We start from the raw sequence: 144,179 nt of genomic DNA on the forward strand, positions 1-144,179 counted from the left end.
GGTTCCTTGGGGCTTCCTTATACAAAGATTGTTGCCTATGTCATGCCTCATTTTGATTTTCGGCTTTATGTTGTTGGCTCTTCTCACATGCTCAAACCCTGTGAGATTCCACCATCTCCCCTCCCCATAAGCTTGCTCTCCGCTTTGATCTCAGTTGTCCTCCCATTGCAGAACTCCACGTGCTCTTTTGCAGTCCTGCCTGGGCTTATATAGGTTATAGCACACAGGGAATACTTACCAGATGGTAGCCTCCTGATAGCAAGTTTTCCTGTTTTTTTTATATATTACATCAGAATATAAGAATGATATTACTCAGATAGATATTGGAGGCTTAATTACTCCTCAGAGTAATTTATTTGGAAGTAACACAAGCCCATAGTAAAATTTTAGAAAACGAAAGTGAAAATAAATTACACCAATAGTTCCTCTCATATTAATATGCGACCATGAACATTTTGTTCTATTTTACTTTTTGTTCTTTAATACATAATATTTTTAACACTATTACAGTAACACTGCACATGGTATTTTATATTCTGCTTTTCACTCAACATTATATTATACCAGTTTTTGTGGTGATTAATAATCATACTTTAATGGCCAAATTGCTATTCTAACAAGCAAATGTAATACTATTTATCTAATGTTTCCTTTTTGGATGGAGATTTAGGTTGTGTCCAAGTTTCAAATATTATATATAAATAAAACTGTGATGAACATTTAATGCATAAAATTCATTATCCTCATATTTGATGATTTATTTTTTAGAATTCCCAGAAGAGAATTACTGGGTTAGAGTGGGCACATTTTTATGGTCATGGTTATTTGTCAAACTGCTTTCCAAAAGAAATGTAAAAAATTGTGCCAGGATACTAATTCTGCCTATATCTCATCTTTAAGATGGGTCTAGCTCTACATGGAAGTTGGAATTAAAGGACTTTTAAAGTGGCTTTTGCTACCCCCAATATCTTTCACTTGGAAGGAAATTTGATGTATATGTATATGCCCAGGTTTGTCATGTCTGTCCTGAGTTATTGCAATAGATACATTAGTCATCTTGAAATACTTTCTAGAATAAGGTGGGGTATAAATAAATATAATACTTTTGCCAACCAATCACAAAGCAGATTTCTGAAACCGCTTTAAGTTTATTTTTGCTAACATGGTCTTCTGGGTCTATGCTCAGACGATGCTCGGTTGGCATTGTACATCAGTACAACCATTTTGGAAAAAAAAAATTGGCTATCAAGAAAATAATACTAATATATAGTTGAGCCCAATAATTTTGCTCCTGAAATTGAATTCTAGAGAAAAAATGCTTATTAGAGCTACATGCTCAAAAGCAACTGAAAGATTCAAAAGTAGAGAAATAATTATTTAATTCATGGAGCACTGGCTGAACAGAAGTAGATGTGAACATTTATATTTTCCTGTGTAGCATCTACAGCCTCTTTTTCTGGTAATGCTCAATTTAGCCTCTACTATATTCTCAGTATATCAATCAAGTCTTTCTAGATGCTGTAAAGATATCCAATGCTACATGGAGAAAAGATGTTAAAATGGTAGGTATCATTCTCAAAATAGCCAAGGACAATTGTTATAAATATAAAGCTAGAAAGAAATATTTCTGGCAAATGCATTTTGACAGGGGAAAAAAGTAAGAATTAAAAATGTGGACAGAAGTAGCCTTTCATCTTAGTGTCCTGATTCAATGGCAGTTCAGACCAATATCAAAGAATATTTGAGCTAAATAAAAACTGATTTAGAACATAAGCTTAAGAAATTAGTTTAGTAGAGATGAATACCCTGTGCACTTTCAAAAAATGTAGCCTTATTTTCTGAAATATTATCTAACTAACTTCAATATTCATTAAACACTAATAACATAATATTTTCAAAACTAAAGTGGCATGTATACCTCATTCATTGAAACAGTAATTATCCCAATGGAAAGACAGAGAGTAATTGCCAAGATTATTTAAAAAATTGAAAAATATAATATATTCTCAAATATCTACCTTAAATATAGTATGTTTTCAATTACTGATATTTGAGAAAAATATTTTTTTAACTCTGATTTTCTTAAGGGCTTTATTCAGCAACATCTCTTCATTTGCGCATTCGATCAGCATATATTTAGCACCTACTATGTGTGTGTATTGCTCTAGGCTGCCTTATCTATGTATATTACCCAATGTGTATTCTTCAGGAAGAAAATGGAATATAATATCAGTACAATACAAAATATAATTGGGAAGGCAAGCCTGCAACAAGAAAATCATATAGACCACAACAAAATCTAAAGTTTAGAATTTAGATATTCATGTAAATTCTACATATTAGTGTAAATATATAAGAATTCCATATATTACAAGCGTCTGTACCAGTTTTTGAAATTTAATTTTTGTAAGAGGTCTTTAAAGACAAAGGGAGAAATATAGCATAAAGAAAACTAAAAATTCAACAAACACTATAGCCTAGGACTTCATGAATTGGGAAAAAACTATTCCAAAGCAATGAAACACAATTATGACATGAGAACAAAAATTCGATATTATTTGATATTGTGTACCACAGAGATAATTACTGGCCTAAATGTTACCATTTCTTTGGTAAATATTTGCAGAAAAGTCAATAGTGTGACTGTACTGACTTCATCTAAGCATTCATTTCTAATATAGAAGATGTTTGTGAAAATCATTGTCTTTGACACTATCAGGTCCTAAATAACTGTTTACCTCAAAGCTTCAAAGACTTTTAATGAAATATTACTCTTTTGAAAAAAAAAGTTTTGTTTGGTGTTCCTACAGGAATCATAAACGATTCGTTAGAAAATAATAAAACTCTTAGAACTGTAATACAGTGTTATAAAGAAGTACATACAGCCTTTGCCAGCCCTCCAGAAGCCTATAGCCCCACTTGCTAAAGTTGTCTCCCCAGTTTATCTTTCAAAGCTGTTCCTATCTCAGCAATGTTTCTGCCAGCAGCTGTGGGCTTTGCTGTTAGTGCTTGTAGCCTCTCTCATCTACACTATGGACAGTAAATCTTTGACAAAGTGCCCAGAATTTGGGTAAAAAGCTTTGAATATACTCCTTTTCCTAAAGGGTCAACACATTTCTGGAAGCATATGAGCTGATTATTTCATCTGCAAGCATGTGGCAATTAATCAGTGGTAGAGATGGAAACAGACAGTAGTCTGTGGTTTAGCCCAGTTCACTCCGGCAGAAAGGAAAGGAGAGACACGAAACTACTTTAAGTGATTAGGGGAAAGAAAAATCCATACTTTCCATATGGGAATTTCTCATGTGTTTTCTTAATGAACACAGAGAGAAGTTGAAAGAGACTTTTAAGCTGTTAAAACTACTAACATATTCTCTTTGGGGATGTGCGAGTATGAATTCCCTAATTTCATCAAACCATTAATGAGTTCGGTTCCTTCCTTTTTCAGCAGAGGAAGTGGAGGGATTCTTCACTGAGCTGAAAAACAGAGAGCAGGAGAAAAGATTTGTAATCGTGCTATGGAAAGGAAAAAAATCCTTCTCCTCTTAAAAAGGATTCTCATTGTTGAAATTCTAAGAGCTTTTAAAGGCTAGATAATTTATCGTAATGGAATATACTTATGAGTTATAATAACTGAGAGGTTATCTTTTCTCCCAGAAGGTTTATTTCTTTAAAGGATGCCCTAACCTCCAATGAAGATTGTATGCTTTATTTCAATCTTAAACATAATACAGAACTAAAGAAATGCCAAGAGGCACTCCCCTCCCATGCCCTTCTTTTCCCATAATTTCTTAAAAAGAGTCATTTTCTCACCCAAATAACTGAAGTCAAGAGAAGTAAGAGGCCATATGTCAGGTAAATTGACCAGAAGCAGGAGATAATTCTTGACAGTAGAATAAGGTAAACTGTTCAATGCCCAAGTATTTTGAAGTTCAGTAAAAGATGGAGGAAGGGACAAGCAGGGGAGGAAGTACAAGTTTCCTGAAACCAGAAAGAACAGGGAACTCCACCCTTGGACTCAGAATAGAGGACAGCAAGCACTTTGCAGAACTGCAAAGAGTGAGCAAAAGAAAGCTGCAGTTTTTTGCTAGCAGAGTCAGGTGGAGAATCATTTAAAAAGCTACATTAAGTGATACAAGTACTGAAAAAAAAATTTAAGATTTGGGTCTCGTTTATTTGAATGAATTAAGTCAAGTGATATATGTGTTTAATTCTGACCACTTTTTGGAATATGTACTTATACATATTACATAATGTATAGTTATAGCATTGGAAAGGAGACAAGCCCTAACTTTGTAATGAGCTGGACTATGTTTAATATGGATAGTCCATAAGGAAACATCTTTTAAATAGCAATATACTTAGCTTGCTAGAAGCCTACTTAAAAGGAAAGCTCAAATTATTTGTCTTAGGGGCTTAAATTCATAATTAATGAATTTAATTGATAACTAATGAAGCATAATTAGTTATCTACAGTAAAATATATACAGTGAATTTTTCTGTACACTAATAAAAGGCAGCAAATAGGAATTTGCATTTCTTATACTACAATGAAAAACACATAGCCGTGACCTTATTTATTTGTTGTGACTGATATTAAATAAATATCCAATTTGGTATTTAATAAAATCCAAATACTTTAGCCTTTATAACTATTCAAAAATAAAATTAATGGGTCAAGGAAAAAGTCTTAATAAAATTTTTAAAAATTTAAGCTAAATGTAGGTATTTAATAAAATCCAAATACTATACCTTTATAATTATTCAAAAATAAGAGGTCAAGGAAAAAAGTCTTAATAAAATTTTAAAAATTTTAAATTAAGTGTAAATAAAAATACAACTTATCAAAATTTGTTGGATCCAGCAAAACTATTGCATAGAGACATTTACAACACTGAAATAATGTATTAAAAAATAAAAAATATATAAAATCAATAATCCAAGCTTCCACCCTAGAAAAGTAGAGAAAGAAGAGTAATGTAATTCTATGGGAAGTAGAAGAAGAGAAACAATAAAAGTTTGAACAGAAATCAATGAAGTTGAAGATAGGAAATTAACAGAGAAAATCAACAAAAACATAAGCTAGTTCTCTGAAAAAAAGTCAATAAAATTGATAAAACTCTAGCTAGGCCAACCGAGAAAACAGGAGAAAGGACAAAAATTACTAATATAAGAAATGAAAGAAGAATCATGACTACTGATTCCATGAACTTAAAAATGATAAAAAAAGAATATTATAAACAAGTCTAAGTTTATTCAATAACTTAGTTGAAATGTAGCAATTCTGTGAAAGACATAAACTACCAAAGTGGAGTTTGGAGACATAGATAATCCAAGTAGATCCATATTTACTAAAGGTGTTAAATCAATAATCAATAACATTGCAAAAAAGAAAGCAAAGTTGTTTTCTCTGGTGAATTCTACCAAACATTTAAGAAGGAAATTATACCAATCCTCTAAAATCTCTTCCAAAAAAAGAGAAGCAAGTGGAACATATCCTAACTCATTTCATGAGACCAGCATTACCCTAACATCTAAACCAGATAAAGGCATTAAGAGGAAGGAAAACAGCACAGCAATATCTCTCATGGACACGGATGTAAATATCTTCAACTAACTATTAGGAAATTAAAAACAACAAAATATAAAAAGAATTATATACCATGACCAAGTGGGATTTATCTCAGATATGCAAGACTGGTTGACATTTGAAAATCAATTAATGTAATCCAACATATTAACAATCTAAAGAGGAAAAATCATATCATAACACTAATAGATGCAGAAAAAGCATTCCACAAAATCCAACATCCATTCATGATAAAAACTGTCAGTAAACTAAGAATAGAGGGGAACTGCTTCAACTTGGTAAATGCCTGAAAATGCTTACAGCTAACATCATACATACCCAATGGTGAGAAACTCCAAGCTTTTCCACTAAGATTGAAAATAAGGCAAGAATGAACATCATACTAGAAGTTCTAAGTAAGGCAATAAGACAAGAAAAAGAATTAAAATATACACAGATTGGGAAGGAAGAAATAAAATTGCCTTTGCTTGTAGGTAACATGATTGTCTGTGTAGGAAATCCAAAAAATTCAACAAAAATACTTCTGAAACTATATTCAATGTAATCCTAATAATAACCCCAGCAAATTGTTTTTATGGGTGGGTATCAAAAAACTGATTCTAAAGTTTGTATGGAGAGGCAGAAGACCCAGAATAGCTAAAATAATATTGAAGGAAAAGAACAAAGTTGGAGGACTAACACTTCAAGACTTACTATGTGATTAGAGTAATCAAGACAATGTGGTATTGGTGAAAGAATAAACAAATACACCAATGGAGCAGAATGGAGAGCCCAGAAATGGACCCACATAAATATTCAACTGATCTTTGACAAAGGAGCAAAGGCAATACAATGGAGAAAGATAGTCTTTCAACAAATGGTGCTGGAACAACTGAACATCCAAATGCCAAATGACGAATCTAGACACACCTATTAGGATGGCCAAAACCCAGAACACCACTACCACCAAATGGTCATGAGATTGTGGAGCAACAGGAACTCCCATTCATTGCTGGAGGGAGTGTAAAGTGATACACTTTCGAAGAGAGTTTGTCAGTTTTTTACAAAACTAAACATACTCTTAGCATATAATCCAACAATTATGTTCTGTGGCATTTATCCAAAGGGGTTGAAAAATTATGTCCACACAAAAACCTGCACATGGATGTATATAGCAGCTTTATTCATAATTGCCAAAACTTAGAAGCAACCAAGAGGTCTTTCAGTGAATGAATAAAGAAACGGTGTTACATCCAGACAATGGAATATTACTCAGCACTAAAAATAAATGAGCTATCAAGCCATGAAAAGACAGAAAGGAAACCTAATTGGATATCATTCAGTGAAAGAAACCAATCTGAAAATATTACATAATGGGTAATTTCAGCTATACGACAACCTAGAAAAGGCAAAACTATGGAGATAGTAAAAAGACCAGTGATAACCAGGGGTTAGGAAAGAGAGAGGGATGAATAAGCAGAGCACAGAGAATTTTTTAGGGCTGTTAAAATGCTCTGTATGATACTATAATGGTAGATACATGTTATTATACATTTGCCTAAACCCATATAACATACAACACCAAAAGCAAACTACTATAAACTATGGGCTTTAGATGATAATGATGTATCAGTGTAAATTCATCAATTGTAACAAATGTATCACTCTGGTGGGAGATGCTGATTATGGGGGAGGCCGGACATTTGTGGGGGAAGGAGGCATATGGGAAATCTCTACCTTCTGCTCAATTTTTCTGTGAACCTAAAACTGCTCTAAAAAATAAAATCTATTAAAAATAATAAAAATAATAATACCAAGAAGCACAGCTAAAAACACCATCAAAGGAGCTAGAAGAGAATCCTAGAAAATAGTTGATTGCCAGACTAGCTAAAAATCCAAGACTCAATTAGATGCTGCTTGAAAAATACACATATTAAATATAAAGGCAGAAACAAGTTGACATTAAAAGGATAAAAACAAACATACCATTGGCAGGGAGTGGGGGATGAATAGGTGAACTATAGTGGAATTTTAGGGCTATTCTGTATGATATGATAATGGTAGATACATAATATTATGCATCCATCAAACTGTAGAACACAAAGATTGAACCTTAATGTAAGCTATAGAATTTAGTTAATAATAATACATTAATATTGATATTGGTTCATTAATTGTAATAATGTATCACACTAATTCACACTGTTAATAATAGGGGAAACTGTGTGAATATACATGGAGAAAGGTAATGTATGGAAACTCTCTGTACCACCTGTTCAACTTCTCTGTAAAACTAAAACTGTTCTAGAAAGTGAAGTCTATAAAAAGGAAAAAATGAAATTAAAACTATTTACTCTGACTTTAGACAAGCAAAGAAATGAGTGCTTGCCCTAACAGAATTTCTAGTTTTATTTCCTCTATTTACCATTCGAAATATTGTCTTCAAAATTCTCAAATCCCAAATTTTTCACTAACAGAAATATTATTTTATTATTTTCAGTTGTATCCCAAATTAGGGTTAATATATTCCCTATGTCCCTTTCTTGTGTTGTGTGTCACTCTTTATATGATTCAATCATTATTATGTACATTTCAATTCTTGCCTACTCAACCATAAAAACTCTGAAATGAAAAATTCTTCTTTCTCATAAAACCCAGAGCATAGTTAATTCTTAATAAATATTTATACAATAAATGAACTCAAGCAACATTAATATAGAATTTTAAAGCTGGAAAGGGTGATGTTGATATCTGATGAACCTTCCTAGTTCATCCACAAACTAGGCTGGCTATCTTGAATGTTTATTTTCAGATTTCAGATTTAATAATTTTTTTCTCTTTTCAAAGTTTATTTTTATGGCTTTCCCCCCTCTCCTTTGGTTAAACTCTTCAACCAAACAGAGAAGCATATATCAGATATGATAGATAAATCTCATTAATCATCTTTTTAAATGAATCAATTTCTTTAAAAGAAATATATAGGGTGACAGTAAAGTCTGGCAATATAAATGAACCTACATACTAAGTGGTTTGTTGCTATTATATTACAAAATATAATTAGTCCAATGTGTGGCCCCTCATTGGCAATGAATAGGTATATGAAGGGAGCATACCCGTCCGTTTCTGCACATGCATCGGTGATGTGTTGCCATAGATGGTTTGTGTATTAGTTTGCTCAGGCTGCTATAATAAGGTACCACAAACTCAGTGGCTTAAACAACAGATTTTTTTTTTTCCACACGTGATAATTTCCTAGTAATAGAAATTTTTTGTCTCACAGTTCTGGAGGCTAGAAGTTTGAAATCATGGGGCATGTCAATAGGGTTTGTTCCTTCTGAGGGATATGAGGAATAGTCTGTTCTATGCCTCTCCTAGCTTCTAGTCATTGCTGGTAACCTGGTGTTTCTTTGCTTCTAGATATATCACCCGATTTCTACCTTTATATCTACATAGCATTCTCCCTGTGTCTGTATCTGTGTCCAAATTTCCCCTGCATGACCTCCTATTAACTTAACTAATTACATCTGCAATGATCCTATTTCCAAATAAGGTAACATTCTGAGGTACAGGGGTTTAGTGCTTCAACATATAAATTTGGGAGGAACTAAATTCAGTTCATAACACTTTGTGTCTCTAATTGTCATTGAATAAATGTGCATCTAAAGCATATTTTGGAAGAAGCAATTAAGAGAGTCTATCAATTAAAAAAAAATCTGTATCTTAGTCTTCAATACCATGACTAATTTGGCAGCATTGAGCATAAGCTTTGGATTTTAATAATATTTCAAGCACTTATAGGCAGTTTAAACTTTGGCAAACTATGTAAATGTTTTCTATCTCAGTTTCCTCATCTACAAATTGAGACTAATAATTATACCTGCATATAGGATTATTACAAATATTAAGTAAAATAATTCATGTACAGCATTTATGACAGTGCCTGTCATCGTTTGTCATCTTGCTCCAGAAAAAAATTCTGATAGAATACAAAATCCTATAATCTATCTGTCTTGTTCACAGCTATACCCCAAATCCCAATACCAGCCACAGTACCTAGAACATAATGGAGCTCCATAAAATCTTTCGGGGATGAAAACCTTGATTTTCCACTTGACCATACCTCATAGTAAATTATTTATACTTACACATACAAAAATACACACACAAACACCTGCTAAACCTATGAGACCTCTACACACAAAATCTCAGTTCCAGAATCTCAGTTTTTTAAGCCTGGAAGAGGTAAGCATCTGCTTAGGAGTATCTAACACCATTTAAGCAGGAAAGGCTACCAAACCAATGTGACACGATAATTGGGTGAAGTAAACCGTACTTACTTTTTCTGTAGGCTAAACAGGAAAAGTGAGAATCATTCTTTCTTCTGCTTTTTTTAGAAGGCAAGCAGGTTTTCTGCTGTAGAGACTTTTGTTCTCAAATATAACTAAAAAGGGGCTGGATTATTCCAGGAAGAGAAAGTCTCACAGGGATAAAAGAGAGAGTAGTGGTGTGACTTCAGAGGGAGGGAAGATTTCTGGGAGACTGGAAGATATCCTGAAAAGAAGCAGAGACTCTAAGGTAGGTGGGCCTGAAATGTGTGGAAATTAAACCCTAAAAACCAAAGCCTTAGAAGCTTTAGGAAGGCCCAAGAAGCCGAGTTGAAAATGTTTCTTATCAACTGCAGAGCCTCCAGCCTTCCAAAGTGCCCCACCAGCCTAGACAATAGGCATCTTTTCAGGGGTTATAATCCCTCTTAACTCTAAGGTAAAGGACAAAGTTTAATTTAATTTAGAAAAAATAAATAAAATCAGTTTGTTTTGGAACAAACCTATATCTGGAATAACATGTAACATAAATCCAAACCTATCCTGTTTCACTAACTTGTTTTCTCTGGAGCTAGATCTACAGGTCAACTTGCAGTCTCTCAGGATTTCAGGTTGTCTCTTTTCTGGAAAAAGAGTGAAAAAAACAAAGAGTGGGGGGGCTGTGAAACTCAATGGGCAGATTGATCATCATCTAATTGATCAAACTGCAGAACAGTAGAAAGATAGCACTCCCTAGCACTTAGAAAGGAGGTTTAGTGATAACTAAATGTATTTGATACATAATAACAAAATATTTGGTAAAATAGTTGGTAAAGCCGTGTTCTTTGCTTGGTATATAGGGTTGATATAGGTTGAAAACAGCAATCTCTAGATGGTATACTAGATAAATTTGTGATACTAAATGGGAATGTTTGAAAATAAACAGACCTTTTTCCTACCAAAGGCAACCATGACTTGGCAGGAAACCTCCCTTTCTGTCAATCTTAAATCTCAAAACAGAGTAGACAACTGGACAGACTGGAAATGGTCCATTTTCTTCATATTTTTCTGTAAATTTCTACGAGAAGATGAGATACGTGCCTTCCTGTGGTAGGGAGGGAGGAAAGAGAAAAAAGTGTCAATCCTTTTTGAAATCTTCATCTGTTCAGTAAATTGAACCTGGCATTAAGACATTTGTAGAATATTCAGACATTCTATGGGGAAAAAATGTTTTTGTATTTGTAACAGAAAAAAATGCTAAGTGACTAATGACTTATAAGAACACAGTGGTCGAAAATATACTCATTTCAAAAGTTTAATGAAACATGAATACACTCACCCAGCAAATCATTATCAACTGCCAATTGCATACCAGGTGTGCTATTACCTTCCTCTTCCTGTATCATACCACAATCAAGAAAAGTAAGATTACGATATCTCATCTTGGATGTGCTCCTCTCAGTACATATTTACTTTTAGAATCCATCCCTTCTCTGGCTGATGTTATTGGCTACTATTTCCTCAATTCTCCTTAGCTGAATTTTGTCTTAACTGTGCAGGTAAACCAACAGAAATAAGCTCTTTCGAATATAATGTGTTTCTGAAGTAGCTAGAGAGATCAGGATTAAATTATACTGACTATATATAATGTAATAAGAGTAGTAATTATGGTCAAATTACCTTTTTGTGGACTTGGTCATGTTGAAAACTTATTGGGCACTTTAATTTTATATCCTAAAATAATCTCAAACAGGAATTTAAGTATATTTAGAACGTTGAATCAATTATGTCCTATTCTTTGAAAACTGTCTGGAAACTTTCAGTCGATTTTTTCCTTTGGGCTTCCAATTTTTTTCCACCAACTCTACTGTCTAGTTGGCTATCTTCAATCTTTATTGCTCCTCAAATTCAGAAGAAGGTAGAAGTGAAAATAACGCTTACTGAATGTCTCTGATAGTCCAAGAAAGTGCTGGTCACTTTACACACATTTTGTCATTTAAATTCTCTTAACAACTGTACAAAGTATAATTTTCCCTATTTTAAAAGAAAAGGAGGGGATCCAATCAAGATGGTGGAATAGACGTCTGCAGCGTCACTCTCTCCCACAAATCGACCAAATTTACAACTATAAAAATGTAACATCAGCCAAGCCAGGGCTGCTGGAGCTCAGGGGAAGAGGAGGAGAGACCTATGGAGTTCATAAAGGTGGGAGAAACTACCATGAGAGAAAGAAAAAGCTGCTCTGAGCATTTCGGGCCATGACTGCTTTAAGGCTGGAGCTAATGAGCGCAGAGAGCAGCTGCTCTGCCCTTTGGATGGAGTTACTTGTATGCGGCAGGAAAGAAAAGGGCCTTGGCAGCCCCCAGGACAGCAAGAGCGAGGAGCCAGAACAACTGAGAAAAGGGAGCCACTCGAAGGCCGGTGAATCATCACAAGGGACCAGCACAGGGCCTGTCCCATGGGAAGTGTTTGCAGCATGGCCAGTGGGGGAGATGTGCCCACCAGGGGAACACTGGGACACAGCAAGGACAGCTGATCTGCCCCCCAGTCAGCGCAGGACCACTCAGAGGAGACTGGTCAGGAATGCAGAATTGCATGGGGTGCAGTTTGATGAAAAGACTCAGGCTGAGATCAGAGATTCTACAGAACACAGATCCACCGGGGTCTCTGGAGAGCCGGAAGTACCTATAAGGTCAACCATTAAACCCTGAGCTGCACAAAACGCCTTTCCTAGGGAAACAGCAGCAAAGTAGCAATTTAAACAACCACACAGCTCAAGTACTGGTTCCCACAGGAAGTTCCCCCCATGTTAGAAGCAAAGGACAAAAAATTAGTTCCGGCCCAGGCATACCACCAGCACCTTGGGGACTTCCTGGGAAATGGAGGCTTGGATCTGGGGACCAGACCCCACTCCCACTTCCAGGCAAACTGCACCAGTGCCTTGGGGCCAGCCTGGGGACAGGAAGCATGGAGAAGGGGACTGGACCCTGGTCCCACAACTAGGCACACCACACCAGCACCTTGGGGCCTCCCCAGGAACCCAAGGCAAGGAAAAGGGGACTGGACCTCTCTCCCACAACCAGGCACAACATGCCAGCACCTTGGAGCCCACCCAGGGACCTGGGGCAAGGAGAAGGGGAACGGACTTCTTTCCCACAACCAGGCACACTGCCAGTGCTTCAGGGCCCACCTGGGGACCCGAGGTGTGGAGAAGACCGGACCTCTCTCCCACACCAGGCACACCATGCCAGCACCTTGGGACCCACCCAGGGACCCAGGGCATGGAGAAGGGGACCTTACCTCTCTCCCACAGCCAGGCATGCTGAGTCAGGGCCATGGGGCCCACCCAGGGACCTGGGGTATGGAGTCAGGATCTGGACCTCTCTCCCACAACCAGGCACACCACGCCAGCACCTTGGGGCCTGCCTGGGGACCCGAGGCAAGGAGAAGGGGAATGGACCTATCTCGCACAACCAGGCACACCGCACCAGTGCTTCAGGGCCCACCTGGGGACCTGAGGCAAGGAGAAGGGACTGGACCTCTCTCCCACAACCAGGCACACCAAGACAGCACCTTGTGCCCGGCCCAGGGACCCAGGGCATGGAGATGGGGACTGGACCACCCTCCCACAACCATACACACTGAGCCAGCACCTTGGGACCCACCCAGGGACCTGGGGTATGGAGTTGTGGACTGGACCACCCTCCCACAACCAGACACAACATGCCAGCACCTCGGAGCCCACCCAGGGACCCAGGGCATGGAGAAGGGGACTGGACCTCTCTCCCACAACCAAGCACATCAAGCCAGCATCTTGGGTCCCACCCAGTGACCTGAGGCATGGAGCCAGGAACCAGACCCTCCACCCACAACAAGGCACACCACACTAGTACCTCGGGGCCCACCCAAGGACCCAAGGCAAGGAGAAGTGGACTGGACCTCTCTCCCACAACCAGGGACACTGTGACAGCACCATGGGGCCCACCCAGCCCAGAGGCATGCAGAAGGGGACTGTACTCTCCTCCCACACCAGGCACAAAAGGTCAGCACCTCAGGGCCCACCTGGGTACCCGAGGCACAGAGAAGGGGACTGGACCCCTCTCCCACAACCAGACACATAGCGCCAGCGCCTTGGAGCCTGCCCAGGGACCAGAGGCATGGAGAAGGGGACCAAATACACCCCACAACCAGGTATACTGCCAGTGCCAAGGAGCATGCCAAAAACAACACCTCCACGTGGGTGGCCCACCACAGCCACCACAATAACCATGGCTGCTGTGAAAAGCGGCTAGAAGCCACAACCACCATGCAGATGGTCCACCAACCACTGGAGTGCATTCTCGTAAGAAGAGTCACCAGCAGAGACAAAGAAGAGGATGTCTTTCTCCACAAAGCCCATTCCAGAGTGACAGAAGAAGCATCTGCTCTATGATAATACTGGGGGACCTGATCACATCTCTCAGCATTGGACAGATGATCTAGGCAACAAATTAACAGAGTAACCATGATTCTTTCAGAAGGAGAGAAGAAATCTAGGGCAATTAGCGGAGGGAGGGGGAGGTTGTACAAGGGGCATAAAGAATAATTACGATTTGTAACAATGCATATGCTAGTAATATTGATTTAATCAACATATCTCAATGTTCAACCCCCAAAATATGTATAATCAATTTTGATTCAATAAATAAAATAAATTTTTTTTAAAAAATAGGAGGCTCTGAGAGGTTAAAGAGCTTGCCAGATTTTCACATCACTAGTAAAAATAAAGTAATAGAACAGAGAACCAAGATTGAAACCCATTTCCATGTCCTAATAAAATGCATTTCCCCCCCAAACTAAGTATTTTTGCTTCTTCCAAAATTCTTCCTCCTATTTTTTCTACATTAGAGAATAATGCCACTATTCATTCTGTTTCCCAAACTAAAAACTTAGTAATTTGCCACTCCTACTTTTCCATATGTCTACCTCTTCTGCTCTACCCCACTGGTCACCAGATCTTGTCAAGTCCACCATTTGCAAACAGTTCTCTCATCCCTCCTGTCTTATCTGTCCCCATTGTGAGTACCACAGTTGGGGCTTCATATTTCCTATAAACTACTAACTGGGATTCTTGTCATTACTCTTTTCTGGAATGGGTCCATTTTCCCTTCTTGTTACCAAAGTGATCTTTCTAGTACATGCCTCTAGCCATTTCCTCTTCGGCCTAAGTGGTATACCAGCTCCTTACTGATGTGGCCCCAGCCTCATTCCCAACCTTATCTCCTGCCCTGTCCACTCCTCACCATTCCTCACACTCAACTATGTTCATGAAGTTGCCATTCGCTGAAATACTCTTTTTCCCCTTATTCTTTTAGAATACTTCACAAACATCCTCTTCCTACTCAGCCATCCCATCTTTCCCTAGTCAGAATTTAGTGCTTCATAGTTTGTGAGTCTCTGATACTTCACACATATTTCTTTTAGAACACCTAACCAGTGGTGCTATAATTCCTCGTCCATAAGCTTATTTTTGGTATTACAAGTACAAAGCACATTGGGTGGTATATTGCCGGTACTCAAATTTATTATATTTTTAAACAGAAATTTTATTTTCCATTAAAACATGAAAAATATCTGTGTAACAAATTGGCAAAGAATCTATTAAAGAGAACACAATATTGGAAAGAGTATCTGAAACAACAAAGATCTATGGTCTCTGAAATGTTATTTAAATAAGAGGAGTTAAATAATTGTGCATGTATATTTTCAGATATATTTCCTAAAATAACTGTCCTAAAATAACTCTAACCTATGAAAGCACAAAGAATATAGAATTTTGATATTTTATTGGGATAGGGTACTAAATGTTTCAGGAAGGTCTGTCCAGTAATTATAATAACTTTAAAAATTTAAAACAAATTTCTCCCAGATGATGTATAGAATGTGTTAATAAATCTAACTTATAAACTCTTGTAATAAACCACATCTTACTGGCAGTAGCAATTTTGTTGTATAGAAGGCATTAAATCCTTTTCTAAGAGAGTAAATATATATTATGTACACTATATTAAACACACCATAAATGTTAAACAAATAAGGGAATTAGAGTCCCTCTTTAAAAAATGGATTTAATTCAAAAGAAAAAACTTAATCCTTAAAATGCTTTTAAATTGTTGTTTAAAATTAAATAAGGCATTGAAAGCATACAGCTGCTTCTCTATCTTAAAAAATAAAATAAAAAAACTGGAACAGAATTTCCTTGTCTTAAATAAGCATGTTAAAGACATTGCTTAATAGGAAAGCTTAAGCACTCTTATTCAAACAGTAATTGTTTTCCAAACGTGAATTTAAGAAAGAACACCACTCTAGACTTTTTTCAGTCTTACAGTATTTTGGTCATCGGATCTTCCTTTTTTCACTTCTTGCTAGTCCCCCTGGTCAAATTATATTCATGTCTTGACCCAGGAGAAACATCCTCTCCTCTTAGTAGCGTTCCCTGGCCCTCTCTTACCTGCAGACTTAATTACTCCCTAGGCTACAGTTCCATTGCACATTATAGACACCATTATTATAGTTGTTGTTGCTTTTTATTATCACTATTTATTTGTGTATCCTCTTTCTCCTGCTAGACTGACAGCTCTATGCAGACATGAACCAGTCCTACTTTTAGGCAACAGGAACATATCTAAGAATAAACCTTGAAAGTCATCATGGTGGAATAGCAGCAAATTGGCAGAACACAAATAGATTCCAGTAATATTCCTTTACTGGGGAGGAAAATTGTGATAGTAAACTTACCCTGTCATTGTAACTTGCAACCATAAAAAGTCCAGGCATTAAAATAATAAAGGTGTTCAGTAAGTATTTGTTGGAAATCAATAAAACCTTAACACCGAACTTTAGTGCCCCCAGATATAGGTGGGTGGTGGGAGGAAGATATGTTGGAGTAAATGGAAAAAACATCATTTACTAATCTGGCTAGTTAAGAGAGACAAGGCATCATACAATTTGAATAAACAGTGAATTTGTGTATTCCCTACCCTGTATGCTTTGAGCCTAGACTATTGCCTTGAAAAAATGTACAGTTGTGCTTAACCTTGAGTGTTTTTCTCAACCTGAGATTGCTGAGAAGGCTTGGTACATTCTTCTGAGGAAGAAGTTCGTGTAACCTCCTGAGCTAAGGGGAAGGAGGGTTGGTTAAGAAAGTACTCAGATACTGCTGGACTCCTTTGGACTCAACATAGCAAACAATGCTTTTGGCTGATTTAATGTCCTTCCCAAGGTAGAATAAGAATCAGAAAGACTTAAAGAATCAGAAAACCTGTCAAATCCCTAGAACAAACTTCTTTTTGGAGTCTTGGAGCCCTTTGTTTACCCCGAAAAACAATATGTATGCATTTATTGTTTTTTTTAATGTCATGGGATTATAGGATTTCCAGGAGCCAATCCATCTGTGCAGGTGAGGGTAAAGACCCCTGAGGAAGTCAGAAGCAGCTCCATCAGAAGCTGCCAGACTGGTGGGCTTTGAAAATAACAAGAGCAAAAACAACTTTCAGGGTCTGGGTATAATCTTCCAGAGGCCGAGTGAGTTTTCCAGCAGCAGCATTGTATCAGCAGTTGGGAGCTGAGCGAGTGGCTGCCAGATGCTAAAAGCATTTTGGTACTCCAAGCCAGAGGCAAATAGACATAGAGCTACATAAAGTGAGCCGGCAGTAGGGGATTCAGAGCAGCGCTGCCTGCTGCAATGGGCTGTTGAAAATGGGTTGCCTTGGGTCAGAGTTTCAAGGCACATGAATAGGAATGGCTCTTCTTGCTTTCCCTCTTGGAGCTCTCCCCCTGAAGACACTTTGCAGGGAAGGAATACAAATCTTTGAAATGGGTGTTTTTACAGTTTAGCATAGCTCTTGTTACCAATCTCATGAAAATGCTAAATAGGTGACTGTATTAGTCACGGTTCTTCAGAGAATAAAACAGAACCAGAGAATATATATATATATATATAGTGTATATATATATATACACAAAAAAAATATATATATGTATATGAAACATATGTACATGTATATATATGAAAGAGAGAGAGAGATTTATTACAAGGAAGTGTTTCATGCGATTATGGAAGTTGAGAAGTCCCAGTATCTGCAGTCAAAAGTTAGGCCCAGGAGGGGCAGTGGTATAGTTCTAATCTAAGTCCAAGTCTGAAGGCAGGAGAAGACGGATGTCCCAGCTCAAAGACAATCAGGCAGAGAGAATGAATTCTCTCTTACTCAGCCCTTTTGTTCTATTCAGTGGATTGGATCATGCCCACCCACAATGGGACGGATAATCTGCTTTACTCAGGCTACAGACTCAAATGTTAATCTCATCCAGAAACACTTTCTGAAGCACACCCAGAATAATGTTTAACCAAATATCCAAGCACCCTGTGACCCAGTCAGGTTGACACATGAAATTAGCTACCACCTATCACAGTGACCTCAAGTAGGAGGGTTACCAAGGAAGTTTTCAGGGAGACCCAAACACAGCCCAAAGCAGAACACAAAAAAGACTTGGGATACTATTACTGACTGTTATAAATATGGTTAACAAAAGCAGTCAAGACGACTTACTAGAATTGTTATTCTTCTCTACCATGAGTGAATTAAAGCAACCGAAAAGTATGAGCTGTTTCTTAGATCTTATTCTAAAAACAAGTCAAAATGTTTTCTTTTTATATTCCCTCAGGTATGTGTTGAATGTTTATCAAGAATACATTGCAATGTCTGTCTTGCTGATCATGCTATTTGCAAGGGATTTATTTTTTTCTTTATTTGTTATAAATTCCCTTCTGTGGCCATTATGACTGTTTAGGGGATTGGAATATGTTTATCTTGGCACAAGTGGTCTAAGTTTTGCAAAAATGTGTATATAATACTCTAACCCACCATATATAAGATGAGAAAACCAGAATCTTTTGAAGGAACAATTCTTTTTTTAACTATTATATGATTTTAAAATGATATTTAGGATGATTCTGGAAAAATATCTAGTGTTTGGCCATTTAAGATTGTACCTATCAGTGATTTTGTAATATCTAATAGTTTTCTCATTTATCTGTGAGTTCCAGGCACCAGAATTTGGTCAACTGGCAGTTATCCGTGCTAATAAGGAGGAGAAATTTTAACAGCAGAAATAGTTTCAAACCATAGACACCCTAAACCATGCCGTATTTGATTTTAGATGTTCTACATGTTCTAGTTTTGTTTTTCATGTCAAACTTTCCCATATTCTGCTGATGCTCACCATAACTTTCTTCGTGTTTACATATCAACTGCATAATGGGAAGAAATTCAGACCCTAAGGCCCTACCTCATATTAGGACATTAAATTTAAAAGGAGTTTTAGATAATCCATTAAGTAAATACATCTCACTCAGCTAATTAAAAGTTGAATATACACATTAAATCCAGCTTAAGAAAAATGTTGACGGTGACTTTAGTGAACTAAGGCCCTTGGGAACAAAGGAGAGCTCCAACTTTCTCATGCCCTTTGCTGTAGGCTTCCTTGCTAGCGACTCCTCAGCATAACTCTAATCCACATTGGTCCATGGCCACATGAGGCTTCAATGGCAGAAGAGAAGAGAACCGGATTTGTTTTTAAAATAATGACAAGGACAATCCTCTGAATCCCTTCTCCATTAGGTCCTGAAGCCTGAATTGGGGGTGAAGGGGTGGATTTTCATATCTAATAATCAAATTTGTTTTATAAACTTATTTAATATATGTCATGGATATTTAACAATTCATTGGGATCACCTCTACTTCACAGGCTGGTTAAATTACAGAAAAGTTCGGGTGAAAGGAAAGCATGAGTTATCCTATGAGTTAGGGGAGACCCTGAAATGGTTGCTAGCACGTGCTTCTTAAGCATACCCCTGCTTTCTTCCCAGCCTCCCCATTTCTCTGTTACCACTGCCTAGCCAGTTCTTTCTCCTCCTTTTCCTTCTCAGCCCGACTCCCTTTCATTTTTCAGCTGTGATGTTTTCTTCCCCAGGTAACAACCATACTGTCCCTCTTTGTCATGACATTGTTTGAGGAAATCCTTTATCCCCAAGTTTTCTTTCTTTCCTCTTAGTGTCTCTTTCTAATATCCACATACTCTAAGGTTTGTGCTCCTTCAAGCTTCCTGCCAGTGGGAGCTTGTTCTTTAATTCTATGTCAATCGTAGCCCTTCACATGGACTTCTCCAGAATCACTTTTCAAAGAGATTCTCATAGAAGTAGAGTAGAATAATGGTTACCAGAGACCGGGAAGGGGAGGAGTGTGGGAGGGAAAAGAAGAGGTGAATTAGCAGATACAAAGGTACAGGTAAATAGAAAGAATATGTTCTGGTCCTCTGGGCTGACTAGAGCTAATATTATTGTATTGTATATTTCTAAATAGCTAGAAAAGAGGATCTTGACCATAATCACCGCAAAGAAACCATAAATGTTTAGGTGATGGATATGCTATCTACCTTAAGTGAATCCTTGTACAATACATGCATGTGTTGAAACAACACACTGTACCCCATAAATACATATAATTAAAAATAAATTTAAAAATAAATTTTTTTAAAGAATCACTTTCCCGATGATAGTCTCTTAACTACCAATGAGGTAAAATGAAGAAAGAGAAGCCAGGAAAGTAAGGGAGCACAAAAGCAAAAAGACAAATTAATGGCACGTTTATGCAACACTGGCTGTGCATTTCAGGGCAGGGGAGCTGGTAATAGGTCACGACATCCAGAAATCACTTTAACAGTGGAACATCTGTCATGTCTGAGGGCCAGGCCCTGTCTGTGCCTGGCGCCAGGCCTGTGGCACCAATTTATATCTCCCTTTAAGGCCCCAGGCTCCTTATATAATCACTGATGTAGGGTGTGCAGTGTCAACCACAATTAATACCCAAGTTCACCTTCTGATCCCAGGAACTGGACTACTGACTAATAACAGAGTTTCTTCCAAAATATAAAAATAACAATGCTTAAGGAATATTATCTGTAAAATCCTAACTATTAGGGCTAGAAAGAAGCCAATATGAATTGAATGATTTTTTTTTTTTTACTTGATGACAACAGTTTGGAACAAAAAACAATTTAAATGTTCCCAGAAGTGCCTCTATTTATCTTTAAACTAAAAAACTCAAGGAGATGAAAAAAAAAAAAAATCAGAGCTATAGAAAGACTATGGATTGTGAATTTTTAACTCATGAATCACTGTTACTGAGTGTGTTTTTGTATTTCTTAATTTGAAGAGAATTTTGGAAAATAAAGCAGCAACCAAGAGAAAACTGGGACTGCAAAGCAGGCATTGCATCAATGCGGAATTTCAGGGTGATGGTGGAAAACAACACTGTGACTGATGACAAAGTCAGATTGTTTTTCCATCAAAATTCTCTTTTATAAGACCTACCAATCAAGTAAACACCATTCATTTTCTTGAAAGTTAGATGCCTCTAAGAATCCAGTGTGTCCAACATTACTCACATTTTCATTGCTATCAAATAGTAGTCCTCTATATCTGGATAAAATTTACCCCCCCTAATATCATATAGAGTATAATATAGGAAATAATTTTTTTAACAGGATGTCTTTGAACTTAAAGAAATTTTAAAAACATTAACTTACAGCATGTATAAGTACCATACTCATTTATGTTTACAAAATAGGTCATCATAAAAGTAAGGCATTTCAAAGATACAATACGATATGATTAATCTGAGGGTCCTCCAGTGTTCGGGAACTTGGAGTCACCGTTTCCTTTAATATCCAAATAAGACCTATTCAGTTCTCCACCTCATATGATTGCAGACATCCATGTCCCTTTTCACATTCCACTTCCCTAATTTTACTGAGAATCCTGGAGAATACTTGCACATTCCCCTGGCCAATCTTGGGGTGCGGGGGGCAATGGTCATACTCATTTCTTCCTCTTCTATAAGCCACTTTCTTTGTTGCTGGCCAACAAATGGAATTCAAAGACTTATGGCACACTTTGAAAGAATGCTGCTTCCTTCCTGTTAGCCTCAGAAGGAACAGCTAGACTCATAGCATGAGTTTAGTACAATTGTGGTCAGAGAACCATTTCATAATTTCCCTTAGCAAAGTTAATTCCAAGCTTCAATGATTAATAAAGCTTAAATGAAATTTTAAGTATAAATAAAGGAATCACAACAAAGAAAAAAATTAAGGTCAGGTATTATGAGTTCTTCTAAAGGTCATGTTTCACACGTTTTTATGAGAAGTTCACGACTTGTTATCTCCCTCCCTTTTTGCTACACCCTAGGGCTGAGTCCCAGACCCTTTACTCTGTCTCTTACCATCTTTCAATGGTCCCTACCTCCTGCCTCTATTATTCACCACCCAGATGAAGCAAAGGGTCAGTTAGCCAAATGATCTCCCAGAACTGCCAGCTCAGTCAATGAGCACCATGTCACTATTTAGCAGAGCAATTTGTCTTCTTTGCACAAACCTTTTCCAGCACAAATATTCCAGACTACCTTTTCATAAGCAATAGTCTTGTTAAGGTGATTTTCTCAAACAATAAAAGAGTCTCCACTTCAGCCAGAACTGAATTCTGCTTTCCCCAACATCTGACCACAATCAAATTCACAAATAGTTGCATTTTTAAAAATGTTGTCCTACTGAACATATATTAAATCACCACAATCTATGGAAAAGTGCAAAAAGGGGCTCAATGTATTAGATATGTTAATTTTCAAAGGAGATAAAAGGAAAGAGAGACAGAGAGACAGAGACAGAGACAGAGAGAGAGAGAGACAGAGAGAGACAGACAGAGACAGAGAGAGACAGAGAGAGAGAGAGACAGAGACAGAGAGAGAGATAGACAGAGACAGACAGAGAGAGAGAGAGACAGAGCCAGAGCCAGAGAGAGAGGGACAGAGAGAGAGAGAGACAGAGACAGAGAGAGAGAGACAGACAGACAGACAGACAGACAGACAGAGAGAAGGCAATAGTTCTAGGAATAAAAAAAAGGAAACAGCAAAAAAGGGACAAAATGTCTTGCAAAATACAACTGGGACTTTCATATCCTACATACCATTAGGAAATTTTAGAGTATGGCGGTGTGGTCATTTTCATTGTGGTTATGATATGCCAGGCTGTGGTGAATTCAGTAGAGTATTAAACATAACAGTGAAACCACATTTTTATGTTCTTAATTGTAATTTTAAACAAATGTAAGAAATTCTCATGGATTTCTACTTATACATTTGTAAAATTATTCACTTTTTTTTTTTTTTTGTAATGATAAGTTTACATGTTTGTTCCTCTCACTAGACTGGACTTTCTGGGAATATAATCATATCCACTACAAAAAGAAAAAGAAAAAAAGAAATTCTCATGAATTTCTGTACAGTGAAATACCAAAAGAACAACAAATCCTCCTCTTTCCTTTCTTCTTTTCTAGGTTAGAAGCAGAGCAAAAGCCAGAAGAAGAGAGAATCTCTATCCTAGTCTCCCACTGCTTGCTCCAGCTTTTTCCTGTTAGGGTGTAACTCCAAGGCCATTTTGTCAGACTAACCCTTGATCACTGTGCTGGCAGCAGACAGGGACCTGGTCCAAAAGGCTGGAACAGAAGCAAAGCAAATGTGCACGTGTGAGTCGTCATTATCAAGTCCTTAAACACAGAAAGAAGGTGACAGCAAAGTGCCACAGCCATGCTAAAGGCAACTTTGTATTTCAATGACCTTGATGTGAAGGAATAGAAAACGTTTTTATGTTTACAGGTCTCCCTCTCTTCTCCACACCTCCTCCACCAACCCCTTCTCTTGCCCCAGCCATTTTACAGACACTTCACATCTAAATATTTACAAATTAAGAGATAGGAGAAATTTTCATGATTGCTGGGCTCTTGCCGCACTGGCAAGGATTCCTCCCACGGCTCACACCCGTCACCCTGAGCAGCAGGAATTCCCATCAGTGATAAACACCTGAGGCTTTGATAAGCTCAGAGGAAGAAAGTTTGAAACCGAAGTTTACTTTTAATAAACATGACTTCACTAAAGGCTTCCTTTTATTTGGCGGGATCAGGAACAAAAATAAACATGGTAATGAGAAGGTTGATCTGGAGGAACGTTTCTTCTCCACGGTGCTGTGTCACATTTACAATCATACAAGTCATAGAATCCTAGATCTGAAAGGGAAGAACTCAGAGAGAATAAGCAAGTTGTCCAAGACCACACAAACAGTGTCAGGACTAAAACTCAGGCCTGGAGATTTTCAAGTGAGTACTCTTTTATATGTAGCACTGACCCCCAAATGTTTACATAAAAATCACCAATGGTGCTCTTTAAAATGTAAGCTCTCGTTTCATCCTCAGAGCACCCTGTTTGGTAAGACAAGGGTGGGACCTAGGAATCTGTATTGCTACTGAGTTTCCCCCTGATTCAAAGGCAATTGGACCATTCCACTGGGAAAGTGCACTACTTTTTGGCTGCTGAAAAAGTCACCAAATTTTGCTCACAGTATTTATATATATTTTTAGTCTATCCATGGCTAGCTGCTCAAATTTTTCTCTTCACCAACAGGCTCAAGATTAAGACTAACCTGTCAGCAAGTAGAGATCACATTTAGACCTCCATTCATTATGAACTCTACGTAGAATTTTGGGTAAGGGGTAGGTGTGGAAAGGACAGTCTCTCACATAAAGAGATGCTACAACTTTAAAGAATGGTACAAGTAACGCCTGAATATATGCCTATTGAAAAATTTAAATAGTGCAAGAGAAGAAAAATTAAAAAGTAAAGGTCTACTTTTATTCATCCCCTAATTTCACTCCTCTCCACAGAGTTACTCATTGCTAACTATTGGGTATGTACCTTTCAGATTTTTTATACAATTACATACACAGGTGTGTGTCCATGTACATGTGTACTTTTTGCCCTTTTGCTTTTGAAAAGTTCTGCTTATAAAAGAATTGAGGCATTTTTTTTTTTCCATCACATAGGTGACAGAGGATGCTGTCATCAGCATGGAAGCAATCAAACTTAAATCAAGGACACCTCAGGATGTGTGACTGCTACTGGTAATTAAGTATCTGCTCATGACCTTTTTAGAAATGAAGACTTCCTGGACCTCACTCACCTCCCCAAATACATTTTGGTCAGTAAGTGATGTTCATAAGTCATATAAAAAAATCTGTGAGGATGCTAAAGGAAGAGGAAAGGGCTGGCAGTCACATCGTGTAAACTTGTGAAAATTATTAAAGTCCTCACTTGAACACAAGGTGCTAAGTTAATTCACCTCATTGTAAGCTCCACGTGACTGAGAATCTGTTTCTGTGAGAAAGGTTGGATGGGGTAGGGCCGAGGGTACAAAGGGGGATGCTGCTGTGCATTCTTATACAACATGCAGTTTTTACCCTGCTTTTTCACCTTCCCATCTCCACAATCCACCTTCAATGCCCCACTGAAATTGCTCTTGCTAAGGCCACCAAGACTACGAAATATTGAGCTTCCTCCTCTTGACTTCAGTAGCATTTGTCGGTTGACCATTTCTTTCTTTTGCAAAGATTCCTCTTCCCTTGCCTCTACTCTGGTTTTGGTGAAACTGAGCATTCATTCTCCATCTTTACCAGTTTCTCTCAAGTATTCACAGACCTCAGGGTTCCATCCTAGGAGTGCTTTTGTGCTTGCTCTGTATTCTTTATCTAATGGAGGTCATAAAAGCTCATAGCCTCAGTACTATGTTTGTGTCCCCAAAATTCATATGTTGACAACTAATTACCAAGATGATGGTGTTAAGAGGTGGGGCCTTTAGGAGGTAATTAGGTTATGAGGGTGGAACCCTTATGGATGGGATTGGTGCCCTCATAAAAGAGGCCCCAGAGAGCTGCCATGCCCTTTCTTCCATATGAGGACACAGCAAGAAGGTGCCATCTATGAAACAGGAAACTGGCCTTCGCCAGACACTAAATCTGCCAGCACCTTTACCTTGGACTTTCCACCCTCTAGAATTGGAAGAAATAAATTTCTGTTGCTTATAAGCCACGCACTTTATGGTATTTTTTTATAGCAGCCTGAATGAACTAAGACGTTCAACAATGACACTCAACTCTGCAACTACAGCCCCATTTTACATTGCGCTCAAGGCCCACCCTCTGCATGGCCTCTAGCAACTCAAACGTGGACTGTCTGACAGCACACAATGTCTCCCTCCTCACCTTTCTGCCAAGCCTGCTCCCTCTGCCCCATGTATTACCCATCTCAGTGCAGGATAAAATCATGTATTAGTTTTCTGAATTAGGAACTTCATCATCATTCCTCACTTCTCCCTTTACCTTATTCTTCACATCAGTCAATCATCAAATCCTATGGAGCCCACCTCCATAATATTTATTTTCTCCATCACCTCTCTGCTCCCATTGCTATTATCCTAATTTTCATCATCTCCACTTGGACCAAAATAATGGCTCCCTAGCTGGCCTCCCTATGTGAAATCTCTTTCCTCCTCCAAGCCCACACATTTTGCACCAAAAATATTTATGTGTCTAAAACATGTAACATATTATGTCACCCCTCACTTAATAACCTTAAGTAATTTTTCATAACCTAAAGGATAAAAATTTAAAATCATTAAGATACTTTCTAATCCTGTCCCAACTTACATTTCCAGCCTTATCTCTTGTCACAAATTAGCAATTGCCCTAGGATGCCAGAATCTTCCTCATCTGTGCTTCGACTACTCAGTTTCCTCAGCCCAGAGTGCTCTCCTCTGCCAGCAACTCCTTCAGAATGTAAAGTAAATGCTTTCTCCTCCATAAATCTATGCCTGGCAACACCGCTTCACAAACTCCTCAAAAGCAGTCACACCTTTCTTGGTGTTCCTATGAGGCATTTACTTCTATCAGGACACTGATTCTAACATTCATTCATATATTCCTTCAGCCAGCATGTAAGCAATCACCCACAACAATGTATCATAATGACACACATCATTTCTAAACCCTACTCATCCTAGTAAACCTACTAAACTGGGAACTCTGTACCAAACTCCAATGTATAGTATACGGTGCCTTGTATACAAAAGGTTCTCAAAAAACATTGTTGTTAAATTAAGGAAACCTATAATTCCAATAAATAATAGCCCTCTGTAGAAATTACCATCATGTCATTTCTTGTTAAACTAGACACTACAAAGTCACAACTCTGAACTCTAGCCTCCAAAATTTATTCATTCATTCTTTTATTGGTTCATGTTTTCCATAATTATTAAGTACCTGCTGTGTGCCAGGCACAACTCTAGGTGTTAAGGACAGTGAGCAAGATAGACAAAAACCCTGACCTCCTACTGTTTACACTTGGTGATAAAATCAGACAATAGACAAATTTATAAGTAGAATATATCATACTTCAGGCAGGGGTAAGTGTTAGGGAGGAAAATAAAGCAGAAAGGAGATAGTGCTGGGGGCTTGGTTGGAGGGGGTTGGTATTCTGAACAGAGAAGTCAGGAAATAGTTTAGGATATTATAATTCTAGTTTGTAGTCCAGGGACAGCTTCCTACAAAATCCAGGGGAAATAGAATACTGAATCCACATTCCCAGTCCCTTAGAAAAAATGAGGGGTATAAATGGTATATAATGGTTTGGAACCCAAAGTGGCCAGCATCTCACCACCACATGCTGTGGATGCATTAGGAATATGAATTGACAGAAATTTTGTTAACCTGGGGATACAGTCATAGGTTTATATGTCCCTGGGAGAACCTCAGGACTTTATAAGAAAGAAACCTTGAAGCCCTAGGGCATCGTGGTGAACTTTGGAGAAGAGGCTCAAGTAAGTTACCAGGTAAAGGCTTGGGCCTGATCTCTCCGGTCGGGCTGAGGAAGGCTTGGTAGCATGGAAAAGCAGAAATAGTAGCCCGGGGTTGAGTTCCATCAGTAGGCTTGGGCAAGTTCTCTTAAGTTAATATTCTTAATTTTTATTTATTTATCTCTTTTTCATCTATATAGGAGGTGTAAAACCCAATTACAAACTAGTTCTAATTCCATGACTTTCAATGTTTTACGTAATTAATTTTTTACATGTCATTTTAAAAAATGTGTCAACAATTTTTATGGTGTAAGGCTGGTATGCATCTTTTGAAAACACTATTTCCACAATTATGTGCATAATGATATTTAGTTCCTACAAACAGAAATCATTTGGAAGGAAAGGAGATACTCCTACAAATAAATTTTTTGTTTTATTCTTAAGGAAATTTGGATCCTTCGAATACCATATTTAATCATTTTATTGCCATTCTGGAGGGCTTTCCTAGGCTTCTCTCAACTAATAACCAACTGGCAAAAATTATTAATGGAAGTACCATTACTAAAGCTGTATCTAAAGGCTAGACTTGTAAAAGAATTGGCATCCTAAGGACAGTTATTTTGAAAGGAGTTAATAAATGATTAAAAACTACAGTTATCATGCCATTTTGAAATTCTTTTTACTATTATTTAGGACAAAAATTTCTTCTTGAAATAAAATGATATAAATTGAGTTATGTGAAAAAGTCACAGAATTAAACACAGAAACCTCTCATTCCAGACTATGAGCTAAAGAATATTCTTGTAATAGCAGATTTGTAAATGACATCACTTGGAATGATAGATCACTTTGAGCAAGGCAGCGCATTCATAAGAGAGAGAAAGAGAAAGACTGGAAGTTTTTTGTACAAATCACCTCACTGTTGCAGATGGTTAGAAGCAGGGAGCTCAGTACTGTATTTTAAGAGGTGCTTTCCTTTAGCCACTACTTTTACCTAATTCCGTACCTGTCAAGCTGCAGGTTTGAGAATGAAGTGTCTGCTCTGATGCTCTGATTCACCTCCACCTGCCTCTAATCAATCACCACAGAGACTAGTTCTAGCCTTTAACAGGAAGAACAAAGAAAGGCCATGGCTTAGATGACTCTTAATAATATAGATAGCTTTTTCTTGTTGAGGAGTCTGGTGCATATCATCCAGATGCTTTGCCTGGATTCGGACAACTTCTCATCCAGTATCTTTGCCTAAGTCACTGATCCCTGATCTCTGATCCCTGCCTGAATTATAATTCTGTCTGCCTGGTATATCTGTTTCCCAATGTTTATCGCAGCACTCTTTACAATAGCCAAGAGTTGGAACCAGCCCAAATGCCCATCATCAGATGAGTGGATACGGAAAATGTGGTACATCTACACAATGGAATACTACTCAGCTATAAGAACGAATGAAATACTGCCATTGGCAACAACATGGATGGACCTTGAGAGAATTATATTAAGTGAAACAAGTCAGGCACAGACAGAGAAATACCACATGTTCTCACTTATTGGTGGGAGCTAAAAATTAATATATAAATTCACACACACACACACACACACACACACACACACACACACACAGACACACACAAAAACCGGCGGGGGAGGAAGAAGATATAACAACCACAATTACTTGAAGTTGATATGACAAGCAAACAGAAAGGACATTGTTGGGGGGGAGGGGGGAGGGAGGAGGGAGGGAGGTTTTGGTGATGGGGAGCAATAATCAGCCACAATGTATATCGACAAAATAAAATTAAAAAAAAAAAATTCTCTCTGCCTGTCCTGGTGGTGTGCTGGAGCTGCTTCACATCGGCTTGCAAGAACGGATTGCTAAGATTTCAAAACTTTTGCAAGATCGTTGATGTCACTTTGATAGCTTGAAATTTGTTGTCAGGAGTATTTACACCAGAAAAACTGGCACATGCTACAAATCAGGGCTCTTCAACAACCCTATTCCATTTCTAATTAATAACTACTCTTCCTTGGCATCTCTAATAAAGATAACATGCTATCTGCTTAATAAAGCTTCTTTTGGCAACATAGGCGATCATTTCAAAGAGATAAAACCATTTGGGGCAGAAAAAAAAATATGATTTGCTGATTTTTTTTTTTTTTAAATTTCTCAGCATTAATAGCAATAGCAAGGGATCCAGCTTGAGCACAATCCCTGGCTGAGGTTTAGTTCTGTGTGCACATGTTTGATGAACCAGTGGGATGACCTGTTTTGTCTAAGAGAAAGACTAAGGAGGTTCTTGAAAGACAACTGGCTCTAAGGGAAGAGAGAACTAGGCACTGTGGACTTTCCTAATACCAAACCTTCCTTGCCTTTGAGGAAGGGCAATCCTGAGATTAATTCAACCCTGAGGTCATGTATAGTCACCTTACTTTATAGTAACTAGATAAGAATGCTTTAGTCCACCCGTTTCATAGATTAAGTCTTATATCGTTCTCAAGATTTCTGAAAAAATGTATGGTGTTTATGTTTGCGTGGTTTCATCTCAAATTTTGTGCTACTGCTTTCTTCAAAATTAGTTCAGTTGGGAGTCATTTTGCATTACACATGTAGTTGTTCTTATTCTACGTCATGTCAACACAATTACCAGATTCAGTCTGTTTCCGTAATCCCTCATTTCTGGTGGAGAATGGGGACCAACAACCACAATAAAAGCCAAGACAATTATGTATGTAGAAGACTTCACTGGGGAGACCCAAGGATTTGTAACATAGAAACATGCTATGGTCTGAATGTTTGTGTCCCTTCAAAATGCATATGTCGAAAACCTAATCCCCAATGTGATAGTATTAGGAGGCAGGACTTTTGTTGGGTGATTAGATCATGAATGGGGTTAGTGCTCTTGTAAAAGAGGCCCAGAGAACTGCCTTGCTCCTTGCACTGTGTGAGCACAAAATGAGACAGCACCGTCTAGCACCATCTATGAGAAAGCAGGTCTTCACCAGACACCAAATTTGCCAGCGCCTTGATCTTAGACTTCCCAGCCTCCAAAACCGTGAGAAATAAATTTCCATTATTTATAGGCTACCCAGTCTATAGTATTTTATTATAGAAGCCCAAATGGACTAAGACAAAATTCAAAACAAATCAAAATTCCTAAAAAATCCTTTTAGGTATTACCAAAGCAGGGCTTCCCTTTTATTTCTCTCTCTCTCTCTCTCTCTCTCTCTCTCTCTCTGGTACCACTTCTAGAAAGATATAATGAAAAAGAGGAAGGAGTTACCTACTTTGCAACAGAACACCATTAAACTTTGGCAGTGAGAGCACTGCAGGGTGCCCTCTGCAGTAGGAGGCAACTGAGCTTAGTGGGAGATTGAGGTGTCCAGAGAGGGACCAAGGTACCAAGCAGATGTGGGTGGGGTCAGCAGAAGAACTAGCCCAGTTTCCTGACTAATGCTAAAGTGGCATAATCTGACAAAAGCAGCAGTAATGCCCAGCAGAGGTAACAAGGCCCAGCAGACACCATAGCACCTTGTAGACAAAGCCTAGAATTAAAGAGGGAAGAAATGGCAAATGCCCACATGAACCAATGAATAAAACTGGCACATAAACACGTGGGAGATTCTTCTTGAGTTTCCAGAAAATTCTTGGAAGGGCACTTGGCAGGGTTACTGTGTTGTTTATCATCAGAAAGGTGAGGGGGAAAAATGTAAGGTACAGGTAAAAAATAAACTAGATAAAATTTGATCGTTATTTTCAACTTTTCAGAGTTGAATACTGAATGTGATTTAAATAAATTGCTAAAATTAACAGTTTATTCATTTAATCGTTCATTTAATCTAAATTTATTAATTTTTAAAATCCTATTACCAGGTGGGGCTCAGCATTTGTGAGTATGGTACTGGGCTTTGCTTTTGTAGAGTCTGTCTGCTGTATGAATTTTGAAGTAATGCCAGGAGCAAAAAGTAACATGTTCTTATAAAATTTTGCAGGCATGATGCGTTAACAGAGAAAAAAATTATGAATAATAATGAAGGCATTCACAAATATCATTAAGACAAAAATTTCAAAAATTACCTGATAGGCAAGAGCAATAAAGTTGTAAAATAAAAACTTTAGTTATGATAGTAAGGATGAGAGGAGGAAAGAGGCAGTATCTAAGATTTGGAAGATCTTTCCAGCCTTGGGTGAAATGCATGCACTGTTTAAAATTAATGCCATGGCTTTATTTTTATATTGGTCATAATTTTCAGTGGCAGTGGAGTTATCTTCCACAAAACCCCATATGAAACCCAGTAGATTCCTTTATGATCATATGTGTTGCGGTGGTTAAGTTTGCAATAGTTCCTCACTTATTTGTGATTTTGCTTTTCATTGTTTCAGTTAATCATGATCAGCTTTAGTCCAAAAATACTAAATGGAAAATTCGAGAAATAACACATAAGTTTTAAACTGAGTGCAGTTATGAGTAGTGTACTGAAATCTTGAGCCGTCCTGCTCTGTTCTGCCTTGGATGTGAATCATCCCTTTGTCCAGCTGATCCAACCTGCCCATGCTCCCCACCCATTAGTCACTTAGTAGCCTTCTCAGTTATCAGATTGACTGTCACATGGTATTCCAGTATTTGTGTTCAAGTCACCCTTATTTTACTGAACAACGGCCCCAAAGTGCAAGAGTAGTGATGCTGTCAATTTGGATATGCCAAAGAGAAACCATGAAGTGCTTTCTTTAAGTAAAAAAGGTGAAAGTTCTCAACTTAATACGGGAAAAAAAAAAAAATCACATGATGAGGTTGCTAAGATCTATGGTAAGAATGAATCTGCTTTCCGTGACATTGTGAAGAAGGAAAAAGAAGTCTGTGTTGGCTTTGCTGTCATACCTCAAACTGCAAAAGTTATGGCCACAGTATATGATAAGTGCTCAGTTAAAATGGAAAAGGCATTAAATTTGTAGGTGAAAGACATAAACAGAAACACTGCTGTCAGTGTTCCAATTGACAGCAGTTGGGTTTGGTAACATCTGAGGTTTCAGGTATCCACTGGGGGTCTTAAAACATATCCCCCGTGGATACGGGGGACTACTGCATTTGGTGATAGGGCCCTTAAAGAGGTGATTACATTAAAATGAGGCTATTAGAGTGGGCCTTAATCCAATCTGACTGGAAAAACCTACCCTGTTGGTGCTTTCATCTTGGACTTCCATCCTTCAGAACCGTGAGAAAATACATTTCTGTTGTTTAGCCACCCAGTCTGTGCTATTTTGTTATGCCAGCTTTAGCAAGTTAATACAGTCACCCAATCTATTATTTACGTGTATGAATGGAATTATGTATCTGTAATATTTTTCTAAGAATTCTATCAAAAGTTTTCTATCCCAAAACTTTAAATAAAGTGGAGGGAAGTCTGCTTTTTTTAGTCTATGTTTTCCTGAATTTCTCTCCTGAGTGCATGCCCCTCATCTACTCATGACTAGGGTCTCTTGGCCTTATGGCTTTGGGATCCTTTTACAAACAGTTCTGAGTATATTCAAAGCATTTCTTATACCTCAATTTCCTAGGAAAAATACAAGAATAATTTAAGATTAGAAGTTTTATTATGAAGGCAACCTAAAGTTTAAATATCATTTTGGTTACAATTAATCTTTAAAAAACAGAAAAGAACAGGGCTGCAGTATCAGGGTCAGAGCATTTGAGATTTGAGTTAATAGCCATGAAGGTCTTTGCACCCTCTGCGATTATGTTTGTATTGCCCTTTCTGCACAATGATGATTCTACTATCACATAATTAATATTTTAAGAATAAGCTGGCTGGAAAAAACAACAATCACAATAACACCTTTATTTTGATTAAAGAAGAAAAAGTATACTGATTTTTTTAAGTGCAAGTATTCGTGTTTGTGTATTTGTGTATATATGTAGATTTTCGACTGTATATTTGTGTTGGTATATCACCTAAGAGAATAGATTAAACCATTTATGGTCTGTATGTCCCTGGATAAATTCCTTAATCTAAGCCACTGTTCCCTCATCTATAAACTAGGCTAATAAAATACTACCTCCAAAGGTAGTATTTGGAAGAAGAGACTAAATAAGAAAACATGTGCAAAACTCTTAGCAGAGTGGCTGAAACATAGCAAGAGCTCAATAAAAGTTAGCAAATATAAGCTTTATTACCAAAAAGCTCATACATTGGATTCCTCAAAGGCAGAGACTGTAGTTATCTTCAGGAAAGTATCATGCTTGACAGTGTAGGCTCCCAGTGAGTACTGTGGGTTGAATTGAATTGGACTAAAATAGATAAGTAGTTATAGAAATAGAAAGTAAAAGAAATAGAAAGCATTATGATTTACACAATGCTTTCTATTTCTATTACTTTCTAAAAGTATTTTAATATTGCAAAGAAAAAATTTATCAAATGTTAAAGTATTAAACTGGGTAAACTAAACTTTATTAAGGAATCAAAGTCAGTTCAGTCTTGATTCTTAAAAGCCCAGTGCTTTTAAAGGATGTGTAGTCAGTAACCATTTACTCTATTATAAATAAGCATGTTTCAAAGAAAATTTAATAATTTTGTTGATATTCCAATTTGTTTTGCTGATCAAAATATTTATTTTTTTCTTAGCTATTTGAAGTTGATTGATTTGATTTGTGATATCAAAAAAAAATTCAGTCTTTTTTTTTTTTGAGAAATAGCAAAACATTTTGCTGATTTTTCAACTTTCAAGGGTCTGAAATCAGTTCAAAGCTCAAAACTGATAGTGGCACGAGTCCACTCAATTTAGCACAAGTATGTTCTCTCTGTTCCTCTCTAAATGTTACAGTGAATTTATCTTTTTTTGCATTTAAAAAACTGAAACAGTAAGCCCAGGACATCAACACATCATGAACTCATAAAAGGAAAACCCATTTTGATTGCTTATTTCTTGTTCTTACAGTTTATCCTAACAAAGCATTTTTAGAAAGGCACATCCAGACACAATTCAGGAATCCAGATTCCAGCCCTTGCTTAAAATCACATCATCTCTGGTAAATACCACTAAATTTCTCTGGATCTCTTTTTCTGAAAATATGGATTGTGACGTAGGCATGTCCTTCCCGTGAGAGTATGATTATGCTTTGAAAATTGGAGAACACATTCAAATGTAAGACAGCACTGCCTTATGTTATTTCCTGTGTCATATGGTTTTCTCTGTAAAAGTAAGTACTGAGTAAGCAAATGTCACCAATAAATCTTGCGTGAATTTAATAAGGTAGTTCCAATATTTACTGCATGCCTATTATGTACCATTTATTACCTGGCCACTAAGAACTAGGGACCTTAAATTCATCGCTACTTAATCTTTAAAATGCCTCTACTAGGTAGTCATTATCCTCATTTAAGAGAACAAAAACCACTAAGAGCATCAATCCTGTAGGTTTTTCCCCATTTGCTGCAAAAAGTTCTAGACTGAAGCCAGGAAGCATTATTATTCCCATTTTATGAATGGAGTTTTTGAGGCTGAGAAGTTGAGTTGCCTAAAGTCAAACAGAAGGTTAGTGACAGATATATAGGTCCCAATACTGCTGCAAGGCAAATGCTGGGAGTTCCATTTAACCTATGGGGAAACTGAGGCTCAGAGAAGTTAAAGAAGCTGCTTGAAATTTCCCAGGCAGAAAGTAGTGAAGCCGGGATTTAAATCCAGTTCTGTTGACTGAAAGCTGATGTTCTTTCTACTACAACACTATGTAAAATCATCTGCATTAGATAAGTGAATTGTATCTCCTCCATTTATTTAATAAACTTTTGTAAATTAAATCATTTTTGTGTTTTACAACTTCCTTGTTCACTTTCACCTGCCTCCTTGGTTAGGAAACTCTTTCTATATTCTACCACCTAATTTAACTGGTCTCCCAAAGTCAAACCTGTTCTATTTTCTTTTGAGAGAGGAAGGTTTATGTAGCATTACACTTTCTTTTTCCTTTTTTTTTTTTTTTCTCTTTTTCCCAGCTCTGCTTACATTTCTAAGAGTTCAAGGATTATCTTCCTTAATGATGCCAGATCTTTGATGCATTAGATTTTGGACGACAGCTTCAGCGTAAAGATAAATTGACAAAAACTTTTTACTGAAGTTGAAATAGAAAAACTTTGTACCACTGAAAATAATCAAGATTTTAGCCAACCCTCTTTGTTCGTAATGCCCTACGGTGTACGCTATTCTTTAGTGAACCTTCTCCCTAGGAATCCTTCCTTCTTCAAATACCATCTTTAGGTTCACTGTCAGTGCTTTAATACCTTTACTACCTTATTTCTGCTCAATGCAAACTTTTTAGTTCCTCTTTTTCTAGTTAGCACCATTGAAAACCAGATGAAAGGCAGCTTCTCACTTTGCACTGATAGTTGATCAAGATAAACGGACAAACACAAAGGTTACAGAGATGATATTGTACAAGCTATACTAAGGTCGGGTAACCAGAAACCCAATAAAGAGGATTAAGGGAAAAAATCAGCACAGATAATCTTCAGCTTCCAATGTTTGCACCGAAAAGGCTCAGTGCTAGTCTAACCTAACTATCTCCTTTGCTCTACATAAAAGAACCTTGTTCCGCTTTTGGAGCCCTTCATTGTTATGAAACCAGTCATTTGAATCAAAGTCCTTAAGGACATTTTCCATGCTGAGAGTACTGCTTTGTAAAGTGTTTAATTATCCTGTAGTCCTGGTATCTGCCCAGAATGCCCTAAGACTTGACAAGTTACTTTTCTACCTTTCAACCACATAAAAAACTCTGCAATGTAAATCCTATATTATCAGAAATATTTAATCCACTTCTTAGCTCATAAATATTTCTATTTAATAACAAAGAATTATTAAGGGATACAGTAAAACATCATGGTCAGAAGGATGGGCTTTTAGAGTCAATCATCTGGCTCTGTGATCTTTAAGTCACTTAACTACCCTGTGGATTAGTTTCACCATCTGTAAAACAGGGTAATTCTACCGAACTCATAAGTGGATTTCATCATCTTCTCTTTCTCTAAATAATGACAATGAAAAGCAACACACTGTGCACAGATGGCTTACCAAAAACAAAAACCAAAACAAACAGTAGTGTTAGGAGTGTTGTGAGGACTATTGCATAGAATATGGTAAAGATTAATAATGTATATAAAATACTTAGCACTTGGTAAGTGCTCCACAAACAATTATGAACTGACCTCAAGCCCATTTCATATGCACAACTCTTAGATTCTTTATGGTAGATTATGTGGTCACTAGACCATATTGAAAGCAAATCATAGATTAAATTCTGCCACACATACAAGTATAGACATTATTAACCAATACACTGACAAGCAGACATAAATCCGGTAATACAAAATATTCTTTAAGGCTTGATTAAGTTCCAGCTCTTGATACAGTTAAATGCTCTCATTAACATCTGGCATAAAATATTCACTTTAGGGCTGGCCCGTGGCTCACTTGGAGAGAGTGGTGCTGATAACACCAAGGTCACGGGTTTGGATTCCTATATCGGGATGGCTGGTTAGCTCATTTAGGAGAGCGTGGTGCTGACAACACCAAGTCAAGGGTTAAGATCCCCTTACCAGTCATCTTTAAAAAAAAAAAAAATATATATATATATATATATATTCACTTTAGACAACCATCATTAGCGATCCTCCCATGCTAGTAGCTGGAACCATCCTGTTTAGGGTTTAAATCCCTAGCATAATTTCTACTGCTACAAACTTCAGGCCTCTTTGAATTCTTATACCCTGCTCTAAAGTAATTTTAGCCAATCCACATATCCTGAAGAGCTTTAATTTTACCAATGAGAGTCTCTTCTTACATTAATAATGCTGGTCAATTTCTTTTTTATTTTCACCTCGAAAAATACTATTTTCCATGTAGTATGCTGTTTATGAATAATATGCAACATTATTATTTCTAACATATTTCAACATTCATGGATAAACTAGGTATGGATAGTATAGATTGTGATAAAAGAAGCGCTTACATTAGTATCCTCTATAGCATGGAACTTCTCTAACTTAGAGCAAGTTAGAAAGCTTGCTGGCCACCTCTGGACTGAAATTCTTTAACAGAATGCTTACAGCATCTGGGATGTAGCCTCACTCAATCAGCACACACACAATACCACATTGCATATTTTAAGGGAAATGAAAGCTACCATAGCAATAATCAATCCAATTTAAGCATGCATTCTTTATAAATAAAAAAGAAAAAATATATTTAAAAAATCAATGGGTATGACCATCATCACTATTTTCATGTACTGTCTCACCTTGGGTGCAGTTCTCAGAATAAGAAAGTTGGTACCTGGGATTTGCCATGGGAGCCTCTATTGCATGGATTGACAGCCTTGGATGGAACCAGAATAAAGAAAAGGAAGGTGGTGAAGGTGGGGGTGTGTATGTGGCCAAGGATGACAATGCCTGGGGCTTACTAGCCATTCTAAGTTTGGATCTCTAAATTCCAAAAGCCATCTCCCTCAAGGCCTCTGGAGAATATGTTGTAAACTGGTCAAGATCCCCATAACCTCTAAAGATGGGGTCACTGCAAACAGTCAATTTCTAGCTGAGAGAAAATACAGACAATGAAGCACATTGTTAACAAATGTCTTTTATCCAAACTTGATAAGTGGTCTGATGACGTTGAAGGGAGACATGAAAAATCTGCTACTTGTCTAAGCAACTTGCACATCCAGTAAAAAAAGAAAGAAAGAAAAAGAGTATCTACAATGCCTATTTCAGACTGTGGAACCCACAATAGTAAAAGTTATCTATTCCCTAGTTGCTTTAACATCAAATCCATTCCTCATCCCCCACCACCACCGCCCAAAAATAGGAAAAAAGAAGAAAGAAAGTCTCAGAAAGGTGATAGCTCCTCAATCATACCCTGCTTTTGTTTTTTATAGGAGGAGATAACCAGGGAAGTTGCATTACATCTTGTAATTGAACTTTTCAAAATAATCCATTTGTCTATATCCCTACACTCTATATTAACTTTGTCATTGCAAGGGTTGTACAGAACAAACCTGTCAATTAGGAAAAAAGTCATGCTCTAGAAACTTCTCATATAAATGCTTCATCAGAGGACACGTTTCAAATGTAGAATATAAAAAAGAATATTGCCACTGTAGGAGCCATGCATCTCTTTTAAAACCAAATAACTGAAAAACATAACAACACTGCCAAAAACACCAACCTAAATTAATTTATCTAATACACATAAAAGTTATGAGACATATATGAAACCCATAACCAAAAACATGCAAAAGGTACAGTTACTTAATATATTCTTAAATGGTTCTACAGAAGAGGGACCCAAGGCAAAGTATATAAAAGTTGTAGCGTTACATAATATTTGAACATTTAAAACACACAGGTATGTATTCCGAAGTCTCCTATATTCCAGGAATATAGAATGTAGAAAAGTATACTCCCAGAATATATATAATTTAGAAAATTAATTCCACGTTTTCTTCTTTTCTAGAAATTTTTCTCTGAGTACTCTTAAAGGCATTGTCTCATTAATAATAAATCACTCTTTACTATAAACAAAACCAGAATATTTACTCTTTGATCTTGATTCTTTGAAAGTATCACTTCTGGACCAGCCAGGAAGTGTTTCACAGGTCAGCTATGAAGATGTGGGTTCTACACCGTCATTCTACGATAATTAGCCCATCTGGGGCCTCAGTTTCTTTATCTGCAGATTAATTGTGAAAACTACATTTTACCAAAATAGTCTTCCAGTTTTAAATCCTGTGTTCATGAAATAACTCATAGATTCTGAAAATTCTAAAGAATAAAAAGAGATAAAAAGAGAAACAAAAACATTTGTATAAGTTAAATAAATAATGACAATTTTTCATCCAAAAATAAGTTTTGAATAAAAAATATTTATGTAAATTAAACTTTTAATAGTAAAAATAATACAAAAACATTGTTAACTTAAATCTTATATGCATAGTCCCTGTCTAGAATGTTCCCATCAAATTTCCACAAATCATTTCATTCTTTTGCTCAGTATATTTTGAGCAACGTCCTTCCCCCCTTCACTGAGAGGAGGCTCATGTCATTATGTATTCCTTTTCCCATTAACAGCAAACCTAATGAAGATTGTAAGGAATGAGCAACCATTCTGCTTTGGAGAGGAAGTGATACTTGAACCAGGCTTTGAATGATGAAAAGGAGATTTCAGACAGAAAACAGAGGAAAAGCTACTCCATGCTAAAGGAAAAACACGTGCACAGGAATAAAGGTGTCAACGAGAAAATGTTGAGAAGTCCAATATGGCTAGTTGGAAGAAGGTGCGGAGTGCAATAAATGAGCCGAGGTAGCTATACATATTGTGGCCAAACTGTGAGGAGCCTTGGGTTTTATTCGCTAGGTACCAAAAGTAAAAATATATTTATAGGCAGTGAAGTAGCATGACCAGATTTCTACATGTGCAATTGTAACTTGGGCAGCCATGCTGAAACGGACTAGGTAAGAAAAGATCAAAGACAGGAAATTGGCGAATAATTCAGGTGAGATCCACAAGACTCTAATGTAAGGCAGTGATAACAGGAACAAATAATGCATTTTAGAGGAAATTATTAAACATAATGTTTAAATAATATGTTTTAGAGGAAATCAGTTATGAACTAAATATTAATTATTAGCAGTATGTTTAATGTTTTATTAATATGTTTTAGAGAAAATGTTAATTTTGGAGGAAATTATTAATGTCATCTGGAGGTATTAAAAGATATTTGTCAAGCAAGTGGATCAATTAATAAATAATAGGAGTTATTTCTGCAAAGTTGAATCAGTAGTTTTGAAATATACGAGGAAATTCGATCTTTAAGATAAATTGGATTTATTTTTCCTCAAGTCCTCCTCGCTAGAATTTTGTTTGTTTGTTTCTTTGTTTGTTTTTTGTGGGTTTTCTTGGCAGCTGGCCATTATGAGGATCCAAACCCTGACCTCGGTGTTATCAGCACCACACCCTAACCTAATGAGTTGACTGGTCAGCCCTCTACTAGAATATTTAAATAAGTTTATTCTTTCAGAATTTCTTGATAATCTCACTTTTTCATTGAGTCTTGATGACCAATACCTTCTTGATTATTTGGTAGACACGAAGCAAAATGATTTATCCATATGGTAATTATCTCCATGGAACATTAATTCTTTGTTTGGTTTCTTGTCAACCAAATTCCGTTTGATATGTGATCAATATGTAAGCATAACACTAAATAGAACATTCTGAATTAATATCATGAACACTTCTAGAATTTCACAAAAGAATTTAAAAAATAAGAATATTTCTGATTTGGTATTATATAGGCTCAATATTTTTAAGAATGTAATTATTTACTGTTCATTTTTAAATCGATCCTACAATCAATTTTTAGGCACAGTGTGAAGGGGAAAAAGGCAACCTACCAACAAATTAAGAATTTGCTATCCTTGGCAATATTGCTAATCTTTATTCCATAATGAAGAAAAAACATGAACTAGACAAATAAGTTTGATGGTGTTCCCCAGATACTAGAAAATTTGGATTATTTAAAGAATACTCTGTGAACTGATGTCTTTCATCATTTTCAGTGCTGGTAAAACTATATACCTTCAAATAGGTGAAGGAAACTTCACATTCTTGTAGGTTGGCAACTACAAGACTCCCCTTGATTCTAGCAGAAAAGTTCCCAAATGGATTCTGATTGGTCCACCTCACTTGATGTACCCATCCCTCAACCAATCAGGGATTGGGCAGATCTGGGTCCTAAGTGCACTCCTGTAATGGAGGTGGGAGAAGGTGGGAGAACAGAGCTTTGTGAATAACAGTCTCTCCTGAAAGACAGAATAGAGTGTGAATTCTCAAAGTGATAGCCGGCTGCTCATAATTGAATAAGAGCCATAAGAGAAAGTGCTGACCAGATTAAAGTAAAAATTTTAAAAAAACATTCCTAACCATAGTCCATATGTCTGGGTTAGATCATGCTTTTTCCACTTACCAGATGAGGGATCTTGGGCAAAGCACTTTACTTAGTTGATTCTCAGTTCCCTTATTTGTCAAATAGAAAAATTATCTCCCTTACATGATTATTGTGAGAAGTTGGTGATATAGTTAAGTTAAGGGCTTAGCCCAATTTCTGCCCCATATCTGGCATCAGTAACCTAATTAGACCAATATTTAAGAGATTCACTGTGTTCTGTTCACTGTACTAGACACTGAAGATAAAATAATAAGCAAGGACAGTCATGGGGACTTTAACCAAATAATCACACATAAAAAAATGGAAAACTGCAGCTGTTTTCTTAAAAAGGGATTCATGCTTGAGTTTATAATAAAAGGAGAATTGACCAATCAAAGAGATGAGGGAAAGCCTCCCTGAGGAAGGGATTATAAGGAATATTGAGCTGAGATCTAAGTATGAGTAGATATTTACTAGGCAAAGATGAGAGGATCAGCAAAGTGGTTCAGCACAAGGAAGGTTATAGGCAGTGTTCTGAGATGGGAGGGAATTATGAGGACCACAAAGAAGGTCCTTGCCTCTGGAGCACAGGTGCACAGTATGACTTGACTTTGGAGAGGTGAGGAGGGGCCAGATCCCGGAGGCCTTGAAGGCTTTGCTAATGTACTTACTTCCTTTTCCCAGGAGCAATGGCAAGCCACCAAAGAGTTTTCAGCAGAGGAAGGTACATGATCAAAGAGTGATTCTTTTCCTCTCCTTTTTCCCCTCCTCCAGACACCCCAAGACAGGAATGAACAGCATTCCTCTGGTCTGGCTTGGTCACACAATATCAGTTTTTGATTTGGAGTGCAATTGTTTTGAAGGAGGATACTAAAAACAATATGCGTATTTAAAAGAGGACAGCCACAAAGTGGGGGACAAGAGGTGTTTGACAGGCACAAGACTTACAAGATTTATTTCTTAAACCTGCCTCCTATAAACAAGAAAAATGATAAAGCTAAAAAAAAAAAAGTCTTTCCAACAATTACATTAATCAAAAACAGCATGAAGAAACAACTAGCACTGAAAGCATGCATGTAAAGACTAAAAAATCATGGGAAGATTTTCTACCCACCGTGGTAAATGTTAAACTCCCCAAACTGTATCACGGGAGCTTATTTCCATGAGAAAATATTCCCATGCCTCCTGTCCACCTGGGACTTAGCCCTGCCTCTTGTTCACTTTTAAATAGTTCCCTGGTTTTCTTCTGCTAAGGGACTGAATGCTTGCTTGTATCACCTCTCAAAAACCAGACTTAAGAAGAGATCCCAGTCTTTCTAACCCTCTTCTGACATCCTGATGAGCTTACCTACAATCTGTGATTTGCATAGCTCTTACTAATCCTTTTGATATCTGCTTTTATATTCCTTTGATTTAATTTCAAGTAACACGATTACACAGCAAAATTGTTATGCAGAAATATGAGGAAAACAAAAAGATACAGGGTTATGGGTGAGAAAGCCAGTGATGATATTAATGTGGAATGAGCCACAGAGTCATGGAAGTGGCAGGAGACAGAGAACTGAAAGGGAAAAGAAGGAAAGGCGGGAGGAAGGGAGAGAAGAGAGTGAAGGTGCGTGGTAGGAATGAATATAGCATGCATTGTCAAGTTGAACGAGAAGAAATTGGACTGAATTTCTGATAGGTCCACTGGCTGGTTTGTTTAAACCTGATCCAACCTATTAGGCCATTCCTTCCTATCAGTCTCATAAAATTAGTAGTGATAAATCTTGATGATTTTTGTCATATCCATCTTCCTTTAGTACTATCTATTATTTACTTAATGTTATACATTAAAAAGAGTGTAAATTGACACTAAATTTATTTTTCTAGAGGGGAAATGAGGATGTATTCGTCAAAGGATATAAATTTTCAGTGAGACAGGATGATCTACTGTATAGCATGCTGAGTACAGTTAATAATAGTGTATTGTCTACTTGAAAATTGCTAAGAGAGTAGAACTAAATGTTCTTACTCTCCAAAAATGATAAGTATAAGGTGATGGATATGTTAATTAGCCTGATTTACTAATTTCACAATGTACACATATATGAAAACATCACATCGTGCATGGTAAATATATACAATTTTTATTTGTCAAATATACCTTAATAAAGCTGGGGGGAATATAAAATGCTTGACTTCAAAAGAAACTCTTAAAATGAAAAACATTTGCTATGCCTCAGATACCCCAATTAAGCAAGTCTTTTTGATATTTGATATTTTATTTATTTATACTAATTCTGAATAAAAGCTTAGAATCATGTTTGATGTGCTATCTATCTACATACATTTTAATATATACTCACTGATAAAATAAACAAAAATGTTCCACTGTGTGTCACCTAAAATCATCTTGAGAACCTTTGTGGTTATGGATGCCACCCTGCTAAACCCTGGATTTGAAGCAGGATCTTAGGGCCTGCAGTAGAAACTGAAATAGAACCACCCTTCCTCAAAATCATCTTTCTTCCCATTAGACTATAACGGTAACTTTCAGGAACATAGCTCCTTTGTACATAACATATATTCAGCTGTTTGGAAGATTCTGGCAAAGCGAAATTATGCCTGACAGCTGGCTGGGTTAAGATCGGGATTACCAGGGAGGAGCCATTACTTAAATGATTTTCTACTACTGTCATATTTGCTGCTGTTTTCAATCTTCTTTCCACTTTTGTTTAAAATGATCGCAGCACCTTTTTGATTGAAAGTAAAAGCAATTATTTAACACTTTCAACTTTCCTCATGTTCCTTTTCTCAAATATTTATTTTTGTAACTATGGAGGAGGAGGTCATCTTCTAGGTCGGAGCTCCGAAGCCACTTGGAGTGAAGCACTTGATGAGAGACACACGGTGACATACTGCGTCAATATTTCCACTCCTGTTCTCCCCAGATTTGTTTGCTGTTGAGTGTTAGCAGACAGAATCATAGACCCCCAAAGATATCCACGTCCTAATCCCTGGAATCTGTGAATATTTTATATTATGTGGCAATTACACAAAAGGGAATCTAAGGCTGCAGATGAAATTAAGCTTGCTAAACAATTGACCTTAAAACAGAGAGATTATCGTGGATTATCTGGGTGGGCTCACCTGTAATCACAAAGGTCCTTAGAAGTGGAAGAGGGAGGCAGAAGGGAAGGAGGTGAGAGTGGTTTTATGTGAGAAGGACTCAACTCACCATTACTGGCTTTACAGGTGAAGGGAGCTATCAGCCAAGGAATGTGAATAGCCTCTAAAACTGGGAAAGGCAAGGAAATAGATTCTTACCTAGAGCTTCCAGAAAGGAATGCAGCCCTACCAACTACTTGATTTTAACCCAATGAGAGCCATTTTGGACTTTTGACCTCCAACTCTAGGATAAATTGGTGTTGTTGTAAGCCAGTAAGTTTGTATTATTTTGTTACAGCGGCATTAGAAAACTAATACAATGAACTTCAAAATTTATCTAGTTTCTTCTCTTACGGTTAAAGGTTTGGCATATTCATTTTTAACAAAGTCACCTGAATATTAAGGTAAATTTGGAATCCTACTCTCTTACTAAAGTAACTAGCCCCCGTCCCCGCAAGAAACAAAAAAAGGATAAATTTTTTTAAAAAAGGAAAAAAGATAACTAATTCCTAAATTTATACATTATTTTTGCTCCCAAAGATTACCGATGTTAATGTCTAGTTCACACCTTCTTTTAAAAAAATACTGAATGCTTTTTAATGTTCTCTGGTTATTAGAACAAATATAGAAGCATTTTGGAGAATCAATAAAATATTCGTTTTAACTATTTTTTAAAGGACAAAAAGCCAGAGATCTAGATTTAAATGAGAGCTCTGCCATTTACTAGCTGTAGTTCTTTCGGAAAATTAACCTTTCTAAGCCTGTGTTTCATCATTCATAAGATGGGAATAAAAATAATAGGATCTATACAATAGGTTTGTAAAAAAAAAAAAAAAAGATTGAATGAGATAATCTATGTGAAGTTCTTAGCATGGCACCTGGTACATAATAAGTGCATCATGTAATAGCTACTATTATTGTTGCATTATCTGTCTGATTTCAAAACCTTCTCTAAGAAAAAAGCACAGCTTTCAAAACCCTGGCTGTGTTCGCGACCTGCACGTTTATCCATGGCTTCGCTTTCAATCTTAATTTCTAAAGAGACAGCAGGAAAACATTCTGAAAATAGCATCTCCCTTAACAATACTTAACCTTGAGTCAACAATTCTTTTAATATTCATTCACCAAAGAAATTGTTTAAAAAAAAAAAAAAAACAGAGGGGTAAGACAATGGCCTAACTATAGATCCTAATTAAACTTTTTTTATTTCCCCAAGGCGGGGCGGGGTGAATTCTTTGCTTGGAACCAAGCTAACTCCTCTCCCGCACTGATTCTGCATAAAGGAGGGAACTCCGGGGCCCTCTCCAGCGCGCGAGGTATTTCGCCTGTCCCCCAGCGGTGCCAGGTGAGCCCCGGCGGGGAGGTCGAATTGAGAATCGCCGCGCCCGGCACGCTCCGCGAGCAGCGGCTGCAGGTTGCTGAGCTTCGCGCCGGGAGCCCGGCGTCCTCGTGGCCTCCGCCGGTGCGTCAGGCGAGGAGACGCGCTTGGCCTGGTTCAAACAACTTCTGGGGCATTCACCGTGCTCTGGCAGCCTTCACGGGTCTCCCCGCCGCGCCCCTGCCTGCATCTCGCCTCCCCGGGGCTCCGGAAGGCAAGGAGGCGTGTCCGGAGCAGGCGGGAGCGAGCTATATAAAAGCGCTGGCGGCGGGGCGGCCCGGGCTTCACTCGCCACCTCGCGCCTGGACCAGGAGCGCCGCGGGAAGCACGAGCCGTGGAGAGGGCGCTGCGCTCGGGCTGCCCAATGCGTGGACTATCTGCCGCCGCTGCTCGTGCAATATGCTGGAGCTCCAGAACAGCTAAACGGAGTCGCCACACCGCTGCCTGGGCTGGATCGCAGTGCTGCCTTTCCTTATGAAGAAGACACAAGTGAGTAGGGCGCGCCGGGGAGCTCGCAGGCTGTCCAAGAAAATCGCGTCCGGAGCCCGGGGGAGGCCGGGGCATGCTGGGCTGTGCCAGCCCGGTGAGCCAAGGGGGTGTGGGGCAGGCGGGCGTGGGGTGCGAGCCCCAGCCTCCCGGCCGGGTGAGCCAGAAAAGGAGTGGGAGTGATGAGAGGGAGCGGGTGTCAAGTCTGGAGCCGCAGCAGTTTAGTTTAGAGCTGTCAGTCGGAAACCTCAGTTCCCATCTGCTGGAAGGATCCGCTCTCCGGCACAGGGGTTTAACTTATCACGGGAAGGCAAGTCTTTGCACGGGAGACATTTTCCCGTAGATTCTGAGAGATTATGAAACAGCTCCCCACGCGCCACCCGCGCTCGCTCTCGCACGCAGATTTATTTGTGCAGCTCCCAGGTGGGCGCGGGGCGCGGGGCGGACGCGGGTGCAGCCCCGGGAGCCAAGCCAACCCGGAGCTCCTAAGCGGCAGGCAGCGCTCGGCGGGGCGTGGAACCTGCCCGGCCCGCCCGGGAAACTTGGCTCCCCGCGGCGTTTGCCTAGTTCGTGGGTGGGGATGGGCTGTCCAGAGACCTCTAGATGGGGGTAATACTTCCACAGTGCATGCACCTTCTACCACTACAAAAGAGAAAAAGTTTTGTTTTTTTTTTTTTTTTTAAATAAATCGGCACCTCTAATGATAATTATTGAGATAATTCCCAGTGCTGCTAAACTGTGCATTGTATATAAAGCACTGTGGGTAAAGCACGGCCCAAGATTACAATTAAAATGTTTTTCCCTTGAAACGAAACGAATATCTGGCTAGTCGATTGGAAAGGGCCGCCACCGTATCCCCGTCCCCAGTTCTTTTCACTACTGGCGGTACTTATGGCTTCTCACTTTTCCCCTTGGGAATTGTTCTGTGTTATCTGCCGCGGGTTGGGTAAGGCTGCCCTTTTACCCCCCAGAGGTTCTATTGGAGATTGCAATTCCTGAAATGTGTCGGGAGGGGGTGGGGGGCGGCGAGGAAAATTGGGGATTTGTACAAATTGTCAGTTTAGAATGAAGGCATCGACATGCTGAAAATGCTTTATTAAATGACCTGCTCAGCATCCTATCTTAAATACATGTCTAGGCCTGGAAATGTACGCGTTAGGAAGGAAATAGGAAGAATCGAGCCCTTTGCACCGGTGTGGAATAGGGCAGGAGGAAGGGACATTGCCTGGCTAAAAGGAGGTTTGTGTAGTCTCTAAAACACTCTCAGAGTCTTTAAGACGAAGAGAGGCAGAGTGCCTATCTCCTCTCTTGCAAGCAGGTTAGTTTTTAGGCACAGCACTGTACACCACACCTGGGATGACCACAGTGTACTGTTGAAATGTAGATGATAAAGTTTCTTGCGTCAAAGAAAAGTTTTATTGTAATCACTTGATTTGTACAATCTTTCTGCTTTGTGGAATAATAAACAAGGGTGGAGAACCTATTCTTTTTTATAGTAGCATCTGCTCACATGAATGGTAGTGGTGAGGTCTGGGTGGAGAAGCCGCTACTTCCAGTTCAGGAAAAGAGCCTAAACCTTCCTATTTAAACAAGAACACAGGATCAGGTTAATGTCCAACACTCCAAAGCGGGGCAGTGTACTATCGAGTCAGCCCGAGAGTCAGTGGGATTGATGATCCTTGCACCCTTGCTTTGCAAAACAAATGTGAGCTCTGTAATCTCCTTTCTCGCTTTGATTAAATGGCTGTGTAAATCCGATTATATGGAATAATTCCATTGAAAACTAGAAAGAGGTCAATCTAGCTTGAACACTGAGGCTGTGCCTTAGTGACTCAGTGCTGCCGATCAGAGACATTTGAGACAGCTAAGTATTTTAGAAATGTGACCTGTTCAGACCAAGTTAAAGTGCAGGCCCTTTGGGGGAACTTGCAGGCAAAGGAGGACAGTGCTCATGTTGAATGAAGGCATTCATTGCCTAGGAGCTAATGACCTTCAAGGTTTCCTTTAAGGATACTTCTAGCAATTCCACATTCCTATCACTGGAAAAGGGGACTCTGGAAGTAGCACAAAATCAATAAAATAATCAGTTAAAATGGAGGAGGGAATTAGATCCTCTTTCATATTGTCAAATTTTCTAATCAAAAAGTTACAAAGATATTTTCTGTGCAACTCTGCATGGATGGAGGGTATCATAAAGAAATCGACACAAAGAAGTGGTATTTGTTGTTCTGAATCTAATTTTATCCTTGCCAGGGAGGAATATCTATTAATATTCAATAGTTTAAATTGTCATTTATAAACACGGCATCAATACCAGAGTTTTGTTATAAGGCAGCTGTTTCTGTACTTTCCTGTTACCCAATATATAAAATGAGAATGTATTAATAATATTTTTAAAAGGACTTTAATTTGAATTACACAGCTCTCCAAGAATCATGTGGATACCAGGCATTCTGGCCTTTCAATCAAGCTAAATAAGTGTGAACATTCCATCAACAACCACTTTGGGTTTGATGAATGATTCATTTATTTAGCATGTGTGATGGACTTCAGTATTAGGAAAATAATTACACAGGCAATCATCATGAGGAGCAATTGTGACAATAAATTTAATCACAAATCTACAGAAATGAATTTATTTTGCATTTTTCAGATTTCTGTTTGATTTATTTTATCCATATTGTGTGGTTTTACAGTTTCTAAGGGGAATTAAGCTCTGGCTTAGAAAGAACGTCTCTTTCAGTGTATAACCATTTTTAAACATAATACTCTGAGATAGTGTTGTATATTAAATAACAATTGGGGTGCTATATTTTGCAACACCATTTAAGAGCTGCTTAAAATTACCATCAACTTACTGTGCCTGCTGCCTCATTTATCAATGTTGTGCTTACATTTTAGTTTTGGGATGGTTTGTGAGAGTTGTCCTGACTCTTAGTTTCAGAAATACTGATGTAGGAAAGAGTCATCTTGCAAACAATGTAGAAAAGGCCATTTGGGGCACACTGTGTCTCTCAAAGAAAAAGCAAATAGAATTTGCTATTCCAAAGAAAATATCCCTTTTTTCTTTGTATGAAGTTTGTCATGTGGATCACGATGCAAGTTTACTATATAGAGAAAATTAACATGTTCATGAAAAGAGCATTTTTTACTCTTGTACTTAAGATCACTTAATTTGGAGTATGTGCTTTGAATAGTTCTAATTTATGTAGCTTTTAATTGCTATATTCTGCCAAGACTTTAAAACCCAAGTGCTAAGTCGATTACATTTAACATAAAACAAGGACAATAACCATATGGAAATCTGAACGTCTGGGCCAAACCAATTAAAATTGCTACATTTTATTTATGTCTAACTGTTGATGTGAAGATAGCAAATTGTGAGTCACATTTGTTCTTTAATGACAGGTGATTGAAATCTTTCCATCACCATAAATAACATTTAATAAAAAATCCCGCCCAAATAGCAAGTCTGAGTATTGCAGGTTTCTTTCATGGGCTGGTGAATCCCACTGCATAGGAGCTTCTCTTTCCACGTCTAAAATATGGTTGGCGGAAGGATTCTAGGCTCTAGCCTCTGAAGACTTAGATTCTCATTTCTATTCTACCACTTATGAAACAAATGACCTTATGCAAGTGGTTCAACTTCTTGGGATTTCCATTTTGTAATCTGTATAATGATTATAAAATAGTTATAAAGATTTTTCTCACATGGTGGTTGTAAAGACTAAGCAAGATTTTATAGGTCTCTATCCTAGCACAGTGGTTTACTGTAGTTATAGTCAGAATTTATTGTTCCTGAGACGATTTACCTGCCAGCTGACTTTTACAAGCTAGAGAAAAACTGGCAATCACAGATAAATGATGCTTAATGAGCAAAGCACAGAGATTAAGTTTTCCTAAATCTGAATCCCTCAGTTCAGTGCCTCTGATTATAGGCTGATCTCTGTTTACAGACCGTAATTAACACATGTCAAATCGGGAATGTGTGAAAACAAAGGTGGGTATGTGGGCATGAGTGATGTTAAGTCTTGAGGGTTTTTCTTTAAAAGTAAAAATGAATGAGAGATTTGGAATAGTAAATAGAAATAGAAAATGGAAATAGTATCACTATCTCTGACTCAGTTCCATATTTCCACACTTTGGCTTTCTGGGTTCTCCTTGTATGATTCTAAGGGTTTATTTTATTTTATTTTAGACTAAAGAGACTTGATCAGCTTCCTATCCCTGGTGTTCTTGCACTTGCACTACTGAGTGAGGCCATGCATTCATTTCTGCAGGGTGTCTTTGTTGTCTTTACCAGGCAACATGCAGTGACTTTTTTTTTTCCATTATGCAAGTTTGGTACTCTTCTTTTCTTTTCTCTATCACCTTAATGTTCCCTTTTGTAAATTAGGGTAAGACATTTGGATATAAATCTCTGAGGAGTGGTCTTTTATCGTTCTTTTCTCCTACATGAATCATGAGCAGCTGCTGGAGACTCTGTTCTTGGTCTTAGTCACCTGTGTAGTCAGAACAATTTATAAAACAAATTGAGGGAACACCAAGATGCTTTTATAATATATTCAGCTTTCAGGGTTGTTTTGTATAGACTTTGTTTCATAGAAACCATTGACTGTAGCCTTGCTGATTTATAGATGCAGCAAGCTGTTTTTGTCTTTTCACTTAATTATGGGCATACTAAAAACTGTTTACAGGGTCTGGGAGTTTGAGAGAACTGTCATTATCCCATCTCTGCCTATTTCTTTCTGCACAGAAAAAAAGGGGTGGGGATAATTTTCTTATAATTAGGCCTTATGGTTCTTTTTTAAAAGTTGCAATGTATGTCATCTGAAGGAAGACTGTTCTTTATGTAGCTCTCTTTATCCTTTGGTTACATTTTACTATTTTTCTAGGCTGCCACCTTGGCGTGTGTATTAGGAGACTGAATTCTTTTTATTGACCTGGATTCCAAATTGTATGACTTTGGGAAGTTATTAGAACCTCTCTGAATCTCAGTTTGCCTAATTGTAAAAGGAGAATGTAGGACTAGGTGATTTCTAAGTGCCTTCCAGTTCTAAAATTCTCCATTTCTAAGGTATAGTAAAAAAGAAATTTGAACCAGATGGCATGTAAGCCTTCTTTAGTTCTGAGATTTATGTAGCCATTGCTTCAGTGTGAGTACAAATTATAACTATTGCTTTATGATTATGAACCAGCCAATGAGGAGAAACGAAGATTTAAATTTAGACAGTTCTACTTTTAGCCATTTCACCTACTGCTTGATATTTCTCTATAATAAGAACGGTATGTACACTTAGCTATTTTAGCAAAATCCATGGTTGAAGAGGATCTTTACTTTCTCTCATCTAAGCTTTTAAGTTCTGGAAGTCAGGAAGAATCCTAAGGCAAAGTCAGACAGCCAGAGGAGATAAGCTTACGAAAGGTAATGCTTTCCTGTATTTGCCTGTTCTTTTCTGCTCCTGCATTCTTCAAAGTCTGTGTGCATGGAGTTAAAATGGAGAGAGCAAACGAAGGAGGAATCTGATGATGTAGAAAGAGCATTAGTGTGGAGAATCAGAAGAACGGTGCTGGGCTTGGCACTGCCTGCAGGTATGTGACCTTGGGCAAGTCACTGAGTTTTAGTATCTCTGAATCATGCCCTAGAGTTAATCCTGAGAAGATAGTAAAAATGAGAGGCTGCAGCTGGAGGGGGGACACAGGTGGAAAGCGGAGGGAACCTCAGGGACAGACAGTTCCTCGGGGTGATACTTTGCCAAGTCTCTCCTTCCCCTGGCTTTTGTCAGGGTCCAGTACCATCCCTGGAGTACCATTTGGCCACTGCCTTTCCTTAGCTGAGGGTGGAGGCAATCCCGATAGCCAGCAGCAGCTTTTCCTTAGAAGTCAGCCATGGCAGTCTTTGATGACATGAGAATATTCAAAGATTAGCTGGAGCCTCCTCCAGCCAAGAGACCACAGATTCCTCAGAAAATAGGGCCACGACAACAATTATGCTCTTCTCTTGTAAGCGCAGGCAGAGTCCAGTGACCTACCCACTAAAACAAAGTTCATAATTGAGGCAATACGCTAGACAATTAAAAATTAGCAGTAACTGTTATTGGGTTATCTGGATGTAGGAATTCAGCACTTGACTTTCACCTGCAGTTGTTGTCTTGGGGCTCTTGGGCACTGCTGATTAGAACATGGTTGTATGGAGAGGGAGCACTTAGACTGCCTTTTCTGTGTAACGGGTACACAGACAGCAACTCAAAAATCTGCTGGCTGCCTTGCAAAGAATACCTCTGCTCTCTAGGGTGACCATGCAAAAGGGCGTGAAAAGGCAACTGTAAACCCATCAGCAGCACTTGCTTGAAAAAGCAAGCCTCATTCACCTTTGTGGAAAGGCTATCCCCACTGCATAATAGTGTCCCTGTGCAAACCTGGGACAAAAGAGAGCACAGCCTGGAACGGGGGCCTTGTGTTTGTCTTCTATACACATACCATATTGCCTTTTCAGGAGTAGAAGTTCATATTCTGAACAAAAGCCCTCTGAGTGCTTAGAACTTTTGCCTCTTCTTCACCTTGACATAAAATCCCTAGAGCAAAGACCTTTCCATTTCAGTGTAACTCTGGGGCTGAATGGCATCTCATTATTGGCTTGTTTCATCTAAATGTGAGTGTTTGCGTGGTAAACCGTGTTGCCACTAACAATCACAACTGAATAGTGCTTGTGTATTGTAAAGGCACCTCTTGGGAACCTACTGTGCTGTTTTCCACGGTTTACTTGGGGTCCCTTTCTCAATGTCCTCCCACACAACTGCCTTGTGAAAACACACAGATTCCTTGGCTTCCAAGAAGAGTATTAACAGAGAAATGTGCTTTGTTATAAGGGCCTGCAACCCTCCTGGGATGTGTTGTCATATGGATATCCTGACTGTTAAAAATTATATTCACTGCAGAACTTTAGATGGGCAGAGGGAGGAAGGGTAGAGATGTTTTCATATAAAATATTTTCTAATGTGATTTAGAAAACTCAAGGATTGCAAAACAAACCTCAGCAGTCATACATCATTATTTATGGTTCTGTATAAACCTACAATGTAATACTTCTGAAACAGTAAATACATTAGGGATTTCCATGTGCGATGACCAGCCAAAACCACCGTGATTGCTTTAGTTTGGATCTCTGGCAATTTCAGAAAACTGCTGTATTTGGTGAGCCCTGCGCAGAGATCTTTGATGTGTTCTGTTAGGCAGAGGACTGATCCTAACACATATGGCATTCTGTTGTTTGTTAGAAAGATAAATTATCACAGTCCTGGGGAATGGCTGGTACTTTCTATTTCCAGGTGGTCCAAAGTGGAGAATGAAATGCAAGGATAATAAAGGGGTTAGGAAACATCCATGAAAAATGAAAAGGAGGTTATTAGCATGATGTTTTCCATATTTGGATGAAATTAATTCTGTGTAGAAAAGCACAGAACTACAACATAGGTTTATATAATTCTTCTGTTGTTTTTGTAACAAATTATAAGGGTTTTTCTTTTTTTTTTTTTTTTTTATTCTCAATCCCTGCCTAGGAAAGTACCTGTTTGTTTGTAATGTACTGAAGCCATAGTGCTCTGTGCCCTAACAATACTTAAAAAGTAGTGGACTTTTTTTTTCCATTTGAAACTTGGGTCTTTTTTTCTTTTTTGGCTTGATTTATTTCATGAATATGTTCATTTCACTGTAGATTTTAATTTTAATTTAAAATTACAAATAGCTTCTCATAATAGCAAGTTCTTATACAATACTCAAAATATGAGGATCTGTTCTAAGCCCTTTGCATTTCTTTATTTACTTTTTTTATTTTTAAAGAATTAGATAGACTTTTAAATCCAAAACTGATTTGACCATTTATTGTTTATACTTTTCTATAAATGTTACACATAAATGATTCATCCTGAAGGAATGTGAAATTTACTGTACACTGTGTCAAGTGTTTGACATTTAAATGTGTAGCCATTTTAAATAGCTTCCACTATTGTTATGTAAAATCAAACTATTCTGATGATAATAGATCATGCCAAAATGGCACTTAATAGAAAACAGTTCGAAGATTAATTAATTCATAGAACTTTTAGTCTGGGAGGTAGGTACTATGTTTTTAAGTCCCATTTCACAGATGAGGAAACTAAGATCTTTCCCCTGCTGATCCCAGGCATTTATTGCCAATTATCACACAGAGATTCAGCTGGCACAAACACAGTGCATTAATGTGGCTTATTCAGTACCTCAAAGATACACATTCTGTTTACCAGAACACTGAATCAAAAACAAATGCAATTCAGATATTAAAAACAGCTTCCAGTAATAGAATTTGGACAACAAAAATTTCATTATTGCAGTTGCATAGCAGAGTGGCTCATACTAGACACTCAGTAAATGCGTATGGAATCTTCTGAAGTGAATGAATGCCTAATTCAGGTTGTTAGGTACTGATACTTTTTTTTTTTTTTAAACAAGCTTTTCTTTCTTTTTTTGACGGCAAAATTTTAACAATTGTTCTAGGTTGATTGTGCCCACAAATGTGTTGTGTTGATGTTTGGAAAGGCTACTTGCTCACCATTTCCAGTATTAATTTTCAGCGAATACGCCACATCATTTACTGATTGAAACTAGAGACCATGGGAGGGAATAGGAAACGTTGGACTGAGTTGTAGATAAAATGCAGTATTGGTTCTGCCACTTCATAGCTGTATGACCTTCAATAAGCTTTTTTCTCTGAACTTTGCTTTCTCAGTCATTAAAATGGGCACGGAAGTAACTACCTAGTAGTAGTATTGATGTGATGATTACATGAGATAGACTGTCTAATGTCACAGCAGCTGGCACTTAATAGATAATAATTTCCTTCTCTGTTAGAGTAGCAAATTACAGAAGATTACGGCAAATCCATATGCTATGAGAAGTAAATTCGTATGCTTGGCTTTGGCTTTAGAGTTTACATGAATAAATAAGTTAAAATAATCCCTAGCAACTAATAGCTTAACTTCCTTATTTGTACATTATCTACCTTCTTTAACACTCATAAACACTTAGCAAATTAACAAATTTCCCCCAATTTTATCTCCTTTACCTTTTTTCCCTTTCTGTGAAAGGAAACAGTTATACAAAATAGGCCAAAAGACAAGTGCTTAAGAAGTGAAAGAGCATCTTACTGAATGAGGAAATAATAAGACTAGTTAATAAGTTAACATCTGTCGGTTACTCACTATGGATGAGGCACTGTGCTGCAAACTGCTCAGGTATATCTGCACTCATGTTTAGACACACGTGCATATACATACAAACTGTTAAGGCTTGAGTTTCTTTTTTTTCCCTCTGAATTTGCGTGGGGAGATGATGATGGGTTTTAATCTTATACCAGGAGGACTGAGAGCAGGCAAAGCTAGTCTTCTGGTTGAATGACAGGTAGCTTGTGACCCCATCTCCTCAGTACTGCCCCGAAGTGTAAACGGCTGTGGATGAATGACGCTCCCACCTATCAGGGGGCCCAGGCTTCATCACCAGCCTCTCCCACCCCAGTCTCCATAGCTGTCAAATGGAAGCCCCACGCCTGACTCATCTGACGTTTGTAAGGGAGGCCCATTGCAAACTGTAAAAATGTCATTTTACTTTGTGGAATTAAGAATTACTGTACTGCCGAAACCTTGCTGTCTTTCAGATAAAGTAGTACTCTGTTGGCAGAGGGCAGATTTTAGAATCTTTTAAAATTGTGTTTCAAAATAACTTCTTGGAAAAAGAAAGATGTTGCAAAGATTGCCTTGATCAATTTGCTTTGACCCTCTTTACATGCTGTTTTGTTTTAAAACTGCCCAGTTTTAAATGGCTGTGATCATATTAGAAAACTATATAATAATGCTCTTATGCTTATGTCTGGGTTTTAAAGCTAACAGTCATTTATGTTGTGCTCTTTGCTTAGTAATTCCTTGGCAATCCAACTGCATTAACAGTAAAAAATTATTTTCTGCTTTCATGTTATGATTTTTTTAAACAAAAGACTTTCAGCGCATCCTTATCAGCAGCATCATTGTAACTTACTCATCAGCAGTTTGGTGCAAATGAAATTGTTAGCTAGAAAGTCTCAGCATCATCTGAATGCAGGTGAGGGAGACTACAGAACAGGCATGGTACACCAAACAGACTCTGAAGTCAGATGGTCTGCTTTGGTTGGCTGAGCACACAAACCTCTGAGCCTCAATTTCCCCATCTGCCAAACAGGCTGAGCAATAGTACATTTCTCATAGGTGGTTAGATGAAATAATTCACAAAAAGCACTTCATCCAGTGCCTGACACAAGGGAAATACCAAATAAACATTTACTATTGTTGTTAACATTAAACAAATTGTAATGCAATGCTTATCAATAGTTATCACTTTCTTAAAGAAAGTGATTTTAATTAAAAGTCTCTATTGTGAGAGTGAAAAGGAAAATTGAAGCAATTTATCCAAATAACTCAGGCCTCAAATTCTCTTTAGTCCTGAGTAATCTAAATGTTTTCATTCCTTACTTTAACAAAAACTGAAAAAAGATAAATGTGTAAAGTTATCATCTCAAGAGAGTTTACCTAGAGCAATGTTACTTTCATCATGTTCACAAGGTCACAGAGCTAATGCGTGGTAGGGCTGGCATATGAACCAGGTGGTCAGGATCCCGAACCCGCATTCCTAAGCTCTATGCTATACCTGGAATTGGGGGGACAGAACATGAGTCCTTCCCATTTTGAATGAATGAGTGATTCCCTACTTTTCTTCATTTGGAAGAAGTCATTTTCAGTATCCATAGAAATATTGCTACTTGTCAAGGGAGAATGGAAAGAGCACGTATTTTTTGTCAAAAGCACCTGGTTTTACCTCTGGCTCTTGACTCTAGCTTGCCGTGGGGTCTTAGGTAATTTGTTTAACTTGGCTCAACCTTTTTTTAACCTTCTGTGAAATGGAAGAATAATACATTGCAGCCTCCCTCTCTCTCTCCCTTGCTCTTTTTCTGTCCTTCTTTCCTTGTTTCTTCCCTTCCTTCCTTTTTAAACCTAGAAACTATATGTTGTCTATCTGGTTTGTGATTGTCATTTACATAATTGTGCTATTGTAAAAATATTTTTCAAAATTAACACATGCTTTTCTGCTATACTATTTAGTACTTTGTGCAAAGTGTTTGACTCATTGGTTTTATATAGACTGGAAGGAGCATGGACATTGGTCCTCGAATGAGGCTTCAATCCTAGCTCTGTTATTCACCAGGACCATGGCATATTGCTTATTTTCTTTCTCACAGCCTCAATATCCTCACCTGTATAATGGGACAGTAAGAGTTTTAGTACATAGTTGGAAGAATGCAAGGATTAAATGAGATAATATGTGGAAGTTGTCTGACTGGGAAGTGATGCTCACTCAGTGGTATCTCTAATCTTCAGGGAATGGACTGTGCCAGCAATCACATCAGTATGCATGCAGCTGTCTATTTTGTGTCCATTTATTCCATTTATCTGGTGGTAATAATACTTTAAAACCTGTTGTCATTGAGAAGCAAAGCAAGATTATAGGTGACTATGGGAAATGGGATTGTATAACCATGAACTGAGATTAATAAAGGGTCTGGACAGGGGTTAGCATTCCCCTTTGTAACTAAGGATGCTGTATTAGTCCATTTTCTGTTGCTTATAACAGAATACCTGAAGTTGGGTCATTTATAAAAAACCAAAATTTATTTCTCACAGTTTTGGAGGCTGGGAAGTCCAATGTCCAGGGGACACATCTGGTGAGGGCCTTGTTCTCAGTAAGGAGTTTCTACGGAGTCCCATGGTGACCCAGGGTATCACATGGTGAGGAGGGGGGAAGAACATTTTTGTGCTCTCTTCATAAAGCCACCAGTCTACACCCATGATAACCCATTATGCCAGAAATGGATTAATCCATTCATAAGAGCACAGTTCTCATGATCACCTCTTAAAGACCCCATCTTTCAATTACCATATTGGAAATTTAGTTCCAGCATTAGCTTGAGGGGACATTCATACCCCAGCAGATGCTGACACACATCTTGGATACCTCACAAGCTATTGTCAGAGTCAAGAGGGGTAGTAATTAATAGAGCAGTGCTCTACAGACTATAGTGTTCTAGTCAGAGGCCTAAGGTTCTATTATTATTCTAAGCCTTGAGGGATGAAAAATTTAAACTTTCCAAATACATGAAATCTTTATGTTAATTAATGTCTTCCAAAATGAGTTCAAACTAAATTTTGTGTAGTACAATCATTAATAGATTTGGAGACTCATAGATATGGAGTTGCCTCTTCAAATTGCATGTCTTTGCGTCTCTTAATTCTTCTAACATTCTGATTTTCTGATTTGTAAAATAAGGTTTATAGTAGGGTCTAACTCCTAAGTGGGTTATGAGGATTAAATAAGCTAATACATGAGAAGGGCTAGTACCATGACAAATACCAGAAAACCTAGGTAAATGTTAGGAAAATATCAAGTAAAATGCATTATTACATTCAAAGGTTTTTTGGTAGTTGTTTTTGTTTATGTTTTTTTGCCCCACATGTATTGAATTTAATAGGTGTGTAGAATCAACTGTTTGGAAGTGTTTCTATCAGTAATTCAGTTTTTATTTTCTTATTGGTGATTCTGTTTTAGGGTTTGATTGTCCAGGTTAATCCTTGAGTAAGTTTTGTATCAATCAAGACAGATGGTACTTTTATCAGTCCATTACTTCAGGTAAACAAGCATTCCATTCTTTGACAGAACATTAAACTTTTATGTTCCTTTGGACGGAGTGCTGACTTATTCAAAGCATTTATGAATGAGAGAAAACAGCTTATGTTTTCTAACATTTTATAACCTAAAGATTGTTTGTAAAAGTTTCTTGATTGAATCTTTGACTTTGGACACCTCACTGATTAATTTATCAAACCAGAAATGTGTGAAGTAACTTTGGGTTCAGTTCAGAATAGGACCTAACACAAAAATATGAACCAAGACTAAACAGACGTGAAATCTCTTTCAGATATTGAAAAAAAACCCAAAAAGCGCAAGTGCATTCTTTTAAGGCCCAGAGGAGAATGGGGCAGAAATATTGACATGTATTTTTTGTAAATTGCTTAGGAAGAGAGTTAGATTTAAAAAGGGTTTAGTTTTGCACTTTTCCCTGAAAATTTGTGTCCTAACATTGGAAGGGTAATGCAGGAAAGTCAGAACAAGAACTTACTGACAGCACAGGAGATCCATGTCCTAAAATCAGATAGTGATATTGGTATGTGGCTTAGTCCCTCTGAGGATGTCCGTTTCACTGTCTAAGAAAACTAACGATGGATTTTGTAATTATAAAGAATTTTTCTTTCTTTTTTTTTTTTTTTAAAGATGACCAGTAAGGGGATCTTAACCCTTTACTTGGTGTTGTCAGTACCACGCTCACCCAATGAGCTAACCGGCCATCCCTATATGGGATCCGAACCCATGGCCTTGGTGTTATCAGCATCACGCTCTCCCGAGTGAGCCACAGGCCGGCCCATTAAAGATTTTTTTCTAAGGCATGCAATGTAGACTGATTAACAGAAGTCTGCCTATATCACTACCTTGGCTAAAATCCTCCATTGACTTTGCATTACCTGAAGGATAAAGTCCAGACCCTCAGCACACTATACAAGGTCCTCTGTGGTTTGGCTGTTGCTTATCTCCACCAATCCCTGAGTGGTAAATTTCATTTCAGTGTCACCTAACTAGGTACAGTGGCATATCCACCATGCTGCATTTGGTCTCGAAGGCCCTGACAGCCCCTTCATATGCGTAGTTCAGATGATTCCTCCTCTAGGAAGCCCTCCCTGACATCAGTTTGCCCTTCTTCCCCATCCTTATTCTCTAGTGTGTTTAATGATCTTACCCTGAGATCCTATAGCTTTAAAAAAAGTTATATCACTTATCACATTATATTAAAATTATTTTTTTACTCACCTGGCTTAGTCTCACATTGGTGTCCCCACCTAGTGGCATGGTGTCAAAATCTTGGTAAGGAGTTTCTGAGCTAAACTGTGAGTTTAATGAATCGTGTCAGATGTATCTTTGAAGAAAACAACCACCAGCATTCTAAGCATGGATCTGGGTATTTAATAATTTTATGCCTGCTGACCTCAGTTGACACATGGGTTGGCACTAAGAAGAGTGGCTTGGAAGGAAGGTGGCTTGTGCAGATAACACCATCCCCACACTTATACACAAATTGTTCAAATGCAATTCACTTTGGAGAGAGAAATGACAAATGGGCCACTTGGGGTGGTAGAAATAGAAGAGAGTGGGGACAGTGAATTAAAAAAAGAAGAGGGTGAGGCAGTTGCTTGCTATTCTTTAAGGAAATAATACAGTAGGCTGAATTGCAAATGCCCGTTGGAGCTTGCTGATTCAAGATACATAAAGGGGTTAAGAGCCAGAAAGGATTTTAGGACACAGTACTGTTGATGATGATGAAGAAAATATTGATTTCCAATGGTAATGCTGTGTGCCAGGTCCTGAGCTGTGTGTGTTACACACTTTATCTCCCCTAATTCTCCTCATCTATGAGGTTGGGAGTATGATTATTTTGTTTTACGCAAGAAGAATGTGGGCTCAAGAGAGGCTGAGCAAGTTGCTAAGCATCTTACCACTGTCAGTCAACAAACCTGATCTGTTTGTTCCTAATCCCTTGAGAGGTACTAGTACTGTTTTTCTTAATATGTAAATTACTAAGACTGTTATAAATATAGCAAATGGATTCTTCCTTCCCAGCTCACCCACATTCAAGGTGCTATCTTTAGTATTTTCTTTCCACAGTTTGTGCTGGTTAGTAGGTAGCCAGTGCGATAGACAAGCACAGGATGTAGTGTGGCTTTAGATACTGACGTGTATCATCTCTGTCTACAAAGTGTTGAAAGACATAAATATGACAACACGAGAAGTTTTAGGTGGTCTCATTTGAATGATATTTATGGCTTTAAGAGAGATATTGTTCAGGAGTTTAGCAAAAAAAAACATGTTAGTACTTAAGATCAGAGATTATTTAAGTGTGGAGGAAGAAAGTTGGAGGATTAACAAGACATGATGTTTTCAAATTTTATGTATGATTAGAAGCCACCATCTTAGTGACCTAAGGCAATAGTACTACTATACAATACAATGCTGTATAGTAACATTACAGAGATTTTGTGTACTTTAAAAAATTCATTTTGGGAATACTCTTTTAATACCAAATTTTCGAAGTTGTAAAGTTTTAAAAATTATGCAATCTTCTAGCATGGACTAGTTTACCTTTTTTTTTTTTTAATCAGGTAAGTTTCTTGATTTCAGGTGTACCACTGAAAAGTTAACATTTCTCGAACCAAAAAAACTTTTCAAGTTTTATATCGTTATATCAAAAAGAACAAAGTCTATATCCTGCCTCAATTTATAAACTAAAGCTCTGAAAGGACCAAAAATTAGAAGAGGAGATAACATGCAAAAATTGAGCAATGAATTAAATGTGCAGAAATGGTTTGTGCATATTTGGCACTTAATCCATACAGCAGCTGAGTCCCATCTTTTGAATTTCATTTAGCTGAATATACTACTGTTCTTGAGGCCCTCTCTTCATTTCCTGAGGAAGCTGCTCCTCATTCTCTCCCATATGGTGAGAGACTCTCTTTGCTATCCAAACAGTCTCTCTGTTTACATTTATTCCTGCAACTTCTTTTGATTCCTCAGCAAAGCAGCTGCTTTGAAAAGAAACCCAAACGATTATCTTGAGACGGTTACCCACTCTCCCTCTTTCTTACCCTGAGAAGAAAGTTCCTTTCCGTTTTTTCCCCCAGCGTTATTTAGGGACTTAAGGCCTTGAAGTACATTTTCCATATTCTTCTTTTGTTTTTAAATTTGGAAGCTTAATTGATTATCTTCCCAGGTCTTTTAAGAGGGTGAATTTCAGAACACAAAATAATTTACATTTACTTAGAAGATTTTGAACTCAGAACCTTTAAAATAATAATAATAGTAATAAGTGTAGTGCCACTCCTATCCTGATATATTGTAAAAATTCACCTCCTTTTTACTTCTGTTGTACATCTTCCTTTCTCTAATGAATTTAGAGTTTCCTCCTATGTAGAGGTATTATAGAGAATGCTAAGCATAACTCCGTAGATCTCATGATGAAAAATTGAAATAAAGGAGCTTACCAATTAGTCATGCTCATTAGCATGAAAACTCAATAATGCAGCCTATTTGGTGGTGGGGGGGGTATCATTGAGTTGGCTCTTAAGTCTGGCATGCAACTTTCTGCTTCTTACAAACAAGTCACATAAGAGGAGAGCACTATGCCACTGTGACACTGAGGAGGAGGTAGCTGGTTTTGTTTTTTAGTCAAAGTTGGAATGGGTCTGGCTCGCATAAAAAGAATTCAGTTCTGTGAGCATTTTTATTTATTTATTTTTTTTGCCTGCTTTAGTTGGGATGACAGATAAGAATGTGATAAGATTAGCATTTAAAAGCTTAACTTATGTCATCACTTCTGGATGTGTCTGTCCCCGAAGTGAAATCTTATTCCCTGCCTGCATTTCCAGTGCAGAATCACCACGAATAGTTTTTTGTGAATGGCTACCTTAGAAATTTTGATGGAATGCAGCTCATTGGGGAGATAGGGAAAAATTTATAATTGCATACTATACTAAATTATAAATAAAGTAGTATGGATTGTAGATTTGCATTGAACTTACTGCAGGACAGTGTCCACATTCTAGGTCTGTGGGAGGTTTTTTTGTTTAGTTATTATTATTATCATTTTTTTTAAGTATGCCTCTATTGGGTGGGCCAGTAAAGGAAAGTAACTCAAACTTATCTGGTTTGTTCGGAGAGGGGGCTCTGGGGATATTACAGCCAGGTCAGCACTTTTATTTATTACACTTTGGCCACATCTACCAGGAGGGGCATTTTCCAGTGGCTGCTTGTTTATTAAAATTGTTTATTTGGCGTTTACTACAGTCAAGGCACTGTGCTGGAGGCCAGAGATACAGTAATAAGCAAAACAGTTACATTGTCCCTGTTCTTCATGGAGCTTACAATCTACTCCAGTTTTTATATCCTAATTTTCCATTTACATGGACCTAGAGAAGCATTAAAGTTACAAAGAAAATGGTTACAAGTTCAAACTGAGAAGCATTTAGCTAATTGTCATCATCAGGATTTAGCAATTATTGGACCCAAGAGAAGCATGGCAATGGTTTATACCCAAATGATAAGCAAAATGCTTCTGTTTATCTTTCATTCATTCATTTAAAAAATATTTATGAGGGGCTTCTTCATATCTGGCACTGCTCAAACCACTTTGGACAAAACAGTCCAGGACAAAACAGAAAGTCCCTGCCTTATGGTACTCATACTCAAGTGCAGAAGACAAAAAGCAAAACTGGGGTGGTGTTGCAATTCCATTTTGTAAATATGGACACATCTGCTGAAGATTGAATTGTACATTATCCAGACTTCATCTCTGCTTCATTTTATATATCTGGGTTTATTTTCTATTCAAACAAATTTAGATAGTGCCACCACCATGATCTGCGCTGTGTAAAAGAGAATTTGATTGAAGGAGCATTTTTACGCATAATTTAGTAGCAGTTAGCAGTGCATGCAATCCACAAACATGGAGGAACATGTACTATGAATAAGGACCAGACAGAGGTAATAATGGTGAATTATATAATTCTCATTCTCATACCACTTATATTCTTGTTGGGAGGAACAGATAAGAGTAAACTAATTGGGGTATCAAGATAATTTCTGAGAATGAAAGTGCTTCATTGGGAAAAAAAACTGTGATATGATATATGAGATGATATGAGGGGCTCCTTAAGATGGGTTACTTGGGAAGGTTTCTCTACAAAGGTGATATTTGATCTGAGTTGTGAATGAGATGAGAAGGACTTGCCATTTGCAGAGCCCAAGAAGGAGAAAGCTCCAGCAGCAAATACACAGGGCTTGAGGCAGGAATACGTCTTGGGTGTTTCAGGAACATAAAGTAGACCAATGTGGCTGGGGCTCTGTGGGGAGAGAGGGATTGGAAAGAAATGACGGTGGAGGTGGGCGAGTCTTTGTTACATAGGGCCCTGTCGGCCTTCGTCAGGTGTTCAAGTCTTATGGCAAATGTGATGAAAATGCAATTAGCTGATTTTAAGCAGGCGGTGATATTTTATAATCCCAGAACACACTAATTGAGCAGCAAGCGTGAAAGCTAAGATGGCACTGTTTGGAGGATCCTTGTAGTCTTCCAGGAAGAGTGACGGAGCTTGGCAGAAGCTACAGTGTACTTGTTGAGATCGAGAGAAGTGAAAGTTTTGAGATTTATTTTGCTGGTTGAAATGAAAATATGATAGTACTTGATGGACCAGATATGGAAATAGGGGAATGGGAATAATCAAGGACGGTGGCCAGATCTTTGGTTTGAACTACCATCCTTCAAGTTTGGAAATGACAGTACTGGGGATGCTTGTTCTAGGCGTGGTTGAAAAGGCAGCAATGATAATAGCCATAGCAACACTGTGCTATTTGTCAGATGTCTTACATGCCTAACTCTATTTAATGCTCAAGGAGCCTGTGTAATAGGTTCTATTATTATGTCTGTGTTACAAATGGGGAAACTGAGGCCTAGAATGATTAAATAACTTGACTAAGGCCACAAGGATGGTAAGTGGCAGAGTAGAGATTAAAATTTGGGCAGTCTGATTGTCAAGTCGATGCCTCCCCGTCCCCATACTCTATACCACTTCTCTGTGCATGAGTAAATCCACTCTGTTTTCTAAAGCTGTATTGGATTTGTTACTGAAGCTGAAGTTGACTTTTGAAACTCTGCAGCTTAGGTTAACATTCACCCATTGCCCAAACAATTCAGCCTCACTTTTACACCAGCTAGAAATGAACATGCCTGCTTTGGGAGAGCTGATCCAAATCTAAGCCAAGGGGGCAATTTCACAACCTCTTTTTATCACCTTACCATGTTGATCTTTAATCTAGGGGGAACGCAGAGCAAAAAAGACAATTATTATGTGTCAATTAAAAATAAAATAAAATTTTGAAAAATGGATTGTGTCATTCACCGTTAGTATAACTTTTAGAATTTAACATTTAAGGAATTAGTACTAAGAAATAAAATAATAACTATAGCATTAACTATGAACTAACTGGAGCTACCTAACTAAACTAGCTATAGTTAACTAATTATTAACTATTATTAATAAAAGAATAACTATAGTATTAACAGTTATGTAATGATCTCCCGTATCTGCCAATCCTCTTGTGGGTGCTTTACATAACATTCTTTAATCTTTTCAAAAATCTGAAGACATGTTATTACAATGAGAAAGCTGAGGCTCAGACAGGTTACATAATGTGTTCAGGGTTATGGCATGTAAGTGACAGAACAAAGATATGAATGCATGTCTTACTTTGATGATGTTCTCCTATTTTGAACATCATCGTCTTCATATGCAATGAACCTGCTATTGAAATGTATTGTTCCCAGAGGAACATGTCCCGGGCATGTCAATCAACCTGCAATTGATGTGTATCATTACCAGAGGAACATGTCCTAGGCATGTGAATGAACCTGCATCCGAACTGTATTGTTTCCAGAGGAATACATCTCAGGCATGTCAAAGGTGTGCTTCAGGTGGTAGAATTGGATTAAAACTCTTATGGATTGCTAATCAAACATTGTTTTTTTAAAAACTTTTTAATGATCCTTATTTTACAATTTGAATCATGTAACATTAATGGAAAATTCCTAAAGAAAGTTTAGACCAATTTTTAGGGGAAAAGTGTTCAATAATTTGGTTCTTTTCTCTCAGGTTTGCTTAGGGTTTAGTTGCAGATGATATAACCCACTCTAGCTAGTTTAAAACAGAAAGGAGTATATTGTACTGCATTTGATGGTTTATAAAAACCATTGGAAGTGCTGAAGGAGCAGACCATAGGTTGAGCTTCAGAACACTCCCAGCACTCAGAACCCAGTTAAGTCCACTGCAGCCTATAAAGTTGTGACAGCCAGTGCAGGCAACTGTTACTGCTGCTGAGTGCAGAGTCTTACTGTCCCCCAATACAACCCAAGCCAACAAAATGCATGCCCAGTATCCAGCCTCTCTTCTCAAATATGAGTATTTCCTTCCCATATCAAATCTCGTGGAGTTGTGCCTAATTGGCAGAACCTAAGTCACATCCGCAACCCTAGTTAACTTAAAGGGAGTCTGAGAAATGCAGTTTTTAGCTTTCCAGCCACCATAGTGCAGAAGGATATGCTAGGAAAGTGTTAGGATGGGAATTGAAAGAGCCAATCCACAGTATCCTCCACACTCACTACACTTAACTTTTCTTTATCAAGTTACTCTAAATCTGAAGGAATTAACATATAGCCCTTGAACCAAGTGTAACCTTGTATACCTTTTTAGACATTTTTGTTTGTTTTCCCTAAGGATATAGCTCCCATGAGCTACCTAAAATAGTATGTCGCAGACATTAGAGAGTACGTAAGAATCACATGTAGGGCTTGTTAAAAATGCACATTCCTGAGATGCACCCTCATAAATTTGGATTCCATATGATACTCATATGGAAGTAAGCACCCCAGGTTACACTTTCATCTAAACATAACATAGCCGACTCTCCTTGTTTCAGTTGGGGGAACTTCAAAGAAAGGGGGAAACATTTCCATAGTTTATTCAATTCAACAAAATGCAGTTGGTATGTCCAGCACACATCCCATAATCGGGAAAGCTAATTCCATGACCTTTGCAAATTAGGCTTGCCATCTGATGTAATGGAGAAAATGATCAAGATGGTGAATGTTCTTTGAGCTCGTGCCTTTAACCCCAAAGGAGCTGATGAAATTTGGAAGCAGTTAATACAGAGTACAAAGATTTAGTTTATTTTAATGTGGTAAAAAATCCAGGTGGGGGAAAAAAAAAAACCTTGTTGATTTCCTGAGCTGCTTCCTCAAATTAAGTTTTTTTAAACATTAAAGGCCCTATGAGACCAAACTTGTCAGACTCAGTAGCTGATCCGACAATACATCTGAGCACATTTAATTACATCCATAAGAGGAAAACACCAGAAGTTCTAGGAAGTTTAGATATTTAGTCTCAGATTTGGCACATGGGATCAGATGGCAATTGAAACCTACACACATTTTCTACCACTGAATTGTTTGGAGTTCAAAAGATTTTAGAGATTTTGAAGAATTGCAATGCTTTTGATTTACATGAGATTACACTTCAGAAGCGAGTCACATATTTGAAAGAGTATAAATTATGATTTAGGTTTTTGTAGCTGTTTTTGGAGAGCTATAACAATCAGATTCTTGCATATCACGGTGGTTCAATTTTAAGAGCAACTAATTGGCAGAAGAGTGAACAATGCCACCCAAAGAGAAACTGTGTCCATGCAGTGCTGAAGATGGGTATGTGGTTTTCAGAACTGTCATGTTTTTTGTTTTTGTTTTTGTTTTACTATATTTTTGTACTTTTGCAATGTTGGGGGACTGTTTCTCTTATTTTTTTGGAAATACACACTTATAGCAAAAAAGAATTGGTAACAGATATGCAAAACTGGGTTCAAAATTTAGCTAGCATCCATCAGTTTTCTAGACGATTTCAGTTTGTTAAATATCATCATCCTCATAAAATTGATTAGAATTAGCCATTAACTAGTATCTCCCTAAAATTAAATGAATTATACTGTATGGGGGATTTTTTCCCCTTTACTTTGGTATATATAAGTGCTAAAGAGCTATACTTATGAATAGTTAAAGACCTATATTTTTTACCATCGTCATGAGTGAAATAATCCATACTGCTGGCACAAATTTTTATTCTATCACATGTTGCTATGAAAATGATAACAGCAAAACTTGAACACTCAGGTGCTAGATTCTAGCTTGAGGTATAGTCCTTTCCAGGGATTTTTACACAGGGTCGATGCCTCTGTGCTCACCTAGTTGTCATTCATCACAGGCGAGTTGTTTCCTATGCCTAGGCCATTTAAGAAAGAGAAAGGTTTAGTTTATCATTTTAGCCCCGCTCTTTCAAAGCTGCCTCTTTCCTTCTACTGAGACCAAAGTGAACTTTCTATCCCTTCTGGATATTACTCACTCTCTTCTTCCTTTATTGGCAAGCTGTAATAGTATCACCTTGAAATTACCTCAAGTTCATTCACTCCTGCAGTCCATCCACTGTGGTCTGATTTAAGTTCTGTCACTCCATGGAAACTGTCCCCAGCAAGTCAGCTCCATTAGGTTCCCTTCAGCAATTATCATATAACATCCTTTAGTGCTTGTTTTATTCATTGCACCCTCCCTTTAGTATTTTCTTTTCCATTGGCTGCCGTACCCCACAATCAACTGATTTGTCCCTCATGTATTTGGCTTCTCATTCCCTCCCCCCTTTTACCCCACCATCTTAATGTCAGTCACCAGGACCTTCCATTGAACTTGTGCGTTGCTCTCTGTTCCCACTACCCAAGTTGAGGTCCTCGCCTTGTCCACAATGGATGACTTCAGTGACCTCCTGACTGTCCTCTGCCCCCAGGCTCTTCACCTCCCATCACCTAGTCCATCCTTCACTCAGATGCCTGATAAACTTTTCAGAAATAAATCAGATCTTGACACTCCCCTGCTTAAAATCCTTCAGGGGCTCCCCAGTGTCTTATGACTGATGTCCTTATAAGGAGAGATTAGAACACAGGCATAGGGAAGACCATGTAAAGACACCTGGAGAAGATACTATGTACAAGCCAAGGAGAGAGGACCTCAAAAGAAACCAACCTTGCTGACACCTTGATCTCAGACTTTTAGCCTCTAGAACTGTGAGAGAATAAATTTCCGGTGTTTAAAAAAAAAAAAAAAGATAAAATCCAAATCAGTTAGCAAAATTGGGAGGGCCTCTGCATACCTCTCTAGCCACATCTACTATTGCTTATTCCTTGAAACTCATTTCCAATGGTGTCGTAAACGTGAAATTCTATGAAAGTGCCTTGTCCCCTCACTTCGTGGGCACCTGCTATTTCCTCTGTCAGGGTTCTTCTCCCCAGCTCCCTTTGACCTGGCTACCTCCCTTAGAAGAATATTCTCTTTCCAGAAGTATCTCTGAGCCCCTCCTCCTCCTCTACTCCCCGTTTGGCTATAATACCTGGGCCTTTCCTCTCTCAGAGAGTCCACCCTGCTGGGTTCTCCAGTAGCTTGAGCTTCCTGAGACCAGTGACCATATCCCTTCTGTCTCTATCTTATGTACGTACCACGTTCTACTACATTATTATTGAATGAGTAAGTGGCTCTCAGGATAATGTTATTAGAAATCCGAAACTACCAAATTTAGTTTTTATCAGAAAGAACAACTTATCTCTTTAGTTTTTGTGTTTCTCCCCTCCCTCTAGCTATGTAAACTTTTTTAAGCTACTGCTAAGTGTAACTTGATTTACCTGCACTACTTGTTTACTTCAACCTATAATCATTTGACATTGTAGTGTCAATTAGAAACTGTTTCAGTTAAATGGACCTTAAGCCTTCCACAACATAGCCATTTTAAATAAAATTTAATAGTTCATTAAATATAAATGAAATCAGTTTTATTATCTGACTGGCGCAGTATATTTCTTTTAAGCATAGTGTAGGTCTTGATTTACACCCAACCTAGCAATTTACTAGCAGGGTGGCTGTAAAGAAGTCATTCTCTGAATCCTGTTTTACTTACCAGCTGAATGGGATAATAATATCTACCTGGTTTATGAAAGAATTATATGAAATAATATCTGCAAACTCTTCATCCTATGTGTGGCCCTTAGAAGTCAATATATGTTGAGTTATTTCCCCTTTAAGTAGCATTTACCTATAGAACGAGAACTGACTATCATAGGGTGATTTTTCCCTCATTTCTTCCCCATAGATTGAATATTCTGAAATCTTTAAATTCCCCTCTCACATTAAAGCCAATGCATGCCTTTTCATATCGAGCAAGTTTTTTCTAGGATCTTCAGTTTTTTGCTAGAAGTGTGTACTCACCTCATATTTTAATGATCACCCATATTTTTAAAATATTTTTATTTTACTTCTTTACAAAAGGATCTAGATGGAAAGAAGTAAAAGAGTATCTTCACAAGATTTCAATGCACCAATTTGGACTTGAAGCTGGTTTGAGTTTACTTAGCTATCCTGTTAATATCTGCTTTACTGATAGAAGTAAAATTTTAAAAACTAATGAATCTTCTAAATGTTTCCTTTGTCCCTTTGCCATGACTAGACAGTCATTAGAGAAGAATTTGAGTCTGTGTAAGAAGATCTGGTATTTTCTTTATAATGTTTATTGATAAATTTTTAAGTGATAAAAAATCTGAAGGAAGTCAGAATTAAATGGTTATTCACCAAATGGGAATCCTGATGCTGGCTACTTCAAGATCATTTTTGAAAGATATGGTTTATATGACCTCAGAAGACCTGAACTGAGGACTAATTACTATACCTGTGTCTTGGTAACTTGCTTTCCTGGCTCTGGATAGCTGAGCCAGTTGGCTCTCTTCCAAAGCGCATTGGGCTACAAGGCAAACTGCCGGCTTCTATAGCTGACATGCAAGATTAAAGAGAAGGTGAATGTTGTTTTTGGCAGCAGCTGCTGTTTTGTTCTGCTCAGTATTAGAATAATATCATTTTGTAGGTCTGTGCATAAAGAAAACAAGTGACACTCTACTACCTTTTTGACTTTGTGAAGTCTGTAATGTGGACCCTGGTAATGCATATTTTAAAATTGCTTCTTATATACATAGAGAGAAAAGAGTTTCTTTTTCTTTCTTTCTTTCTTTTTTTTTTTTTTTAAATTTAGAATATTGGAATCGTCTGGTTTCTGGAACAGCTTATGTTCCCCTGATGTTCTTGGGCTGCATGCATGTTAGCTTCTATTGAAGGAAGGAGTCTGCAGTGTGACTTCTGTGTTATAACACATGTTCAGATCAAGTAAATAGTTTGCTTTAGGGGGCTTTGCAGCTCCTTTTCCTGACATGTTGCTTTTTACTGTAAGGAAAGTTCTGTGTTCAGGAGGGATTGGTGATTGGGTGAATATCCCACTGGAGTCTGCTAAGGTTGGTTCTCAACACAAATGGGAAGTGGATAAGACCTTTGCCTTTGGAGTCTTCACCCTCATCATTTTGTAAGGGTTTTCCTCCCTTCTTTGAAGTACCTTTCTAGAACTATCTGTGACTGTTAAAACCCACTCCCATAAAAAGAAATGCTATATCTGTCATTTACAATTGAGTATGAAATTTAGTCACTATTACTTCCCTGTACCAGGACTGTTTCAACTCCAGAACTGTTTTAACTGCATGCCTTAGTCCTAACAGTGCATACAGACTTCTCATTAGTTTTCTTTCTTTCTTTTTTTTTTTTTTTTCATATCATGTAAATAACTTAAAGGCAACTTTTAGCAATAAAAAGGTTACTACAATTTTGTGTGTTGTGAGGAGTTTGTGGGGGACACTTTTGATGCATGCCTCTAAATAGAAAAATCAAGAACTGCCGATAGTAAGACTAGTTTAATGTGTCTGTGCAACGAAAGGTTATCCTGAAATAAGAGGTTATCACACAATGAGCGTGACCTAGAAGAAAAGTTGTACGATCTTAAAACAAAGTAGCCAAAGAAAAATGTCATATGCAGACGCAGAGAATGTTGCAGAAAAAACAGTGAAATGATTACCCAAACTGAAAGGATACATTTTAGAGCAGAAGTCACAAACACAGGGACATTTTGCTTAGCATTCTATCTCCATTAGGGTGTGTGCAGGCGTGTGTGCACACGCCCCCACATTTAGGCACCCAGATACTCTAGTTGGAGTTTCCAGAAGTTGTAGGAAGAGGAAGAGAGAAAAAACAAAGATAAATATTTTGTTGATTTATTGGAACACCTCACTTGATTGGAAGTCAATTGTCTATTTATTGACGCTACTCTAAACACAATTGAGAACTAAAATTAAATTGAAAAAGGCATCTGAATCCAAAATCAGTGTCAAAATGTTCATATGCAGGGGCTGGCCGGTTAGCTCACTTGCTCATTTGGGAGAGTGTGGTGCTGGTAACGCCAAGGTCATGGGTTCGGATCCCTGTACTGGCCAGCCAGAAAAAGAAAAAAAAAAAAAAAATGCACGTATGAAAGATCATACTCTCTGTTCATGGAAGATTCACTCTATAAAGTCCTTTTTCACACTGTTTTGTTCAAACATTTCTGAAGCACTTGTCTCCCTGGTTTCCTAGCCAATGCAAAGCCCATTAAAAAAAAACCACACAATGAATAATTGCATAGCACCTGTAGTTTGAATACTTTTTCATTTGATTCTCACCACCAGTTCCTGAGGTGGGTAAGGCAAAAATTATTTCTACTCTTATTTTATAGGCTAATGCACAGATACTCAGGGGTACTAACTGACTCGTTTGAGGTCACACAGTAAGGGTCTTGGAGGTTTTCTGGATCCGTGTTCTGCTCATGATTTCCAAATGCGTGTTTTATTTTGTTTTTTTCCTTGCCCTTGGAAACCTTTGTTCAGACAAAATCTTACTCAGAGGCCTGAACAAATAAAACTGAGAAAAACTGAGCTGCTTTGCTTAAAATACGGGTTGGGGGCCTAGAATTCTGGCAGAGCTCATTTTCCTTGCCCAGAATGGCTTGAACATCACTGTACTACACAATTCATTCATTCATTCATTCATTCAGAAAGTGTGTTTATTAGACTCTGTTTTACTTTTCTATTGCTGCTGTAAAAAATTACCACAAATTTAGTGACTGAAAGCAATACAAATTTATTATATTATAGTTTTAGAGATCAGAAGTACAAAATGGGGTGTACCAAGTTAAAGGTATTGGTGGGATTGTGTTACTTTCCTTTTCTAGCTTCTAGAAGCCTCCTGCATTCCTTGACTCCTGACGCCTTCCCTCCATTTTCCATGCACTGATGAGTCAAGACCTTCTCATGCCACATCTCTTTGACCTTTCTTCCATCATTGCATCTCTCTCTGACCAGAGCCGGGAAAGAGTCTCCATTTTTTTCCCCCCTCTTTATTTATTGATTTTATTTATTATTTTTTAAAAATATTATTTTGTCAATATACAATGTGGTTGATTATTGTGGCCCATTACCGAAACCTCCCTCCCTCCTCCCTCTCCCCCCTCCCACCTAGCAATGTCCTTTCTGTATGCTTGTCGTGTCAACTTCAAGGAATTGTAATTGTTGTGTCTTCTCCCCCCCTGGTGTGTGTGTGTGTGTGTGTGTGTGTGTGTGTGTGTGTGTGTCTGTGTGTGTGTGTGAATTTATTTATTTATTTTTAGCTCCCACCAATCAGTGAGAACATGTGGTATTTCTCTTTCTGTGCCTGACTCGTTTCACTTAATATAATTCTCTCAAGGTCCATCCATGTTGTTGCAAATGGCAGTATTAGATCGAGCCTAGAGAACTGAGGATCGTCTCCCCATCTCTAGGTCCTTAACTTAATCCTGTCTGCAAAGTCCATTTTGCCATATAAGGCAATACGTGTACAAGTTCCAAGAATTAGGACACTAGGCATCTTTGGGGGCCATTCTCCCACTTACCATAAGGGCCCATCATGGGCCACATGTTGTGCTCACCATCGACTACAGGAAGCTGGAAATAAGCATGTTAGCAGGAAAAATGTGTTACGAGGGATGACCTGACTGTCTGGGAGAAACAGGAAAACTAAGAAACAAACAAACAAAAACTAAAATAAAATTTTAAACACAGTCATTCAAACAAGTACAGTGATTTGGAACTACTTGGAGGAGAGCAGGCACAACCACCTAACCGAGATGATTTGCAAGTTTTCCTTTTATTTGATGAACCTGAATCATCAAAGGAAAGCAAAGTGTAATATTTCTACCCACAGTTTAAAGGACTTGTGTGTGGTATATATTAGAAAGATTTCTGTATAGAATAATTAATACTGAAAATTTTCTTTTCCACATAAAGAAGGAAGCTCTGCATTTCAGCCCTCTTCTGAGAATCCTGATGAAGCAGGTTTTACTCCTTCTGTGCAGAATTCTCAGTATTTCTACCGTGACTGCTCCTCTGTCCTTATATTTAGCTATGCCAGAGTTAGTTCTTGAATTTTAAAAAAGGGAAATATTCCTTAATGGTAGCAATATATATGCAAAGTTAAGTTACAGTATGAGTTTAATGATAATAGCTTTAAAATAAAGTACTTCAGGAAATGCAAGTTTTTCAGGGATATTTGAATGTCATTAGTTAACATAGAAAGAAATTTTAGCCAGGACCAAATAGATTCCTGTAAAATGAGCAAAATCATATCTTTACAGATATTGGTGTTTTAATATATTTTAAGCAACTGTCAAAGGACATATATTGAAGTTATGACAATTTGAATAATGTAGAATATTCAGCTGTGGCATGGAATATGGAAGAAATTTATCTCCGTATACTTGATATTTGCAAAATTATCAGTTTTAGAGATATTAACATCCTCATAAAAGGTCTAACCAATTTCTGTGAGTGCTGGGACAATATGGGGTGGCTACAAGGACAGGAGTTAGGATTGGGTAGACCTGGATTTACATTCTGATTTCACCACTCAGAAGTCACCAAATCTCTATGTACCTCGATTTCTTTATCTTTAAAATTAGAATATGTGAAAGTTAAATTTTGTTTGCTATTAGATATGCAAGAAGATTAATACATAGTAAATGTTTCAATAAATTTTAGCTTTATTCACTAGCATCTGCACTCATGTTCCAATATCCTGCCTTATAGCCTTGATTAACTATACTCCTATTTAAAACCAGACCCTCTACTTGAGAACTCGATCTCACTCCTCCTTGTCTACTTAAGGACGTCGTTCAAGCAGTTCGCTCTCTTCTGACCTAGATTACCAGTTGCTTCGTTTTACTGAATCATCCCCATGGGCATACAGACATCCTGGTATTTCTACCATCTTATAAATTAAACTCTCTTCATCCCCAATTCTCTGCCAGCTACCTCCCCATTTTGTTTTTATTTATTTATGTGTTTGTTTATTTGCTCTCCTTTCAAGGGAACTTTGAAAAGAGCTGTCTGTACTCTCTGGTTAATCTCCTCTCGTGCTTTTTTAAACCCACTCCAGACTGGCATTTTCCCATCCTGTGTGAACAAAAATGTTCTTGTTAATGTCACCAGTGACCTCTATGTTGCTGTATCCAGTCCTAATCTTACTTGACCTATTACCAGCATTTGACATACTTTGACTCCTGCTCCTTAACTTTTTTTTTTTTTTTTTAACTTGCCTTTCTCCTATGATCATTTGGCTTCTCCCTCTCAGGCTCCTTTAAGGGTTCTAACTCTTCTGCCAGACTTCTTGAGGTTAGAGCTGCATCGGATGCTCAGTCCTTCATTCTTTTTTCTACTTTTGTCCACTCCCTTGGTGATCTCACCCACTCTTTTGCTTAAAATTTCATTTATGTATTGAGGGCTCTCATACATCCAGTGCAAACCTCCCTCCTAAATCCAGATTTAAATATCCTGACTTGGTATATATAATCACTGGAATATCTGAAAGACATTTCAAACTTAACATACTGGAAACTGTACTCCTGATCTGCCCCCAAACCCTCTGTACCCCCAGCCTTTCCCATATCCATTGGTGGCAACAGCATCCTTCCAGTTGTTCAGGCCAAAGTCCTGGGAGTTGTCTTTGACTCTTTCTCTTAAATTACACTCTGTCAGGAAATCCTCTTGGGTCAGCCTTCAGAAGATGTCCAGAATCTAACCACTTCCAGTCAATTCATTGCTGCAACCCTTGCTTGTTTGGATTATAGCAATAACTGCTAATTGGTCTCTGTTTTTTTTTTTTTTTCTACCTGTTGTTACCCTTAAATCTGTTCTGAATACAGCAATCAGAGTGAAATCTTTTAATTAGTTTAGTTTTTAATTTTGAAGTATGTTCATATCCCTCCTCTGGTCAAAATTCTGCAATGAATTCTATTTAATTCACACTAAAAGTCAAAGTCTAGGCAGTGGGCTACAATACCCTACATGATCTGGCATCTCCATTCTCTCTCTGACATCATGAGATTCTACTGCTCCTGAGTTTACTCTTGCTGTTCCTTAAATAAAGAAGATTCCTTAAATAGACCTTAGGGCCTTGGCACCAGCTTTTCTCTCTGTCTACAGTACTGTTCCCACGGATATCTGCATGTATCACTTCCTTAGTTTCATCCAATCTTTGGTAAAATATTGCCTTCTCAATGAAGCACCCAGTAATCATCCTATTAAAAGTTTCAAGCTGTTTTCACTCATTCTGCAGTCTCCAGGGGGAAAGAGGTAATGGCTAGTTCTGTGGTTTTTCCTTTAGACTCAGAGATGTCTAGGGATTTTATGTTTTCTATAATCCTCCTTGCAACAGGAACTCGAGAAGTGTCTGCATACCTGTACTTCATCCAGAGAATCCAGCTGAAGTTACTAGGTAGCAGAACAAGCACCAATATGTACTTTATTTTTGTGACTGGTACAGATGGAGGGAACTGCTCTGGAAAATGAACAGAAGCTCATCACATGCTCTGAAAGGGCTACTTAACTAGCAAGGTATAAGCTGAAGGAGTGGTCCTGCTTACCCAACGTCATCTGTCATTGCCACTCATGTCCCAAGTGTGCAGTGGTTTGTGGACACTAGAGACAGTCTGGGAGTCAGGTGACATCTGTGATGCTGGTTCTGTACCCGCTCTTTTACTGCCTATCCTGAATCTTTTCTTAAAGCTCAGTAGTACCCTTGGAGCTTGGTAAAGCCTGTGGTGTCTCTTGAGTGTGACTGTCAATCTGACCCTAAGATTACTGCTGCTAATAGATCAGAGTAGGCACTATAAGCCCAACCTTCCTTACCTTGCTCTAATTTTTCTTTTTCCATAGTCCTTAACATCTTCTGACTATATAACCTTGTTACTTATGTTTGTCAATTATGGTTCGTCTTCCCTCACTAAAAGGTAAGCTTCATGAGAACAGGGATTTTGTCTTTTTGTTCATTTATGTAGCCCTAGCATCTAGAACAATGCTTGGCACACACTAGGTGCTCAATAAATATTTGTCAAATGAATGAATGGACAAATGTTTCTTTTAGTATTTATTCAATGCCAGTCATCAGGCATGGTAAAGACAAGTAACAATTTTTGCCTTTATATTTCCTAGAGCCTAGAATATGAAGATGGTTATTAGTGAGATTCTCCAATTATAGAGATCCTTAGGGAGGCTTCCCAAATCATATCAGGAAAGAGGGCCTTGGAGAAATACATTTCAAGGAGAGTTACTTCTTTGCAGTGACAATGTCAAAGAAAGCTGTGTTTTAGTAAATTATATTTACATATGTGAAGGAAGACTGTGTTATTAGGGGAGATGTTATATGTTAGGATTGACCAAAAAGAGGAATCCCCCAAATAAATCATTTACACAATTTAGTCTTCACTGTGGTCCAAAGGAGACAATACTGTAAAATGTGACCCCACAGTGCTCAAAGTAACCTTAAATAAAATTAAGCATGATTACTGCTAAAATAGACCACAATGGTAAAGGAGTAAAAGGTTTTAATTTTGTTTTCAAGCCACAAAATCCATGTAAGTAGCATTGTAGTCTTAAAAATCTTAGCAAATGATAATTATCATTTGGTTCATGCAATATCTAATTAGTGTGCTGATATTAATTGAAAATAATACTCCAGTTCCTTTTGGCACATGACTAGTTGCATAAATAGAAAAGATTTCTAGTCACGTGCATCTGGGCTTTTGTGTAATTACTTAAAGATTCCTTTGGATGTTAGTTCATAAAAGAAATCTCAAATGTTTTTAAATATCTTGACATCTCCATGCCTTTACTCAGGCTATTTTTCCTGGAATGCTCATCTTTGTTGACCCTTGAAAACTCCTCCATGTCCTACAAAATCCAGCCAGAGTCATATTTTCTCCCTGGCTTTTCTTGGCACTGTCTTCCTGCCACAGGTTCTCCCCCTTAGGAGTAATTGATTAATTGTTTCCTCCTCTGTATTCCCAAAGCATTTATTACAAGGTGTGGGTGTTATTTATTTACATACCTCTGAGTTTCAAGGGCCTCTGCATTGTCTTTGTTTCTGTAGTGACTGGTACAGTCTCTGTCTCATAATACATGTTCAACAAACGGTTATGAATTAGAGCACTAAAATATGTTTTTACTTTGACCACTGATTCATCCAGCAAATGTTTATTCAGGGCTTTTTATATGCAAGGTCCTGTGGTTCTGTATTGTAAAGATACTAAAAAATAAATCAGATGCCCAAGTACTTAAAGCTCTAAAGTATTGTGTACTAAGGAAAAATGTCACAATAAAGTAAATAAGTCACTATAATACATGATAGAAAGTGTTATTTTCAAAAAGATGTGTGTGGGGGTGTGTGTGTGTGCATGTGTATAAGAGAGATTACTTCCTGCTAGGGTTCAAGAGTGTCTTCCTATTGGCCAACGAAATATTTTCCTTATTAAGTGACTAAAAAGCTATCATTCAAAAGAATAAAGCAATAATTCTTTTGATGTCTCACAAATTAGGTTAAATTCTGTCTTAGATCTAAAATGCACCTTTCTTCCTCATTTTAACTTGGTGTACGATTGTATTAAAGCACCATTCAGGAGTTATGCTGCTACTTGTCAAACAATCTGTGTTTAAAGTAGCAAAAGAAACTTTCTTTTGGTGCCTTAAGGTATGAATATTATGCATTCCCTAGTTTTTAGAAGACACACTAAATAAGTCTGTCACATGTTGCTACAAGTCATCCCTAATTGCCATTCGGAAATTGGCTGCAGAAAGCTTTTGACAAAAGTTAACAATAATGTCACTGAAAGAATAATTCAAACCAGATTTTAACTGAGAGTTTTTTAAACATTTGATAATCATAGTTTGAATGCCTAGCATTTAGTTGTATTTAAGCCAACAGCTTTTTTATAAAAAATATAGCAGATTGGCCTTTCCCACATCAAGGCATGATATGTTAATAGTTTACATGACTAGAGATTTAATGGATGGTCACCAAGCAATTTTTCTGTTTTCATTTAGACTTGGATTATCACTTGCTTTTATCTTCAACTGCTCCTATTTAATCCTCTCGTCAAAACTAAAGGGATCTGCGGGAATCGTGTGACTAATAATGTAAAAGACGTCACAAAATTGGTAAGTAAGGAATGCTTTTCCATGGCTGTGACTTTTTGCTTGTGCTTGTTGATCAAAGACTTAGGTTTTTCTGGCCCCAAATTTGTATTTTTCTAAGACAAGGAAAGGAATCGTTGAGTTATTGTAAAGAGTTTATAGAGAGCAGGTAGGGAAATATTTAAGGTCATGGAGAATTTGGTGGGAAAGTCAGCCCATTGCACACCACTGCAGTGAGTTTATTTCTTTGCTGGTCTTTCTGCCTCATTCACAGGTGGTGAAGGACCCTGGAGAGTTTGCTGTGTGCTGATATGCCGGCAACAGCTTGTACCCCATCATCTCTTTAGTGGGTTCCTCAGTGTGTCTTAGTTCCCCTCCACCACTTTCCTACTCTCCCATGCCCAACAAAAGGAGTTCTGAGATACCATTCTCCCCTTTGCATCAGCATGAAGTCAGATGTGGGTGAGAGCACATAGTTGAAAGAGTGATTTATTCCCCAAATGTTGAATGGACTCATCTGCCACGTTTGTCATATTGGAACTCTTCCCTCAGAAGAAGCCCATTTGCACTGGTGTCCCTTGGTCACTGCCAGTTTCGTGCCGTGCTTCTTCTGATGCTTCCCTTAAGACTCAAACCACAGAAAGGGTGTAACACATCTGGAACGCATCCTTCCCAGCTCTGGCGATCGAGGAGAGAGTTTACATGCCCATTTATACCATGTGTGATTTCAGGATAAACAAAGTTTGAGAAGCATTTTTCCTGGTTCAAAATAGTCAGTAAGTTCCTGGTTCAAAATAGTCAGTCAGGTGGCCCTCAGTTACTTGAATATTTACTAGAGAACAGAGGTGATGTGAGAATGGAGGAGAAATGAGGCTTGCAGGACAGAGAAGTGAAAGAAGAGTATACTTGTTGAGATGATAGGATATGGGAGTAGAGGGGGCTTCCCTGCTCTTGATAAACATTTTCTGGTTTGTATATTTTATTCTGGGTTCATAACAGAACTTCAAAACAAAAGTTTAATGCTGTGGTTAAAGTCTTGCTATATAGGCTCATGCAGAATTAGAAACACACACACACACACACACAATTTATGCAGATTCCTTAGAAGAACACCTAGAGAGTCCAGGTTTAGAAGTATGCTCTGAAACAGCAGCTGAAGATGTATCTACATATTTTACTTGAGGGATTGGTAAGCAAAACAATGCAACTTTTTCCTACTGTACACCCAGCTGGGTGTTGTGTATAGGGATGAGAGTGAAAGTGAAGTATTTTTTAAAAACATAGATCATGGGGCTGGCCGGTTAACTCAGTTGGTTAGAGTGTGGTGTTGATAACACCAAGGTCAAGGGTTTAGATCCCTGTACTGGCCCACTGCCAAAAAAATAATAATAAGTACATAGATCATGGTCCTTTTTCTCAAATTGTTTGTTAGTTTGTGATCCAAGAAATAATACTAAAAAGATACTGTGTGTTTATATTCTAAATTTTGTGTATTTCAGTAGAAGGCATTCATTAAATGTTTGTCGAGTGGATGAAGAAATGATGTGCTCCACTTTGGTGAGCATCTCATCACCTGTGGTGCTTATTAAAGTTACAGGTGCCTGGGCCCCACTCCAAGAAACTAGTTTGATAAGACTGAGAAAGGGCTCCAGGCATCTACATTTTTAACAAATTCCTGAAAGGAGGTTTAAGAACTATTGCTCTAGATGGTCTATTCTGTCAAAGTTTAGAGACCATATGTCCTGGTTCTAATTTAATCTCAATTCTTATTATTAGGACTAGTTATACCTATGTTGTATAGATTTAGATAGATGTCAGGTTAATACGAATCTCCAGATTATGCTTCAAGTCCCTGGGAAATTAGAGCTCACATAGAGCTGCTGGTATAACTATGGGAGCTGAGAGTGAGCTGGGGCCAGACCTGCACTGGCCCTAGGGAGCAAATTTCAATTATGCGGGCAAGGAAGCAGATTTGGAAGATGACCACAGACTGGGCATGTCTGAGATTAACATGGTATTTAAGAAAAATTACTGGTAGGCCTTATTATTTGCTAAGTATTTAAGGAATACTACTTAATAAGCATCACTTCCTGTGAAATGTCAAACTAATATTTTCAAGTGGTATAAGTAGGTATTATAAGCACCTTCCAAGATTTTCTATTCTTGTTTTTAACCATCTGCTTATTATTAGCCTGTTACCTAAAAGCTGATACAATGAAAAATGGCCAGAAGCATTAATAAGATGAGAAAGAAGTGTCTGGAAAGGAATATTTATTAATATTGACACTAAAATAGCAAACGTCAAATCATTAAACTGAAAAAATGTTTTTGCTCCTTCCAGCTATTAACTCAAAGAGAAAAAAAATTAATCTTAAGAGTCGCTGTAGGGAAATAGTGTGTTTTCTTTGGATTATATTCTTTAATAAGTCACTTGAAAACAAATCAAGGGCCGGCCCCGTGGCTCATTCGGGAGAGTGCGGTGCTGATAACACCAAGGCCACGGGTTCGGATCCTATATAGGGATGGCCGGTTAGCTCACTGGCTGAGCGTGGTGCTGAGAACACCAAATCAAGGGTTAAGATCCCCTTACTGGTCATCTTTTATTTTTTTTAAAAAAAGAAAAGAAAACAAATCAAGTTTATAAAAAGTAGGGCTCAGAAGATCACCTCTAATTGAACAAATAAAGACCTATACAATTCACAGCCTGTATTTCACAGAGTAGGAAATAGAAAAGTATAAAACAATCTCTGAGCTCATAGCAGTTATAATCTAATGTGGGAGATAAGCCATCTCCATTAAAATGTGAATTCATATCACTAACACCACAATAACAAAACAGAAATGGATATCATTTAGAAGATCCCACGGTATAACATAGGATCCAACCTGTGCTGATATATTGGTTAAAAGAATGGATTTTGGAATCTTTCAAACCTGAGTTTAAATCATAGATCTTTGACCTTAGATAAATAACTTCCTTTCTAAAACTCAGTTCCTACTTCTCAATTTTGTGGTATAGATCAAAAAAGAGAAAGTATATATAAATATTTTACCAGTTATTGTCACAGAACCTCTTTGTGCCTCAGTTTCCTCACCAGTATAATTAGAGAGATTAATAGTTCTTAACCTTAAAGAGTGATTGTGAGGATTAAATGAGTTAATATAACAGTGCCTGAACAAGGTAAATGCCTGAGATCTGACCTATTTATTGTGGTAGTTGTAGTAGTAGTGGTGTTTGTAGGATCATAAGATGCTGGAGCTGGAAAGAAATTTAGAGACAATCTAAGCAAACTATTTTATAAATAAGGAAACTGAGACCCAAGAGTGGTAAAACCCAGCTCCTGGTCCCATTTACCAGTACTGTGTCTTCTGGAACACTGGTTTTCAAACTGGCTCCTAGAGCCTACCAACATATTCAGCTTTTATTTGTATATCTGGGTTTCCAAACAAAACTTGGCTTGAAAAAAGAATCAAGCTTATGAAAAAATGTTTGGAAGCTGTCACTTTAAACCAAAGACTGCAGGATATCATTTGAGAACCATCCCATCACAATCTCTCAGGGTACTTATTTAAGGTACAGCTGTAAGGGCACCACTGCAGAACTACCGAATCTCAGCTTGTGGAGGTGCAGTGTAGGAGCCTAATGTTTCCGACTAGCATCCCATGTGATAGTTATTTGCATAGAAGCACCAGGACTGCATAGGCCATAATGCTTATAGTGTTTTTTTTCATATTTGAAAAGAAGCTGAGCATTCCTATCCTAACTCACTCATTTCACTAATTCACACAGCAACACAAGTGACTGTTGAGTCTTGCGGATACAGATAATCACAGCCTTTTTCCAAAAAATGCTGGGGCAAAGCATCTTAGTGGAAGTCAAGAACACCGGGTCATTTAGATACCAGCACTACTATTACCTGGCTGTATGACCTTGGACAAGACTCTGAACCTTTCTGGGATTCAGTTTCCTGTTTTTTAAAATGAGGAACATGAACATGATCGATAGTTCTGAATCTGGGCCTCATAAGCTTCAAACACCTGCACATGGAACTCTGAATCGCCCTTCATGTGCTTTATGTCCATTTCTGAGAGCGTGCCTCGCTCTCATCACTTCTCAGAGAAGTCTGTGACCCCAAAGAAGACAAGAACTGCTAAATTAGAGACCTTGGAGGCCCTTTTGGCTTTAAATTATTTTATTCCATAATGATATTTTTTCAGGTTGCACCTCTTGGAATAATGCCTGGATTAAAGGAGTTATACAGAATGAGAGGAATTTGCTTTGCAGACGTAACCTTGGTGCATTTTATGAGAGAAAGAGTGAGCTGATGGTATTCTTTTGCCTTGTGCTCACAGTGATTTCTTCAGCTGAAATCATTCCTGTGCAGTCTCTACCAGTGTCCACCTTTGCATTAGATGGCAATGTGCTCCGTGCCCACAAACCTTAAGTTTGTTTGCTTGGGGTGATTCTCACATCACAGAAGCACATGATTTATGGCTTTACTGACTTTTTTTTTTTTTTAATTTCTTCTTGGACACTTTCTACTGCCCCTATGGTCCCCATGGTTTTCATTTGAAATCCTTCTGGCATGTTTACTCAGCATAATCATTCATCTACTTACAGAACATTTTGCTTTGTTTCTAAAAAATGTTGCAAGACTTGTTTTAAATGGCAAACTAAAATGTACGTAAAGAAAGGGTCAAGTATCTGGGAAGAAGATGAATCAAACTTTTAAAACTTTTATTCCTGGGAAGTGAGGTTGCAACTTTCAATAGTTATAAGTGTCATATAAAGAGGAAATCCAAATATTGAAATAGTTCAAATTAGTTTGCCCTGTTTGTTTGCTCTCCCTACTCTTCCTTTTATTTGTGATGATGTTTTTCCTTCATTTGGAGGAATTTAATTAAATGTGACTTTGCTGCTTTTAAAAAATATTTATATCTTCAAATATCTATTGAGCAATGAATCGTCTTCCTCAAAGTGTTTTCTAAGGTAGGTTGCTGTCCCATTCCTATCTTGTAAAGGTGAAATTACTCTGTCTTTTCAACGTCAGACCACAAATCAGGATAGGATTAGAACAAAGGAATCTATAGTTTTCCTGGTCTTCTGATAGGCACTTATTTTAAATTGATTATATTAATACATAACTCTTGGAGGTAAACATAATGGGAGATCATAAAAATATCCTCAGATAATTAAATGTTTATACTTTGAATGGGCAGCTTTGACTAATTATGATTTTTCTTCTTCAAATATTATGTTCTTCAAATAGCATGACCACTGCATTAAAGTGAAGGATTAGAGTTTCTGAATCTCCCCATTTTCAGATGAATTCTCATCTTTTCTTCAAATGACCTATGTATATCTTCTCTTTAAAAGTAGAGGTGTCACGTAGTTCTATTTGACCTTTGAAGAACAATAGTTTGATAGATGAATTTTAAAGTTATTTTTATTAGTTTGCAATATTTCGCATTTTATTTTTTGCTCCTGTGATGAGTAGAAATGTCCTTCTCTATTTAAAGCTAAATTTAGGACTTTCGGTATTTAAAGAAAAGGTAGAAGTATATTAGAAATAATATTTATAAAACCTGTCTAAATGACTTGCTATATTACCAAACACGTCAATTTATCATGAGAAAAAAAATTGTTCTTTCTTTATGGAATAAACTACACAGATAATGTCTTCTCTTTAGCTTTTAAAAGCAGTAGTTATGGTATGAGTATCTAAGCACCACGCAAAGCACTTTGTATGGATGGTTTCCTTTAGTTTTCACAGCCCTATGAGGTAATTATTTTTACCCCCAGTTTATTGGTTAGGAAGGTGACATCTAGGGATGTTTTATTAAACATCATCACCGGGAAAATAGCTGAGTATAGTCTTGAACCCATAACTACCTGTCTTTGCAGCACAAGAACTCAGTTCATAATTTATAATGCCTTCTCAGTAGTGTAAGATGCAAGTTGCAACTGCGATTTACAAATTATCATTGTGACCTATTACATTTTATTTCTTTAAATTTTGTTTCTTTATCTCATTGTGATTAAGAAGTTATCATATTGTAGAAGCTCAAAATTAGTGCTACTTAATTGGAATCATCATCATAAGAATGTTTATGAAAAAGACAAAAAAAGTTTTTAATGTCTCCTTTTTGAAAGGATATAAGAGTTACCCACCTTTATTTAGGTGTTCTTTACTGAGAAAAGACGACCTAGAAAAGCCTGGAGTTGCATCTTAATTTTTTTAATCACTAATTTAGTTATCATTAAAAAAATTAAAACAAACAAACAAAAAACAGATACCCTTGAAAACTAAAGGTGATTGACCTGGTTAGTTAGATTTTTAGTCAGTATTAATGGGAGATAATTTATCAGGAGAAACGAAAAGGCAAAAAGCTCTTTCCTGTGTTATTTCTGAAGGCTGAACAACCAGCATTACAGTCAGCTATTGCACATGAGTGAACTGTGATATTTAGAGAGAAGTGTAGAGCTTTTTCTCCTCTGTAGTTGTGATTCTTAAACTTCTTTGGATCTGATGAGACTGAAAACCAGGGACTCTTTCCCCAGAAGGAGCATACATAAGCACAACATTTTGCATGGAATGTCAAGGGAATAGTGAGCCACTACTGCGTTTTGATTCCTCTCTTGGACTTGGGAGAGACAACTGAGACTAGTAAGGGTCTTGCCAAGGATATCCAAGTGGCCACTGATTTTGTGAGATTTAGGGACCTCAGTGACATTTGAATTATGAGATCCAAAGGTTTTAAACCAGAGATCTAGAGAGGGAGTTAAGTGTTCTGACTTTGAGTTCTTTTTCTCCTGACTCCAAATACCTTCAAGGGTATGATAGGCAGCCAGTGCTGGTTTGGCTTGCAAAGAGTTTTTCTTGGCCCTGTTTCCAGCATTTCTAAATGCTGTTCTTCTACGCATTTTTTTTTTCTCCAGTGTCACTGAGTATGGTCAATCTTCAGGGCATCCAAAAAAGATAGCAAATGGGGCCCATCTAGTCAAGTTTATGCAATCATCAACTAACTTGTCTTTGCAGTTTTATACGTTTATAATCTGGCATAATACTACATCCTCGCACTCCAAACCAAAGCTCATTGGAATGATTTGGCCTTTGGTAAAATTTTCCATCAATTAAGTTCTATTTTGTTTCCCCTGACTTTATTTTAGTAGAATAGATTTGTTTTCAAAATAAAACAAGTTACCTACTCATTAACCTTATTAACCTCAAAGCAAGTTACTTACTCATTAAATTAGTTATTTGCTCATTTAACCTTACCAACAGGATACTTCCCTGGAACCTAGACCAGATTCCTGCTTTTCTAGCTTCTAGTCTCTGTTTAAATATTTTACACATATTTAGTACTTTCCTAGTGGTCTTCTAGCTTTCTGCCTCTCTCTTCTCTCCATGCTCCAATCCATTCTTCCAGACTAATCTTCCTAAATTTACTTGCATGTTCCCTCCCTGTTTAAACATGTTCAAGGTTGCACCATGGCTTATATTAGAAAGTCAGACCACACTGAATTTTTACTTATTATCTATTTCACCCTTTTTATTTTATACACAAGGAGTAGAAGTTCCAGAGAGAGGATGCAACATGCCTCAGTAGGAGTAATTTGCTGTAGAGTGCTGGTGAGAGAACTGTTTCTGCTGAACCTCACTGCCTCCTATTTAACTTCCTTAGCCCAGCATTAAGCAGGTTCCAATGTGGCTTTCCTGGCATATTTCTTACCTCTTTTTGGGTCTCCCTGACACACCATGAGCTTTCCCATTCCTTTGTCTTTCCCTCTTCTATCTAGAATGCCTGATTCCCTTGTGTTTAATATTAATAGAAACTCATACTGATTTATATACCATACCTAAGCACTTAGTATTTTATATGAGTTATTTAATTCTTATAAATCCATTTGCTAGATTCTATTATGATTGCCACTAGACACATGTGTAAATTAAGGTTAAAGTAGATGAAGTAACTTGCCCAAGACCTTTGAGTTAGCAGGAGATAAGGGCAGGAACCAACCTTAGCAGTCTGTCTCCAGAACCTGTGCTGTTAGCCCCTACATTAAATGTACTGCCTCGAAGAAACATCTTCCAAGTTCCAGGGCAAAGGCTTCCTCTACTCTATAAGATTTTCCATATGATCAATATAGATCAGAGAAGTTAAATTTATTGCAAGGTTATCTGTGCTTTCTGAATGCTATTCAACATATACAAATGCTTAGAAAGTAATATAATTTATGAAGCAACCACAACTATCTACATACAACTTGACTTTTTAAGTTATCTTCCAAATGTAACTGGAAAGGAACCAACAAAAGCCAAGAAAGTAATCAAGGGGAGACTGCTGTCTAGATCGGTGTGCTGAGCATGACCACACAGAGCCAAGGTTTGCATCTTCCCTCCACCAGTTACTCTTGATGCCTATGACCTTGGATGCCAGTTAACCTCTCTGAGCCTCCATGTCCTCATCTGTAAAATAGGCTTAATAAGATATATCTCATGGGGTTGTGGTAGAGATTGTATATGAAAGCTTGTTGTAAATGGTAAAGCACTTTTCGAAAATATTTTTTTAGTCTCACCAGAAATTAAATATTCAGTAAATCAGCTTAATGCAGAAACACACCCTTCAGAGCAGTACAGTGTGGAGATTTCAGTGTCTTGGTCAGAGAACTTCTTGTAAGATTTCTTTGACTTCTTTGAACCAATTTTTATGTATAAGTAACTCGTAAAATGGAATTGGCCAGCATATCCCTTATGTTTTTCTCTGTTCTTTAGATATATACTCAGTTTCTAAGTTTTCTAAACACTAACTCAATTGATTCTATACTTGTATTTTGCACATAATGTAAATTATGTTTAAGAAGAAGCTAGATTGTTAAGCAGCTTTTTTCAGAATACCTGCCACCTCTTGCTGCATTTTTCAATCTGGAATGGCTTGAATTTACATGGTTGGTTCATAACAAAATAGAAAGTTGTGCTCAGTCTCATATTCCAGCTTTCACACCTGCAAAAGTGTCTGTTGTGTCTTTACCATCAGGGTTTAGATAAAATGACTAGGTCATTTTGCTCTTCAAAAATGGGGATAAAGATTCAGAAGACAAAAGAAATTACGGGAATATGGTGGGAGGCTTGACTGAGAGGAAGAAAGTGTAAAGAAAAGAGAATTAACTCCAAAAGTAAGTGAACAACGTCACCTTCTGTGGCAGCCCAAATGTGTTTTCAATAAGCAGCAAGAATTCTACTGTTTTATTGGGGATGGCATGAGGAGAGATGATAATGGAGACTCCCAAGTGCTAAATATTGAGGGCGAATGCCCAGAGAATAGATGAAAATGTGGAGTGGAGCTAAGAAGGGAAAGGCTTTGCTGTCAGAGGGACCTGGATTCTAGTCCAGACTTCACACATGGTGGCTGTGTGACCTCAGTCAAGTTACTCAATCTCTTCGAGCCTCAATTTCTTTATCTGTCAAGTAAAGAATGTATGTCACAGAGATCTGAGGATTGGATATGGTAATGCAATTTAAGCCCTTAATGAGCACAGTGCCTGGCGCATAATAAAAATTTGATAAGTGTCAGACACCGTTACTACTGTATGATCAAGTGAGCTAAGGAAGAAACAGCCAGACCCGCTGCTGCAGCTCAAGGCTGACACATGTAAGGTGGTCACACTGGAAGGAGGATGATGGTGAGCAGCTTGGGGCCACTTACCATCTTGGCTCATCTCCAGCTACTTAGGCCTTTGCCTGGGATTCTTTTCTCAGCAAATTGTTCTCAGATTCTAGAAGCTATTGGCAAGACCATGTGATGTTTTGGGAAACTTGTGGAAGATGACCTGGGCCAGCAAACATACACATGAGCTCAGCTTTCTACAAGGGAAATAGAGTTTTTAGGGACAGGGTAAAGGGGAAAATAAGTCTACAAAGCAAGATAGACCCATTGAAGAGGCCATGGTGAAAAACCACTTTTTTGTATTGTGAACTGATTCAATACTCAATGGGCTGAGACATTTGTTGTCTATTCAGCTGGAAATTTTAACAGTGATACAGAGCTGGTGCTGTATGTAGGAAGGGAGTTAAAAGAGCCTAAAAGTGTATAACATACCAGGGTCATATGTCTCCAAGGTCATTTGCCAATGTTTATAGTGTGTTTGGCACATTCACGCGCTTCAACTGTGAATGACCATTTGACATAGGTAACTTGATCTCCATTTTCCAAATAAGGGGAACCAACATACAAAGAGTTTGATTTATTCCAAGTTCCTCAGTCCCGAATCTGTTGCTTAGTCACTTATGCCACAATGACTGATGTAAATATTTTAGACATTTTTTTAAAGCTTTAAAAGAAGCCAGGCAAACATTTGAAGCATCTCGAATGTTCAGCCGAAGGTAAACAGATTAAGTTATATCCCAAATCTGAATCTTTCTAAATTATTTACGTTTTAAAGCATTTGCATTATTCTTTTGAAGTTGCACTGACATTTTTGTAGGATCAACACAGAACAGTAGTTCTCAAACTTGATTATGCATTAAAATCAACTAGATGATTTGTTAAGTAAGATTCATTAGGTCTAGTGTGGCCTGAGAATTTGCTTTTCTACCAGGTTTCTTGTCGATACTGAGACACCACTTTGAGGTCCACACTTCGAGAACATGTGACAAGAAAATCATACTTTATTTCTAATTTTATAGCAGAACATGTAGGAAAATAGTCTTCATGGGAAATTCTAAGAACACAGATGGAAGTGGAAATTCATATCATGTCTCCAAAACTGAATAAGTTATACTTAGCCAATCATAACTGAATTTGCAATCTAAAAGATTTATATTATCTCTTTCTTTTTTTTTTTTTTGGAGGGTGCCTTTGATTACAAAGGGAAATCAGGGATGAAAAGTCAGTATATATGTAAATATTGAAATCTACTGGTAACTTAAAAAAGCATGACAGCTTTGTATGTATTTCTCTCCAAACAACTAAAAATAATATGATTAATTGATGTGTATGAATTTTCTAATGGAATTTTTTTCTTTTTGGTCTCTGTAGGTGGCAAATCTTCCAAAAGACTATATGATAACCCTCAAATATGTCCCCGGGATGGATGTTTTGGTATGTAAACTGTTTATTTCTTAGTTTCATTTTAGTAGCTGACAGAAGAGATGGGATCACTCATACTGAGATAAGAAATTATCTGCCATGTAGGAGTTTGCTAATTGTCAGGATGTGAAGAAGGGATCTTTGGAATTTGACTTGCATAGTTCACTTTTTTTCCTCGAGCAACCGCTAAACTTTATCAGTTAGCATTTCAGCTCATGTGTCTTAGATCTTTTCTCTCAAAGTAAATACGATCATCTTCTTTAGAGCTAGCCACAGATTTCTTTTCTTTTTTTTTTTTTGAGCATCCCCCAAAAAGGCTTAAATGTAAATTTACGTAAATTCTTTTCATACCTAAAAAGGTCTTATATAAGTCTTTCTCTTTCCTATTTAATTTTAGAACACAAAATTTTTACCTCTGAATTTATTAGCAGCGCAAGAGATTTTTAGACACTTATAATAAAAGTTTATGTGACTACAATTTTAAATACTACACTATTACTGAAACCAAGAAATTTCAATTATTTTTCTCCTTAGATAGTATCAGATACATTAAGAAATATTTCGTGCATAGAGAATAATGTAATACCTATATACTCATCACAGAGCTTCTCATGCATTACCATTGTGCAATATTTGCTATGAATATATATTTTTAATAATGAAATATTATGAATATAACTAAAGCCCTGTGTATGTTACTTCCTATCTCCATTAGTCCCCACTTTGTCTCCTAGTGGTAACAATTGTTCTGAGCTGGGATTTTTCATTCAGGTGCATGTTTTCAGGGTTTGAAATGAGGACAGCATCCCCTGGAATTGTGTAGAGCAGAATGGTACACAGTACCACTGCACGCTCTTATACCTTTAATGCAAAGCATGCATTCATACCTAAGATATCAAGCTTTTTGCATATTTAAAATTGTTATGTTAATGTCTTTATATACCACTTTGCAACCTGCTTATATTTTTCAACATGCTGTTGACAGGTTGTTCCATATTGATTCATTTTAACTACTGTATTGTGTTCTTGAGTAAGTTTAAAGCCATTTGAGTTTCTCTCTTCTCTGCAACTCTCATCTTTCAATAATTTACCAAACACTGATTACACACCTACTCTGTGCAAATTATTTTAGGTTTTGAGTAATTTTTGTGGATCAGTCAATCAAAAGTATTACCAATCTAAGCACTTTTGCTTAAATGTGCTTGTGCTTAAAATGCCTTTCAAAGACTACAAGATGGTCATTTCAAGAGAATGTCAAAGGCTGTATTTCTTTTCTTTAGTAAGCATTTTAGCATGTACTACCCAAAATTCCTTAGAACTCCTTACAACATGTATCTTGATGTTGAACTAGTTATCCCTGAGCCTAAGTTCATGCCTATCCTGTTGAGTTTGTGGGATTTCTCTGGAAATAGAAATGTAAAGTCATAGCAGCCTGAATGTTAATTAATCCAATCATTTGGTGCCTCAGTCAGGAAGTACTTTGTTAAGAAAAACTAACCAAAACCTCAGATTAGGAACCGGCACTTTGCCAGACATTTTAAGAAACAAATGCACTTCAACTGGGCAATGGCCTTCTATTCAAGAACTTTAATAGTAACCGGAGGTGGTGGGGGGGGGGGATTATATGGCCTTTTTATAACACTTTTCCATTTGCAAAATGATTTCACATCTATTTCCTTGGATGATTACAAAAACCCTGTGACAAAGTGAAATAGCTATTGGTATTCTTATTTTACAAATGGTACACTGAGGTTTACAGCCCAGAGGCATTTTGCCCAAGGTTATACAACTAGAAAGCTACATAGTCTTAAAAAGACACCTCCAGGCCATCTGACTCTTAACCCTAATTTATAGAATGTGGGCTTCTAAATACAGTAATTACTATGCTGAGGGAAAGTGTCGACAGGGAAGCCTCTAGGTAATAGAGACCCACCCTGGCCCCGACTGCCACAGCATTGAGGACAGGGATTGCCAAACTTATTCAAAGAAATCCTGCTGCTCTTTGAAAACCAAGTGTTAAACTGCAAATAACTCAATAGATTATTTTGGGCTGGGATAATCATAGATTGTGCTAAATCAACAATTTCAGTATTGGCTGGTGATAGCAAAAGCCAAACTTGTGAAAAGAAAGCCGATTCATTGCCACGAATTTTTTGCTTGTTTCTGTAATTGAGAAAAGTCTGCTATTATGTGATCTTGGCACGCTGTCTTGGCACATCTGGAGAAACACTGCTGTTAGCCACCACAGTTGGCAAGAAAAACAAGCCTGTGCATGGGGCTTCGGACAGAAAGAGGGGTCTTACCCTTTGTTTCACCTTCATTTTAAAATGTTCCTCTCTGCCAAGACCAGAGGAGTTTCCCAGCCGAGAGGCCGCTGATTATTTGTCAGTGGTCAGAGCTGGTGGCAGCTGCCCTGTCTTTTGTTTTTAAACAATAGAGGGTGGAGTGGGAGTGGGTGCCAGAAAAATTCCCTGGGGCCAAAGCAATAAAATTCTGCCTGAGGCACTGGGCAGCAGAAAGCTCTAGAATAGAATATACTTTATATTTTTTTCTTTTGCTTTAAAAATCAGCTAAATACTCCTGAAAAGGGGAATCCACTTTTCAAAGGGCTTTCTTAGAAAATTACCTAGCAGGTTCTCTCTCAGAAATAGCAGGTTGTGGTCAACCAGTTAGTATTTTAATCTAACGATAATCAACAATTCTATTTTAAACTCTTCAAGACTATAATATTTCCAGACTGTTAGGATTTTCTTTAACTCCCTAACCTTAAAAATACCTAAACATTTCTGGTCCTTCTCATTTACTAGTAATGTTATTGTAGAAAGAACAAAAATCAAGTTGCTGAATTTGTGCCACGCATCTGCATTTGTTCTAACTTCTGTGACTTTACATAAACTAGGAGTTGCTTGTGATATTTGAGTGAAAAATTCTTCACTGGTTTTTAATTAAAGTAAATTATATGTTCCTCAGTTTTATTTTAACCTTTTATTTGGAAAGAATTTCAAATTTGCAGAAAAGTTGCAAGAATATTCAAAAAAACACTCATATACCCTTTAAACCAGATTCACCTATTTTTAACATTCTGCCTCATTTGCTCTATCAGTTGTTTTCTTTCTGGGTGTGCATGTGTGTTTTTTTATTTTTCTGAACCCCTTGAATAAGTGGTATACATCATGGCCACTTACGTCTAACACTTCGGTGTGTATTTCCTAAGTAAAGAATATTATCTTACACAGTACATTTGCATAAATAAATTTAACAACAATTAGAATACTTTAATATATTGACTGTATTTCAATTTTATCTGGTTTTTTTTTTTTTTTTGCATTTCTTTTCCTCTAATACAAGATCCAGTCTAGGATCATGATTTACATTTTGATATCATATGAATAGTAGCTCCCCCAAATAGTCTTGTCCTGTGGATATACAAAGGGTCTTCAAAAAATTCATGGAAAGATTTGTAATATCCATGAACTTTTTGAAGTACTCTCATGTTACCTTACAAGGCAAAAGGGGCTTTGCAGATGTAATTAAGTTGAGGATTTTGAGATGGAAAGATTATTCTGGGTTATCCCATAGTCTCAATCTAATCTACATGAGTCCTTTTAGGGGAGGCAGGAATATCAGAGCCAAAGAGGAAGATTTGAAAATGTTACATTGCTGGCTTTAAAGATGGAGGAAGGGGCCATGAGCCAAGGAACACAGGCAGCCTCCAGAAGGTGGGGAAAGCAAAGGAAAGGATTCTCCTTTATTGTCTCCAGATAAAGCATAGCCTCAATGGACACCTTGATTTTAGCCTAGTAAGACCTATTTTGGACTTCTGATTTCAAGAACTGTGAAATAATAAATCTGTATTGTTTTAAGCCACCAAATTTGTGTAATTTGTTATAGCAGCAATAGGAAACCGATACTTATGTCTCCTGTAAAGAGTTCTTCAGCCTTTCTTTGTCTTCATAACACTGACATTTTTGAATGAGACAGCCCTCCCTTTTAAGTAAAATGTTTCTCTTTGAAACATTTGATTGATGTTTCCTAGTGATTCTATTGAGTTTATGCATTGCAAGCCATGATGCTACATAAATGATGGTGCATGCTCAGGTTGTCATGTCCAGAGGCACACAAGGTTCATCCTCCCTCATGGAGCTATTGGTTTTGATCACCTAGTTAATTAAGATCTTCAACTACTTCTGTGTTCAACTCATTAGCAACTGTTGGAGAGACACTTTAAGACCATGTAAGTATCCTGCTCCGCATCAAAGTTCTCCCATTGATTTAGCATCTACTGATGATTCTTACCTGAATCAATCTTTCCTGTCATGTCTTTGTTTTTAATAAAGATATTTTTTAAAGGCACTGCTAAATGGGGAAGTGATTGGCAACATGTAATGTTACTGTAACACGAAGCCTCCCAATATCTTCCCTCTGCAGCACTCTTCCTCAGGTATGCACATTCCACTTCTCAGCTGTTGCCACCTTCTTTTGCCTGGCTCTGCTGCCGCTGGGCTCTTCCCATCTCCCTTGACATGCCAGGGTTTATCATTTGAGGTTTCAACTCTTCTTGAGTAGACAGTGATTTAAAAAAAAACAAAAAAACAAATACATCTGATCATTTTACCCCTCCTTCTTCATATACATGGAGTGGCTTCCCATTGCTCTTAGGAAATAGGAAACGAGCTCCTTCAGTAGGCTTCCAGCATTCATGATCTGGCACTTTGCAAGTCCCTTTACAGTCCCTCACCTCACATGTTCCCCGCTGCCACCATTCCTTTCTGCATGGCTTTCTCTGTACCTGGATTCTGATTGGTCTTTTTGTCTAGGTAACTCTTGACTCTCAGGTTTCAGGTTTACTTCTGTAAGGAAACCTTCCCTCATCTCCTTGATGAATCTAAATCCTCCTATGAGAAACTCTTTTCATATCATTCCTCAGAGTAGAAGTTTTCTATTTGTTGGTGGGATTATTCCATGGATAAGCTTCCACTGACCAGGAAACTTCATGAGAGCTGCGATTGTATTCTTTTTGCTCTTATTTATATCCTTAGTGCCTGCTGGATGGTAAGCACTTAATAAAATATTTGCTGAAAATGAAGGCAGGAGGGTAGGAGGAAAGTTCCCCCATGTGTAATCCTTATAAATTCCTTGAGGCACAAATTTGAACTAAATATAGTCCACAAGGTTATGATGATGAGGTGAGTGCCTGTAACTCATCAAGCAGTATCTGCACCTCAATGCTATTGTTAGCTACTTTCATGTATGTGTGCATTTTATGAAAGATCTTAGGTGTAAGGACTGTATTGTGCAATTCTGGAGAGTCGTGGTTTCCTCGAGTCTTCTGTTCTACTGCTTTAATTGAGTCATTTCTGTATTCAAGAACTTTCTCATTGTTCTCACTTACTGAAGACTGAAAGCCAAATTCCTGAACCACATGTTTATGATTCTCCGTAATCTTGCCCCACCCTAACCATCTCATCTTAATATCCATTATTCCCCAACATGAACTTACTACTCTAGCCAGATGCATCACTGTCTCCTAAAATCACCGTGCTTATTCTCAACTCCAAGGCTTATCTGCTTCTATCTCCCATGTAATAAGAAAGTATTTCTTTAAAAGGAATAAACATAAAATGTTAGTTGAATGAATAAAATCTGACATAAATACCATTTTTAAGTAACTCTTCTGTATACACAGACTACATTACAGGGGCTCATCTTAAGAATTAGTGATTATATTAAGACACCATCCAGAACAACTAGTCCATTACTGTCTGGTATAAAATGGAGGGCCATAGGAAGTGATTGCATTGTGTATTGTTGAATGTACTGATTGTCCTGATTTGAGCATCACATATTGCACACAGTTATTGATATTCAACGTGGTGCCCCACAGGTATGTACAGTCAATTATGTGTCAATAAAAAAAAAAGGGCAAAAACATTTTAAAAAGCAATATAATGGAACTGTCCAGTAGCCACATTAAAAAAAGTAAAAAGAAACAGTTTAAATTAAGAATAATACATTTTATTTAGCCCAATATAGCCAAAATATTATCATTTCACCTTAAAATGAATATAAACATTGTTAATGGAATATTTTCCATTTTTTAATATTATATAAAATCCACTGTGCGTTTTACACCTGCAACACATTCTTGTTCAGACACTAAGTTTTCATCAGAAATATTTACTCTATATTTAAATTTTCTCAAAATTTATCACTGAAAATGTAGATTCACATACCCATGTGTTTCTAAACATACTTAAAAGTTTCCCAGTCATCAAGTCAAGAATTGATTTTTAAGTTTAAAGAAATTATAGTTAAGTAAAATTGAAATTTTAGTTCCTCTGTCACACAAGGCACATTTTGAGTGATAAGTAGCCACAGGTGGATAATGTGACTCCCGTACTGGCCAGCACAAATTAGACTGGCCCCTTTACTTTACGGATAGAGAAACTGGAACCCTGAGTAGATTAAGTGACATGCATACAATCACATAGTGGGTTAACAGAACTGGGACTGAAAACTGGGCCTCTCGATCATTGTTGCGGTCCTCACGGTCCCCTTGCTGTTCCTTCACTGGGCTATTTTGGGTCTGGCTCAGGGTCCATTTATAGACCTGCCATGGGAAATAACATATATTTGTAGTGCTTGGGTTGATGACTATCTTAATCGGATTGAAATTTCTAAATGACTTAATTCAAAGTAGGAAATGCAAAGTTAGATGATAAAGGGAACATGGAAGATCCAAATTAATTGTTTAGGGAGAGGACTAAAATAAATCATTACAAAACCCACCTCATCCAAAAAGGAGTTAAGAGTTTGGAAACTATACTCTAGCAATGTGAGCACACAGTAGCTTGCAAAGTGCTTTTACAGGAATGTTTTAAATTTGCCTGCTTGTGGAATGTTTCAGAATGGCTAAGGAGTACCAATTTTCTAGCCATAAGTTTAAAAACAAGGAGGAGAATAAAGAAAGTCCACTAATGGCACTGGGCATTTGGTATTTGGTTGCCATGATTATTCGGAGAAATATGCTTTCATTAGTATGATTCTGGATTAAGTGAAATGAGACAGAAAACACCATTTCCATTACTAAGAGATTTCTTAATTGAGCCTAAGAACTGGTGTGTCTGGTCCAAATGTGAGACCATAGTGTGGGTCATAGTAAATCCAGCAGAAATGTGAGACCAAATGTGAGTTAGAGTGAATCCAACAGAAATAATATGTCAGTTGTATGTGCTTTGACTATTCTTACTGATAGAAGAACTAGATCAATGATTGAGATACCTGATTTCTAATGTTTTTGTCTCTGTTTGTTGTGTAACCTTGGATGAACCACTTCCCTGCTCTAGGACTTGCTTTTCTTTATGAATTTGGTGGGACTGGACCAGATGGTTTTCAGTATTCCTCCTACATCTAAAATACTGTGATTCTAATGGCATGGTTCTAGATTATTTTCATCACTCAGCCAGGAGGTAGATGCTAAAAGCATAAGAAGAAAGAAAGAAATGCTTTGTGGGGTATTCATACCTCTAATTCTGCCAAGACTGAGGTTTGACACACATTACGGAAAATAAAACAAAACCATCAAACTGGGTAGTAATGCTGGTAATTAGATTAGTTGGATTAAAAGGCTGGGTGAATACTCTTTGTGAATATTCCTCAGATGCCTCATAGTTTATGAGCCAGGGCTTTTCTCCCTCAGAATCTATAATTGGTATTTACCCCCACTCCTTTGATGAGAACTTTCTCTCTAGGTAGATACCAAGTTTAGTCCCAATAACAAAGCACATAGGTATCTCTCTATGAGTAGCTACCAAATGGAAAGTAGTGTAAAGTGCATCAGTGAGAAATGTTACAGTATGTTTTGTCCACTTTCAGCTTCTAATTCCATCAGTCTTATGGTGACTACTCTTAGAGAGACCCTCTGCATCTACTACTGATGGAGAATGATATGTCAAATTCTTTCAACTAATAATCCAGTATAGTTTCTTGAATGAGGAAGGGGGTGGAAATGAGAAAGCAGGCCAGACTTAGCAAGTCCGCAGGATGTTTTTAAAGCACACGGTTTATTTCAGCCAGCATCTCAGGTTTACCAGTTCTGGTACTACAGAGGCACTATATCACACATCATGTGGAATTCATATATCATCTTTTTAAAATTCATGTTTAGTCATAGAATGTGCATGGATATTTTTAATATGGTCTTTGGAAGCATATTCCTAGTTATGTTTAGAATACTTTTAAGTGTATTTGTTTTTCATTATGTCTTTTCTTTAATCCTGTAGTGAAATCATGGATTTGGTGCTCATGGTACTTTAACATCCCTAAGGGCTGACCGATTAGCTCAGTTGGTTAGAGTATGGTTTTATAACACCAAGGTCAAGTATTCGGATCCTTGTACTAGCCAGCTCTGAAGAAAAAAAAATCCCTAAGAAAGTTTACAGTGTTTAACCAAAATGTCAGTGGGATTAGCTCAGTTGGTTAGAGTATGGTTTTATAACACCAAGGTCAAGGATTCGGATCCTTGTACTAGCCAGCTCTGAAGAAAAAAAAATCCCTAAGAAAGTTTACAGTGTTTAACCAAAATGTCAGTGGGAGTGGCATGCTGGCAGGTCAAGGATATTGGGTCATTATCATTAAATCAATTAGCATTCTAGAATAATGCATGTTATAAATATGTAAGAATGGAAGTACATGTTCCAGTAGTCCTAGCTAGAGCTGCTATAATTGACCCAGGGTATGTAATGACAGAAGCTACTGAGAAAGAAGGTAAGTGATTGAGAATTTGGAGTCAAGGAAAAATCCAGACAAGTTTTTCCCATTCAAAGCAGGGTCTGTATTTCTTTTTTGGAAACTATGCATATGAGTGAATAAAACATCAAATTACATGAACTTCAGGAATTTGAAAGCTACTCTTTACATCACCTCGACCATCCTGCATAACCGTGAACATTTCTAATTCTTCACGTTCTTCTAGTGCGAGAGAACGTTATACCTTACGTTCTTCTAATTAATGTTGTGAGTTAATATCTATATAACACTAAATTAGGATCTGAAAGATAAGAAACAGTAATAGTGCCATTTATTAAGGTAAATGAAAAATTACATTTGTGAATTTGATAACCTGTAATCATCCATTTTATAATCATAATCTTGGAAGACTTGAAAAATAGAAATATCTCCTATCATCTCACAAAAGAATTGCTTAGTCCATTGTGTTTTGTTCTCTTTCCAAATCATTGACTATATTGAATTTTAAAAAAATACAAAACTGCTTGGTGTTCTAGTCAAAATTGGTTTCATCTCTTACATGGGCAGGCAGGTCAAAACTGGCTGATGTTTAATTTTATTTGTTTATCTTGGTTTTATCTTTAATTAATTTAAGAATCTTAAAAAATATAGCTGGTTAAACAAATTACAGAAAAGATAGAACTTTGAATTGATGATACAGTCTTTTCCAAGAGAACATGTCACAAGCAAGAACAAATAGTCAAGGAAATATGATTCCAAAGGTTTTAGAAATATATGGATTTTCAGCTGTGTAGTCAAGAAGTTCTTATCAACTATCAACAAATTGTCCGTGACTTTAAAAGAGCAGACATTGTGGAACTTCTGTGATTTAACTATAAGAAATCATAGGATTGGAGTTGAAAATTTTCCTGGAAAAAGTTGATTGTTCTGACTGTTGATTTAGGTATGTGAAAATGGACAGAGGAGGGGTTATAGCTAAATAGAAACTAAGATACAAAATGTAAAAGTAGAGTTTAGTTGAAAATAGAGATAAACAGTGTCAACAAGCACCCCAGAATTCCCCAGTTTAAAAATAAAAAACAAAGAAACAAAATGTTTTCTATTTTAATCATAAACAAAGCAAAAAAAAAAAAAAAAAAAAGAAAGAAAAGGAAAGGAAAAAAGATACCAATTCATTTAAGGCAATGGCCACAGAAACAAAAGGAGTGCCTTAATTCAAAACAAGGGAATTTGATTTGGGTTCTTATTTGTCAGACGATCCAAGAAGAACAGGCAAGCATATTCATAAAGTGGAGCAAAGAAAGAGTTTTAAGAGATCAGTACCTGGAATCTATTTGTCACAGAAAAATTTGCACAATTACAACCGAATTACCTAATTGGTGAAGGCTATTGTACCACGTAAATACTATTCAAACAGTATTTGCAGTATGGGCTGTGTTCCTTATCCTAGGAAATTTGTCCCTGGCTGATAAGGCCGACTATCTAAAAGGAATTATCACTGCCTGAAAGGAGAGAAACTTGCAGAGCAATTCATCACCCAAGGAAAGACGAACAGCTTTGAAAGAGACCTGTTAATGATGCAAATATGAACTTGCATGTGCTTGAGATGAACTTTTATTTAAGAAAACAAAGAATCCATTCTGAACATACTTTGAAAACACATAGTCTTTGAGAACATGATTATGATGAGTTGAAAGGCCACTGGAAACTGGTGAAGGGCCACAAAATATGGTTACATTGTGTAATGTTAAATATGCTAATTATCCTGATTTGAGCATCATATGTTGCACATAGTTACTGATATTCAATGCTGTATCCCATAGATATGTGCAATCAATTGTTTCAATTGAAAAAAACAAAACAAAAAAGAAGAAAGAAATGACCTCTTGAATTAATTCCATTTTGAAGTTTGTTTATCCTACTTACCTGAAGCCAGAGCCAACAAAACTAAAAGTTTGAATGACATTTAATACTTCCAGGAGTTTGGGTTTACTTATCTGTACATAAACCAGCTTCCTTTTGGTCTATATTAAAACTGTTGTGTTAAATTTTTTGTTTAAATGTAAAATGGCCCCCTTGTGTAATTTAGAATAAATAAATTACTTGACTTTGTCCACAAAGATATTCTGCTGGTAAGTAGAGAAATAAAGTTCGGTGGTTTGATTCATTTTGCATGACATCAGTTACTCTGAGTATAATATTTTTATTACTATAAAGTTGTATTAAATTATTTAGGATTTTAATAAGCCAAGTCAATTATACTATCCCTGATAGTCATCTTATTTTTCTCACTGTAGCATTTTAGCAGATTTAAAAATAAATCAGAGCCTCCACTTAAAAGATCTTTATAAGAGAAATGATAATGTTAAAATTATAAGAAGTACGAAAACTTACAACCAATTATTACATTTTAAGTAATGTAATATTAATTTTTAAAATCTTAAAATGTGTCTAATATACTGAGAAGTTCTTCAAAATAATCTATACCTGTGTTCATCCACAGCCAGGTAGAGCCAGGTAGCAAATTATACACTGGGGGCCAAACCCTTCCCTCTGCCTTTTTTTGTATGACCAGCCAGCTAAAATTGGTTTTTATAGGTGAACATTTGCAATCTATTTGATGATAAAGAATGCTGACTTTAAACCCCAACTAAGTGAAATGTTAACCCAAAATAAATAATTTTATTCTTCTCATTAGTAGATCTATATTATGGAACATTATATTCAATTATTATACAAAATAAATTATATTTTATTATTACATTTTGACTTTTGTAATAAATATTTGGAAATGTGCTTTGTCTTGTTGTAAATGAACCTACATAATATCTCTAGTTATATTTCTTGGCACTAAAATAATTACTCTTTGGCCCTTTACAGAAAGTGTGTGCTTACCCCTGAAATATTTTTTCTAATTTTTCACTTTTTTTATTTACTCATGAATTTATTCGGGCACTGTTCTAAGCATTGGGGATACCACAGGGAAGAAGACTTAAACAAATGCTGCCTTCATGCAACTTACATTCGAATTAACTATGTTATCTCCTCATAACTACCCTTTATGGAAGGTTTCATTATTCCCATTCTATAGACAGACAAAGTAGGGTTCAGGGAATTTATGTAGCTTGCCTGGGGTCCCTCAGCTAGAATTGAGCCCAGTTTTTCCTGCCTCTTTTAACCATTGGTTAGAAGCTTGAGCTTCTAACCAATGGGCAGGACTGGTTTGATGGGCTGGGCTCCATGCTTGGTTTGATTCTCTGCTATCATGATCTGGAAATTCTATATAGTTTTTTTTAGCAAGTTTTTGAACAATAGTTTTTGAACAATGAATGCATTTTCATTTTGTACTGGGTGCCACAAATAATGTAACTGGTGCTGCCATGAGGCAAAAGTGCTGCTTCTTTCTCAGACCACATTTCTGCCAGAGCTGTTTTTTTGAACATCTACATGAGTTTATCTATTTAGAAGCCTTGAAATCTATCAAGCACTTTAGAAACATAAGGTATTGTTAATCAATTATTCTGTATTACACTCCACCAAAAGACTGGAAGTTTCTTGAGGGCTAGGACTCCTTCCCACAGTAGTTTCTTGTAATACCCTCTGCATCACAAGCTCTTTTGAGAACAGAGTGAGTAAACAATAAATATTCCTTACTAGAATTAAATTCCATTAATAACTGAACTCAATGGTAAGAGTTGGCTCTGTCCTGGCTTGATTTTCTTCCATGGAAAAGCAAAGTCTTGACCATGAATGCTTTCCTCTGATGTTTACACATTTGTAAGTTTTGAAACAGCATATTAGATCTGAGTTAAACAAAACACAAGAACTGATCTGTCTGCTACAAGGAAATCCTTTGTCCAGCAGTTCATGACTGAAACACTGACAGCTTTGAAGAGTACTCTGAGTTTACTGCACTTATTAAAATAGATGCTTTGTCTCCTTCCTTTCAATTTCTTGCAGCCTAGTCATTGTTGGATAAGCGAGATGGTAGTACAGTTGTCATACAGCTTGACTGATCTGCTGGACAAGTTTTCAAATATTTCTGAAGGCTTGAGTAATTATTCTATCATAAACAAACTTATGAATATAGTGGATGACCTTGTGGAGTGTGTGAAAGAAAACTCATCTAAGGTAACTTTCTGTTTATTGGGATTATTTTTCATTACTCTTCTCTAAGCCCTATGCTAATTGGTAGTATTGGAGGGAACGGGAGCATCCTTATTTGTGTGATTTTTGAATTTATCAACTTTGAATTTAAAAATATTTTTAAGATAAGCGCAGATAGCAAGTGTTTGTAGTTATACTGCAATAGCTCAATGTATATTCAGACTTAAATATTGTCATCTAATATAAAAATAAACCTTCTTTACATTATAGGGTAAAAACAGCCCTGCCTTTATCTTTATTTTTATTTCGTAAATGAATGAAGTCCTCACAACCTTGCTATTAAGTTGCAAATGTTCATTTCGGTGGAAAATTGTCTCTGATGAACACTTATACTTGACCTTTTATCCGTAATGTAATCACTGCATAGGTCACAACAAAGAAGTGTATTTTGGCTCCTCAAAGTCATTGGATAATTGGTCATCACAAACTTCAGGATATAGGCATGGTAGTATTTTGGCTTCTAAGCATATGGATAGGCAAGTACCCCTAAAATAAAGAACGAGATGTTGGAGTTCAAATTCTGGCTCTATCACTAACTGGCTTTGTGAACGTCATGTCCCTGTGCATCTCTTTATGCCTAAAGTGGGGACGCTGGCAGAATCCATCTCATAGGGTTGACATTAGATGACTTGTGATGAGTGCTTTAACACTGTGCCTGACAAAATAAATTTGGACGTTACTGTTGTTTATATCAAAGTGTCTATAATGGAATAAGGCACTGGAGACTTGCTTTGGTATGGAGCTCAAATGGCCAAAGTTTAGCTTACCAAACTTTTAGAAGTTTAAACCCAAAGTTTTAAACATGATTCTGTACCTTAATACCTAAATGCTCTCTCTATTCAAATTCCAGCTACTCTTTTAAGACCCAACATCATTCCCAAGTCTGCTTTCCAATCTTAGAATTCTTACCATACTAATACTCACTCACTACATCTTATTACTGTTTTTTCACTTTGTCATTTCTGAAGTAAGAATGTATCTTATAATTAATGATGTCTTAGCATTAACATCACTTTTTTCCATCATATTACTATTGCAGCTAGTCTGCTGATGGCATTCATAAAGTAGAAGTCACAAAAAGGAGGGTGTATTACACAAAGTGTCACGAAGGAAATGACATATCCATTGGAGCTTTAAAGATGAGTAAAGTGTTCAGTAAATGGTGATGTTGGGAAGAACATTGCAAATATATATGAGTTGCCTTCACCCCACGTCCTTGCCAATATCATCAGACTTTTAAATTTTTGGATTTTGAAGCATGCATTATGGAGGGGTCTCTTTAAAATCAACATTAATGTTTTTAATGACCATCTCTAAAGAAAAATGTCCCCAATTTATTATCGTTGTTACGACATTATGCTCACTGCACTCCACTCCACTCCACAGAGTCATGAGTTGAGCCTCAGACTGACGCAATGGAATCACTATCCCATATTGCCAGGTTGAATTATGTACATTGAAACATCTGTCTAAAAGTGTTAGTTTTCATAGTTTAATACTTGAATCTTTGAAGGACATATTTATAGTCCATTATCTTGACCTCAGTTAAGTCTACAGACTACTTGAAAAATACAATCCTATTTTTTTTTTCTTCTAGAATGTAAAAAAATCACCTAGGAGCCCAGAACCCAGACTCTTTACTCCTGAAGAATTCTTTAGAATTTTTAATAGATCCATCGATGCCTTCAAGGACTTTATGGTGGCATCTGAAACTAGTGATTGCGTGGTTTCTTCAACATTTAGTCCTGAAGAAGGTAAGACATATAAGCCTTTCTAACTTAAGTGTAAATTACAAGTTTGAATCTTATATATGTAGGTAAGACCCTACCTCTGAATCAAATATATGTGTAGCTCTAGAAAGATACATGTGTGTATGTCTAATGAAAAAGCAAATATCAATGGCACAATTGTTGACTTCCAAGCCAAAACAATACTCATCATTTTCAAATTAAATAATTGTGTATGAATAAAGAATATATGAGATGGCCACTCATTTTTTCTTATGTGATGTTTGCTACTAATGTACAATTATATTATTCTTAATAATATAATTGAAAGACATCTCCAGTCTTCTTAATGTACCCCTCTCAAATCTTTTTCTTAAGGGTCTGAGTCATGAATTCTGATCCTCACTAGTTACTCTGTATTGAGGCTTTTTTCTCCTGCTGAGTCCCTACAGCACAAAACCTTAATTTTATTGCTTTCTTTTTAAAGACAAATTACCAACAATATGTCGTTACTCACATTTATTAGCATATGTATGCAATAAATCTTTGTTCTACAAGGTGACTGTGGTGAATTTCTTAATAAAATAGAACAGCAGAACCCAGTATAAAATAAATAGGATCTGAATAACTTAGATTTGGGAAGCAGACCTGGCAAGTACTCTGGTATTGCACTTCACCTTTTGGGGACTCTGTAATTCATACAAATCACCATATAACACTGACACATTATTGCTTTCTATTTAGATTCCAGAGTAAGTGTCACAAAACCATTTATGTTACCCCCTGTTGCAGCCAGCTCCCTTAGGAATGACAGCAGTAGCAGTAATAGTAAGTACACATATCTGATTTAATGCATGCATGGCTCCAATTAGCATCTCTAGGAGTATTGCATGGGCTTTAAAGGAAATTTGTACAATTATTACTATTAATACTGTTCTGTTACTGTTATTCCTCTAATAGTCTTCCTGAGAATAAATATTAGGTTTGTAGAATTGGGTTTCCCTAAAGCTTGATATAATGTTTAGAGAATTGGACCAATAAAGTTTTTGCTAAGATTATTTTAAATAAGGCATGAAATTAATTTTAGAAATATGATTTAGACTTTTTCATTGTAGACTTAAAATATATCTTGTGTGGAATGTGTCTGATAGAAATGGAATTATAAAATTGAAAGCACAAATGCTGGTTGTGTAGAATTCCAAGGATATTTACAGTTTTGTGTATATCAGTATTTACAATGGTGTATTTGGAAATTCAATGATTTTGTTATTGTACTGTAAAATTATATGTTGGAGGAGAACATGCTGCTTTTCCTGAAATTTCTGTCCTATATGGCCAAGAATCTAGTTCCCTGGAAGACTATGTCCTCTTTTCAAATCCAGACAAAGGTCATTATAAAGGTTATTGGATTTACTAAAAACCCTCTTGCCTCATGGAAGCTGCTAGAAGAAAAAAAAATTAGCTAAAAAAAATCATCCCTTAAGACTTGTAAATGGGCCACTGTTATTTGTTCAGGAGCATAGTAAACCTATCTGTAAAGGAGTAATTTATTACAAATTCACGATAGCTTGTCTATAATTCAGAAATTAAACAAAAAAACCTATAAAATACAATCTGTTTTGGAATTTTTGCCACCAAAACCTGATCTGAATTGAGATGAGGCTATTTACAGTCTTTATTTATCCTTCTGAAAGTGAATATACATTTCACAACAGAAATATTAACATGTTTTATTACACGATGCTAGCGAGAGGTCACTGGGGTGGTATGTAATACACAATATTTGCTGGACAGAATCTTCTAAAATCTAAAATTCTGATTTATATAACAATTAGATCTGAAAAAGTTTCAAAAAGGGACTGGGGTCCTGTATATGTGAGTCAGTTAAGGTCTTTCCTACTAACTATGGCCTTTATATTAATCTTTTCGAAGAATCAACTTTTGGCTTTTTAAATTCTCTCATTACATTTTATTGATTTCTAATTTTTATTATTTCCTTCCTTTTACAGTCGTCCCTCAGTATCAGTGGGGGATTGGTTACAATTCCCCAGACCCCAGAGACCAAAATCCAAGGATACTCAAATCCCTTATATAGAATGGCATTGTATTTGCATATAACCTGATGACATCCTCTTATATATTTTCAATCATCTATAGATTACTTATAGTACCTGATACAATATAAATGCTATGTAAATAGTTGTTATACTGTATTTTTTTCTTTATATTATTTTTTATTGTTGTATTGTTATTTTTTATTCTTTTTTTCCCCTGAATATTTTCAATATGCGGTTGGTTGAATCCATACGTGTGGAACCCATGGATACAGAGGGCCAACTGTACTTACTTTTGGGTTTAATTTACTCAGCTTGTTCTATCTTACTGAAGTGGAAAAATTAGATTAATGATTTTAAACCAGTTTTTTTTTCTAATTATAAGCACTAGAAGGTATAACTTTCCTTTTAAGCACTGCTTTAGCTGCATCCCACACATTTTTTAAAAATAATTTATTTTATTTATTGAATCAAAGTCCATTAGACATATTTTGGGGGGTTGAACATTGAGGTATGTTGATTAAATCAGTATTACTAGCATATATATTGCTACAAAGCATAATTATTCTTTATGCCCCTTGTCCAACCTCTCCCCTTCCCCCATACCCTTCCCTTCCACCGTCTAATTGCCCTAGATTTCTTCTCTCCTTCTGAAAGAATAATGGTTACTCTGTTAACTTGTTATCTAGATGATCTGTCCAATGCTGAGAGATGTGATCAGGTCCCCCAATATTATCATAGAGCAGATGCTTCTTCTGTCACTCTGAAATAGGTTTTGTGGAAAGAGACATCCTCTTCTTTTCTTTGTCTCTGCTGGTGACTCTTCTTGTGTGAATGCACTACTCCAGTGGTTGGCGGACCATCTGCCTGGTGGCTGTGGCTTCTAGCCACTTTTGCAGCAGCCATGGTTATTGTGGTGACTGTGGTGGGCCACCCACGTGGGGGTGCTGTTTTTGGCATGCTCCTTGGCACTGGTGGTATGCCTGGTTGTGGGGTATGTTTGGTCCCCTTCTCCTTCCCTTGGGTCCCCTGGCAGGCCCCAAGGTGCTGGCATGTTGTGCCTGGCTGTGGGAGGGTGGTCCGGTCCCTGATTCCATACCCTGGGTCCCTGGGTGGGCCCCAAAGCACTGGCTCAGTGTGCCTAGTTGTGGGAGGGTAGGCAGGGCCCAAGGTGCTGGCGTGGTGTGCCTGATTGTGGGAGAGAGGTCCAGTCCTCTTCTCCATGCCTCAGGACTCCAGGCAGGCTCTGAGGCACTGGTGCAGTGTGCCTGGTTGGCATCCCACACATTTTTTTTTTTTTTTTTTTTTTTTGTCTTTTTCGTGACCGGCACTCAGCCAGTGAGTGCACCGGCCAGTCCTATATAGGATCCGAACCCGCGGCGGGAGTGTCGCCGCTCTCCCGAGTGTGCCACGGGCTCGGCCCTCCCACACATTTTTATATGTTCTGTTTTCATCAGTTTTTTCTTAATTTTTTTTTTATTCTTGTGGTTTTTTTTCTTTGATTCATGTATTATATAGAAGTGTGTTGTCTGATGTCTAGAAATATGGTGTTTATCTTCATATCATTACTGGTTTCTAAATTAATTCTGTTATTGTCAGAGAACAAACTCTGAAATCTTCTGAAACTTACTGAGACTTCTTTTATATGTGTACTGAACTATTGGGTGTAGCATTCTCAAACTTGGCCAAAGCTGTTGATAGTATTGTTCATATCTTCCATGCCTTATTAAAGTTTTTGTCTACTTTTTTATGAATTACTGAGAAAGGGGAATTAAAAAAACATTCCTTTTGATTTTGGATTCATCTGATTCTTCTTTTGGTTCTGACTTTTTGCTTAATATATTTTGCAGCTCTGTCATTACATGCTTATACACTTATTATTATTATGTCTTCCTTGATTAATTGACCTTTTAATCTTACTGAAATATCCCTCATTACCTCTGGTAGTGTTCTTTGTACTGAAGTGTATTTTGTCTGATGTGATTACAGCCAATCTTTCTAATGCTCAGTTTGCGTGGTATACCTTTTGCTTTCTTTTATTTTCAAACTTCTGTCTTTATTTTTAAAGTACATCTCTGGTAGACAGCATATATCTGGGCCTTGCTATTTTATCTATTCTATCTCTGATTTGTTCTTACAGTGTTTTATCCATTTATATTTAATGAATTATTGGTATGGTTGGATTTGGGTCTACCATTTTGTTACTTGCTCTCTGTTTGTCTCATTTGTTTACTGATTCTCTGTTCATTTTTTCCAGCCATGTTTTGGGTTAGTTAATGTTGGGTTTTCTGGGTTTTTTGCTTTTTTGTTTTATTAGTGTTCCAGTGTTCCATTTTAATTACTATCAGCTTGTCAACAGCACCTCTTTGCATTATTTTCTGGTTGTTTTAGGAATTGAAGTATACATCTTAACTTGTAATATTCTACTTAGAGTTAATATTGTAGCAGTTCAGAAAGAAAATATAAGGACCTGAAACAAGATAGTTTCACTTAGCCATACCCATCTTTTGTGTTATTGTTGATAAATATATCTACATAGGTTATAAACCCCACAATACAGGCATAAAATTATTGCTTTGAAGTGTCACGTATCTTTTAAAGAGAGTAAGTAAGAGAAGAAAAAGTATGTTGTCTTTTATATTACCCACATATTTATTATTTCCTGTACCCTTCATTCCCTCTTGTAAATACAAGTTTCCATCTGGTGTTAATTCCTTTCAGGCGAAAAACTTCCTTTTGCATTTCTTGTACAGATCTGCTAGCAACAAATTCTCTGTTTTCTTTTCATTGGAAAATGTCTTTAACTTTGTCTTCCACATGGCAGGAACTTTTTACCATATATCAAATTCTGAGTTGCCAGAATTATTTTTTATTTCAGCCTTTTAAAGATGTAACTCCATTGTCTTTCTGCAGCTACTGTTTCTGAACAAAAGGCAGCTGTCATTTGTATTATGTTCCTTCATTTCCTTTGCCTTCTTTAAAAATTTTCTCCTCTTTAACAGTTTAACTAAGATGTGACTATGAATGGTTTTCCTTGCATTTATCTTTCTTGAGGTTTGTCAAGCTTCTCAGATCTGTAAGTTTGTTTCCTCTCAAATTGGGGGAAAATTTGGCCATAATTTTGTTCAAATATTTCTTCTCCAATCTCTCTTCTCTCTCATTCTCAGATACTACCACATATATTTTCGGCAGTTTGATACTGGGTCATAGGTCACAGATGTTTTGTTCATTTTTTTCCAACCTCTTTTCTCTTTGTTCTTCTGAATAGGTAATTTCTACTTATCTGTTTTCAAGTTCACTGACCTTTTCTTCTGCCATCTTTCATCTGCTGAATTTTTCATCCAGTGATTTTTTGTTTGTTTGTCTCTAATTTGTGTTTTGTGTTCTAGAATTTCCATTTGATTATTTTTATATTTTATATTTCTCTGTTAAGGTACTTCATCTGCATATTCATTATGACCATATATTTTCTTTTTTGTTCCTTAAATGTAATTATAATAGCTGCTCTAAAGTTCTTGTCTCTTAATTTCAACATGTAGGTCATCTCAGGATTGGTTTCTGTTGACATTTTTCTCCCCTGATTATGTGTCATATTTCCTGTTAAATGGTTAGTAATTTTTGAATCTGTGCTGCATATTATGGATACTATGTTGCTGAGTATCTTCCAGATTTTGTAGGGTTCCTTTGGGAGCTGTTGAGTTTTGTTCTGGTAGAAGGCTCAATTACTGGCAGATGACCTTTATCTTTATTCTTCTTTTCAATGTGTTTTTTATTTTATTTATTTATTTATTTTTGATCGAAACATAACTGATTGTACATATCTGTGGGGTACAGCATTCAATATCAGTACCTGTGTGCAATATGTGTTGCTCAGATCAGGAAAATTACTATCTTTATCTTTATTTTTAAACTTTCTTAGGGACAGGGGAGAGAGTAGCCTTATTCCTAAGGCATGGATTTTATGAGATATCTCTGAGGGCTGAGAAAGTATCTCCAATCTTGCTTATCAGAATTCCTTTGTCCCCCAATGGTGTATGACTGCTGGGGTCTCTGTTAAGATGATAGCTTTTCAGGAGTTGTTTTTTGCCAGGTTTTGTGATATCTCTCCCTGTGCACGTATAGCTTATTATTCGACTCATCTTAAGGAGACTTGTCTGGAGATTTCCGGTGCTCCTTTTCTGCATAGTTCTTTCTTGCAAGTAATCCAGCTCTGTGAACTCCATCCACGTCAACAACCCTGAACTTAAATCTCTGACTCTATCTCAGTGAGACCATTGAGCCTTGCTTGGACTCTGTCTTCCACACCTCAGCCTGAAAGTGCCTCCCAGACAGGAGAGCTAAAAGCCAGAAAGCCAGGGCAATCATGAGCCTCACTTTGTGTGTTTTCCTTCTCTCAGGAATTACACTTTTGTGCGGCTTATTGGCTAATTTCTGAAAAGAGTTGTCTCATATTATTTGTCCAGAGTTCTGATTATTTAAGTTGGAAAGGCTAGTCTGCTGCCATTGTGGTTGGAAGCAAAAGTCTTTCCTACTGTCTTTAAAAGACAAACCAACTATAAAAAACCTCTTCAATCCTTTGCCTCTGAGTCTGAGGGTACTTTTTAAATTGTGAGATGAATGGACAGCCTTCCTTTTCATTTATTTTGCTTGTTTTTTCCTCCTTTTAAAAAATATATTGATCTTGCATTGTCAGCAACTTTTGGCTGGGTGATGTCACTCATGAATATGCCACTTAGATAACTATGCACAAGACAAGCTTTCATGGCGCTCACATTCTAGGAGAAACAAATGTAAATGAATCACCCATAGTACAGTATATAATGTGTATAGTAAAAGAGTTATGTGAATGTTTTTAGTTGTGGCCTGAAGGAGGTAAAACTGTTTTTTGGGTCAGGGAAATTTAAGAAAGCATGTTCGTTTTCAGGGATAAGACACAAAAACTGCCATGCCAATCAGAGAACCAGGACATCTGAGGGCTTATTCTAGAGATGTGAGTGTGCAAGAAAAAGTCATGGGATAATATACAACCTACTAGTTATCCAGTGGGAATCATGTCTACAAAGTAATGGTAATATCTTTTTTGCCAAGGTAAAAAGATACTTAAAAGATACTTAAGCTTGAGTTCCTTGCAGGCATTACTTAAATGATATAGAAAGAAATCCTTACTGTGATATATTACTTTATACATCTTCTAGAACCTGGACTCACATCCCAGATCTAACCCTTGGCTAGCTGTGTGACTTTGGGTGAGTTACTTAAACTCTCTTGACTTCTCAGTCAAGTGGAGGGTGCTACCTCCTTCACAGGGTTTCTGTGAGTTTGAAATGAGTTAGCACAAAGGTACTTCAAAAAGTTTGTAGAAAAGTAGAATTAACAGACAATGTGAATACTTCCATGAACTTTTTGAAATATCCTTGTACACATGTGTGTGGAGCTGTGCCTGATGTCAAGTAAGAGTTCATTAACTATGAGATGCCATAAGACTGTGGGTCAGTAATTGTGGTGAGTGAGTCTGTAGTGAGCTCTGGATCTGAATTAAGGAGGAGTAACTATCTGCATGCTTCCTAAGCACCCAGTGATCCAGGTTCACAGGCGTGCTGCTCACGCGTAGGCTCACTCTAAAAGGAAGATCAGCAAAACTCTAGCACAGTTTTTTGTGTTTCTACAAATAACGATAATTATCAGTCAAACCAAATAAGTCAGTTCCCAATAATTTTGCACAGAGGACAGTCTTAGTAATAATGTGATAAAGTTCATAGTAATAGCCTGAGAATTTGGGATAACTCAAATCCTATCTAGAGAGCTGAAGACCTGGCTCTTAAACCCTACGCATTAACAAATGAAATAACGAAAGCAAGGTAATTTTGACCTCTGCAGGAGGTGAAGCTCAGTATCTGTGGGCCCTTTTCCCTCCCAGTCTTTACTGTTCCTTTCCCTCCCTCTCTCCTGCAGGGGGATTGCTGCTGCATCTTAGTCAGGTTCCAGGACTTTGTATTGGCCCAGAGTCCTAGGCATGTAACTGTCAAAGTGGATAAAAACTCACAGCATTCTCAGAGAGTGAGCGTGAGCTTTCCTTAGTGAGGTCTCCCATGTAGCTTTCTTTAAAGCCCCTCCCTTAGGCACTATCCACCTGCCTGAGAAAGGTTTTGGATAGTGAATTCCAGAACATCTCACCCTCTAGTAAGCTCCTTCTGCTTTTTGCTAGTGAGTCTGGTCTTTCCTCTGGTCCGAGTAGTGAAATCCAAGATTCAGATTTAGCTTTTGGATAGAATAGGAAGAACAGGGTGTTTGGCTGCCTTGATTACAAGGCATCTGACTAACCACACATAGATAATAGAGTTCTTCATAGCACCATCCAAGCTCAGTAGAGTTTTCCATTGGGTTTTGTTCTCTCAGTATGCTTTGGTTAGGGCCTCTTAAGGAGATCACATAGTCAAATCTATCATAATTACATGCCAGAAATCCTAATAGACAGTGGGGGCCACAGCAGGTTGGCCATTAAGAAGAATACAAACATGAATAGCCAAATTATTTATCTACAGATAGTGATATTAAAATTCCATCACATTTTGCACACAGGTATTGATATTCAACTCTACACCACAGATATGTACAATCAACTGTTACAATAAAAAAAATTTAATTTTTTTAAATTACTAAATTAAAAGATAAATAAATGGATTTCCAGAACGGAAAATTCCTAAAATGATAGGAATTGCTTATAGCTCCAAATCCATTTACTCATCGAAAACACTTTTATAAGTCCCAGACTAGCCCACATAATCTTATATAATTCTTAAAATAGCTATATTATCATAATGATAGTGCTATTTCAATTATACCAAATCCCATCTTATAATTCAGGTTTATTTTGGTGAGAAAATTCAAGTAGAGCTCTAACCTGAAATGCCTGAAACATATCTGCCATGGCGCTGTAGGGTGTGGAGTGGGTCAGAGGCAATTCATAGTTATGTGAATGGATGACCCTACCTCCTGCAACTCCCTACCCTGTACTTTATACTAGATACCCATCCCTCACTATTCCTCCCTGCTTTTCCCTGACACACACCCATGCACATGAGCATACATGCAAACTCTATCATTAGAGTCTCTCCGGAAACATAGGAATAATAGAATTAGGGAATTTTCTGTTCCTAGTTCACATTCGGTGGGGGAATGGGCAATTCCTAATCTTACTACAGTAGGTAAACTCTGTTTCTTACCTCTCAGGTTGTATCTGTGAGTTTATTTTTCCCTTGTAAATTTTGACACATACATACATATAAATCAGTTCTTTTATATTATGTACTTTATAGATGTACTTCAGGTACTTTATTGGTTGAATAGGTAATTGTAGGCTGACCCTGTAACCCAAACACCATTGCAAAATTAGCGAAAGCAGTCACTTTTCCCTCATATTAGTTTACATTTTGATCATATAATTGTTGGATATTTATAATTTCTAAATACATTACATCTTTAAAAGAAAGATACAAATTTAACTCTTGCAAACTAGCACGTATGTGCCCATGTTCTCAAACAACTAAGTTCCTTGTAAGGAGACATATAGAAAAATCTGTCAAAATAAGTTTCATGTTGGGAGGAAGAGAACACACCTTGTGGGAGATGTGTTCTGCTTAATTTGTGAATCATTCTGCTTCTCTTGGAAGAATGAGACAGGGTAAAGGAAGATATCCCAAGCTAATCCCGCATGTCTTCTCTCTCACTAAGTTACTTATTTAGACATGTTTAGTATGGGGCAACACTGGTGGTTTCAACCATTCTTCATTGTTAAACAGTCTCAAGCTTTTTAACATAAAAAATCTGAAAAATCAAACCTTTAGTCCATGGCACAGTGCTTGGCACTACCTGGCATCAAATAAGTATGTACTGAAGATGTGAATGAAGAAATAACCATGATTCTAAGCATTAAATACCTAAAAATACTGTAACCAGAGTGCACATATAATGACAATATTTATAGTAGGCCAAACATAGCCAAAAGCATACAGTTTGATCCAGGTTGTAAAAATATCTTCTTTAAAATTTCTGGGCAAGTTATCAAGAGTGAGAAAGTGAAAAGACATTAGAAGATAAAAGCATAGGAGATAAATTTGCTTGATAGTATAAATCATTTTCCCCCCAGAATATATCGAGTGTGTATTCCATGTGTGTCAACACTAACGAAGTCAAATCTCTTTCTGTCTGTGGGGTTTCTTTCTCTTTTAAATGTTTTCATCGTTTGGAGTATACATGAATTTATATTGCCTTGTAAAAACAATACTCAGCAGAAAAATCAGCCTTTTGAATACTTTAAACAGATCTATAGGTCAAGAGTATGTTATGGAAACAGTTGGGAACAACCACAGAGCAAAGCCTCTAGGATGGATCTACAGTATTGACCACTGCATTGTTTAAATTACAGGGAAGGCCGAAAATTCCACTGGAGACTCCAGCCTACACTGGGCAGCCATGGCATTGCCAGCATTCTTTTCTCTTGTAATTGGCTTTGCTTTAGGAGCCTTATACTGGAAGGCAAGTGTTACTATTCTTTTATTCATTTATTTTTCCTCTTGATTAATCAAATTTACATACTTATTTGTTCATACTATATTTGCATAAATTACTAAAAACAAAGTTTCTTTTTCTGAGAAAGGATCTTATCAATAAAACAGAGTCCTACCTTAACATATAGTCACAACAAAATTTAAATTTTAGAAAGGTTCTCTTCATTCTTCATTATGCTCTGGAGACAACCCCTCTCTATCTGATAATCCACACTTAAGAAATGGGAACTGGTTTTAATAGCCTGACTAAATCTGAAAAGGAAGAAAATCTGCTAATAATCATAAATTATATAATGGGCTTAAAATCCAAATAGAAATGTCATTTGTACTATCAGCTATTTTGGATTTCTACTCCTATGTTCTCTTCTTATTGAAGCTCATCTAAAGTTGCAAAATGTGCTAAATCATCATGACTCAGCTTTTTGAAATGTCTTTTGAGTTTGATTACTACTTAAATCTGTTAGTTTATTACTCCTTGACCCCCAACATCTTGAAAATGTTGAGTTGATAATACTGTGCATTTTTCATAATTTTTTATTGCAAAAATATTTTGTATGCTGCATGCTGAAAAAGCCTGTTTATTGGTGTTACTGACATAAAAGTGGAGACCGCTTACCTCTTAAATAACATACTATTCATTGATGTGTTCACAACATATGTCATTGTTCTTTTCCCAGAAGAGACAACCAAATCTTACAAGGGCAGTTGAAAACATACAGATGAATGAAGAGGATAATGAGATAAGGTATTTTGTTTTGCTGAACGTGTATGTAAGCAAGCTTGACATCGCCATTTCATATACCCTGCACATGCTCATAGTGTCTTTAAGAAGTTATCCAGTTTCTCCAGCAATATGTCCCAGTTCTTTATCCATGTTTCTGACTTCTCGTTCATCTTCAATCCTCTGTCTCCATTTACCTGTAGAATACCTTCACATAATTGTTTTCATGACCCTTGTTAGGGTATCAAAAGTGGTCACCTCTGCTTTCTTTACTTCTGTAAGCTGCAGACTCTTGCTCAGACTCCTGGTCATGGATCTGTGGAGTCACATGTGCTTATTCTCCTTTTATTTCCACATTATTTCCAAAACACACTGATTCTTTTCTTAGAGTCTCTATTTATTTGAGAAAGAAATAATAGTTATTGTCTTCACCCATATCTTTATTATCTCTCAAGTTGCTGCCACAGATCTTTAGCCCTGCTAAACTCAACCTTTGTTACATTTTTCCTTAAACCCTGGTTCCTATTCAGCATATGTTTCTCTTGCATTCTTAATATAGTTTTTACTTTACTTTGGCTTTCAGAGACCTTAACTTTTCTCAACACATTCATTATTTCCCAAAGCCAAATATGAAAATGGCTTTAAGATGCCTTTCATTTACTGACGTTCACCCTCATTACTCTTTTGCCTTACTCCACATTGCCCCAGCATTAATATCTTCATTTACATTCAGTTATAATTTCCATTTGGCATGTTACTTTCTATTATATCATGCCTAAGTGTGTACATATATACATATTAAGTGGATATAAGCATTTTAGTGTGTGTATATGCATATATAGAGGTAGAGGTTTTTAAACTACTTTGGAAGACTATGAGACAAATCCTCCCTTCTTTGTAGTAATATTTATGAAGGTAAGCTTCCCACTCAATTTTGCAATTTTTTGCTATGGTATTTACAGAAAAACTGCCTTTTCCAGTGCCCAGATCATGGTGTACTTCAGAATCTCTGTCCAAAAGCAAATAAGCAATTTTCCTGTTGTTTTTCAGTATGTTGCAAGAAAAAGAGAGAGAGTTTCAAGAAGTGTAATTTTGGCTTGTATCAACACTGTTACTTTCATACATTGGTAAGTTTTTAGAATTCAAGCTGAAATATTTAGCAAGAACTATCAGCAAGAGCTAACAGCATCTTACATGCCAAAATTTAGAAACAAACTTATATTAAACTTTTATTTTCTTTTATTAAGTCTGCTACCAAGCAGATGTCAGCATGTTAACTGAAGTTGTTAATAATTGAATTGTGCATATCTAATTCATTGTGTGTTCTCAAGTTTTGGAAGGTAAGCAGTGTTAGTTCTGATTAGTGGATTCATATTGTATGGGAGATATACAAAAAATTAATAGTTGAGTGTTTATTTGTACTATTTTTGAAGCCAGAAAATAAATTAGAAAAGGGGAATAGAGCAAATTGGAATTAAAATAAAATATTATTAGTAGAGGAAAAATAAATAAAACCAATTTAATATAGGTGTGACCACCATATCATGACAGCATCCTATTTGTTAGATACTGAAACAAGAGAAAACTAAAAATGTTCCCCTGCCATTTTAAGGAAAAGGAGAAAAGGTCAAAATATCTTACAATCAGGAAGGTAAAATTGTCAAGGTAAAGTGCCACCTGCCACATGACTGGTACTGATTATGCCTCATCACTGTCTAGAGCCCAGGATGCACTGAATATAAACCAGTGACAGATACCGGTTGTGACTTTGTGTGGGTCTGTGGAGGGATTGTGGGAGGAGAGTAACAGGTGCCAGAAGGAATTGATGTTTATTATCTTCTGTCCTGTATCCTTTTTCTGCTCCCAAGCTGCAGACACTGTTGGGGAAACACCCAGATGGCATTAACCAGATCCAGTATTGATTCACGTTCCTTCTCATTGTCACTTCTGCTAACTGGCTGTTAATTTTGTTGTTGTTCATGGAATCCTGAGTGCATTTACCACAGTGGTGTACAAGTGTTCTCTCTTCTTCCTGAATTCTCAATTCTTCCCTGCACTTTCTCAATGTCAGAGGGTCATTTGCTCTCCTAGTTATTACGGATATGGTCTGTGATGAGTTCTTTCTTTTCCTTACAGGTCACAATTGTGTCTTATTTCTGTCTCAGATTCAGAAACTTATTTCTAGACTGAATCTTCCCAGGGGAGCTGGGTTATAGAATCTCTTGCCTCCTCTGGGAGCTCACTTTTATACTTATAGAACATCATTTTTCAACAACCCATCCTACCACGGAATAATAATTACACCATGCATTTCTTGAACACTTTTCTCCTGTTATTCCACAGACTTCTTCATTTTTGCCTTCAATCATACCCTTGATCACCATGTCCAGTGCATGAATAGCACCCTCTTTTTTCTATTTCCCATCCTAGCTTCTCTCTAGAACCATTTTTCCTGTCAGATAATGTGAATGCATAGACCCTTCACTCAACCCTTTTTATTTTCTGGAGCAATATTCCCCAAGCTAAAATCACTGTTTTTCCTAGAAACCCATTTCTCTGCCTTTCAACCCCAACATAAGTTTTACTGTTTCTTTCCTATTAGACATTTCATTTCCCTAAAGCCAGATATCCATAAACCACACATTAAATGGTTAATTGAGTCTTAAAAGCTCAAGTAATGTCGTCTGCTGTTTGGGTTTGCGTTGCATGGCTGGGATCCTGCCTTGGCACACAGGTCTTTAATCATGTGGTTTTAACTGTGGCATTTGTCTTGTGACATTTGGAGAGTGGATTATGATGGGGATAAGGCCACTTGTTTAGGAGGATAAAAGATGGCATTTTAAAGCAAACATAGTCAAACAACTTAGGCATATGTTGACTGGTCAGATAACATTCAAGGACAGGAGCTGGATCTGTCTGGTTCTTGCTGTATCCCCAGCACCTAACTTGTTGCCTGTGCATTGTAGGCTCTTGATAAATGTTTGTTGAATGAAAGACTGAGCAAATGAATGAACCTTAAATGAAGGTTTAACTGAATGGCAAGGAAGGAAGACAGTTCTTCTGAAGTAGGGCTTATTTTGATTGTGTGTATGTGTGTATGTGTGTGTGTGTGTGTGTGTTTAATTTGCTTGTTTTGATCAATGTGACGGCAAGGTGTACACAACAAGGGAGAATATATGCATGTGGGGAATCTACTATTAACTTACTTTTCTTAACGTATAAAATAATACTCATGCATAAAATGAATCACATTAGACACTAAGGTTAAAGAAACCCAGATTTGTTCAGAAATAAACTCATCACACTTATTGACTAGTCAATGTGAAATGAATGGCAGAATGCATGAAGAAGTGTTTAATTCCTTTTGAAGAATGCCTTACTCATCATATCTGCAAATCTCTGTCAAGGCTCAGCTCAGATACCTCTGCCTCCAATAAGCTGACTTCCCCAATGAAACTAATTCTATTTGTGGCCCCCTAATTACATTTCATGTGACCCTTGGTAGGACATCACAGTTACTTACATAGACATTTTATGTCTTTTTCAAAACCATGTACTCTTACAGGGCAGGATTTCTTTCTGAATTTAATTATGAAACCCTACAGAACTGTATCGCTTAAACTTTGCACATATAAGTGATGGAGAAATATTTGTTGAATAAATGAATGGAGAGATGAATGAATATCTCAGAGAACTGCAATAATGTGAGAATAAAACTTAAGGAGATAAAAACAGGAATAAGCCTGTGTATATGTACGAGTAAATAGGAATTCAAATGCTGAGGGAAAAGTAGGGAAAGGGGGGGTATGGGTGGGAAGGCCAGCTTATCACCATGAATCTGCAAACCCTAAAGTCAAAATGTGTATATATCATTTATAAACATTTATTGACTACCCATTGTATTGAGTAAAACCTTAAGCTTGGCCCTGTACCAATGAGGTTTAAAATCTTTCAAGGACAGGCGGGCTGGCTCAGTTGGTTAGTGTGCAGCCTTGTAAAATCAAGGTCAAGGGTTCAGATCCCCATGCTGGCCAGCTGCCAAAAAATAAATAAATGAACTGATTAACACTAAGATAAGGGTTCAGATCCCTGTACCAGCCAGGCACACAAAAATAAATGAATAAATAAGTAAGTAAGTAAGTAAATAAATAAATAAATAAATAAAATCCTCAAAGGAACTTTAAGTCTACTTTGGGGAGAGGCATGTGACAGAGCAAAACATTAGTGAGAATAGACTATGGTGTGGTAGAAGAGGAAATCTTTCAAAAAATAAGAATAATAGTAGTAAAAATTGCCAGGATAGAAAAATGAAATGGGAGTTGTAATTATATACCTTAAAAGTTAGATATAATGTGGATTACAATCATTTTCTTGGTTAACAAGAAGGGAAATACAGGGAATGACTCAGGTTTATGGCAAGGATTTCTCCCTGACATGGAAATGTCACCAACTAAAATAAATTAAATCAAGGCAAATTTTGGAACACTAGCATAGAAATCATATGAAATAGTTCTCTGAAGGAAATAACCTATAATTGGGAAACAAAGAGAACAAGGGTTTAATATTTTAAATACAAGGAAAGAACATGAAAGGAATGTAAGCAATGAACTAAAAGCAAAAAGAGTTGCATCTAAGAAAAAATATACTGAAGTTATGTTTATTTGACATCAAACATGAAAATGTCTATATGAAAAATTAAAAATCCTCTAAGTCACTTTGCTGATGCCAAGTATCTATATGTGGTTTCCTACAAGAACTCTTCATGTTTGGGGTGTATGTAGCTTAGTTTAAGAGAAAAAATTACTTTTTTATGCTACTGAGCCATAAAAAAGAATGAAATTCTGCCATATGTGGCAACATGGATGAGTCTGGAGAAAACTATGTTAAGCGAAATAAGCCAGACAAAGAAAGAGAAATACTGCATGTTCTCACTCATAACTGGCTGCTAGGAAGGAAAGAAAGAAAGAAAAGACTACAACAATACTTTGAACATTCAGAAGGGGAGAACAAACCTAAGGATACTAGAGATGGGGGAAGGGAGGGAGAGAGTTTGGGAAGTGATAGGTCAGGTAAAGGGCATAAAGAAATATCACGATTTGTGAGAATGAATATGCTAATAATAAATAATAAAAATTTTTAAAAAATAATAAGGTAGAAATAAATTACCTCAAAAGCATCACTTATGTTAGTATATTACGGGAAAATTTTGCTCCTTATTCTTTTCACAAATATGATTCCAACAAACTCTATGAGGTACATTGGTAGATGCAAAGCTTAACCTGCTATGTCCTCAACTTGCTTATAGCCTACAAAAGGAAATGAGGCATATGCTTAATAACCAATTTCAAGAAGTAAACTAGAAGTTTACAAAGTTTAAAAAGCAACACAAGGAGCTTACAAAGAAAATGCAATAAGAGATCAAAGTCAGGGCCGCTACATTTGGTTGTCCAAGATACAAACTCAACACATCTCTGGTGTTGATGTGGATGGTATCTCTCAGAATTGTGCCATGCACACTGGTATTCAATTGCCTTCTTTGAAGAGAAAGAAAAATCACTAGCAAAATGGGAAAGGCTTCATTTTGTAGGTGATGGAGGTGGCATTTGTACTGAACTAGATCTGTGCTGTGAATAGCATAAACTAAGTCAGGAAGGCCCCAAAGTATAAACTATGTTCAAGGGTCAGTTTGCACAGTTGGACTCCAGTGGAAGTCACATATAAAGGGTTCAAATGTTGAGAAGAAAGGGTGGGCATCAGTTTGACAAAGGGTTTGAATTCCAGAAGAACAGGGTTTACACTCCATCGGGTAATACAAGGAGCTGTTTGGGAGGTGAAAAAAAGATGTGGGTTATACAATCAAAGCAGAGGTTTAGGAAAAGTAATAATGTGTTGGTGTAGCCAGATGGATGGGAGTGATGAACTGGAGGAAGAGAGTCCATCTAGGAGGTCAGTCTTCCAATCAGATCTGAGAGAATAACCACCTGAACGAGGGTTAAGGAAAGGAAATAGGACAGCATTGACCATTTTGGAGATATTGCAGTTAAAGAATCAACAAATTCCAGTTACTGATGGCATGTGAGGGTCGGCATCACAGCAGTGTTCAAGGGTGATTTGGGGCCTATGGGAATTGCAAGATGGCAGAACCATTAAATAAAAATGTGAAGTCAGGAAACGGAGCTGTTGGTAAGTACTGGTGGAACTGACCAATAGCCAAATATGTTAGACTGGAACTTCAGAGAACAGTCAGGGCTGGAAATAATAGATTTGGGATCTGAGAGTATCTACAGAGAATTTTAATTGAGAACTTGAGAGAAGGACTGCTTAGTCATAGAGAAGGTTGATAGTAAATAGCATGGGTTTGTAGACACTCAGTAGTTTAGTGACTTACTTCAGTGTGGTAAATGTAGAAAGTGATTCTCATTACAATTAGACTTGTGGAGAGATTCATAAGAGAAACATAAACTGAAAGTCTCATGTAGATCTGAGATAAAATGGAAGAAAATAGATCTTAAGATTGGAGGAAGAATGACCCCAGGTCAAGCTTGGACACTTAGGGCACAGGGTTTGGGAATGGTTGTTTATTGTATTAGTCTGTTTGTATTGCTTATAACAGAATACACAGAACTGGGTGATTTATAAAGAAAAATGAAATTTGTTGCTTACAGTTTCTGAGGCTGGGAAGTCCAGAGTCCAGCTGGTGGTGGTGACAGTGACCCAGGGGTCTCACATTACAAGATGGTGGAAGCAGAGAGAGCAGAGAGACAGACAGACAGACTCTCCTCTTCTTTTAAAGTACTTAGAACCATGCCCCTGACCACCATTTTTAATCCATTCACTACTGCATGGTCCTACAATCCAATCGTCTCTTCAAGGCTCCACCTTTCAATTACCATAATAGGATTTCCCACCTTCTAAACAGTCACAGTGGGGGCTAAGTTTCTAATATGTAATACTTAGGGGACACAATTCAAGCTTCAGGGAGTTTTGGAGGGACATAATTCAATCCACTACAGTTACCAAATGACAAAATCTGTGACTCTTTACCAGACATTCCCTAGAAATTTTTTGAGCTTTGGGAATTGTGTCTCTGAGCTTTCTTTCTATTGACACATCATAAAGCAGAGGATTAAAAGGGATTTGGACTTGGGATCAAGTCTTGGCTCTGTGACATAACTAGCTATAGAATCCTGGATGAGTCAGTTCATGTCTTTTAACCCCTGGTTTTTCAAATATAATGAGGGGTTAATAATACCCACCCTGCTTATTTCATGAGGTTGTTGCAAGAATCCAGGGTATCATTATAAAAATTGTAGTCTGTTCTATGGGAAAACAGCTGTCAGCCTTCAAGTTTATTTTCTTTGCTAAGTGACCCAGGGACAAAATCAGAGAGATTTCCAATCCTGCTTCTCTACATTTAATTAAGTTTAGAATTTAAAATTATTCATACATATATTTTTAAATCCCTTTGATTTTTGTGATTCCTTTTTGCTTTCTTAGCCATGTTTTAATTTTAAAATATCTTCTATTTTTTTTTTTTTTTTTTTTTTTTGGATTTCTGAAGCTTTCTCCTAATGTCTTTTTTTTTTTTTTTCTTTATGGATTTAATTCTGCTTTCCTAAATACAGGTTCTCTAGTTTTTAGAGTTCTCTGGTAAATTGTCATGTAATGCAGTTTTTAATATATTACATTTAGAGAGGCTGGGAAAAACGCTGCAACTCTTATTACTCCTACTTTGGAATTTTATATATAATCTGTGTAATGATCTCAGTGTTTTAAAACCAGTGATCCGTGATTCTGGGATTGATAAACAAAGACAAAAGTAGGAAAAAAGAGTGAGTGAGGAAGAAGAGACAAGAGTGAAGATATTGTCTATAGTAAAAAGGAAAGTAGATGAGGAAGTATAAATACTTGACTGAAAAGCTGAGAAATCTGAACGCGCAGTGGTTTCACACCAGCACTGAAGAACTAAAACAAAGTATGGCTTTCGTGCTTCAACAAGTACAATAAGCTGTGCTGAGGCCAAATGAACCTTCCCAGAGGCTTTGTCAGGATGTGGTGCCAGGATTTCAGTCTTTCTTTTTCTGGCTGGAAATATTGAATGAGATTTTGCTGCAACTGTTTTCTCAATTGGGAGATATGATTGCTGAAGCCTAGCTAGACAGCCAAGATACTGGAGCTACTCAGTTGGCCATGTGGCTATTATTTGATGGTGGCCTCTGACCAGCTTCTCCACCTGTCCCAAGTATCCTTTTTATGCTACTCCGTCCATCTCCACTTCTTCACTCTGTAGACACTGCCTTGTCCTTCAATCCTTCTCCCCTCACCCCCTGTCTACTACCTTTTGCAGCCTTGCTAGAGAAATTTGAGGCTAAAGAGGCTGATAACCCTCTTATCACAAACTGAGATAATTGTTAGAATGTCTGGGGATATGAAAGCCACAGGGTATTCATTCGTGCATTCTTATAGTCAAGAAATACTTACTGAGTGTCCATTATATGCCACGCACTGTTATGAGAGTGAAGGCACCACAGTAAAAAAGGTAGACAAAGCTCCGCACCCTCATGGAGCTTACATTCTAATGATAGGAAACAGACAATGAACAGTAAGATCATTTCAGGCAATGTCAAGTATTACCAGAGAGATCATGGAGAGTGACTGATCCTTCACTTAAGAAAACATTTATCGGGTTCTTAAAGGTTATGTAAGTGAAGTATACATAGTAAGTGTATTACTCATCTGTGGTTTTATATGAATTCAGCTACTGAGAATGAAAAGAAGGCAGAAAGCAGACACACCATAATCTCTCTTTTTTCCTTCCTCTCTAGGCTGGTAACAGTTCATGTTTGCTTCATAAATGAAGCAGCTTTAAACAAATTCATATTCTGTCTGGAGTGACAGACCGCATCTTTATCTGTTCTTGCTACCAATGACTTTATATGGATGATTCAGAAATTGGAACAGAGTGTTTTACTGTGAAACTGGCACTGAATTAATCATCTATAAAGAAGAACTTGCATGGAGCAGGACTCTATTTTAAGGACCTGGGGGATTTGTGGTCTCATTTGGAATTTGCAACTGATGTTGGCAGAGAAAGCACATGTCTCAGACTGCACACACCATTTGCATGGCTCCATAAATGTCTAAATGCTAAAAAGAAAACATAGCTTTATTCTTCAGTTACAACCTGCAGCCTGTAGTTATCTTGGTCTCTGAAAGTAGGTTTCAGCCTGGTTAGGGGGAGTAATAATTTTTCTCAAAGGGATTTAGAAAAAATTTTAAAGAACAAAAACTCAGTAGCATCGGCCACTGTACAGTATAGAAAGCAATGGGAATGAAGTGATCAGAGTTGGCAACATGTCAACCTTGTAATTGCTGATTTACAATATGGATCTGATCTTGATCTTTTCCTGTCGTAAACCGGGCTCACTCATATCCCACTAGACAAATGGACATGGTTGTCTGGTTCTCTCCATGCAGGGGAGACTGAAGTATGCCTCGGCAGAGGGGAGACTCTGAAAAGAGTCATCACAGGAAGAAGCTATGAACACTGAACAGCAGAACAGTCTGCCGAGGACATTTGGCACCCCTGGTGAAGTCTGCCTTTTCCCTTGACCACTATAGAGTGTATAAATCGTGTTTGCAAAATATGTTATGACATGTTTATATTCTAAAACTATTACAGAGTTATGTAAATGGACTTAGGAGAAAATGCTGAATGTATGAAGGTCCCATTTTTAATTTCTACCATGGGAGAGAATATAAATAAATTATGATATTTAGTATCTAAGTTAGAAAACAACACCCACCTGCCAATATGGGTGTTGAAAACTAGGTTACTTGGCTTTTACAAGAATGCAAGGAATCAGGAAACTTTATTTATAGTATAATCACGATTATCTGTTTAAAGGATCCATTTATTTAAAACCAGGCACTCTATATTCATTAAGGTTTATAAATTAAAAATAAAAAGAGAGCTTTATGTAGTTATGCATGTCAGTTTGCTACTTAAAATGCGTGACAGCATTTGTCATATTAAGAGTGAATTTGGCAGGAATTCCCAAAATGGACATTGTGCTTTTAAACTAGAACGTGTAAGACATGATGTGAATTCCCCTTGCCAATTTTTTTTAATAGTTGAAAGAACATCTGACTATAGTCAAAGAATGATTTCTTATGGTTTATTTTGTGAAGGTTCTTTTAACATATCACGAAAGGAGTCCAAAGCATTCCGTTCTAACTTAATCCTTGTCATAACATTATTGCCACGTTCTATAAACCTAAGGTGACCATTTTCAATGTACAGATATAAAAGGGCATGACAAACTGCTAGCTTCCCTTAATCTCAAAAGCCCAAGAATTTCTAGTTCAGTTGGATTTTAGCTTATGTTCAAAGCTAATCCAAATATAGCTACAGTAAGTGGCCTTTGCTCTTTTTGTACCAATGAGCCCAGGTAACATCTATTTTCCCTTTCTTCTCTAAAGTGCTGTGGTTCCTCAAACACTAGTCATTTCTCTAAGATAGAACTCAGGTGCTTTGAGAAGCTGCATTAACTTGTTTAGGCCCTCAGATATCCCATAGTACAATCAATTAGTAATAAAACAAGAGATCAGTTTAACTGCTGAGAGGACCTGTCTCTGTGTGTGCACTGATTGTTTTGAGGGAAATAGACATAGATTAATATGAGTTGTATGTGTAGGTCGTGTGTAGATGAGAAGATTGATACTTCTCAATCTAATGGTTTGATTTATTTAACCAATGGTTTCAGTTTGCTTGGGCATATGAAAATGCTGTTTGATGAGCTTGAGAGTACAAAAAATATACTTCTGTTCTCAAAGCTAGTAGCTGGGTTTTAACACTCAAGGACATGGTCTTAATCAATAGAGTTAAATTAACAAATTCAGCAAGTTATGAAATCTGACATGGTAGGGTAGGGGAAATGCATCCTGCCTATTAAACTTGTTGGTTTATTGAGAGTTACATGAATTGCCAATTTTTAAAACACTGAAGTTCAGTAAAATGCATAAACAATAGAAAAGTGCTGAACATTATTTTGGATGCTAGCTACTTGGACATTAACTGTGTCATATCTGCTTTGAGATAAAAATATATATATATATATATAAATATCTTTGCTTATTTTATCCCACTTGTGTTCTGAAAATCCTTCTTCATAAATCGTGAAAAACTCACAACTGAGATGGTAAACCATGAAATCACCTTTTAAATTAGTGCCGTGTATCTGATAGTTTTTTCTTATGTTTCAAATTTGCCTTTTAAAATTATTTCAGAAGTCTGCAGATTCTAAATTATACTGAAAGTGTCTCACCTCTTTGGTAGAAACCAAGTCTATAAAGAAACTGGATCTGTGATAGATGGTGATTTCCCAGTGATATTGAAGTGTTCCTAGATATGGTGTTATAATCTAATGTGCTTACCACACTGCCACTTTTTAAAGAGTCAGAGACAAACTGACTTTTTTTCAATACAATAATAGAACAAGTAACCTATGCTCTTAAAAAAATGATTACATATGTAAAAAATGAAAATGTATCAAAAAGTGTGTGTCCATAATGAAGTATTTGCTTTTAGTAAGAATTGAACATATTTCATTGTACCTTAAAGTACTTTGGAGAAACTTTGTGGCACATTTTGTTACTCTAATTCAATTGAAGTTATAAATGAACAGAAAAATCCATTCAGAAATTAGGGATATTTCTTAATGTTTTTCTGCAGCTAGGTTTTGGTTTCAAAACTGAATTCCAATAGGGGTCTTTTAGGCATTCCATATCCGTTCTTCTTCTTTTAGGCATTCCATATCCGTTCTTCTTTTAGAAATATATTCTTCAAAAAGTCAGTTTGGCATAGTGAATCGGATCTTGGGAAGGATTGTCAGGAGCCTCCACTCTGCCCTTAACTGATGAAATAAATCACCTCCCTTTTTTTGATCTCAATTTTCTATTTATCTGTATGGTAAACATGGAGGTCACTCCCTAGGGGTGAAGCCCTATTGCTGTATGACTGAAAAAGAAGATATAATAGAGATGAAACTATCCCATACAAAATATCGAAGTCTGGTCTCTGTGAATAAGCATCTAGACCATAAAAAGTCATTGCTATTCTTGTTTCTAATGTAAATAAGGTCCACTGGTAAAAGTGAAATTCAGTCTCAAGTAGGGTGAATTGGATAACATTTATACAAGAGATGGCTTTTTCCTTTGCTTAGATAAACATTTTAGATCACCTCCAAAGAATGAAACCAGTAGTACATTTTAGTCCGTAAGAGATACTATGCGATGTACATAATATTTGGAAATGCACCAAATTAAGCATTTACATGTTCTCATTTTATTGAAAGAGCAGAAAATGTAAAATGTTCATAAAGTTTTTGAATGCCAAAAGATATTTTAGAACCATTTCATAAAAAGGTAATCCATAAATTACATTTTAAAATTGGAAAGCAGGATAAGAATTTTAAAGTAAGCCAGCTTATCTTTGAAACGATATATTTTGGAACTGGCTTTAAAATATAATCATTCAGATTGAAATTCTAATTAGTTCATTTGCGGTGTTCGATCACGCAATTCATGGTGTTGCTGCTTTCCATTAACTAGTCTTGAGATGCCTTTGTAAAGATAAAATAATGGTACTTTCATTTCATAACAAGGTGTTGTTTTAGGAATAATCCATATTAAAATGGATATTTATGATCCTAAAATGTTTGCTAAGCATTGAAAATTTATTTATAACTGCCATCTTCAACTATATCCTTATGATGTTTTTAAAAGTAAAATTAAAGTAATTGTTTGAACTAAAAACCATTGTGTTTTCATATACTTGATTTCTGAGCTACAAGACTCACTAAATATAATTTTTCAGTCAAAATATCCTGTTCTCCTATATTCTAAGGATTAATGTGTGATTATAGTGTCCACCTGCCACTATTTTTTAAAGCAATGGACTTGAAGAGTATTCAGACGTTTAGATGGATGCACAGATAATTGCTAGTTCAGTCATAGATTGGAGTTTGCATATTGTAATGTAAATGTATGTCAACACTATTCTAAATAGTTTTATTATGACTGAAGTTTAATTAAGTAAAAACAAGTTTGTAAAATGTGATGTGTATGTGTATATACTGTATGTGTACTTTTTAAAATAGGTATATGTCATGACCCTTTTTTATACAGGTTTGAATTTGAAATAACATTATATATACATATACTTTATTGTTCTAAATAAAGAATTTTATGCACCCTCCTAAATTTTCCCTGTCATTTGATATCTTACAGTTATCACACATGTTCACAGCATAGTTGAGCATTTATTAAGCTAAAATCAAATTTTTCTATGGAAACTTTTGTCATTAATCTAGATTTTGTCAGAAGGTAGACACAAGGGGATAAGAAATCATTTTAATTCAATAAATATTTATTGGTCGCTGAAACAGATAAAGTTAATCAAGGAAGATAAAGTTGAGTGAACACTAAATGCTCTTAAGAGGTTTATAACTTACTTGGGGAAAAGATATGAAAGGCACTATATGTATGAAGTCACACTGAAGTGACTACCCATGGACAAAACTGAGGTCCATGTAATGTTCGGAGGGAAGGAGAAATGGATGCAGAGTAGAAGAGAATCATGGAAGAGTTGGTGTTTTCAGGCTAAGACTTAGGAGGATGAGACAAATTTCGATAGAGCGCGAGAATTATGCCCAGCAGGATTTTCCAGAACAAGAGGTTGTAAAATTCCCCAGCTTATTCCATCAAATCCTTAGCATATACTGTATAAAGAAATATACAGAGAGTTGAGACCAGACCCTGGGATGCCTCACAGGAAGTGCAGACACATTCGTAGGGTCCACAAGAAGCCATTGCGTGTTTCTGAGCATAGATCAAACCCGATTATGGCTTCTGTGGTTGAGGCAGTGAATAATCATCCTGCTTAACCCCTGGCTGATATTTGACTCTTGCTTGAGTCCACACCCCCCAGCTTTATGACACCACACTTACCGACCATTTCCTTTCAGCATGGTCTGCTGATTCTCCCTCCTCTGCCCACCCTTTATATTGCAGACATAAGCCTAGGTGACTGTACCAGCCTATGCTAGCCTCCGAACTGATCACACACCCCCACTTTAGCCCTTTTTAAATCGGTTTATCACATTATACTGAATAATATGGAGAAATCTGATGATATGAGATGGATTATGAGATGGATCAAATATATATAAATATATATATATTTGAGTTTTTTTTTTTTTAGGGGGGGTGGTTCTAACTGTTTGTCTTCTCCTTTAAGCCACATACATGATATCTGGGCCCAGGAATACTTATACCACTGCATTCCTCAAATTTAGTGCAAATAATAATTTGTGGAGTTGAACTGAAACAAAACTTGATCTAAATGGCTATTACCTATTGCACTACCTTATAAGTTAAAAGTTATTTTTTAAACCTTTTAATTATGGTCAATTTGAAATATATACAGAAGTAGACAGGATAGTGTAATGAACTTCCATGTATTACAACTCTGCTTCAAGCTTACTCAACTCCAGAATAACTTTTTCTCTAAAGACTCTATACCCTTATATGATCTCCCTTTCCTATTATTTTCATGCAAATGCCTAAAAATATTGATCTGGAAATATTTGTATGTGTATCTCTAAATGATAATTTTTTAAAAACAAGACCATGATACCCTTGTAACACCTAAAAAAAATGACCAGTGATTTCTTAATATCAAAGAGCTAATAAGTATTCACATTTTGTCTCAGATTGTACATTACACTGTTGCACTAAAGCAGGTTAAATACGAGTAAAAGTCTCCCTTCAGCATTAAAGTTAGTTCCCCTGGAAGAGAAACCCTGCCAACTATTTCTGGTTAATTTTTAGAATTTTTTCTTTGTGTGTACAAACTATATATACATATATTTGCAATTCTAATCTCTAACCTTGGCATTTCCATTTATTAGAAGAATGTGGAATACTCTGCATCAGCCCAGATAAACTTTTACCCACTGTACCATAATAACCAGGAAATTATAGATGGGCATTAAGGTTGTAATAGAATGTGTGCCTGTTGGAGTTCCAACATACTCTCAGAACTTTTTCTTCATCACCTCACTCAAAATTAAAATGAGGCTCTCTCTTCTGAAGTCATATCAGCCTCTTTATCCATCTCAACTGGTGGCTGCATCCCCCGACAGCCATTACTGAGTCTGGAGGTGGGTTCTCTGCTCCTCATTGCCGCTTCTGGTTCAGTCGTTTCTCCTCCCTAGACCCTTCCAGAATTGCTTCTCATGTTATCAGATCATACACCCACTGCCACTCATTGTTTCTTTCATGTGCTAATTCCCTGGTTCTTGCACCTGGATTCTTGATGGTGTTAGCACCTGGATCACTGTCACCTGATTCATTTGTACTCCTGTCTTAATTCTTGAGGAGTTTGATATACATATTGATGATCCTTTCAACATTCTGTCCTTTCAGGTTTTCAAACTTCTTCCTTCTAGTGAACTTGTCTTCGACACTACTCTAGCCGTTCAGTCTCGTGGTCATCCTGTAGACCTTGACATTTGCCATTAACTACAACCCATTCATATCTCAATTGCATTCATATCTCATTCCTTCTCTGACTACCACTTTGTCTTTCCAGTTTACTTTATCATGAACTTCAACCCCAATAATTCTTTGGTCTGCTGCGCCTGTCAATCTATTGATTCTACCATTTTCACTGTCAACCTTTGATGCCTTCTTTTCACTCCTTAGGAAGTTATTAAAATCCATACTCCAGCATTATAGTCACTGTCTTGCATACACCTTCTTCTCCCTCAGTCTCTCTCACTTTCTAATAGTTGCTTGGTAAACCACACCCCTGCTCAAACCTAATTCTACACCAACTCTTTGTCTACACTTGTATGGCTAACATGGCTGCAGTACAATACATGAGCATGCCGGCTGGTCTCTATAAATTCCTTCTCATGATCTTCAACTGGGGGCTAATACACCAATAATACTATATTTCCCTAGTCCATTTGCTTTTCCATTCTCAAAGCTATATCATACATAGTTTTCTCTCCCCAATCACCCACTTTATTCCCCATTTTCACTCTTGGTTAACAATCTTGATTGCTCTTTCACCCCCAAAATTGAAAAAATAAAATAAAACTTCCAAAGACTCCTAGAAATTAGAGGCTGATTTTCTGCAAATCTAAACCTTAAACTTCAAGAACCTTCACTTATATAGTTTCTTTAAAAGTCCTGGGAGGGGGGCCCAGCCATGCATTCACATGGTCATATGGTTTTGTATAATTTGTAGTCGCTTTCATTTGGCAGTAGCTGTTGTGGTGTGGGAATGGCTTCCAGCAACACTCCCACTGGGGCCTCATAACCCAAAGGTGCATAGCTGGAGGCTGTATTATGGTGCAAACATGTCCTATGGACCTGGCATAAGAAGTATGTGGGTGATGGAAGAGAAATAAGATCTGAAATGAACAGAGCTAGAAAACAGTTTATAGAAAATTCTCACAATCATCACAGTCACCTGATGTATAAAATTAAACGGAGACTCAGGATTCATTAATGCCTGGCCAAAATGAAAGTTTTCCCCTGTCAGGAAAACAGTAATGGAGAGTATTCAATTTTAAACAAACCATACATTTTTTCTGTTAATAGTGAGGAAATGCAATAGAATTTAATAAAATAGCTGTGTTTATAGGGCCAGAAAATCTGTACATGAGGTCACATGTTTTATACTGGTCTTGACAAATGCATAATGTCATGTGTCCACCATTATAGTGTCATACAGAATGGTTTAATTGCCCTAATAAATCTCTTATTCTTCATGTATTCAATAATCCTGCCTTCCCCCTGAACCTCTGGAAACCACTGCTTTTTTTAATTGTCTTTATAGCTTTTATCTTTTTCATAATGTCCTGTAATTAAAATGTTATAGTACATAGCCTTTTCAGACTGGCTTCTTTCATTTAACAATATGCATTTAAGATTCATTTAAGTCTTTCATGCCTTAACAGCTCATTTCTTTTTATCAGTGAATAATATTTCATTGTATGGATGTATCACTGTTTATACATTTTTCTAACAAAGGATATCTTGGTTTCCCCCAGTTTATGATTATTAATAAAACTGCTTTAAGCACTAGTGTACAGATTTTTGTGTGGACATAAGTTTCCAAATCATTTGGATAAACACCTAGAAGCATGACTGCTGGGTAAGATTATGGTAAGGTTTGCAAGAAACTACCAAACTGTCTGCCCAAGTGGTGTACCATTTTGCATTCCCAGCAGCTAGGAGTGCAAATTCCTGCTGCTCCTCATCCTTGCCAGCAATTGTCATTGTCAGTTTTTTGGATTTTAAACATTCTAATAGGTGGGTAATGGTACATCATTATTGTCTCAGTTTGCAATTCCCTGGTGACAAATGATGTTAAGCATCTTTTCATATGCTTATTTGCCATCTGTATATTTTCTTTGGTTAGGTTTCTGTTAAAATCTTTTGTCCATTTTAAAACGGGGTTGTTTGTTTTCTTATTGTTGAGTTTTAAAAGTTCTTTGTATATTTTAGATACGAGTTCATCATTAGGTATGGGTTTTGCACATATTTTATCCCAGTCTGTGGCTTGTCTTTCCATTCTCCTGATTTTCATTGAGCAGCTGCAAGCATTTTTTCTTAAATAAGTAAGAACAAAGTATGGGGGCTGGCTGGTTAGCTCAGTTTCTTAAAGCATGGTGTTATAACATCATTGTCAAGGGTTCAGATCCCCATACTTGACAGGCATCAAAAAAAAAAAAAGAAAGAAAGAAAGAAAGAAAGAAAAAAAAAAAAGAAAAAGAACAGACTACATATCTTGAGCAATTCATTCCCTTAAAAAGCAGCCTCCACCATAGATAAAGTTGATCACTTCAGTATTTTGCAATTTTCATGTTTTCTTTTCAGGTTTCTCTTGTTGATGGAATATTTTAAACACATGCAAACTTGGATTTTTAGAAGAGTTTTTGTTTAACAAAATTGTCTCCCCATTGTAAGACTGTTTTAAAGCCTTGCAACATAATTAATGACATTTTAAATACTTCTAAAATATATTTTTAAAGACTCAAAATAAAAGCCAAAACACATGAGAAGTAAAAAGTTGATAAAATTTACACATGTTTAACTCCAATTTGGAAAGATGTTTTGAAATGTTTCATAAAAACAATTGAGAAATTACAAACTCCTCATTCACACATATAAAATGGATATAAAGGATCCCCTTCTGTCATCTTTGGAATGTATTTATTTAAAAATTGAGAGCATATTTAGATAAAAAAATAAATAAACAGGCATGAAACAAAAATCAATTAGGCTAGTAAGAGAGGAAAGAAATTTAAATTATTCTGACATTGAGAAGCAAACTCTAACAAAAACCGTATAACACCAAAAGCAGTAATTTGCTAACAGGAAGAGATAGCTTTCCAATAGGAGTTCTGAATAGGACATTAAATTGATTTACAATCAAATTAATGAAGAAAGTGGGTCACTGGAACACAATGGCAAATGACAAATTTTTTGCTGGTTTGACAAAAAATGCTATATTGAAGAAAATAACCCAAAACTCACAACAAGAGTATCAGCTTTAAACTGGTTAATGAGTGTCATCAATTCAATAAATATTTTAAATTAATCACAATAAAAGAAGACTTGAAATATCCTAAAATTTTATAGCTCGTGTATAAGAAAAACAGCTTACCAAGGTTTTCCCAGATTTGACAACTCTATAAATTTACATGACATTGCCAAAATGAGCTGTGAAGATGAAAGCAACTTTCTACATTGCCAATAGTACAAACAAAACAAACAAAAAGTTGATCAATCATATCAATCATCAATCATGCTAGTGGTGGGAAGACTGAATTATCTTTCCATATTTCTATAAAACATATTATAAAATAATTTTCATATGAAGTGGTAATAAAAGGATGCAGCCAAAAGGAAGGAAATAATTGTTATCAAGGTGTGTCTGGTAAATTAATTTTAAAATTATGTTTTTATTATCCCAATATTTATATCTGTCGGCTTTTTATAATTTATAGCCTTTGTTACTTCTTTTGTTCCTGAAAATATTTTTCTATCTAATTCCATATTCATAATTTTTATATTATTTTTCTTAAAGAGCCCACCAAAAGTGTGTTAGTTTCAAGTCCCCAGAAACCTGGGTCCATCTCTGGTAGCACAAGCCTCTCATCCATTGTCTGACTGTTACTGTACAGCTAATCATGCTTTGATGTGAAGGTTCTTTCTACAGTTGTCCCAAAACAGCTAGCCTTTTTGTTTAGGACACCCTTTAGTAATTATTCCCTTTTCACCCATACTATTTTTTCCTACTTTACTTGATCATCTGCATCTGTATGCAAATTGTTCTTATTTCTGCCATCTTTAAAACAAAAACAAAATTGAACATCAATAACAAAGGAAAATAACAGTATGAAATTTCCTATAGAATTTTCTTTCTTTTCTTTTCTTTTTTTTTTTTAAAAGATGACCGGTAAGGGGATCTTAACCCTTGACTTGGTGTTGTCAGCACCATACTCAGCCAGTGAGCGAACCGGCCATCCGTATATGGGATCCGAACCCGGGGCCTTGGTGTTTTCAGCACCGCACTCTACCGAGTGAGCCACGGGCTGGCCCAGAATTTTCTTAAAGATATCCTTTTTTTTTTTTTTTTAATTTTATTTTGTTGATATACATTGTGGCTGATTATTGCTCCGCATCACCAAAACCTCCCTCCCTTCTCCCTCCCCCCCTCCCCCCCAACAATGTCCTTTCTGTTTGCTTGTCGTATCAACTTCAAGTAATTGTGGTTGTTATATCTTCTTCCCCCCCCCCCCGGTTTTGTGTGTGTGTGTGTGTGAATTTATGTATAATTTTTAGATCCCACCAATAAGTAAGAACATGTGGTATTTCTCTTTCTGTGCCTGACTTGTTTCACTTAATATAATTCTCTCAAGGTCCATCCATGTTGTTGCAAATGGCAGTATTTCATTCGTTTTTATAGCTGAGTAGTATTCCATTGTGTAGATGTACCACATTTTCCGTATCCACTCATCTGATGATGGACATTTGGGCTGGTTCCAACTCTTGGCTATTGTAAAGAGTGCTGCGATGAACATTGGGGAACACGTATACCTTCGACTTGATGATTTCCATTCCTCTGGGTATATTCCCAACAGTGGGATAGCTGGGTCGTATGGTAGATCTATCTGCAATTGTTTGAGGAACCTCCATACCATTTTCCATAGAGGCTGCACCATTTTGCAGTCCCACCAACAATGTATGAGAGTTCCTTTTTCTCCGCAACCTCGCCAGCATTTACCGTTCATAGTCTTTTGGATTTTAGCCATCCTAACTGGGGTTAGATGGTATCTCAGTGTGGTTTTGATTTGCATTTCCCGGATGCTGAGTGATGTTGAGCATTTTTTCATATGTCTGTTGGCCATTTGTATATCTTCCTTAGAGAAATGCCTACTTAGCTCTTTTGCCCATTTTTTAATTGGATTGCTTGTTTTCTTCTTGTAAAGTTGTTTGAGTTCCTTATATATTCTGGATATTAATCCTTTGTCAGATGTACATTTTGCAAATATTTTCTCCCACTCTGTTGGTTGTCTTTTAACTCTGTTAATTGTTTCTTTTGCTGTGCAGAAGCTTTTTAGTTTGATATAATCCCATTTGTTTATTTTTCCTTTGGTTGCCTGTGCTTTTGGGGTCGTGTTCATGAAGTCTGTGTCCAGTCCTATTTCCTGAAGTGTTTCTCCTATGTTTTCTTTAAGAAGTTTTATTGTTTCAGGGTGTATATTTAAATCCTTAATCCATTTTGAGTTGATTTTAGTATACGGTGAGAGGTATGGATCTATTTTCATTCTCCTGCATATGGATATCCAGTTATCCCAGCACCATTTGCTGAAGAGGCAAAAATTAGAGAGGATACAAGAAGATGGAAAGATATTCCATGCTCTTGGATTGGAAGAATCAACATAGTGAAAATGTCCATACTACCCAAAGTGATATACAAATTCAATGCAATCCCCATCAAAATTCCAAAGACATTTTTCTCAGAAATGGAAAAAACTATCCAGTCATTTATATGGAACAATAAAAGACTATGCATAGCCAAAGCAATGCTGAGCAAAAAAAATAAAGCTGGAGGCATAACATTACCTGACTTTAAGCTATACTACAAAGCTATAATAACCAAAACAGTATGGTACTGGCATAAAAACAGACACACTGACCAATGGAATAGAATAGAGAATCCAGAAATCAACCCACACACTTACTACCATCTGATCTTTGACAAAGGCACCAAGCCTATTCACTGGGGAAGGGACTGCCTCTTCAGCAAATGGTGCTGGGATAACTTAAAGATGTCTTTTATCAGGTTAGAAAAGTCCCCTTCTTCCTAGTATGCTAAGGAGTTTAGCTTCCAAAAAGTTATGAATGTATGTATGACCTTTTTATGAATATCTCAATGAGGTAAGTTATACTTAATTAACATTTGCATGTTCATTCAACTTTGCATTCATGTAATAAACTGAGTTTGTCTGATTGTATTATCTTTTATATATTGCTGGATTAAGTTTGCTAACAATTTGTTTAGAACTCTTCATCTACATTTACAAAAGAGATTGGCCTATAAATTTAATTTCCTCTAATGTTCTCAGGTCTTGGTATCCAAGACCAAAGTATCAACGACCTGAAAACATTATATTATGGCTTTATAAAACAAGTAGGCATTTTCTATTTTCCTGAAGATTTTTTTGTAAGATTGGTGTGTACGTATAGCACAATTCTCAGGTGAAGGCATCTGGACCATGAGTTTTCTTTGTGGATTCCACTTATTTAACAGTTTATGAGACCATTCTGATTTTCTATTCTATTGTGTTCTGTTTCTGTTTTTACATTTTGGAAAGCTGCTTTTTAATAAGAATTTTTCCATTTTTTCTAAATTTTCTAATTTACTATCAAAGTTTTCTGATTATCTTTTTTAATGTTTTTATTTCTGTAGTATTATGACTTCACATTCACTTCTTTTTCATTCCCTCTTTCTAAAAAAGGGTTTCATTAAGTATTTATTAATTTCATGACTCTATTCATAAAATCCACTTTTAGTTGTGCTTATCCTATCTATTTTACGTTTGTTTTCATGTCTTTAGTTTCTTTCTTTCTTTGTTTTCTGTATTAAATTGTTTCTTTTATTCTTTTTGGATTTAATTTGCTGTTCTTATTCTACCTTCTTTAAGCAAATGCTTAATTATTTTATTTTCACTCATTCTTCTCTAATATATGGATTAAGATTATATATTTCTCAAAAACAAAGCTTTGGCAACATCTAATATATTTTGAAATGTGGTATTTTCCTTATCATTAAATCAAAATATTTTCTATCTTTTATTGATATTACTTTATTCACCTATGGGTTATGTAGAAATGTGTTTCTTAATTTCCAAACATATGAGGATTCAGTTTCCCTTTTATTATTAATTTCTACCTTACTTACACTATGGCCACACATTTTCTATAATGAAAAAGTTAAAGAATACAAAATTCATGAGATAATTTTATTTTGTATCTGTACACTAATCCCTGCTTATCCAAGGTTTTGCTTTCCATAGTTTCAGTTACCCACTGTCAACCAAGATCTGAAAATATTAGTGGAAAATTCCAGAAATAAACAATTTATAAGTTTTAAAATGCACGCCATTCTGAGTAACGTAATGAAATCTTGCAAAGTCCAGCTTCATCCAGCCTTGGATGTAAATCATCTCTTTGTCCAGCAAATCCACACTGTATTTGGTGCCCGTCCATTAGTCATCAACATCGTCTCCTCCTGACATCCAGCCACCAACACCATCACAGCTCGATGATCCAGGATCATTGGAAGCAGATAATGCTCCTTCTGAAGTATTGCCAGAATGTCAGTACTAGCCTAATGCTACATCACAGTGCCTACGTCATTCACCTCACTCCATTTCATTACATAGGCATTTTATCATCTCATGTCATCATAAGAAGTGTGAGTACAGTACAATAAGATATTCTGAGAGAGACAGAGAGAAACCATATTCACATAACTCTTAATACAGTATGTTGTTATAATTGTTATATTTTATCATTAATTATTATTGTTAATCTCTTTCTGGGCCTAATTTATTAATTAAAATGTATCATAGGTATGTATGTATAAGAAAAAATGTAATATACAGTATACAGGGTTTGGTACTATCTGTGGTTTTAAGCATCCACTGGGGGTCTTGGAGCATACCCCACTCGAACAAGGGGGGTACTACTGTGTATATGTTTCTTTTGATTTTGATCCCATTGTCATCCCTCCTCATGTACCTGATTACTTTTGATTTCTCATCACTAATGTTTTCTGACCAATTGTAGATATAGCTTGAGTCCAAGAATAATATTATTTTCATCCTGATAAGATTTAATTAGTTTCTGGAAGGCAGCTGGGGCCATCAGCAATTCCACATACCTTAATCCATGGTCTCTGGACCTCTTCATTCTTGTCATTTTGAGCTGAATAATTTTTTGTTGTGAGGGCTGTCCTGTATATTTTAGGATGTTTAGCAGCATCCCTGGCCCCTACCCACTAAATATCAGTAGCCTCCTCCGGTATAACAATTTCAAAGTCTCAGATATTGCCAAATATCTTCTGAGAGGCAGAATCACCCCCTTCTCCATTGATTGCCTTAATCCAATCAGGAGCTGAGATAATCTGAAACTAAGTTTCAGTCCCTAGTTAGGTCCATCTATTCTTATTCACTCTAACACATTCAGGGTCGCAAGTCAATGCCTGGAATTTTCTTTTAACCATGGATCACTCTGACAAGCCCTGAAGTCCAATTTTGGCCCACCAACTCCAGGATTCTGTTGAAAGTTTTACTTAGCTTCTTGCTTAATCCTTTTGGCAGTTCCAATATCAGTAGATATTCCTAAGAGAAAGGTATCCCTGAATGCTTTACAAGGCTCTCTGAGGTTGTCTTTGTTAGCTGTCTAGTACCTTCCAAAATTTTTTTTTTCCTTATCTTGAGTGTTGGTCCAATCTACCTATGGGGGTTATTGGGATGAAAATCCTCCCTGCCTCAAGTCTTTGTTAAATCCAACAAGATTTTCATTTCCATTACTCCATTAAAAGTGTTCATCAAGCTCTCCATGTAATTAATTCCAGTCCTCAACTCTGAGTGCTCATTTCCTATATGTCCCCTCATACACTCTTTTATCCTTGTTCTGTCTTCTTTACTAGTTGCTCAGTCTCATGATCTTCCTTCCTCATCTTCTCCTGTCCTGTCAATGTTGGAGGGCTCCACAAATCAGTCTTTGGCTCTCTTCTGTTCTCAGGATTTGTTGGTGATCTCGTTGAGTCTATTGTCTTTAAACAACACAAATATAGCAAATACATGCAATTAATTTATCCAGCCCAGACCCTTCTCCTCTTGGATATCTGTCATCTCCAAGTTAGCATCCAAAACTGTGAACTTCTGATCTTACTGCAAAATAAATAAATAAATAAATAGTGCAAAACCCACAAAACTCCTGCTTGACTTGATTTTTTTTAAAAAGAGTCCTTCGTTACTATGATCCAAGTGAATTCTTGGAAATACTAAGAATTAAACCCTATTCCGATCCGCATACTGGCCAGCTGCCAAAAAAGGAAAAGAAAAAATAATTATGCCCAAGATTTATTTTTTTATTAACTGAAAAATGTTCTGTTATTAATATTGTTTGCTACACTTAAAGATTGTTTATTCAAAGGATAATGTTTGTACAAATGACCAATATTTTTGCTTTGACATATATATCTGTAGGTATACTTATCTTTTCAGGACATAAACAATGATTTTAGTACTCATTTTTCTGTTGAAAAGTAACTCTCTCTCTATCTATAATTCTTTAGATAGTTGATGTGAAAGTACTATAAAATAAAATTATCTTCCTTTACTCTTTATGCACAATTGTTTCATAATTTAAGATTGGGCACTACTATGCTCAACTATAGGAAGGTTTTCTTTTGTAAGGGAAAATGGGATGGAGAATGAAGCACTTGTAGCCTATCATATTCTGTAGGACCATTTTACATCCTAGGCAATGATGTCATTAAATGATTCACTTCAGAGGTAGAAAGCTAAGTTTTCTAGGACAGATAGAATTATTTATTTTACAATTACATGAATTTTGAAATATATATAATAGTAGTTCAAACTTAATATATGAGGGTACTTTTAAAAGTTTGTGGAAAAATAGAATTTAAAGAGAATATAAATCTTCCCATGAATTTTTATTTTTGGGTGGATAGGGTGGCACTGCTGGCCGGTACACGGATCCAAACCCATGACCTTAGTGTTATAAGGCTGTGCTCTAAGCAGCTGAGCTAACTGGGCAGCCCCACAAACTTTATGAAGTACTCTCATATTTCAGCTCTACCTGGTTGAGAGCTTATTAAAAAAATCAGAAGACTAAAATATAAATTTTTGTTGTTGTTTATTTGTTGTTTTGTTTTATGTTTTTGTTTGGTGCCTGGCCAGTATAGGGATCCAATAAATGTTTATTTTTTAACTAAACTAACATGTCCCTTCACTTTGGAATTTACATATATTAAAAAGCCTATTTTGGGGCGGCCAGTTAGTTCAGTTGGTTAGAGTGTGATGTTATAACCCCAGGGTCAAGGGTTCGGATACCTGTAGAGGCCAGCCACAAAAAAATTAATATTTTTTTAAAGCTTGTTTTAAAATGCAGTGATTCTGTATTTCTCTCACAGTAAAAGCCAAAGTTCTTGAATAGCCTATGTGACTTGCTTCCCTGACCTTTCTTTGACCCTACTTCCTTCCACTTTCCCTTTGGGTCACTCTGCTCCAGCTACACTGGCCTCCTTGAATGTTCTAAGCACATTCCCATCTTGAGACTTTTGCACTGGCTATGCCTTCTGCTTGGAACATTCTTCCTTGAGGTACCTATGTGACTCACTCTCCCACCTCTTCAAGGTTTTGCTTAAATGTCACCTTCTCAGTGAAGTCCGACCTATACACCCAATTTAAAATAACATCTACCCAATTCCTATTCCCAGCCCACCCAGACCAATTTAGTGTGTTCCACATTTGTTTTCCATAGCATCCATCACCCTCTAACACAGAGCTTCCCAAACTTTATTGACTCATGGTGCCCTTAGTCTCTCAATAATTTTTGCTCAACATTTCTAGCCAAAGGAACTATCTAACAACACTATTTATTAAATAGTTAGGTCCAAATCTTAATAAGCATTTATGTCCTAACAATTTAAAAGCCATTTGAAAAAATAATACATATGGGTTTAAAGAAAATAATATTTATCTTTCATTCATAAATAATCACAATTACTTAGTAATGGAACATGTGTGCCTATTGGGCCCTGAAATGGTTTGGAATGTTTGGAATCATAATGGACAATGCCACCCCCACTTTCTGATGCATATTGCTCTTTGTGCAGTGCTTGCTCAGTGTCACAGCCACTGAAAAACTAGCTTTGAAATGGTATGATGTCACTGAAGGAAATTTAGCATGATCTAATGGTGAAAATTTGAGCTGCCTCAGCTAGCAGATTTAGTGTCTGGTGAAGGCTTGTTCCTCATAGAATAGATTTCTTGCCATGTCCTCACATGGCACAAGGGGTGGAAAGGGCAAACATGCTCCCTTCACCCTCTTTTATAAGGGCACTGATCCCATTCATGAGGGCAGGACACTCATGACTTAATCAGTTTCCAGAAGGCTCCACCTCTTAATTCTGTCACTAAGTTCCAAAATACGAATTAGAGGCAACATTCAGACCATAACACTGAGTGATCTTGAACATTTAAATAACCTGCAGTGTTCCTATAATTTTGCTGCATTACCCCAGGATGCCTCGGCACACAGTTTGGGAACCATGGTTCTAACATATTATATAATTACTTTCTTATTAGATATTTATTGTCTCTTCCATCACCAACCCTCATGATAGTATGTACAAAATCACAGGAAATTTTATTTGTTTTGTTCTTTGATATAGTCCTAGTATCTTGAATATTCCTGGCATATATAGGTTTTCAGCATATACCAGAGTTCTCCAAAAAGTTCATGGAAAGATATGTAGCATCTTTCAATTTCATTTTCTCAAGAATTTTTTGAATTACCTTTGTATTTATGGAATAATGATTATTAGCTACTAACATTTCTTTTTCTGTCAACTCTATATTTTTGCCAATTTTTCTTTCAGATGTTATCT

At 36.9% G+C, this 144,179-nt stretch overlaps 1 protein-coding gene across 1 annotated transcript; it reads left to right on the forward strand.

The window, feature by feature from the left end:
- The first annotated feature begins 46,967 nt into the window (after positions 1-46,967).
- KITLG (KIT ligand) lies at positions 46,968-117,974 on the forward strand. The gene is made up of 12 exons (XM_063115646.1): positions 46,968-47,177; positions 52,089-52,203; positions 75,508-75,597; positions 77,057-77,151; positions 79,720-79,833; positions 90,850-90,912; positions 103,609-103,779; positions 105,413-105,569; positions 106,287-106,370; positions 116,022-116,131; positions 116,841-116,908; positions 117,935-117,974. The coding sequence occupies exons 1-12, from the start codon at positions 46,968-46,970 to the stop codon at positions 117,972-117,974; spliced, it is 1,317 nt and encodes a 438-aa protein (XP_062971716.1).
- The last annotated feature ends 26,205 nt before the right edge of the window (positions 117,975-144,179 follow it).

Source organism: Cynocephalus volans, chromosome 12 (assembly GCF_027409185.1).
Source record: "Cynocephalus volans isolate mCynVol1 chromosome 12, mCynVol1.pri, whole genome shotgun sequence".
Lineage (NCBI taxonomy): Eukaryota > Metazoa > Chordata > Mammalia > Dermoptera > Cynocephalidae > Cynocephalus > Cynocephalus volans.

Coding starts and splice junctions, on each gene's coding strand:
- KITLG (XM_063115646.1), top strand. CDS start 46,968: ATGAAACAGCTCCCCACGCGCCACCCGCGCTCGCTCTCGCACGCAGAT. Junction 79,834..90,849: donor TAAAAGACGTCACAAAATTG/GTAAGTAAGGAA, acceptor TGGTCTCTGTAG/GTGGCAAATCTTCCAAAAGA. Junction 106,371..116,021: donor TGACAGCAGTAGCAGTAATA/GTAAGTACACAT, acceptor TTTAAATTACAG/GGAAGGCCGAAAATTCCACT.